A 141,887-nucleotide genomic window follows, 5' to 3' on the forward strand; every position below is an offset into this window, starting at 1 on the left:
CTTCTTGCCTGTCTGTCCTTATCTGTCCCTTCTCTGTCTCTCTTTCTGTCACACACACAAAAAAAGAGTCACTAACAATGGTACACTGGCCTGGAGGGGATTGGAGTCTCTCCTCCCCATGAGTGCGGGACGAAGGGGTTGGTGGTCTCCTGGCGGACCTCGACTCGCTGGGGCACTCCTTCTCCTCCCCCCACCCCCTTCAGGCCCCGGGAGCCGGAAGGCTAGGGGCTTCCCTCCTCCGGCTGCAGGAGGAAGCTCGCGGTTGGCTGGCCCACGGGAGCGGGGCAGAGCTCAGACCCCGCCCCTCGACAGGGCTCCGCCCCTGGAGAGAGGCGCTCCGCTCCTTGGCGCGAAACAGGCGCTTCCTCGCCGTTTTCCGCCCAGCTGGCTCCTCCCCCCGCCCCGCCCAGACGTTATCAGCAGGTCCCGAGAGCCCGGGAGGAGCAGGACAGAGCTCCATACCAACCCCAGGCGTCGAGCCGGGACGCCCGCGGAGAGATCTGCTTCTGTCTGCGTCCCCTTTCGCCCCTCGCGGCTCCTCCGGGGCCAGCGGACAGGTAAGTGAGGGTCCCCGGCCCGTCCTGCGTCTTCCGGGCTGCTCAGCATGGGGGTGGGGGTGTTGTCCGGCTGGTCCCGGACGGGCGTGCATCTGCCTGCTTCAGCTCGATAAGCTGCGGCCACTGCCGTCCCTGTAGACCCGCCATGGCCAGGGCCGTGTGACGACGCTGCGTGGCCGGGGTCGGCGGCTCCGCGAGCCTGGGCTGACTTGGGACGGGGTTGATCCTGTGACCAGAAGGCGACCGGCTGGTGTGGTGTGGGGTTGGCCGGTGGCCCCGACTCCTCAGACCAGCTGAGTCCTCGAGTATGCGCGCCTTTCCGGGAAGGGCTTGTCCTAAGGAGAGCTGGTAGCGGCGGCTGCCTTCGGGGACTCTTCCGGAACTGCGGAGACGCAAATCCTGGGAGCTGCTACTGTTGGGGTTTATTTGTAAGGCACTTTATTTGGAATAATGCTGGGTTCATCCCGCGCCGTGTTCACCTGTGTTTACCTTCTCAGCTTTTCCACCTTCTCCAACCTTGGCGACAGTCTCAGGGAGGATTCTTGGACTTTTATGTCCCTTAAGCCCTCAACTCAGCCCCTAGAAAGTTTCTCTAGGTAGAACTAACTGTGTCTGTGTCTTAAAGGAGAGTTGTGAAGTTTCTCACCTAGAGACTTTGGAGGGCGAAAGTTAAACTAGCCAGTGCGAGCCCAAGCAGGGAACAGTCCGCCTGTTACATTTCTGTTCCTGCCCCTCTAATCAGGGACCTTTTTGTGGAGATGGATGTTCTAGCACAGACCCTGGGTATATAGGTAGCGGGTCACTCTGCTCTCTCTCCAGGCCCTTCACTTTGTTCCCTGCTGCCCTGAACTCTGTCTGGAGTGTCATTGTGGGGGGTGAGCCTCTGCCTTGCCCACAAATAGGAAAAAGAGCTTGCAGGGCAGGACCAGGCTGAGTCCAGGAGCTGGACAGGCAGGTCTGTTACCTTGCTTGCCTCTAACTGACTTTCATTCCTTCCTTGTCTCAGTCATCTGTTGGGAATTTCAGGAGGATTAGCAGCACTTTCTGTACTGCAAGGTGTTCCCTTATAAAGAGTGAAGAGTGACTAGGTGAGATGCCACTGCATCCGCCCCTAGTCTTGTCTGTTACTAGTCTTCATGCCTTGGTTTTCTCATCTTTAAAATGGGGGTGATAGCAATGCCTACCACACAGGGCGATTGTGAGGATTAAATAAATTAATATATTTAACAACCTTATAGCCCAGGCACTGAGCAGAACAGGTGGTGACTGTTAAACCATACCTGTGTGTTCCAGGTAGATGTCACTCAGATTAGACATAAAGCTGACAGCAGGGCCTTGTGCGTAAGTAATCATCTGTAAGTGTCAGTGATAAAATTATAATGATGGCTATTCTTCCCTTCATTCAGCTGAAGGTCCAGCCAAGTTGAACTACTCCTCTGACCTGTCCCTCTGTCTTAGCTCATGCTGTTCCACCCTCCTGTAATCCGTAATGCCTTCCTTCCCTCATTTCTGCCCATTGTTCACCACCCTCCTGGGAGCCATTCAGGTGCCTGCTCCCAGCAGTAAGGGGACGGTATATGCTGTGAGCCCACAAAGCTGCCCTCCTCTACTTTTTTGGGACTGACCCACTTCACAGTACTGGCCTTTTGTAGTATCTGTATGGCCACGTGTCTTATCTCTGCCTTGTCCTTGGTCTCTGGAGGATGAGCGCTGTTTCTTACTTATCTCTTAGTCTCTAGTCTCACAGCACCCAGGATGGGCTTTGCCTAATGTGGATGCCCAGTACATGTTAGCTGAGTGAAAGAGGCAGGCCAGGGAAGTTGTTAAAATACTAGACTTGGAGATGGAAATGAGTCCAGACTGAGTGGTGAGAATAGGAGCTGGCTGAGAGGCCAAGTAGGAAGTCTTTTGACTCCTTTATGTAGCCAGGGAGAGGGTGATAGGGCCCATCCTGAATTGCTGTTCCTCGAAGGCTAAGATTGATTAGTGATGCCTTCGTCATGTGATTTGGAGGAGGCCAGGTAGTTTGGGGTGAAGTAGTGAAAATTGTGCCAGAATAGGTTAGAGTGGGTTCTTCTTGAGAATTCACTGCAAAATGGAGAGAGAGGAACAAAAGCTGGTGTGGGCAGGAGATGAAGGTAGAAACGAAATCTGTTCTGTGTTCAGGGGTGCTTGGCTTTTCGTAGCTCTCCTTCCTTTCTCTTCCTTCTTTTTTAATTATTCTTTTTTTTTTTTTTTTTTAATTTATTTATTCATTTTTAGAGAGTTGAGGGAGAGACAGAGAGAGAGCCCATGCTCAAGCTGGCGACCTCGGGGTCTCGAACCTGGGTCCTTCCGCATCCCAGTCCGACGCTCTATCCACTGCGCCACCGCCTGGTCAGGCTCTTTATTTTTTTTTTTAAGATTTTATTTATTCATTATAGAGAGGAGAGAGAGAGAGAGAGAGAGAGAGAGAAGGGGGGAGGAGCAGGAAGCATCAACTCCCGTATGTGCCTTGACCAGGCAAGCCCAGGGTTTTGAACCGGCAACCTCAGTATTTCCAGGTTGATGCTTTATCCACTGCACCACCACAGGTCAGGCAGAACTTAATTGGGCAAGCCTGGGGTTTCCAACCAGTAACCTCAGCATTCCAAGCATTCCAGGTCAACGTTTTATCCACTGTGCCACCACAGGTTAGGCTACAATATCTCTTTTTATCAGGCTGTATTAAGATTTCCTCTGTGTGCCTGACCAGGCTGTGGCACACTGGATAGAGCATCAGCTTGGAATGCAGAAGACCCAGGTTCAAAACCCCAATGTTGCTAGCTTGAGCACAGGCTCATCCGGTTTTGAGTGTGGGCTCACCACCTTGAACACAGGTTGGCTGGCTTGAATATAGGGTCATAGACATGACCCCGTGGTCACTGGCTTGAGCAAGGGGTTAATGGTTTGGCTTGAGGTTCCTCCTTCCCCATCAAGTCACATATGAAAAAACAGTCAATGAACAACTACGGTGCCACAACAAAGAATTGATGCTTCTCATCTCTCTTCATTCCTGTCTGTCTGTCTCTCTCTCGTAAAAAAAAATTAAAAAAAAGATTTCCTTTGTAGCCAACTGCGTGATTGCTATTAAAAGGTTTCATGGCCTGACCAGGCGGTGGCACAGTGGATAGAACTTTGGACTGGGATGCGGAAGACCCAGGTTCGAGACCCCGAGATCGCCAGCTTGAGTGTGGGCTCATTGGTTTGAGCAAAGCTCACCAGCTTGGACCCAAGGTCGCTGACTTGAGCAAGGGGTTACTCAGTCTGCTGAAGGCCCACGGTCAAGGCACATATGAGAAAGCAGTCAATGAACAACTAAGGTGTTGCAATGAAAAACTGATGATTGATGCTTCTCATCTCTCTCCATTCCTGTCTGTCTGTCCCTATCTATCCCACTCTCTGTCTCTGTAAAAAAAAAAAAAAAAAGTTTCATGGACATGAAGGAGGAAGACTATGTATTCTCTGTGGGCCACAACTTTAAATTTATTTAACTTGAGCTTGCCCTCTATCCTTGCTTAGTTATTTGTCAGATTCTGAGAGGTGTATCAAAAAGTCTCACTATAATATTTTATTCTACGAACAACTGAAGTAAAAGCAACTACGAGTTGATGCTTGTCATCTCTACGCTCTCTCTTCTTTCCTCTCTCTCTCTAATCTCCCTTAAAAAAAGATTTTATTTATTGATTTTATTTATTCATTTTAGAGAGGAGAGGGAGAGACAGAGAGAGAGAGAGAGAGAGGAGAAACAGAGAGAGAGAAGGGGGGAGGAGCTGGATGCATCAACTCCTATATGTGCCTTGACCAGGCAAGCCCACGGTTTCGAACCGGCGACCTCAGCATTTCCAGGTCGACGCTTTATCCACTGCGCCACCACAGGTCAGGCTATTTATTGATTTTAGAGGAGTGTGTGTGTGTGTGTGTGTGAGTGAGTGAGAGAGAGAGAGAGAAAGGCAGGGAGGAGGAACAACTCATAGTTGCTTCTCGTATGTGCCTTGATCAGGCAAGCCCAGGGTTTCGAACCAGCAACCTTAGCATTCTAGGTCAACTCTTTATCCACTGTGCCACCACAGGCCAGGCTAGAATACATACATATATATATATATATATATATATATATATATATATATACACACTTTTTTTTTTTTTTTTGTATTTTTCTGAAGTTGGAAATGGGGAGGCAGTCAGACAGACTCCAGCATGCGCCCGACAGGGATCCACCCGGCATGCCCACCAGGGGGCAATGCTCTGCCCATCTGGGGTGTTGCTTTGTTGCAACCAGAGCCATTCTAGTGGCTGAGGCAGAGGCCATAGAGCCATCCTCAGCGCCTGGGCCAACCTTGCTCCAAAGGAGCCTCAGCTGAGGGAGGGGAAGAGAGAGACAGAGAGGAAGGAGAGGGGGAGGGGTGGAAAAGCAGATGGGCGCTTCTCCTGTGTGCCCTGGCCGGGAATCGAACCCGGGACTCCTGCACACCAGGCTGACGCTCTACCACTGAGCCAACAGGCCAGGGCCTAGAATACATATTTTTTTTTTTTTTTTTTTTTTTTAAACAAATCTTTTTTTTTTTTTTTTTTTAATTTTTATTTTATTTATTCATTTTAGAGAGGAGAGAGAGAGACAGGGGGGAGGAGCTGGAAGCATCAACTCCCATATGTGCCCTGACCAGGCAAGCCCAGGGTTTCAAACCGGCGACCTCAGCATTTCCAGGTCGACACTTTATCCACTGCGCCACCACAGGCCAGGTTAGAATACATATTTTTTAAGTCAGGCTCTACTTATATTTGTTCTAGCTTTATGAGGTTGGCCTTCATGTTTGATGTGTTCAAGTTTATCAAGCCTATCTTTGTGGATTGCACCCTGTGTCATTTGCTGCTTATTTAAGGCTGTTGGCCTTTGGCCATAAATTCCATATTATCTGTGTTTAGGAGACTATATCACCAAGGATCGGGAAGAATCGCTCCTTCTGTACAGCCCTAAAATGACTAAATGCACTTTATAAAACAGTGAGAGGCTCAGAAATGTACAGGCAGATGTCAGTCACAGGAGGGAGTGTGTGGGGGGTATCATTTATGCCCCTTTAGTTTCAGTGCAGGCTGTGGAGTAGGTGGTAATCAGGTCTCCCGCACCTACTTCTCAATGTTCCATTATCATGAGCTCCCCATCCTGGACTGTTCCAGTGGTTCCCCTGAAAACCAGGTTTTTAGGAGGGATGTATAAAATGAGATTTGCATGCAAACCCCAGGGTCAGGCCTGTGTATCTATCTCTTCTCCCCCTTTGTGGTGTCCACCTGCTTCCTTTAGGTTCAAGGATATGGTCCAATAGCTCTGATTGCAATTACATGTTTCCTTCCTCATACGCTGGACTTTCTCTGTTCCCCAAAGGATATTACAAAATAGTATAGAGAAAGGACTCAGGGCCAAATGGCAGATGTCAAGACTTGGGCCCCCAAGTCCTATGCTCTTTTCTGTGCTGTGTTTTACATCACATATACAGTTTAACAGACTGGAACGGCTAAGCCTTGTACCATGAAATCTTAGCAGGGGTCCCCAAAATTTTTACACAGAGGGCTAGTTCACTGTTCCTCAGACCGTTGGAGGGCCGCCACATACAGTGCTCCTCTCACTGACCACCAATGAAAGAGGTGCCCCTTCCGGAAGTGCGGTGGGGGGCTGGATAAATGGCCTCAGGAGGCTGCATGCGGCCCGCGGGCCGTAGTTTGGGGACACCTGTAAGTGAGTAGTTTTCTGAGTTCTGTTTTTCCACATGTGAAGGCAAATGGCTGAAAATTGGCAGGAACAACCCTCAGCCTGCTGAGGCAGGATTATTGAAAAGTCCTCAACATATTTTTAATGTTAATGTTTTCACTTTTAATTTTTCTCTTGTGTAATATATTTTTATCAGGCGCTTGCTTTTTAACCTTTCTTTCTCACTTAGAAAATGTTCCACTTGTAACCAGCCCACGAGTGGGGTGGGGGAGGGAGAAAGGATGGCAGAAGACCACGATGATTATGGCAGCAAACTGAATGGTGGCTGTGTGTCTGGGAGAGAATTCAGACTGTTCACATACCAGATATTCTTTTTTTTTTTTAATTTTTACTTACTGATTTTAGAGAGAGAAGAGAAACATCAGTCTGTTGTTCTACTTTGTGCATTCATTGGTTAATTCTTGGACGTGTCCGGATCAGGGATCGAACCTGCAACTTTGGCGAATGGGGACGATGCTCTAACCAGCTGAGCTTCTCAGCCAGGGCCCATCCGTTCTGGATAGTTTTGATTTTATTCCTTGCATCTTGTTTTCTGTTTATTATTTATTATACGTAGTTGGGTGTTACTTCTTTCCTGATTGCTGCTGTCTTGGCTAAGTTTCTCATCATTCCTCTTCCCCGCTGCCTACATTAGGATTCAGGTGTGGTCATGAATTAAGAGTGGAGCTTCTCTCTCTTCAGAAATTGGAGAGTTAGTAAGTGTCTGTTTCATGAGGATGTCCAGGCACCACAGTCCAGGTATAAAGTTGCTTCCAGCATTCCCTGAGGGTATGGTTTTTGGTTGTTAAAACTCAGGTTCCTGGACCCCAGCCCCAAAGGCTCTGATGTAGGAGGTCCATGGTGGGGCTGAAGAATTTTCATTTCTAGTAGGTACCCAGGTTGTGCAGATGCTGCCAGTCTGGGGGCCACACTTCGGGTTTCACTGTGCTTCCTCACCTGCGGTATTTCCTTTACCTGCCTGACCCCGGACAGCTAATGTTTACATCTCTGTGACAGGGCCCTGTCTGGTCAACAGGGAGACTTGGAAACAGTGCTCACTTCGGCAGCATGTATACTAAAATTGGAACGAAACATAGTCCTTATTTGGGGCTGTCATGTGCCAGGCTACAGTTAGTGTTCTGTTTTAGAACCACGGGGAGGACAGATGGTTTAAGGAGGACAACCAGAAGTTTCTGGAACACCACCCACTACTGTCCTTTTTTTTTTTTTTCAGAGACAAGGATAGACAGACAGGAACAGAGAGAGATGAGAAGCATCAATCATTAGTTTTTCGTTGCGATACCTTAGTTGTTCATTGATTGCTTTCTCATATGTACCTTGACTGTGGGCCTTCAGGAGACTGAGTAACCCCTTGCTCAAGCCAGCGACCTTGACTCTGCTCAAACCAGATGAGCCCGCAATCAAGCTGGCGACCTCGGGGTCTTGAACCTGGGTCCTCCGCATCCCAGTCAGATGCTCTATCCACTGCGCCACCACCTGGTCAGGCACTACTGTCCTTAATGTGAAGCTACTACTATGCTGGTCATTGTTGCCATTGGCTAAGCCATTATTCCTCAGGCTAGGAGGCAGGGGTTGTTGGTGTCTTGTGGCAGTGGGGTACCAGCTGCGGTGCACGGCATGGTGGCCTCTGACCCGGGGGGCTGATGGCGCAGCCGAGGAGCTGCTGCTGCTACTTGCTGATGTGCTGATTCCCCGCTGCTCAGGTCTGACAGCTGTACATCCTGCCACATGGAGCCACTTCCTGGTTTTCCAGGCCCCACAGGACGGGGTTGGGGTTCCAAGACCCAGCTTCAGGGTACAGAGTATCTTGCTGTGCTTCCTCCCCCCAAACGACTCTTTCCAGGAGACCTGGGGGACAGAGGCCATTTGAGCCCTGATCTGAGCTGGAGCTAATGGTCTGTGCAGCTCCTGGTACCCCAGTGAGATCAGAACAAGTGGCTGCCAACCCTGCTTTTTGCTGCTGATAACTGAGAGGGAGGTGAACCTGAGGAATAAGTGTCCCAGAGAGCCCCTGCAGGAGATGACACTTTCTGTGTGACTGTTCTGTGAGATTTCATCTGGGAGGCAGCAGAGTAATTTTCTTTCTTTTTTTTTTTGTATTTTTCTGAAGTTGGAAACAGAAAGGCAGTTAGACAGACTCCAGCATGCGCCCGACCAGGATCCACCCGGCACGCCCACCAGGGGGCGATGCTCTGCCCATCTGGGGTGTTGCTCTGTTGCAACCAGAGCCATTCCAGCGCCTGAGGCAGAGGCCACAGAGCCATCCTCAGCGACAGGGCCAACTTTGCTCCAATGGAGCCTCAGCTGAGGGAGGGGAAGAGAGAGACAGAGAGGAAGGAGGGTGGGGGGGGGGGAGAAGCAGATGGGCGCTTCTCCTGTGTGCCCTGGCCAGGAATCGAACCCGGGACTCCTGCACTCCAGGCCGACGCTCTACCGCTGAGCCAACCGGCCAGGGCCAGAGTAATTTTCTCATTCTGCCCTTCCCAGGGTAGCCTTCACATTTCCCATGGCCACTCTCCAGCAGGAAGGTAGAGTAAAACCCAAACTGTGCTGAGTGGAGGGGAGCAGTCTGGGCTGTAGTGCATCTGGCCGAAAGTGTAGAAACACGGTCCTAGCATTTGTCCCACCCTAGCCAGTCCTGAGGCCTTCGGCAGCCCCGTCCACTCTCTGGGCCTCAGCTCCCACCTCAGGAAAATGAGCTGGTTGAACCAAATGAATTCATGAAGGCCCCTTCCGGCTCCTGTGTTGTAAGATTCTTATGTGATCCAAATGCCACTGCACGGGAATTGACCTTTTATTTCTAAGAGGTTATTTTAGAACCTGCTTGCTCACAGTCAGCCCCTTGGTCGAGACTAGACACTGCCCCACCTCCTCTCTCTCAGCCTGTGTTACCCAGACTTCTCTGGACTGGGCAGCCCCAGGTCTGAGGCCCTGCCTGGCTAATGATTGACACAGGCTCCAGCTATTATTAATTCAGGGCATATGGGTGGTGGGGTGAATGTTTAAGAGCACCTTCTGTGGGCTTTTTGTTCAGTGCCTGGGAAATACGGTCAGGGTTGGTGGAGTGTGGCCCGAGGCTCTCTCTGGCTTGCTTCTGTGCTGTAATGGCATCCAAGACCCACCCCTCAGAGGTGAGATGGAGCCCAGTGAGGACAGGGCACTGGGGCTCAGCAGTGCCTGCAGGGATTAAGGCACTGCCCCCTTTGTAGCCCAGCTGGGGATGTTCATACACCCCTGAGGTCCTGCCTTTACATAGGAGGGAGAGAGGAATGTCCTAGATATGTCCTCTGCCCCCACAATTCCTGAAGCCTACGTACCAGAAACTCTGACCGAAGAGGCTGTTGGAACCGGTGCCACCCAGGTGTGAAAGAGATGAATCAGGGTCCACTAGTGTCTTGGTGTTAGCTCTCACTGAGCCCAGCCCTGTGTGGCCAATGGCAGGAGGAGGAGAGGTCTGTCCTACAGCCTGGACATGATCTCACTGGGAGGCCTAGGAGAAACTAATTCTAGCTCTGGCACTAGTTGGGTGTCTTGTCAACAATGATCTCGAGCACCGTGGTTGGGTAGCTCAGTTGGTTAGAGCATTGTCCCAATATCACTGTGGGAGGTTTGATCCCCAGTAAGGGCACATACAGGAATCAACCAATGAATGCATAAATAAGTGTGTTGGGCAGATAAAATGTATTATGCTCACTTTGTTAAAGATGACGCTGCCCACGTGGAGGCCGTTGCCCGGGTGATATTAATGTGTGTTGAGAATCCTTGTAGCCTGGGGCTTGGTTTTGGGATTAAGCCTTTCCCACCCTTTTTGATGTGGGGTGGTACAATCCAGTCATGCCTCAGAGAAGTGATTTTGTATTAGAGACTTCCCTATTTTGTATATTGGATTAAAGGTTTTGAATCTACACTATAAAATGGGGGCAGAACGGGAGCTTGTGCTCTTGGTTCCTGGGATGATTATCATTAGAAGAGAGAGCAGAGCAGAGAGCAGAAAGAGGCCATGTGGCCAGAAGAAGCAGCCAAGATGGCTGAGTGCTGAGTGAGATGCCAGTTTGTGTAGAGTTTGTATCTGGGATAAGGCAGGAGATGGGGAACTGAGGAGAATAAGGCTGGTGAGCTAGAAACCTTTGATTCTAGGAAACTCGGATAAGTCAGTAGCTTTGTGAGCACTGAATGTGAGTGGGTTTTGGAGCCCAGTGTGTGTTTTTACTTGCCCGCCGGGTGCAAGCTAGAATTAAAGACTATGGCCCACCAGTTTGTGGCTCCGTTGTTTCTTTGCCGACTGTCCGAATCCAATGCGAACCTGCTTGGGCTGGGCTGCTCTGATGGTAGCTTTGGCTTCTGGCTTTACAAAGTGGAACAACAAATTGGTGTTTCCCTCTCTCTCTCAAAAAAAAAAAAAAAAAGATCTCTTACCTTAGTTCTCTTTGTGGACGGGAAAAAAATTGTTTTTTTTAAATAAATCAAAATGTGGCCACAAAATGAGCCTGGCAGGCTCAGGGAGGGCCTGCATGGTGGCCTTTTGAACTCAGAGAACTGAGGTAAACACAGGGCAGTCCTTGCTAGGTGGAAGCAGTTTATGGTGGGTAGTCATGTCCTAAGGAAGAACTTTCTCTAAGCAAACAAAGGTCAGTGCTTGCTTTTACTCAAACTTATCTGCTGTCTTTTGCATCTATGATAAGGCACCTGATAACATGCCTTTGGAATGTAAGGGTTGTCTTCCTTCTCCATCAGGCTAGACATCCCACCAGAGAAGAAACCAATAGACTCCTCATTGCTATTCTTATGTGAACCATTGACTCTTAACTGTTCTGTTCTTGCCTAGGTAAACATTTCAACAACATAATACATTTTTACTTTCTACTCAATCCCGGAGATCCCCCCTCCACTTTCTCCTGCTTCCCTAATCCATTACCAATCAATTTCACATAACCCTCTTAAGTCCTCCCCTTTGATTCTGATGTATAAATAAGTGGTGAAACTGCCATTCTCCAGAGCATTTTCTCAGTTCCTTGAGACTTTGCTTTCAGGCAATTGCCCAGAGTTCGACTCAAATATACTCACAAAAAATTCTTACAGGTTTGGAAGTTGTTTTATATATGTTGACACCTTAGTGATAAACCTGTCTTGTAGGAACATTATGAAAATAATTGAGGGATGTAGAAGAAAGTAATATAGGGCCTGACCAGGCGGTAGTACAGTGGATAGAGCTTCGGACTGGGATGTGGAGGATCCAGGTTCGAAAGCCCGAGGTCGCCGCTTGAGCACAGGCTCATCCGGCTTGAGCAGGGGCTCACCAGCTTTAGCGCGGGGTCTCTGGCTTGAGCGTGGGATCATAGACATGACCCCATGGTCACTGGCTTAAGCGCAAAGTTTGCTGGCTTGAGCAGGGGGTCACTCGCTCTGCTGTAGCCCCCCCCCCCCCTGGTCAAGGCACATATGAGAAAGCAATCACTGAACAACTATGGAGCTGCAACAAAGAATTGATACTTTTCATCTTTCTCCCTTCCTGTCTGTTGGTCAAATAAGTTTTTAAATATGATATATGTTTACTTGCTTATAGTTTGCATTGGGTGTGGGGGACAGGCTGTAAGCCGGCAGGGTGGTTATAGCCTAAGGCAGAGGTTGGGAACCTATGGCTTGCAAGCCAGATGTGGCTTTTGATGGCTGCATCTGGCTCTCAGACAAATATTTAATAAAAAAATAATGTTAAAAATATAAAATATTCTCATGTATTACAATCCATTTATTTCCTACCGCTTGTGTTCATGCTTGCGGGTAGCTGGAGCCAATCACAGCTGTCCTGGGACAACACCAAATTTTTATTGGATAATGGTAATGTACATGGGTCGTTGTATGGCTGTCATGGAATTACATTTTTTTTTTTAACTTTTTTTTTTTTACAGAGACAGGGCTAGACAGGGACAGACAGAAACGGAGAGATGTGAAGCATCAATCATTAGTTTTTTGTTGCGCATTGTGATACTTTAGTTGTTCATTGATTGCTCTCCCATATGTGCCCTGACTGCGGGCCCTCAGCAGACCGAGCAACCCCCTGCTTGAGCCAGCGACCTTGGGTCCAAGCTGGTGATCCCTTGCTCAAACCAAATGAGTCTGCACTCAAGCTGGCGACCTCAGGGTCTCGAACCTGGGTCCTTGGCATCCCAGTCCGATGCTCCATCCACTGCGCCACTGGCTTGTCAGGCTCGGAATTACATTTTAAAATATGTTGCGTTTATGGCTCTCTCAACCAAAAAGGTTCCCGACCCCTGGCCTAAGGCTTAGTTTTAAGACAGCTTTTCCCCACACCCTAGACCAGGTGTCCCCAAACTAAGGCCTGGCCGCATGTGGACCCCTGAGGCCATTTATCCGGCCCCCGCCGCACTTCTGGAAGGGGCACCTCTTTCATTGAAGGTCAGTAAGAGGAGCACTGTATGTGGTGGCCCTCCAACGATCTGAGGGACAGTGAACTGGCCCCCTGTGAAAAGTTTGGGGACCCCTGCATGATGTGGGATGGTGCACTCTCATGAGGAATCCCATTATGCCTCAGATAAGTGACTTTGTATCAGAGACTTCCTTATTTGTATATTGGATTAGATACTTTTTTTTTTAGACACTTTTTTTTTTTTTTTACAGAGACAGAGTCACAGAGAGGGATAGACAGGGACAGACAGACAGGAATGGAGAGATGAGAAGCATCAGTCATTAGTTTTTTGTTGTGCATTGCGACACCTTAGTTGTTCATTGACTGCTTTCTCATATGTGCCTTGACTGCAGGCCTTCAGCAGACCGAATAACCCCTTGCTTGAGCCAGCGACCTTGGGTCCAAGCTGGTGAGCTTTTGCTCAAACCAGATGGGCCCCGCACTCAAGCTGGCAACCTCAGTGTCTTAAACTTGGGTCCTTCCGCATCCCAGTTTGACGCTGTATCCACTGCGCCACTGCCTGGTCAGGCTGTATATTGGATTAAAGGTTTTGATTTCTACACTATAAAATGGGGCAGGCTGGGAGCTTGCTCTCTCTCAGTTCCTGAGATTAACATTAGAGAGGAAAGCAGAGAAAGGCCACGTGGAGGAGAGGAGAGGCAGCCAAGATGGCGGGGTGCTGAAGGAGAAGCCAGTTAGTGCAGAGTTTGTGCAGAGAGAGGGAGATGGGAAACAGATGAATAAGGCTGGTGAGCTAGAAACCTTTTTTTTTTTCTTTTTGTATTCTTCTGAACCTGGAAACGAGGAGGCAGTCAGACAGACTCCCACGTGCGCCCGACCGGGATCCACCCGGCACGCCCACCAGGGGGCGATGCTCTGCCCATCCGGAGCGTCGCTGTGTCGCGACCAGAGCCAGTCTAGCGCCTGAGGCAGAGGCCATGGAGCCATCCCCAGCGCCCAGGCCATCTTTGCTCCAATGGAGCCTTGGCTGCGGGAGGGGAAGAGAGAGACAGAGAGGAAGGAGGGGGGAGAGGTGGAGAAGCAGATGGGCGCTTCTCCTGTATGCCCTGGCCGGGAATCGAACCCGGGACTTCTGCACGCCAGGCCGATGCTCTACCACTGAGCCAACTGGCCAGGGCCGAGCTAGAAACCTTTGATTCTAGGAAACTTGGATAAGTCAGTGGCTTGGGGAGCCCTGAATGGAAAGGGAAGTGTTTTCCCACTGTGTGTATTTCTTGCCCGCCGGGTGTAAGCTAGGATTAAAGCTAATGGCCCTGCAGTTATTGCTCCATTGTTTCATTACTGTCTGTCCAATCCAGTGCGAACCTGCATGGGCCAGGTGGCTGTGATGGTGGCTGTAGCTACTGGCTTTACAAATGCCTAAATCAGTGGAACAACAGATCCATGCTTCTTCCCCCGCCCCTTCTGCTCTCTCTAAATCAATAAAAAAAATTTTTAAAAAGAAGAAGAAGAGTGGCCCTCAGTACATGCTATTTGAAAGTTCCTGCTGCTTCTTGGCAAAGCAGAGGTGTCTCAGTCATTGGGAGATGGGAAAGGTACTCTCTCAAGTCTTCTAAGTTTGATGGGGTTTTCCAAAGCTATTTGAACAGGCCCCAAGGTGTATCAGGACTTCTCTGCTAAAGTTCAGAAGACTCTCTGCTGCCTTTAGATCTTAAGTCTTACCCTTATCCTCCAACCCTCTTCCCCATTTCATTGTGAGAGAGGACCTGTGACAGACTTTGACATGGAGGTGAGAGATGGCTCGTGCATCTTAACTGGCAGGGCCCAGGATGACATTTATTGCTGTGTGTAAAGCCAGTAGCCAGGGCCACCATCACAGCAGCCTGGCCCATTCAGGTTCGCATTGGATTCGGACAGACGGTAATGAAACAATGGAGCCACAAACTGGTGGGTCATTAGCTTTAATCCTAGCTTGCACCCGGTTAGCAAGTAAAAACACACACTGGGCTCCAAAACCCACTCATTCAGTGCTCACAAAGCTACTGACTTATCCGAGTATCCTAGAATCAAAGGTTTCTAGCTCACTAGCCTCATTCTCCTTTGTTCCCCATCTCCTCTTTATACAAACTCTGCACTAACTGGCTTCTCTTTCAGCACTCCGCCATCTTGGCTGCCTCTCCTTTCCTCCACGTGGCCTTTCTCTGCTCACCTGTCTAATGCCAATCTCAGGAACCAAGAGAGCAAGCTCCCAGTCTGCCCCACTTTATAGTGCAGAAATCAAAACCTTTAATCCAATATACAAAATAGGGAAGTCTCTAATACAGTCACTTTCTGAGGCATGATGGGATTGCACCACCCCACATCAAAAAGGGTGGGAAAGGCTTAGTTCTAAAACCAAGTCCCAGGCTACAAGGATCTTGCCTGCCCACAGTCCGCCCCCAACACACATTAATATCACCTGGGCAATGGGCCTCCACATGGGCAGCGCCATCTTTAACAAAGTGAGCATAATATATTTTATCTGCCCAACACTGATTACAAATTCAGATGCCTGCAGGCACCTCTGGTGGAAGGAGGCTGCTGCTACAGCCATAACATTGCCAGGTCTCCTGTTTTTCCATTAAAACAAAATTAAGTCAAAAGTTTCTTCTGCAGTGCCACCCTGCCCACAAAGAAATAAGTGTTTGTGAACCACAGAACCTTCACAGAGCCCCAGGTTCTGTGCAGCACAAGTTGACAACCTGGATTCCTTGCACGTGCACTCATTAATACCTGAGGAGGAGAGATGCTCAGAGCCTTGGGTTTGCCTGTCAGAGAGGAGGTTTTCTAGACACCACCCACTTCCTCCCAAAGATCGCATTTCCTTATTCTCCGCCTTATCTCCATTCTTTTGGGAATGGCTTTTAACAGGTCCTCAGTGGGTATTTCCTGTAACTGAGAGGGAGACCTGGAGTAGGCCAAGACTGTTTTTTCCTTCCTCTGTCCCCAGGGAGTCTCACCTAGAGATGGGATTACTGTGAAGCTCTTGAAAGTTAAACTTCAGCTTTAGACCCCACCCCCTCGCAGCACTTGTCTGTGGGCCTTACAAATGCTTTTGTACAATTCACCAAAAAGTGTCATTACATGTTCATTTGCTTAAAGGGGGCCCCTAAAATTGTAAAGGCTCCAGGTTCTGCATAACCTGGACCTCCCCTGTAAATGCTGGGTTTTGGGGCAGGAGGTGGGGTGTCCTTGGTCAGCCCTGTTGGGATCTTGCTGTTTCCTTGCCATGTCACTTCCTCCTCTGGTTGTCAGTTTCCCTGTTTGTGAAACGAGGGTGGAGGTGGAGTGGGTAGTAAATGAACTGAGTCATGTCTAGGGCTGAGCGACCTCTGGCATCCCATTTGCATGGTCCTAGCCCACTGGGTGTGATACGTGCTTGTGCAGGTTATACTGGGACCTTTTCCCTCCCTAGAGCATTTGCATTGCTTGCTGGGTGTGTCTGGCCTGGCCACAGGGAACCCATTCAGAGTCACCATGGTGACTCATGTTGACTGATACACTAGTGAGCAAAACTGTTTTAAGCTCTTTACTCCTAGACCTGCTGGAGAGGTGAGTTCCTTGGTCCACCTTTCTCTGTCGGGATGAGTTTTTTGTGGTCTTAGTGGTTTATTACTTCCCCCAGCCAGGAAAGCTTGCTGAGTGAGGGAGACTCATCATGCACAGATCTCTTACACAAAGAGAGCAGAGGCCTTTTCAAAGAGGATACCTACCTGTTGGGCAAATAAGTTTGTAAAATTTGTGTTATTTGATTTTGCTCACTTTTATTGTTAAAAAATGGCTGCTGCCCAGATATGTGATCTGTGAAACTGCTAATTACCTTCCTGCTTGGGAAGGGGCTTTGTTATGCTAATGTGTGCTGGAGGAGGGGTTTTCGGGCCAAAAAGTTTTAAGGAGAAAAAGGAAGCTATGTTTTGCAGAGTTTGTGCAGAGAAGGAGATGGGGAACCAGAGATGAGTTAGACTAGGGGGGCCTTTGATTCTGATAGATACGTGAATTCCAAACTGCCCTTTTGCTGTTCCGCTTGGCTGCCTGACCCCACCCTTAATTACTGAACAATCGCCCCTGGGACAAAGGAATTCCAGGAAGCTGGTCCATCACCCCTGGGAAGAGTATTCCAGAAAGCTGAACATACCAGCACACCCTTGCTCGAGGCTATCCCCAACCCTATAAAGTTTTCCCTCAGTCTGATTTTGGGGCCCTTCTTCCCTCAGAAGTGCCCCGGCAGGTCTTTCTCCTCTAATAAAGCCTGCACACCTGGAGTTCGAGTGCCGTCTCATTCTTACAGATTCTAGGAAAAACTGGAAAAGATTCTCCTCTGGTTGTGGAACCAGAGGACATGTGGGTGAGTTTTGGTGCCCTGTGTATTTTAACTCGCTGGCTAGTTGTGAGGCTAGAATAAAGGCATGGCCCACCAGTTTTTGGCTCCATTGTTTCTTTACCACCTGTATGGCCAGGGGCCGCCATCATGGCCATTCACATGCAGGTTCACATTAGATTCGAACAGACGATAATTGTTGGGCAGATAAAATGTATTATGCTCACTTTGTTAAAGATGACACTGCCCATGTGGAGGCCGTTGCCCAGGTGATATTAATGTGTGTTGGAGGCTGGCTGTGGGCAGGCAGGATCCTTGTAGCCTGGGGCTTGGTTTTAGGACTAAGCCTTTCCCACCCTTTTTGATGTGGGGTGGTGCAATCCCATCATGCCTCAGAAAGTGACTGTATTAGAGACTTCCCTATTTTGTATATTGGATTAAAGGTTTGGATTTCTACACTATAAAATGGGGGCAAAACGGGAGCTTGCTCTCTTGGTTCCTGAGATTAGCATTAGAGAGCAGAAAGCAGAGAAAGGCCACGTGGAAGAGGCCAGGAGAAGCAGCCAAGATGGTGGAGTGTTGAGTGAGAAGCCAGTTTGTGCAGAGTTTGTGCAGGGAGAAGGAAGGAGATGAGGAACAGAGGTGAATAAGTCTGGTGAGCTAAAAACCTTTGATTCTAGGAAACTTGGATAAGTCAGTAGCTTTGTGAGCACTGAATGTGAGTGGGTTTTGGAGCCCAGTGTGTGTTTTTACTTGCACCCGCTGGGTGCAAGCTAGGATTAAAGAAGATGGCTCATCAGTTTTTGGCTCCGTTGTTTCTTTACCAACTGTCCGAATCCAATGCGAACCTGCATGGGCCAGGCTGCTGTGATGGTGGCCCTGGCCGTAGCTATTGGCTACACAGTAATGAAACAATGGAGCCAAGAACTGATGGGCCATCCTTTATTCTAGACTCGTACTGGCCAACGAGTAAAAAAACAAACACAAGGGGCATGCATCAAAACCCACTCACAAAAAAACCCACTGTTGGTCAAATAAGTTTGTAAATATATATATATATGTTTGCTCGCTTGTGACTTATATTGGGTGTAGGGGACAGGCTATAAGCAGGCCAGGTCGTTGTAGCCTAAGGTTTGGTTTTGGGACTAAGCTTTTCCCCACACCCTTGACTGATTGTATGATCTGGGTGGTGCACTCTCATGAGGAATCCAATTATGCCTTGGATAAGTGACTTTGTATCGGAGACTTCCTTGTTTGTATATTGGATTAAGGGATTTTGGTTTTCTACACTATAAAGTGGGACAGACCAGGAGCTTGGACACACAGTTCCTGCTATCACAATTGCAGGGGCTTCCCTGATCCCATGCCCTTCATGGGAAGAGCTGGTTTTCTGCTTTTCCCTTGTCTTCTTTTGTGGTTTGCCTGTCTTGGTGAGACACCAATAAATAGGATGGCCCCCCCGTCCTCTGACTCCGCCATTTCTTTATCATCTGCCCGAATCCAATGGGAACCTGCATGTGAATGGCCACGATGGCAGCTCCTGGCCTTACAACTGGCGTAGTTTCCGGCAGGATTCAGAGATTGGTGTGGAGCCACCACCCTTGATGGGTGGGATAGAGTACTGGTTGCTGCTCTGGCTCCCCATGGCTGTCCTTTTAGGGGCCATGGGCTACATGTTTTTTACTCAAGAGGAAACTGCCCGAGGTCAAAAGCTTCAGTATGAATTGCAAATAGAACGGCAGAAAAGGCTGGAATTGGAGCGAGCACTGGAGAAGGAATTACGGGTTCGCGAGTTGCAGTTTACCCTGGAAGTTGAACGTGTTCACCGGCAGTTGTTGGAGAAACAACTGTGGATTCAAGAGCTCGAGTCTCAGCTTCTGGCCAAAAGCCAGCAGCCACAGGAGCCTAAACGGTCACCAAAGGAGCAGCAGCATCCGTGCCGGTGGATTGGCTTTGAGTCAGCGGGAGCAGGCGCTTGCGACTCCTCTTCTGAGGATGAGAAGGCTCAGGCTGAAGCTGCCATACGCACACTGAGAGCCCGACCAGTTGTCACCAAGAAGGTAAAAACCCAGGAACAAAGAGTCCCTCAGGGGCAGCCACAGCCTCCAGCCCAGGTAATGGAACACTCTGTGGTCCGGCCCTATACCCAGGCAGAGCTGATGGAGTTGGGGGCACAATTTAGGCAGAAACCTACTGAATCCCTGGTAGCCTGGTTACTACGATTATGGGATATAGGGGTGGATGGCATCATGCTCTCCGGAACAGAGATGGAGAAATTGGCCGCCATTACCACACACTCTTCCTTGAGGCAGCGTCTTCAGAACTGCCATGGCAACCCAGGAGACCATACCCTATTAGAATGGGTGATGGCTGCCATTCGTATGGTCTGGCAGAATGCTGGAGAACTGCCGGGGGCAATGAGTCGGTGGCAGTGCTACAGTGAGTTAGTAAAGGTCCTTCGAGAACTAGGTATGAAGAATGCTGTTTTCAACCCTGGGTCTCGTGGGCCAGACGAGGAAGTGTTTACGGCCAAAATGAGGGAATTTGTCCTTGCTAGCGCCCCGTCAGCCCTTTTTGGGTCACTTGTGGCTATCTTGGGCCCCTATGTGGGGCAGCCCATCAATGCAGTTACACAGATGGTAGCAGATTTGGGAGAGCTGGAGGCTGCTCGGGATCATAAAGCAGTGAGGGCTGCTGCCTATGTTTCCCCCCCAACTAACAAGGGAAACGGGCCTGTAAAGGTTACCCGAACGCAGATGTGGGTAGACTTGATTGCGGCTGGAGCAGATAAGGGGAAATTGGATGGCCAGTCTAATAAAATTCTTTTGGAGCTTTGGCGGCAGCTTAAACCAGAACAGAAGTTCCAGCCACTGAGACGAAAGGCCCAGCAGCTACCAATAAAACGTTTGGTGCGCGCACAGCTCGGTTACAAGATTATATGATAGAGATGGCCGAGGGAGAGGGGAACTCCCAAGACCCACTGTACCAGTTTGAATAGGAAAAAGGCCGAGGGACCCGTTTAACGGGGATGGGTGGGGACCGGAGGCCACATGTGGAACTGGCTATCCACTGGTCCCCTTCCAATGTACAACAGGTGTTGGCCTTGGTGGATACAGGTGCAGAATGTTCCCTTCTCTATGGAAACCCAGAGCGGTTTGCTGGGACCCCAGTGGCCATAGACGGTTATGGGGGCCAAACTGTTCAAGTGAAGCCAATAACTATTCCATTGGGGATAGGGAGACTGCCTCCTAAGCCATATAAGGTGTATGTATCTCCTATTCCTGAATATATTTTGGGGGTAGATGTCTTGCAAGGACTGTGGTTGGAAACTACAGCTGGGGAGTTCCGGCTTCGGATCAGGGTTGTGAAGGCAGTATTGCGGGGACATGCATCACATTCCCCTTTGCAATTACCCGTCCCTCGGCGTGTGACTAACACCAAGCAGTACCGCCTGCCAGGTGGTTATGAAGAAGTCACAGGGACAATCCTTGAACTAGAAAAGGTGGGGATCATCCGGCCAGCACACAGTCCTTACAACTCCCCAGTATGGCCTGTGCGCAAAGCAGATGGAACCTGGAGAATGACAGTAGATTACAGGGAACTTAATAAAGTTGTTCCCCCTTTGCATGCTGCTGTTCCCTCGATAGCTAACATGATGGATTGGCTAAGCCATGAGTTGGGGACATACCACTTTGTGGCAGACTTGGCCAATGCTTTTTTCTCTATTGATATAGCCGCAGAGAGTCAAGACCAATTTGCCTTCAGTTGGGAAGGGAGACAATGGACCTTTACAGTGTTACCCCAGGGCTATTTGCATAGCCCCACCTTGTGCCATGGGCTGGTGGCTGCTGACCTGGCTAAATGGAAACAGCCAGAGGTAGTCCGCATGTACCATTATATTGATGATATTATGCTAACTAGTGATTCTATTTCAGAATTGGAGCAAGCAGTCCCTACCCTGCTATCCCATTTGAAAGCATGTGGCTGGGCAGTTAACGAGAACAAATTACAAGGACCTGGGTTATCTGTTAAATTCTTGGGAGTTGTCTGGTCGGGTAAGACAAAAGTTATCCCTGACGCAGTTATAGATAAGATTCAAGCCTACCCCGTGCCCACTACGGTAAAACAGTTACAGGAATTCTTAGGTTTGTTGGGGTATTGGCGAGCATTTATACCGCATTTGGCGCAGTTACTACGCCCCTTGTACAACCTTATTCGAAAGGGGGTTCGCTGGGATTGGACTGAGCAGGTGCAAGGTTCATTTGCAGCTGCTAAGAGAGCTGTCAAGGTGGCACAGGCCTTGAATGTGTTTGATCCTGCCAGGCCCTGTGAGCTGGATGTTCATGTAACCTCGGAGGGGTTTGGATGGGGCTTGTGGCAGCGGACAGAGCGCCTACGGCAACCTATTGGATTTTGGTCCCAATTGTGGAAAGGTGCTGAAGTTCGTTACTCATTAGTAGAGAAGCAGCTGGCAGCTGTGTATGCTGCCCTCCTGGCAACTGAGAGTATTACAACCACAACACCAGTTACAGTCAAAACAACATACCCTATAGCTGGATGGGTGAGAGATTGGGCAACTAAACCACGTAGTGGTATGGCCCAAATGTCTACCCTGGCCAAGTGGGGTGCCTATCTGCAACAACGCTGTGCTCTTAGCACCAGCCCATTGAGGGCAGAACTGCAGGAAGTCTTGGGTCCAGTCACCTATGCGACCTTAGAGTCAGGTGCAACTGGGGCTCAGGAGGCAGAACCTGAGGTCAGTCCCTACCAGGAGGGGCGGGTGCCCATCCCCGAAGATGCCTGGTATACTGATGGTTCCAGCAGGGGCCAACCTGCCAAATGGACGGCTATCGCCTTCCATCCGGCCACTGAGACTATTTTGATGGACACGGGTACAGGCCAAAGCAACCGATGGGCAGAATTAAGAGCTGTTTGGCTAGTTGCCCATAATGAACCTTCACCTCTGGTGATCTGTACTGACAGTTGGGCTGTCTATCGTGGACTGACCCTTTGGATTGCTACTTAGCACATTAACCAGTGGATGGTAATGCACCGTCCATTATGGGGTCAGGCCATGTGGCAGGACTTATGGGAAATAGGACACCAGAAGCAGGTGACAGTATATCATGTCACAGGGCATGCCCCTCTAGCCCATCCTGGGAATGATGAGGCAGATACGTTGGCAAGGGTGTGATGGTTGGAGACTGCACCTGCAGGTGATGTAGCACAGTGGCTCCACCGGCGCCTGCTCCATGCAGGACAGAAAACTATGTGGGCTACGGTTAAGGCTTGGAACTTGCCTGTGTCCTATGCAGAGGTACTTGCAGCCTGTGAGCAATGTGCAATATGTTCCAAGGAACACCCTCGGAGACCACTGGTGTCACCTGGACAGATCCAGAGGGGTCATGTCCCACTGACACGATGGCAGATAGACATCATTGGACCCTTACCAAAGTCAGAAGGGTACCAGTATGCAGTCACTTGTGTAGATACTGCCACCGGGCTGCTTGCTGCTTACCCCGCTCGTAACCCTGACCAGAGGGCAGTCATACAGGCTCTGGACCGCCTGAGTGCTGCATACGGGTGACCGCTGGTCCTTGAAAGTGACAATGGTACCCACTTCACTGGTTCAACGGTGAGGCAATGGGCTCAAAAGCTGGGGGTGGACTGGAAGTACCATGTTCCCTACCACCCCCAGGCTGCTGGTATCATTGAGCGGTATAAAAGACTCTTAAAGCAGGGACTGCGACAGGAGGGGGGCACCGGCTCTCTTACTGGATGGACACGCCGCTTATGGACAGTACTTCGGATTTTGAATGAGCGACCTCGACGGGGAAGCCCAGCTCCAGTAGAGGCCCTCCTGCATCGGACAGCTGCCCCTATTCAGTTGCAGATACGCACCAAGGACATTTTACTCAAGCCAGGTTTCGGACAGCAGGGCAACGTGCTCTTGCCTGCTCCAACAGCCCTTCTTAAAGGACAACGGCTTCAATGAACTTGGCCCTGGACTGTACAGGCCCCCCATCTGAGATGGGTGGCCTTGTTGGCACCATGGGGAAAGGGGTTAGAGGTGGACCTCCAGTTAACTCCTTGGGCAACCAGCACCTGGCCACCTAAGGTAGAAGTGTATTATCCCTTGAGTGCTCAAGGGGACAGCATTTTGAAGGGCACCTTTGTAATTTCTTTATGGCCAATAATGAGTTCCCCTATTTTACTACACATAGAACCAGCAGATGCTGGTGTATTGGCCAATAAGGTTTGGTATGCCCGCTCAGGGCGGCCTCTGGTGCCAGCTACGGTGCTGTCTGCAGACAAAACTCTGGCCTGTATTCTGCCAGAGGGAAAAGATTTGCCTCTCTTGGTGCCACTGACAGCTCTCTCATTTCGCCCATAGTTTTTGATCTGTTAATCCTATTGCTGTAGTTGGTACTATTTCTGTTTATGCAATGTATCCTACTCCTTGCACAGTGACCATCATGGAAGATACCTGTGGTTTAGATTGTAAAGCGAGCAAAAGGGGTGGAATGTTGGTCAAATAAGTTTGTAAATATATATATATATATATGTTTGCTCGCTTGTGACTTATATTGGGTGTGGGGGACAGGCTATAAGCAGGCCAGGTCGTTGTAGCCTAAGGTTTGGTTTTGGGACTAAGCTTTTCCCCACACCCTTGACTGATTGTATGATCTGGGTGGTGCACTCTCATGAGGAATCCAATTATGCCTTGGATAAGTGACTTTGTATCAGAGACTTCCTTGTTTGTATATTGGATTAAGGGATTTTGGTTTTCTACACTATAAAGTGGGACAGACCAGGAGCTTGGACACACAGTTCCTGCTATCACAATTGCAGGGGCTTCCCTGATCCCTTGCCCTTCATGGGAAGAGCTGGTTTTCTGCTTTTCCCTTGTCTTCTTTTGTGGTTTGCCTGTCTTGGTGAGACACCAATAAATAGGATGGCCCCCCGTCCTCTGACTCTGCCATTTCTTTATCGTCTGCCCGAATCCAATGGGAACCTGCATGTGAATGGCCATGATGGCGGCTCCTGGCCTTACACCCACTCATGTTTTCTGTTCCATAACCAGAAGAATCTTTGGTTTTCCCTAGAATCAAAGGCTCCCACCTCACCAGTTCAGCAGAGTTTACAAAGCCCTTCACCTTTGTTCCCCTTCAGCTCCCTGCCATCTTGCTTGTTTCCTCTTTGCCACCACGTGGCCTCTCTCCCTGCAACAACGTGGCCTTTTCTCTCCCAAAATGGCCTCCTAGCTCCTCATTTTAAAACTTTTTGGCGGGGCCTGACTAGGCGGTGGCGCAGTAGATAGAGCATTGGACTGGGATGGACCCAGGATCGAGACCCCGAGGTCACCAGCTTGAGCGCGGGGTCATTTGGTTTGAGGTCACCAGCTTGGACCTAAGGTCATTGGCTCGAGCAAGGGGTTACTCTGTCTGCTGAAGGCCCGCAGTCGAGGCACATATGAGAAAACAATGAACAACAAAGGAACTGCAACAAAGAATTGATGTTTCTCATCTCCCTCCCTGTCTGTCTGTCCCTATCTGTCCCTCTCTCTGACTCTTGTCTCTGCCACAAGAAAACACTTTTCAGCGTGAAAACCCTCTGCCAGCACACATTAGCATAACCAAGACCCTTCCCAAGCAGAAAGGTAATTATCAGTATTACCTGGGCAACAGCCACTCACATGGGTAGTGCCATTTTTTTTTTCTTTTTTGTATTTTTCTGAAGCTGGAAACGGGGAGAGACAGTCAGACAGACTTCCGCATGCGCCCGACCGGGATCCACCCGGCACGCCCACCAGGGGCAACGCTCTGCCCACCAGGGGGCGATGCTCTGCCCCTCCGGGGCGTCGCTCTGCCGCGACCAGAGCCACTCTAGCGCCTGGGGCAGAGGCCAAGGAGCCATCCCCAGCGCCCGGGCCATCTTTGCTCCAATGGAGCCTTGGCTGCGGGAGGGGAAGAGAGAGACAGAGAGGAAGGGGGGGGTGGGGGTGGAGAAGCAAATGGGCGCTTCTCCTGTGTGCCCTGGCCGGGAATCGAACCCGGGTCCCCTGCACTCCAGGCCGACGCTCCACCGCTGAGCCAACCGGCCAGGGCCGGTAGTGCCATTTTTAACAATAAAAGTGAGCAAACTCAGAAAATACAGATTTTACAAACTTATTTGCCCAATGCCATCTGTTCGAATCTAATGGGAACCTGCATGGGAATGGTGGCCATGGCCATGACCACTGGCCTTACCATACCATGGAGGGAAGGAGAGAAGTAGCAGTCACTGTGTTATACAGTACTGCAGCCCAGATTCTGAAAGGCACTGTACCTCACTTCATCGAGTCCATGTAGAGACACCCAGCCCAGATAAATTTTGAAGAGTTTTATTAAAGGAGGAAATTTTAAATATGCCGGCCGCATATGGCTGATATGGGGCATGAGGCCCAAATCATGCAGCCCCCAAAATAGTTCAAGGGCTGCTTATATACCCTTGGTCACACATGGGCGGGGGAGAGCATGACATTATGGCACAATCATTAACAAGATTATAACATTTGTCTCGGGCAGGGGTAGTCAACCTTTTTATACCTACCGCCCACTTTTATATCTCTGTTAGTAATAAAATTTTCTAACCGCCCATCAGTTCCACAGTAATGGTGATTTATAAAGTAGGGAAGTAACTTTACTTTATAAAATTTATAAAGCAGAGTTACAGCAAGTTAAAGCATATAATAATAACTACTTACCAAGTGCTTTATGTCAGATTTTCGCTGTGTTTGGCAGAATAAATCTTTTATAAAACATCTTACTATAGTTAAATCTATCTTTTTATTTATACTTTGGTTGCTCCGCTACCACCGGCCATGAAAGCTGGAACGCCCACTAGTGGGTGGTAGGGACCAGGTTGACTACCACTGGTCTAGGGGATACACAGAAACATTAAGACTCTCAAGCTAACACAATCAAAGATGTTTACAAATCTTCCAGGGTTCCTCTTCCCTCACTAGCCTAGAGGTATTTTACTATCAAGATTTCAGGAAAGGGAGGAACTATAATCAATGCAAGGTGGTATGTAAATTCTGCCTCCTGTTGAAAGAGAAGAAGTTTCTCAGTTAACCTTAATCCTTTCAGAGAACTTAAAACCAAATCACCCTAGTCATCCTTGTAAGTCAGGAGACTTTTACATTCCTTTTCCTCCATTTTCCAAGGAAAGGACAGGAAAGCCTGACTTTTTCCTCTTAGAATATCAATATTAATTTGCAGCTTTTTGGTACCTTACAACAACTGTATGTATTCATTTTCTATTGCTGCTGTTTAACAAATCACCACAAACGCTGTGGCTTAAAATAACTACTTTTTTTGCGGTAAAATATACCTAACTTAAAATTGACCATTTTAACCGTTTTTGGGTGTTTAGTACCATGACATAGAATACATTCATTGTTGTTGAGGGGAATATGGGGGAGGGGGGATGCATTTGGGCAACACTAGAATCTATGTAAACACAATAAATTAAAATCAATAAAAAAAAAAAGAATAGCCTGACCAGGCGGTGGTGCAGTGGATAGAGCATCTGACTGGGATGCGGAAGGACCCAGGTTTGAGACCCCGGGGTTGCCAGCTTGAGCGCGGGCTCATCTGACTTGAGCAAAAAGCTCACCAGCTTGGACCCAAGGTCACTGGCTCGAGTGGGGGTGGGGGGTGGGAGGTGGGGGTTACTCAGTCTGCTGAAGGCCCTTGGTCATGGCACATATGAGAAAGCAATCAATGAACAACTACAATGTTGCAATGAAAAACTGATGATTGGTACTTCTCATCTCTCTCCATTCCTGTCTGTCTATATCTACTGTAAAGTATTTTTCCCCTCCGAGAAGGAAGGAAGAGGGCCGGAGCCGCAAAGTGTGGAATAATGAACGGCTTTATTGAGTACAGAGCGCATATCCTGACCGGCAAGGTTCCCTGGCCCCGAGGAAAGAAAGATGCAAAGATTAAACCACGTAGGAGATATTTAAAGGGTCCCTCTAGGGAAGTGGAGCTACTATGACGTGGTAAAATTTCACTGGCTGGCAGACGATCGCTCCTTTCCAAATGGTTCCTGGGAAGCTTCCTTTGTCGGGCTTGATTGTGGGCGGTCCTAGCCAAAGTGGGCGGGTCTGAGTCCCTATGTCACCATCCCTCTATCCACCGACCTTACATTCTGACCTTTTGTGTTAAATAGAAAAAAGGGGCGCCATTTATTCGTCTGGCTATTTCCTGCTGAATAGGGGCATCGTGGGGAGGGGGAGATCATAAGGTGGTGGTTTTGAGGGGTGTTAAGAGGAATATCTGTGTAGCTGTGACTGGAGAAACTTTGCAGATGCGGTTCTGTAAGGATTTAAAAAAAAAGAGAGGAGTAATAGGGGATTTTGCAGGTCCAGCCTTTTGGTGAGCTGGAGATGGATGGAGTCCAGTGGTTCCGACTGCCAGAGGTCCTATAAGGAGGCAAGCTTGAGGCAAAACTGCATGTCAGGAGCGGCGTAAAAAGGGGAAAGGAAGAGGGTCCCATCCATTCCCATAACCGAAACATGTGAGGGAACTAGAGGTCCAGAGTATAAAGGCAAAAACAGAGAAGGCAGCCCCCATGTCCACAAGAAATGAGATGGACTGACTTACCCACTTGTTGTAGAACCCTGGGTTCTCCGAGTCCAGGCCGTGTCCTAGGAGTTCGAGTGATGCACCAACCTGGCTGGATTGGCCTTCCATTTGGGCGGCTTGTCCTCCATGTAGAGGCGCTGAGGAAAAAACCTGTTGCCCAAAGAGGCAATCTCTCTGCCAGTGACTGGGCTGCTTGCAGTCAGGGCAGGGTTCAGTGGGCAGCCGCAGGCAGGGGCCCTGCTGGGGCCAGTGGTCCTGCTTGCCACACTTAAAGCAAGCTGCTGGTGGCTTTGCTGGTCTCAGGGTTGCCACAGAGTTTGGGTTTGGAGCGTTACCTTCTGCTGCATGGGGGCCTGGTGAACAGGCCTGTTTTTACTAGTTGGGACCATTAAAAACTTTAAATGCCGTGTTCACAGGTTCTGGATAGGGGTTTGAGGGTTTGGGAATAAGGGGGGGGGGGCTCATGCGGAGCCCGGCACCCAGATCCTGCAGGAAAAACGCTGGAGCCAAAGGCAGGACAGGGCAGGAACTTCCTGTAAGAAAATTGGGGTTGGACGTCCTGAAAACCAGTGTAAGAGCCAATGCCAGGCTGAGAAAGGCCTGACGGAGGCGGGACTAGAGAACACAGTGAAGGGAGGGGCCCCTGGCCAGCAGGGGAGGAGAAAGAGAAGGTAGTTAGTAGATGGCGAATAAGAAACAGGTTTTTGCTAAGGGAGGGGAGAGAGAGTTTGGAGTCCGGGGAGAAGGAAAGATTAGGAGTAGAGGTTTTAGGTAAGGTTTCTCTGGCCAGAAAAAGGCCTGCGCAGTGGAACAGGCAGCACAGAGATTAAGGACGGTTGCTCAAATAATTAGGAGCCGTGAATGTAAGAGATCTCCAATCAGTTCCCAGCTTTTTTGGCGATAGTTAAATTGGTGAGGGTGTTAACACCGAAAGTCCCTTCAGGAGGCTAATTGAGTGGGTTCTGTGGCCTGGCCACAGCGGAGAAGAAGAACAGTTTCTTCTTCCTTAGGGAGGGAAATTCCTGTGCCCCAACAGCCACACTCAGTTCTCGGAGTGGTCAGACCTGAGCATTAGCGTCCTAAAAACTCAATGTCCAGCCACGGATGAAAGTGGATGTGCTTGGGGACAAGCACATGTTCACTTGGACGAACGGAAAAGAGTTCCCTGACGTAGCTACGGTTTCGGACAGGGAGTCTCGGAGGAAAGAACTGAGAGGAAAGCTGGAGGCAGGGGACTTACCGCACCGTGCGCCGAGGTGGGTTGGAGATCAGAGATCCTGGTTCTTTCTCCTGGTTCTTTCTCGGAGGCGAGGAGAAAGGAGTGGTCCTTGCGGACTTCTAACTCCTTCCCGGGTTTCGGCACCAAAATGTAAGGTATTTTTCCCTGCTGAGAAGGAAGGAAGAGGGCCGGAGCTGCAAAGTGTGGAATAAGAAATGGCTTTATTGAGTACAGAGCGCATATCCCGCCCGGCAAGGTTCCCTGGCCCCGAGGAAAGAAAGATAGAAGAAAAGATGGAGATCAGGGAAGTTGCAAAGATTAAACCGCGTGGGAGATATTTAAAGGGTCCCTCTAGGGAAGTGGAGCTACTATGACGTGGTAAAATTTCACTGGCTGGCAGACGATCGCTTCTTTCCAAATGGTTCCTGGGAAGCTTCCTTTGGCGGGCTTGATTGTGGGCGGTCCTAGCCAAAGTGGGCGGGTCTGAGTTCCTACTCACCATCCCTCTATCCACCGACCTTACATCTATCCCTCTATCTGACTCTCTCTCTCTGTCCCTGTAAAAAAAAATTTTTAAAAAAAGAATACATTCACATCGTCATGAGACCATCACCACCATCTTTCTCCAGAACGTCTTCATCTTGTAAAACTGGAACTCGTGTCTCCATATAACTCATCATGTCCCCTTCCTCAGCCTCTGGCACCACCCTTGTACTTCTGTCTCTGAGTTTCACTACTCTAGGTACCTCATATAAGTAGAATGATACAGTATTTACCTTTTTGTGACCAGTGTTAACCGAGTAAATTTGATGATGTGTTGGTTTTATTAAGCAATTCATGAATCCTGCCTCTACTCTGAGAGGTTGTACGAAAGGTTGTTTGTGTTTGTCTTTAGCAAGAGACAGACACAGAGAGAGGGACAGATTGGGAGAGAGATGAGAAAAAATTATCTCAGGGCCTGGACATATTTTCTTTGGGGGGAAGGGAACAGAGGGTTTTTTTTTTTCTTTTTGTATTTTTCTGAAGTTGGAAATGGAGACAGTCAGACTCCCGCATGTGCCCTACCGGGATCCACCCGGCATGCCCACCAGGGGGCGATGCTCTGCCCATCTGGGGTGTCACTCTGTTGCAACCAGAGCCATTCTAGCGCCTGAGGCAGAGGCCATAGAGCCAACCCCAGCGCCCGGGCCAACTTTGCTCCAATGGAGTCCTGGTTGCGGGAGGGGAAGAGAGAGACAGAGAGGAAGGAGAGGGGGAGGGGTGGAGAAGCAGATGGGCGCTTCTCCTGTGTGCCCTAACCGGGAATTGAACCCGGGACTCTTGCTTGCCAGGCCGACACTCTACCACTGAGCCAACCGGCCAGGGCCCAGAGGGTTTTTATGATATAGATTGCCTCTTCCTGTGGGGGTTGGGGATGGAGAGGGACTAATGGGACAGAATACTTTTCTGATGCTTGTCCAGAAAATTCCACACTGGTTTAAGATGATATTTCTGGGAAAGGTTGAAACTGCAGTTAGATCAGGTGTTAAATCTCATTTTGATACTTATCTGGCAGGGGAGAGACCATGATCACGAAGGTGGTTTTCCTAGGTGTATGGCCAGTAGTCACTGCCATGCACATGCAGGTTCTCATTGAATTCGGGCAGATGGTAAAGAAACTGGAGCTAAAGAATGGTGGGCCATCCTTTATTAAAGTCTCGCACCGGCCAACGAGCAAACACACAGGGAAAACACTTCCCTTTTCTTTCAGAGCTCACAAAGCCCTGACACATTATCCGGTTCCACAACCAGGAGAATCTTCTCTGGTTCCTCCTAGAATCAAAGGCCTCACCAGTCTCAGTGAAGCTCACAAAAGCCCCTCAGCTCTGGTTCCCCATCAGCACACCTTCTCTCTCTCTGCACAAACTGGCTTTTTCTTCAGCACTCTGCATTCTCTCTGCTCTTCCTGCAAAACATGGCTTTTTTCTCTTTCCTTGCCAACCTGGCTTCTTTCTCTGCTCTCACTCTGCAAACCTGACTTCTTTCTCTCTCTTTTCAAACTTTCTGGTGCTAAAACTTCTCCAGAAAACATTAGCAAAACAATGGCCCTTCCCAAGCAGAAGGTAATTTGCAATTTCACAGACCCACATATACTGGGTGCTCCCCAGTCCCCAATGCAAATTATAAGCAAGCAAACATAAAAATCACATTTTACAAACTTACTTGACCAGCACCAGGGCGAGGCTTATCCATTGCACTCTGTATGTGCTGAACCCTGCGATTTCTCCAAATGGGGGAAACTCTTTTGCATTCGTGGTAGTGGGGGACTGTTTGTTCTCCACTGGGAAAAAAAAAATTTAGGTTTGGTGTCATGGGCTTTTAATAAGAGTGATGCCATTTTGGGCCTGTGTTTTATTTTTCTTTAGCATGGGCTTATTTCACTTAGTGTACTGTCAAGTTTCATTCATGTTGTAGCACACATCAGAACTTCCTGTTTAAAGCCAAATAACATTCTATGTAGCCTGACCTGTGGTGGCACAGTGGATTGAGCTTTGACCTGGAACACTGAGGTCACTGGTTTGAAACCCTGGGCTTGCCAGGTCAAGGCACATATGACAAGCAAGCAACTTGAACAACTAAAATGAGGCAGCTTTGGGTTGATGCTTCTCATTCCCCACTCCTCTCTCTCCTCTCTCTGTAAAATGAATAAATTAAATTAAAAAAAATATATTCTAGGCCCTGGCCAGTTGGCTCAACAGTAGAGCATCGGCTCAGCCTGTGGAATTCCTGGGTTCCATTCCCGGCCAGGGCACACAGGAGAAGCGCCCATCTGCTTCTCCACCCCTCCCCCTCTCCTTCCTCTCTATCTCTCTTCCCCTCCCGCAGCCAAGGCTCCATTGGAGCAAAGTTGGCCTCGGTGCTGAGGACGGCTCCAGGGCCTCTTCCTTGGGTGCTAGAATGGCTCCTGCCACAAGGGAGCAACGCCCCCTGGTGGGCATGTCAGGTGGATCCTGGTTGGGTGCATGCAGGAGTCTGACTGTTCCCCATTTCTAACTTCGGAAAAATACTATATATATGTATTCTATGAATATACCACATTTTCTTTGTTCATCTGTTGATGGAATTTGGTTTGTTTTCACTTTTTTTTTTTTAGTAATTAAATTTAATGGGGTGACATTGATCAGTAAGGGTGCACAGGTTTCAGGTGAACATCTCTATAGCATTTGAACTGTTCATTGCATTGTTTGCCCATCACTCAATGTCACATTATCCATCACCATAATTTGTTGTTTCCACATTTTGATTGTTGTAAATGTCAACACAAGAAATGTCCAAACCTGTAGAAAATATTTGAATTTGAGCCATCTGACCACAGTTTCTGGGAGGCAGAATGTCAGTGAATTGAGAAAATTCTCTGGAGCAGGGGTCGGGAACCTATGGCTCGCGAGCCAGATGTGTGGCTCTTTTGATGGTTGCATCTGGCTTGCAGACAAATCTTTAATAAAAAATATTAACGTTAAAAATATAAAACATTCTCATGTATTACAATCCATTCATTTCCTACCGCTCACGTTCATGGTTGTGGGTGGCTGGAGCCAATCACAGCTGTCCTCCGGGACAACATCAAATTTTTCTTGGATAATGCGTAATGTACACGGGTCGTTGTATGGCCCTCACGGAACATTTTAAAATATGTGGCGTTCATGGCTTTCTCAGCCAAAAAGTTTCTTGACCCTTGCTCTGGAGAATGGCAGTTTTTCACCTTATTTTATACATTAAAAGGAGGAGAGGTAAAGAGGTTACATGAACTCCACTGGTGACAGATTACAGAGGTTGAAGGAAGCAGAGTGGTTGAGACTAAATGAAGAGTAAAACGGAGGTACACATACTTCTTTTACATTGGAGGGTACTGGACAGCTAACAATATGTTGGTGGCAGTGAGAAGGCAAACTGCGTCAGGTATTAGACTGGGGGTCAGGCCAGTCCTTGGTTCAGCAACCTTGGTACTTGAGTGCTGGTTACGAAAGAATTCAGAGCCAAGTCTCAAAGTATAAGAGAACGTTTATTTAGAAAGTCATAGAGGTAGAAGAAATGGGCTCAGGAAACAAATTACAGGGGCAAAAGAAAAAGGGCCTTTGGAGCTTAGGAGAAAGAGGGTAAGGTATGGGAGGGCAGGGGGCTGGGGAAGAGAAAGGGGAAGGCAGCCGCAGGCAGGGGCTTGCGCCCCGCTGGGTTCTCTGTTCTAAGGACTCTTAAGGGCGGGTATTTTAGGGGAGGTCCCAGGAGAGGATCAATATTCATCAGCTCACTAGGTGTGTCTTTTCAGCTTCATGGTCTCTGGGTTGGTCTGTGGCAGGGCAGGGAGTCCTTAACTCATGCAGCTGTCTTGAGGTCAGCTGTGGAGTCGCTTGTCTGGTTTTGCTGCTTTTCTGGGCCTGGAGCTGAAACACAACTGAGGCCTAAAAGTATCTGATGAGGGTCAGAACTTCACTATACCGAGGGCTTAATGCTTAAGGGCTATTTTCTGGCTCCCTCCAGGCGTGTCCTTGCTCTGGTGACCTTCCATACTTGGCCTAGCCTCCGTGCAGTGGCCATGTCTGTCTAGCTGCCTACCACAAATAGAGCGCATAGGGTGGTGTTTGGGGAACAAGGTAACAATGAGAGGTCCTGTGGTTTTGTACTCTGGCCTGGGGGGTCCAGAAAAAGGGGATTGCGCCAACATTCCAGGGGTATGTTATCTTAGATGCAAAAAGACAGGCTTACTTAAAGGTAAGAATTGATTATCAAGGAAGTGATAGGCTTAGGACATGACTACTGCCATGACTCACTTTTAGTTAGGAATTTTTATGCCCAGACTGTCCTGTGTGGTGACTTTTAGTCTGAGTTTGTAAGGCTGTCATGCAGGCCTACCCTGAGCTTCTCAGGTTTAGTGTGTGGCCTTTTTGTTCAAATGAGTAATACTGGTATGAACATCGGTGTACAAACATGTTGAGTCCCTGACTTCAGTTTTTTTGGGTATATGCCCAGAAGTGGAATTGCTGGATCACGTTTTTGATTTTTTGATGATGGTCCTCCTGGGTGTCACAGCAGCTGCGCCGTTTACCATGTGACCGCTGGGTGTCACAGCTTTGTCTCACGGGGCTCGCAGAGCGTGTTGGCTGGGCTGTATCTTTTCTGGAGGCTTAGAGGAGAATTTGTTTTCTTGTCTTTTCCAGCTTATCTTTTCCTTTTCATCCTATTTCTCCTTATTCTCTCTTTTCATCCTTAACACAGCCAGGAAAGGATTCATGTAATTAGATTGAGCCCACCAGGATAATCTCCCATCTCAAGATTGGTAACCTTCACCACATCTGTGAAGTCCCTTTTGTTGTGTAAGGGAACGGAGTCACAGGTTCTGGGGGATTAGGGAGTAGACTCAGTTTGGGGTATTTTTTTTTTTTAGGGTTTTTTTTTTTTTAATTTTATTTATTAATTTTTAGAGAGGAGAGAGAGAGGGAGAGAGAGAAAGGGAGAGGAGCTGGAAGCATCAACTCCCATATGTGCCTTGACCAGGCAAGCCCGGGGTTTCGAACCGGCGACCTCAGCATTTCCAGGTCGATGCTTTATCCACTGCGCCACCACAGGTCAGGCACTATTTTTTTTTTTTTTTTTAGGAGTGAGAGGAGTGAGGGAGGGAAGGAGGGAGAGAGGGTGAGAGAGAGAGAGAGAAGGGGTGAGGAGCAGGAAGCATCAACTCCCATATGTGACTTGACCAGGCAAGCCCAGGGTTTCGAATAGGCGACCTTGGCATTCCAGGTCGACACTTTATCCACTGAGCCACCACAGGTCAGGCTCTCTTTTTTTTTTTTTTTTTTTTTTTAATGCATTTGAGATTAAGGAATATTACCTGAAGATGGAAGGAAGCAATTTGGAGATAGGATAAATTAAGATTATGTGCTCTCTTGGGCCATATTTCAAAGGTGTATTAACCTAGATGCACAGAAACAATGCACAAGCTTCCTTAAGGGAAAAATAAACATTTTACTAAAAAACTACAGGCCTGGGGCATGACTACCCACCATAGCCTGTTCCATTAGAAATTTATGATCAGATCACCCTGTGAGATTCCTTTTCATAGAAGCCCTTTTTGGTCTACAGGAAGTGAGTTAAAATGAACTGATTACCTATTATATGCTAATTAGCTACATGGTAGATAGTTTTATATGTGTGTATCAGTGCTTCAGAACCTCACAGTCACACATGGTAAGGGGGATATATTCTCTCCAATTTTATAGGCCAGGAGAAAGGCTTGAAGTTTAGGTGACATGCCTAAGGTCACACAGCCAGCAAGTGGCAGAGCTAGGGTAAGATTCACTGTCGTTGCTACAAACCTTGTGTGTTACTCTGGTTCCTGAGCAGCAGTTAGAAGATGATATCCTGGGCTGTGGGCTGTGGGTAAGCTTCACACAGCAGAGCCGAGAATCTTGTGACTGTCCCGTGATGTTTGTGGCTCTTAATGGGTGTGTGTGTAGGTGGGGGAACTGGTTTAGAGTATGGGAGAAGGACCTGCAGAGTCTGGAGTAGGATCTTCTGAGACCCAGTGTTGGTGCTCCTTAGGCTGCGTGACCTGGAGTGAGCCACTCGGCTTCCCCTTGCCCCACCTGGATGAGGGAGGGGCTCAGAGAAGGAGCTCCCTAGTTCTCTTCCAGCTGAGCTGGAAGGGTTGTGTTGTACAGATCAGAACTGCTGTGGGGCCTGGAGAGAGGGCACTCCTGTGGGCTGAGGTGATCCTGGGGAAACAGTACTTGGGTTGGACTTTGCCTGAAATGGAGGCATGTGACAGCTAAGTAGGGGTGACAAGGGGCTCAGATGCCTCTGGGACTTGTGTTTGATTAACATCTGCTGGTTGGTCCCTCCTCCTTTGTTTCTCAGGCTGGTCCTGGGAGGAGCCCTGACCAGGTGGTGTAATTGGGAGCAACCTCCCCAGTTGGAAGTGGAAGTTGTGAAACAGACAGACCTGTTTCCCCAGCCTGAGGCGCTGCACTTAGAAACACAGCCCACAGTTTCCCTCTTTTATGTCCTGACCATACTTTTTTTTAAATTAATTTTAATGGGATGACATTGATAAATTAGGGTGCTAATGTTCAGAGAAAACATCTCCAGATTATTTTGACATTTGATTATGTTGCATACCCCTCACCCAAAGTCAAATTGTCTTCCGTCACCTTCTATCTGGTTTTCTTTGTACCCCCCCTCCCGTAACCATCACACTCTTGTCCATGTCTCTGAGTCTCGTTTTTAATGTCCCATTTATGTATGGAATCATATAGTTCTTAGTTTTTTTTTGTTTGTTTTTTACAGGAACAGAGAGAGAGTCAGAGAGAGGGATAGATAGGGACAGACAGGAACGGAGAGAGATGAGAAGCATCAATCATCAGTTTTCTCGTTGCAACACCTTAGTTGTTCATTGATTGCTCTCTCATATGTGCCTTGACCGGGGGCCCTCAGTGGACCGAGTGACCCCTTGTTCAGCCACCTTAGGTCTGAGCTGATGAGCTTTTTTTGCTCAACCCAGATGAGCTTGTGCTCAAGCTGGCGACCTCGGGGTCTCGAACCTGGATCTTCCGCATCCCAGTCCGATGCTCTATCCACTGCGCCACCGCCTGGTCAGGCTACTTCTTAGTTTTTTCTGACTTGCTTATTTCACTCACTATAATGTTATCAAGGTCCATCCATGTTTTTGAAAATGATCCGATGTCATCATTTCTTATGGCTGAGTAGTATTCCATAGTATATATGTACCAAAGCTTTTTAATCCACTCGTCATCTGACGGACACTTGGGCTGTTTCCAGATCTTCGCTATTGTGAACAATGCTGCCATAAACATGGGGGTGCATTTCTCCTTTTGGAACAGTGCTATTTTATTCTTGGCGTATATTCCTAAAAATGGGATGGTTGGGTCAAAAGGCAGTTCGATTTTTAATTTTTTGAGGAATCTCCATACTGTTTCCACAGTGGCTGCACCAGTCTGCATTCCCACCAGCAGTGCAGGAGGGTTCCCTTTTCTCCACATCCTCGCCAGCACTTATTCTGTGTTGTTTTGTTGATGAGCGCCATTCTGACTGGTGTGAGGTGATATCTCATTGTGGTTTTAATTTGCATTTCTCTAATGATTAGTGATGTTGAACATTTTTTCATATGTCTATTGGCCATCTGTATGTCCTCTTTGGAGAAGTGTCTATTCATTTCTTTTGCCCCTTTTTGATTGGATTGTTTGCCTTCCTGGTGTTGAGTTTTACAAGTTCTTTATAAATTTTGGTTATTAACCCCTTATCAGATGTATCGTCGAATATGTTCTCCCATTGTGTAGTTTGTCTTTTTATTCTGTTCTTATTATCTTTGGCTGTGCGAAAGCTTTTTAGTTTGATATAGTCCCATTTGTTTATCTTGTCTTTTATTTCACTTCCCCATGGAGATAAATCAGCAAATATATTGCTGCAAGAGATGTTGGAGAGCTTACTGCCTGTTTTCTTCTAAGATGCTTATGGTTTCACAACTTACATTTAAGTCTTTTTTTTTTTTTTTTTTTTTTAAAGAATGGCCCTTCTTTTTTTTTTTAATATTTTATTTATTGATTTTTTAGAGAGAGAGGAGTGAGAGAGAGAGAGACAGAGAGAGAGAGAAGGGGGAGGAGCAGGAAGCTTCGACTCCCATATGTGCCTTGACTGGGCAAGCCTTAAGTCTTTTTTTTAATAAATAAATTTTTATTAATTTTAATGGGGTGACATCAATAAATCAGGGTACATATATTCAAAGAAAGCATGTCCAGGTTATCTTGTCATTCAATTCTGTTGCATACCCATCACCCAAAGTCAGATTGTCCTCCGTCACCTTCAGTCTAGTTTTCTTTGTGCCCCTCCTCCTCCCCCTCCTTCCTCCCCCCCCCCCCCAACTACCACACTCCTGTCCATGTCTCTTAATCTCGTCCTTATGTCCCACCAATGTATGGAATCCTGCAGTTCCTGTTTTTTTCTGACCCACCCACCTTACTCCGTACAATGTTATCAAGATCCCACCATTTTGTTGTAAATGATCCGATGTCATCATTTCTTATGGCTGAACAGTACACCACGGTGTACATGCACCACATCCTCTCCATGCAGTCTTCTATTTTTTTTTTACAGTGATTAAAGCCTTTAAGAAAACTCACGTTCACCAAGTCCAGGTTGGCACCATCACCATTCCAAATCCCTGCAAATGCAACCCAACCCCAGTTCAGTTCGTTAGGAGCTGTCACAAGGAGCAGGAGTCCAGGAAAAGTCCACATCCAGGAAAAGTCCACATGGCACTGGAATTGTTGTCACAATTCTATATTTTGCAGCTCACGTCCAAGTCCCAATGACCGCTGCTTCTAGCTGGTAATGATTCAGGTAGACTGGAAAAGCCATTTGCAGCATGTGTGGATATGGAGCCTCTGTTCTCTGCCTGGAGAGGAGACCAGGTTGCTTTTCCCTGGAGCTCTGCGACTGTGGCATGGTAAAGAGAATCTTGGGATACACTAAGCTGGGTGGCAAAGGTAGATTCATAATAGAAGTTGGCAAAAGGGGGAAAGAGAGCTCTAAATTAGGAGTAGGTCCCAGCCTGAAATATGAGTGGGGCATTGAGGTAGGAGGAATAAAGGAAACACTATATATTAGACAAAGCAGCAGAAAATAGGACTATCAACACCCACAACAGAGATCTTCAAAGGAAGAATAAAAAACCTGACTATTCAGGCAAGACATAGTTAAGTGGCCCTTGTGCGAATGAGATCAGTTTACCTGCTTCTTGGAAGAAATACCCTAGGCTCGTCCACAGTGTTGTAGATGGGGCCGACGGCCCTGGGCACCTTCAGCCTTCAGTGGCAAACCCCAGCTTTCTGGGAAAGGTTAGGTCATAGGTGGCTGGAGCAGGGCTGGAAGAGACTGAACCCTCCCTTAGAGGAGCAAGGGGGAAGCCTACCTTCCAGTGTCCCTGTTTCCTCACAGCAGAGGCATGTAAGCCTGGCAGGCTCTAGCTCAATGCCCTTCCTTTCCACTATTGAAGCAGGACCCAGATGGCATCCTATGAGACCCCTTTGGGGCATTGGAGCTTTTAAGGGAGTATCCTAAAAGCTGGTAGTTCACCTGATCTCTATTGGCCTTTTTCTGCCTCTTGGTATCTTAAAAGCCATTCTCAGAAGATCTCGCTGAGGGGTTTGAGGATCCCTATCCGCCTATATAAACCTTTTCCGTATATCTGGAGCTATTTGGAAAAAGACAAAACAGTGTTATTAGCTGGATCAAATAAAAGAAGGTAGAAGTTTGCAGGAGAAAAGGATTTGGCATCTCCTTGTCATCAGCATTCAAAAGAAATTTTAAAATTTTTAAGTAAAAAGCATGATATGGTAGACCCATAGGAGTTCCAGGATATGACTCCCCCCTTTTAAGTTTTTTTATATTGACCTTAAAATATTTTTTGGTACACTTTAATAACACCTTGACTTTAACAATTGTAAGAAATACCTATAATTCAAAAGGTTTGACAAAATACAGTAAATGCTTTTGCTACATATGCAGAAGAAGCATTATCAGTTTAACCAGTTTAGGAAATCCAATAATAGAAAAATGCATACAGACAATGAGCTATAACATGCTTAGCAGCCTCTCCTGTTCTGACAGAGGTTACTATAAATCCAGAATATGTATCCACTGTAACGTGGACATAGGACTGTTTGCCAAATGAAGGTATTTGAGTAACATCCATTTGCCAAAGTTGTCCTGGTAGGAGTCCTTGAGGGTTAACTCCAAATGAATGGACAGATTGTAGAATAGGACCCCTTGGACAGGGTTTCCCAATCTGCTGTGCTGCTTTCCGCATTTAAGTCTTTTATCAATTTTGAGTTTATTTTTATGAGTGGTTTAAGTTGGTGGTCAAGTTTCATGTTTTTGCAGGTAGATGTCCAATTTTCACAACACCATTTATTTAAAGAGGCTGTCTTTACTCCAATGTATGCTCTTACCTCCTTTGTCAAATATCAGTTGTCCATAAAGCTGTGGGTTTATTTCTGGGTTCTCTGTTCTCTTCCATTGATCTATATGCCTGTTCTTATGCCAGTACCAAGCTGTTTTGAGTACAGTGGCCTTGTAGTATAACTTGAAATCGGGAAGTAAGATATCTCCCACTTTATTCTTCCTTTTCAAGATTGCTGAGGCTATTTGTGTTCTTTTCTGGTTCCATATAAATTTTTGGAATATGTGTTCTATATCTTTGAAGTATGTCATTGGTATTTTAATTGGTATTGCATTGACTTTATAAATTGCTTTGGGTAATATAGACATTTTAATGATGTTTGTTCTTCCTAACCATGAACACGGTATATGCTTCCACTTGTTTGTAATCCTCCTTGATTTGTTTTATAATTTTCCGAGTACAAATCTTTAATCTCTTTGGTTAAGTTTACTCCTAGGTACTTTATTTTTTTGGTTGCAGTAGTGAAGGGGATTGTTTCTTTAATTTCTCTTTCCGACAGTTCATTGTTGGTGTATAAAAATGCCTCTGATTTCTGAGTATTAATTTTATATCCTTTTTTTTTTTTTTCTTTTTTCTTTTCATTTTTCTGAAGCTGGAAACAGGGAGAGACAGTCAGACAGACTCCCGCATGCGCCCGACCGGGATCCACCCGGCACGCCCACCAGGGGCGACGCTCTGCCCACCAGGGGGCGATGCTCTGCCCATCCTGGGCGTCGCCATGTCGCAACCAGAGCCACTCTAGCGCCTGAGGCAGAGGCCACAGAGCCATCCCCATCGCCTGGGCCATCTTTGCTCCAATGGAGCCTTGGCTGCGGGAGGGGAAGAGAGAGACAGAGAGGAAGGAGGGGGTGGGGGTGGAGAAGCAAATGGGCGCTTCTCCTGTGTGCCCTGGCCGGGAATCGAACCCGGGTCCTCCGCATGCTAGGCTGATGCTCTACCGCTGAGCCAACCTGCCACCTTGCTGAATTCATTTATCAGGTCCAGTAGTTTTTTGACTGAAACTTTAGGGTTTTCTATATACAATGTGATATCATCTGAAAATAATGGTAGTTTTACTTCTTCTTTTCCAATTTGGATGCCTTTTATTTCTTCTTCCTGTCTGATTGCTTTGGCTAGGACTTCCAGGACTACGTTGAATAAGAGTGGTGAAAGGGGGCACCCCTGCCTTGTTCCTGATCTTAAGGGGATTGCTTTTAATTTTTTCCCATTGAGTATGATGTTGGCTGTGGGTTTGTCATAGATGGCCTTTATCATGTTGAGGTATGTTCCCTGTATTCCCACTTTGCTGAGAGTTTTGATCATGAATGGGTGCTGGATTTTATCAAATGCTTTTTCTGCATCTATTGAAATTATCATGTGGTTTTTCTCCTTCCTTTTGTTTATGTGATGAATCACATTGATTGATTTACATATATTGTACCTGCCTTGCCTCCCAAGAATAAATCCCACTTGATCATGGTGTATGATTTTTTTTTTCATATATTGCTGGGTCCAGTTTGCTAATATTTTGTTGAGGATTTTAGCATCTATCTATATTCATCAGGGATATTGGCCTATAATTTTCTTTCTTTGTGTTGTCTTTGCCTGGTTTTGGAATCAGAATTATGCTCGCCTCATAAAAGGAGCTTGGAAGTCTTCCTTCCTCTTGAATTTTTTGAAATTGCTTGAGAAGGATAGGAGTTGGTTCTTCTTTGAGTATTTGGTAGAATTCACTTGTGAAGCCATCAGCCCAGGACTTTTCATTGTAGGAAGTTTTTTTGATAACTCTTTCGATCTCATTTGTTGTAATCAATCTGTTTAGGTTTTCTGATTCTTCCAGATTGATTTTGGAAGATTGTATGTTTCAAGGAATTTGTCCTTTTCATCTAGGTTGTCGAGTTTTTTGGCATACAGTTCTTCATAGTAATTTCTTAACAATATTTTGTATTTTTGTTGTGTCAGTTATTTCTCCACTCTCATTTCTAATTTTACTTATTTGAGTCCTCTCTCTTTTTTTCTTGGTGAGTCTATTTAAAGGTTTATTGATCTTTTTTACCTTTTCAAAGAACCAGCTCCTGGTTTCATTGATCCTCTGTATTGTTTCTTTAGCCTCTATGTCATTTATTTCCTCTCTGATCTTTATTATTTCTTTCCTTCTACTACATCTGGGCTTTACTTGCTTGTGTTGTTTTTCTTGTTCTTTTAGATGCAGGGTTAAGTTGTTTGAGCTTTTTCTAACTTAAGGTATGCCTGTAGTGCTATGAACTTCCCTCTCAGTACTGCTTTTGCTGTGTCCAATAAATTTTGAGTTGTATGCTCAGTATCATTCGTTTCTAGGAATTTTTTTATTTCTTCTTTGATCTCATTCTTAATCCATTTGTTACTTAATAACCTGCTTTTTAGTTTCCATGTGTTTGAGAATTTTTGAGCTTTTCTGTTGGGGTTGATTTCTAGTTTCATGCCATTGTGATCAGAGAAAATGCTTGATATGATTTCAGTCTTCTTAAATTTGTTGAGACCTCTTTTGTGCCCGTAACATGTGGTCTATTTTAGAGAATGTACCATGAGCCCTTGAAAAGAATATATATTCTGCTGCTTTAGGGTGAAAGGTTCTGAAGTTATCTTTTAAGTCCAGTTGATCTAGTGTGTCCTTTCAGTCTGCTATTTCTTTGTTAAATTTCTTTCTTGAGGATCTATCTTGTGATGTTAGTGGGGTATTGAAATCCCCTACTATTATAGTATTGCTGTTGATCTTGCCCTTTATATCCATCAAAGTCTGCTTTATATATTTAGGTGCTCCTATATTAGGTGCGTAGATATTTATAATGGTTATATTTCCTGTTGAATTGATCCCTTTATCATTATGTAGTGGCCTTCTTTATCTCTCACTATAGCCTTTGTTTTAAAGTCCATTTTGTCTGATATAAGTATTGCTACTCCAGCTTATTTTTCATTTCCATTTGCATGAAATATTTTTTTCCATCCTTTTACCTTCAGTCGATATGCATCTTTTGTTTTAAGGTGTATCACTTGTAGACAACATATGTACGGGTCATGTTTTCTTATCCATGCAGCTACCATATGTCTTTTATTATTATTATTATTATTATTTGTATTTTTCTGAAGCTGGAAACGGGGAGAGACAGACAGACAGACTCCCGCATGCGCCCGACCGGGATCCACCCAGCACGCCCACCAGGGGGCGACGCTCTGCCCCTCCGGGGCGTCGCTCTATTGCAACCGGAGCCACTCTAGCGCCTGGGGCAGAGGCCAAGGAGCCATCCCCAGCGCCCGGGCCATCTTTGCTCCAATGGAACCTTGGCTGTGGGAGGGGAAGAGAGAGACAGAGAGGAAGGAGAGGGGGAGGGGTGGAGAAGCAGATGGGCGCTTCTTCTGTGTGCCCTGGCTGGGAATCGAACCCGGGACTCCTGCACGCCAGGCCGACGCTCTACCACCGAGCCAACTGGCCAGGGCCTGCCTCCAATTTTCAGTTGTGTTATTTCTAGGTCTTCTTGGGTTGTCACCAGCTGTTATTTGTAATCCACTGTGGGATTTAGCTTTCCTAGTAGAGACGCTTTGAAGTCTTGATTTGTTTGTTTTCTTAACAGTGGTAGTCTTGTTTACTGATCTCAGCAGGGGGCTTATTAGAAGCTGTATCCAGGAATGCTTGGTGTAACCTGAGACTCTGAAAGCCTGATCTGCCAGTTACTCTGGGTGGGTGGGGGGGCATGGTGTTTTCTCAGCTTTAGTAGGGGGAGGTGTGTCTCAGATCTCCATGGAGACCTGAGTTACTGCCCCTCCTCCCCACTTTTTGTTTTGAGCTGTGTCTTGTGCTGATTGGAGCTGGGGAGATATCTGGAGATGGGTGACCCTGAACTACTTTAGTCTCGTATTGTGTGGAAGGATCAACCCCTCCCCCAGCTATGGCTGCCTGCAGCACTGGATGAATCAGCTTCTCAGGTCATCCCATGCATTTCTCTGCCCCTCACCATCTGTCTCTCCCCCCCACCCCCCACCCCTGTTTCCTTTTGGAAAACAAGCCAGCCCTTTCAACACACCTTGTTCTCAGTTCCCCAGGCAAGTGGTTGTGAGCGATATTTTCTGCTCTTTTCCTTGAAGTGAGAGCCCTTCTCAGCCTCACCCCTGCACTGTTCCTGTAGGCAGGGGAAACCCACCGCTCTTCGGTGCTCCCTACCAGGCTCAGTGTGGCTTCTTCTTTGCTCCTTGGTTTTTGAGAGCTGTTCTTGTAGTCCAGAGTTCCTGACCATACTTTGAACTCAAGACATAGGTGGAGGGCTTTTTCAGTTTCTGCTACTGTCATAAGAACCTTGGTGCCTATAAGAACCACAACCTGAGCCCCATCACATTCTGGGCCTGGGATTCAGCCAGATGTTGACACCATGCCTGGGTTTGCCTTCTTCCTGTACTGCCTGCTTTGCGCTCTTCCGCAGTCCCGATTTGGTGTTGGTGTTTAAGTGATGGCTGCTCCAAAAGCTTGTTTAGTGTGGGCGGGTGTCAGAGGGGACTCTCCCGTGAACAGGAATGAGCCAGGTTTGCCAGGGAGCTGTGCTCGGGACAGGTTGGCAGAAAGAGCTCAAGTATGAACCTTTGTCCCCATGAAAGTGGTCCTTCCCACTTCACTCTCTCCCCTTCTCAGTTCCAAGGACCTGGTCCAGAAAGGCAGCTGAGAGGAGAGAAATGGTGTCTGTCAAGGTAGGGGCCCAGAGTGGAAGTATCCCGTCCCTCGGTATTCATAGTGATCGGAGACCGAAATCCAACGATGCTCAGGTTATGTAAATGGATTAGTGTTTGCATAGAAGCTATGCACATCTTCCCATATACTTTAAGTCATCTGTAGATTATTTATAACACATAGTAGAGTGTAAATGCCGTGTAAATAGTATTGTTTAGGGATCAACTTTCTGGATTTTTTTTTTCAAATTTTTTTATTGATGGTTGTTTGAATCGGTGGATGTGGCATCGTGGATACCGAAGGCAATTGTACAGACAGCCGGCTCCTGGGTGCTGCAGGGCTGGCGCTCTCTGTGGGCCAAGGCCCTGCTTCCTCCAATCCTCTTCCCAGGCCACTTTTTTTCCAAGAGTCTTTTTTTTTTTTTTTTTACAGAGACAGAGAGAGAGTCAGAGAGAGGGGATAGATAGGGACAGACAGGAACAGAGAGAGATGAGAAGCAGAAATCATCAGTTTTTCGTTGCAACACCTTAGTTGTTCATTGATTGCTTTCTCATATGTACCTTGTCTGGGGGCTACAGCAGACCGAGTAACCCCTTGCTCAGGTCAGCGACCTTGAGTCCAAGCTGGTGAGCTTTGCTCAAACCACATGAGCCTGCTCTCAAGCTGGCGACCTCGGGGTCTCGAACCTGGGTCCTCCGCATCCTAGTCTGATGCTCTATCCGCTGCGCCACTGCCTGGTCAGGCAAGAGTCCTTTTCAAAGGTGCTTTCCTTCTTCCCCACAACCTTCCCCCACTGCCAGCTTCTGGCTTCTGCTTCCTGCCCTTCCCCAGTGCTGGATCTTGGACTAGGCCCTGGGCACCCAGGCGTGCAGGAGGGATGAAAGAAAACATTGCCAGTTTCCTGTTAGTGAATTGTCCGTGGGGAGATTGGAAAGATCCACCGCAGCTGTGCGTGGGACCTGCCGCTGCAGGGCTGGGCCCGGTGTGGGAGAAGGCACCTGCAGGCTTTCACTGCACTCCTCCCCTCCTCTGTTCGTCATACTCACCTGCCGTTATCAAATGGCCCACGGTCTTCTGTGACCCTCTGGTCCTGTCTGCTGTTTTTTATGGGGGAAACTGATATAATGAGGGTAAGTGGTGTTGTGAGAGTAACATGAGAACATTTAGTATTAAACTGTTCCCATCCCCATTTTTCAGCTATGGGAAATGGAGGCCCAGAAAGGTTAAGTATGACTCATACACCTGGTAGAGAGAGCAGAACTGGAGTTCGACCTGGACAGTCTGGCTTCAGAATTCATGTTCCTTCCACCACCTGCCCTGCCTTTAATGACAGGAAGCAGGACATCCTGATTCCTAATTCCTTGCTGCTCCATCACTTGGTGTTTGTAACATTTCAGTCTGAAATACTAGTTTCTGGGTCCGATGGGCTCTGAGGAAGTAAGGCGTGGGATGAAGGCCCTGCGTTTTCAGACCCAGGACTGCCTGGGTTTGAATTCTGGTTCATTTACCAGCTGTAATTATATGGGAGTTACATACTGTTTCCTTACCTGTGATATCGTGACCAATCTTTTTAGTACCTTAGTTGTTCGTTGCAGCACCTTAGTTGTTCATTGATTGCTTTCTCATATGTGCCTTGACGGGGCAGGGGCGGTGGCAACAGCAGACCGAGCGACCCCTTGCTCAAGCTGGTGAGCCCGCGCTCAAGCTGGTGAGCCTCAGGGTCTCGAACCTTGGTCCTCTGTGTCCCAGTCCAACACTCTATCCACTGCGCCACCGCCTGGTCAGGCAGTGACCAGTCTTTAAAAAAAATATTTATTGATTTTAGAGAGAGTAGAGAGAGAGGGAGAAGGGGAGAGGAGCAGGAAGCATCACCTTTTAGTAGTTGCTTCTCCTGTATATGCCTTGACCAGGCAAACCTGGGGTTTTGAATCAGTGACCTCAGCATTACAGGTTGACGCTTTATCCACTGTGCCACCACAGGTTAGCTCCTAATCTTTTTATTTATTGACCTGAGAGAGAGAGAGAGAGAGAAACATTGATCTATATGTGGCCTGACTGGAGATCAAACCTACAACCTTTGTGTATCAGAATGGCTCTCTAGCCAGCAGAGCTGTCCAGTCAGGGTATTCCTTTTTTTAAATTTATTGATTTGAGAGAGAAGAGAGAGGAGTGGAGAGAAGAGAGAGAGAAACATCGATTCTTTGTTTTACCCATTTATGCATTGATTGGTTGATTCTGGTATGTACCCTGACTGGGGATCGAACCCTCAACCTTGGCACATTGGGATGATGCTGTAACCAGCTGAGCTACCTGGCCAGGATGGGGGGGGGTCATAATCTTAGTCTTTGTTTTATAGAGTTGTAAAGTTAAATTCCATGTAAAGCACCTAACACGGTGCCTAGTACATATACTAAGTATTCAATAAAGGTTAACTATTATTGCCTAATAAGTTTGGGAAATTTGGGGATAAAGTTAAGCAGCAAGCTCCTTTGCTAAGCTGGTATCAGAGAACACAGTTCAGGAAGCACTGAGCTGGGGATGGGTATCAGGTCAGGCCTGAGACAGACTGAATGACTGCAAGTGGCAGAGCTTGGGCTGTGCTGGCCTCCCTTCTTCCCTCAGAGGCTCTCCTGAGTGTTTTTGGAACCTCTTGAACATGGAGGAATGGCCTGGTCGACCTCAGTTCAAAGCACTGACTTCCTACTGCGCTTGGAGGAGGGGGTTTAAAGCAGGTCACCAGCTGTGGGATGAGCTGGACCGCCAAACAAGCCAGCCTAGCTCAGAGGGAAGGGGTGGCAGGTTTTGCAGCAGGTTGCAGCACTGTTAGGGGAAGGAGGGCAGCCGTGCCCGCAGCAGCCCGAGTTCTAGCATGAGCCTGCATCCTAGTGTGTCTGTGACTTGAGCAAGTCATGGCCCTGGCATATTACAGTGACAAAAGCGGTTGGAAACTAGGTAATCTTCAAGATCCCTTCCATTGTGAACATTTTGGGAGTCTGTAAATCTAGGATTGGGCTGAAAACCTAAAGAGGTGTGCCCTTCAGGAGTCCTAAAAAACCAGGGGAAGGAAGAGTCCTGAGAACTGAACTCCCCTGTCACACCCATGGGTTGGTGAAGTCTATGGAGGTCACACTGCTTGAGATCTCTTTTCATGCAAGATTCTTGGGGCCCTGGCCGGTTGGCTCAGCGGTAGAGCGTCGGCCTGGCTTGCGGGGGACGCGGGTTCGATTCCCGGCCAGGGCACATAGGAGAAGCACCCATTTGCTTCTCCACCCCTCCCCCTTTCCTCTCTGTCTCTCTCTTCCCCTCCCGCAGCCAAGGCTCCATTGGAGCAAAGATGGCCCGGGCGCTGGGGATGGCTCCTTGGCCTCTGCCCCAGGCGCTAGAGTGGCTCTGGTTGCGGCAGAGCGTCGCCTGGGCGCATGCGGTAGTCTGTCTGACTGTCTCTCCCCGTTTTCAGCTTCAGAAAAAAAATACGAAAAAAAAAAGAAAAGAAAAGAAAAAAAGATTCTTGGAACTGAACTACCTTAAATAGATCTTTCTGTCTTGCTTTGGGCCCCATTCACAGCCTCTAGGTCATTGCCTTCCACTGTCCATCAGTGACCTGGGGAGGAATGTCCAGTGCTCTGGGTGGTGTGTGGAGGCCAGGAGCTGCTCAGGCCAGCTGCAGGCTGGCTAACTTGGTCTCCCTAGCAGCACTGGGATGGGAGCCAGGCAGGAATGTGGGTGACCGATTGCAGAGCCTCATTGCACCAGCCTTGTACTGGAGGGAGAAGAGTTTACTGATTAGCAAATAAGTACCTTGTTTTTAAAAAATTACACACACATATGAATACAGAAACGAATATACACAAACACATTTATGTGTGTGGAGAGAGTGGCTAGTGACTTGCTTTTCAGCTGTGTCTTTCTGTTCTGTTTGAATTTCCCTCTAGTGTTCTTATATTCCTTTTATTTTTTTATTTTTCAAATGTAATTTATTTTTAGGGCAGTTTCGGTTCCACAGCAGAATTGAGTGGCAAGTGAAAATTCCCTGTGTCCCTGTCCCCACACACGTCCAGCCTTCCACCTCTTTTCTTCGTGTCCTTGGCAGTCAGGCAGGAGTCCAGGAGATGTGTGACGTGCAGAGTGCCGCCGGATCTCCGTCTTGAGTTGTTAGTGGGGGGAGTGAGGTTCCTGTTCGGGGTGGTTCTGCCTCTTTTCCCAACATAGCATTCTAGGTTTCTGTGTTTGGGGACTGTGTCTAGCGCCCTTATGGAGCCCTTGAAATTTAATGATGTACTTGTGTATGCAAACACAGCTTTAGGGAACAGGTCCTTTTACAGTCCCCCAAAAGCCTACTGTTTTTTCAACAGTCCCCTAGTGCTCTGAGGCTCGGTTCTGATGGGATCCCGGGGCCCCTAGGAGCTGGTGCTTCTCAGAGGCAGCTGCTAGGAGTGAAGCTAGAAAGTACCCAAGTACTTAAAGAATGATTGTTTCCGGGAGTGTGGAGCACAGGATCACTGGGGGGGGGGGGGAGGGGGGGGCTTTAAATATCAGGTTCCCAGGCCCATCCACGTTGAAAGGCCCAGAATGACTGGGTCCAGTGGGATGCATTTATTAGCGAGCTCTTTGGGTGATTGTCATGCACTTGGAGCCCTCTCGGGGGTAGGACCCCCAGCAATCAGATTGTTGTTTTGTGTGTTTTTTTCCTATTGATTTGAGAGAGAGAGAGGTGGAGAGAGAGAGGGAGAAGCATCAACTTGTTCCCCTTGTTCCATTTAGTCATGTGCTCACTGCCTCCTTCTCTTGTGCCCTGACTGGGGATTGAACCTACGACCTCGGCACACCAGGACAGCACTCTGTCCACTGAGCCATTAGCCAGGGCCAGCAGTCTGGTTTTCACAAGCCCAGCAGGTGATTGTTGTGCAGACTGAAGTTTGAGCAGTGCCAGTTTACCCAGGGAGGTGGCTGGATGCAGTCAGGTACAGTTGCAGGGAGATGGGCCCAGTGAGGAAGGACGGTGTTGTTTGTACTGCAGCAGCCCCAAGAGAGGCAGGACCAGAGAGAGGCCAGCGGGTGGAAGCTGCTTTCTAAGAATTGGAGCAATCCTGAAAGACCAGCTGCCTGCCCTGAGTCCTGTGTCAGAGCTCTGTGGCCTAGTCGGCATAGGGCGGGATGTGTCCAGTCAGAATGGTGTGAGCAGTGTGAAGCTTCCTACCAGGCACCGGTTTTCTGTGCGCGAGGACAGAAATAGGGAAGAGGCATTGGAGAGTGCAGAGGTGTGATACTGGTGGGTGCCACTGAGTCTGCCGGACTGGAAGGCACTGTGTTCCCTTCGGTTGTGAACACTGAGGTTGGACAAGCATTGGGCAGGGAGGAGGAGTTTCTGGAAGCCTTGCCCAACTCCCTTCTGAGCTGGGATATAGCAGCCCCAGGGTCCTGGGAACTTTGCCAGAGACAGCAGGCCCTGGTAGTGGCTTCTTTTTTTTTTTTTTCTTTTTTCTTTTTTTTTTTTTTTAAATTTCTTTTTATTTATTCATTTTTAGAGAGGAGAGAGAGAAGGAGAGAGAGAGGCAGAGGAGAGAGAGACGGGGGGAGGAGCTGGAAGCATCAACTCCCATATGTGCCTTGACCAGGCAAGCCCAGGGTTTCGAACCGGCGACCTCAGCATTTCCAGGTCGACGCTTTATCCACTGCGCCACCACAGGTCAGGCGGTAGTGGCTTCTTTTGAGAAGTGTAGGACAAAGATTCCCAGGGTCTGGAGGCTGAGCAGATTCATGGATTTTCAGAGAAGTGGGAAGACTGTTAATGTTGAGTTAGACTGTGTCGGGTTCCGCAGCCTCCTGGCTGCTGTGGTCGCGAAGGGGAGAGGCAGGCCCTGAGCTGGGTGCTGCACACCACGGCTGCCCTGTGGTCGCGAAGGGGAGAGGCAGGCACTGGGCTGGGTGCTGCACACCACGGCTGCCCTGTGGTCGCGAAGGGGAGAGGCAGGCACTGGGCTGGGTGCTGCACACCACGGCTGCCCTGTGGTCGCGAAGGGGAGAGGCAGGCACTGGGCTGGGTGCTGCACACCACGGCTGCCCTGTGGTCGGGGAGGGGAGAGGCAGGCACTGGGCTGGGTGCTGCACACCACGGCTGCCCTGTGGTCAGGGAGGGGAGAGGCAGGCACTGGGCTGGGTGCTGCACACCACGGCTGCCCTGTGGTCGCGGAGGGGAGAGGCAGGCCCTGGGCTGGGTGCTGCACACCACGGCTGCCCTGTGGTCAGGGAGGGGAGAGGCAGGCACTGGGCTGGATGCTGCACACCACGGCTGCCCTGTGGTCAGGGAGGGGAGAGGCAGGCCCTGGGCTGGGTGCTGCACACCACGGCTGCCCTGTGGTCAGGGAGGGGAGAGGCAGGCCCTGGGCTGGGTGCTGCACACCACGGCTGCCCTGTGGTCGGGGAGGGGAGAGGCAGGCCCTGGGCTGGGTGCTGCACACCACGGCTGCCCTGTGGTCGGGGAGGGGAGAGGCAGGCCCTGGGCTGGGTGCTGCACACCACGGCTGCCCTGTGGTCGCGGAGGGGAGAGGCAGGCCCTGGGCTGGGTGCTGCACACCACGGCTGCCCTGTGGTCGGGGAGGGGAGAGGCAGGCCCTGGGCTGGGTGCTGCACACCACGGCTGCCCTGTGGTCAGGGAGGGGAGAGGCAGGCACTGGGCTGGGTGCTGCACACCACGGCTGCCCTGTGGTCGCGGAGGGGAGAGGCAGGCACTGGGCTGGGTGCTGCACACCACGGCTGCCCTGCTGCCTGGCTTTCCCCCGGGACTTCAGTTGGAGGGCTCTCAGCATGGGAGACGTGTTGTAACCCTCCTTTGATGGAGGCCTCCTTATACTGTTGTAAATACCGTGGGCAGACGTGCACTGTTTTGTGGCGTAATTAGGTGGCCCGATGGCTGGTGAGTACCTGTGCCTGCTGCTGTCAGCTGGGGAGTGGCCAGCAGTGACAGTCAGGAGTGTCTGTCCTTGGCCCTTTCTGTATCGGTGGATATAGAATAATGCCGAGAGCCTGGCCTGTGCTGGTGCAGTGGGTAAAGCATCGACCTGGAGTGCTGAGGTCTGCTTGCCTGGTCAGGGCACATATGAGCAGCAAGTATGAGTTGATGCTTCCACTCCCCCCACCACCCTCCCCTCCCCCCTTCCTCTCCCTCCCCCTCCCCTCCCCTCCCTCTCCCTCCCCCCTCCCTCTCCCTCTCCCTCTCCCTCTCCTCAGTAAATACAATCTAAAATAATAATAATAATAATAATAATAATAAAGCTAAGAGAGCACACTGAGACTGTTACCAAACAGGGCCCCGACCCTTTGGGGCTGCCTACGCCAGCCATTAGTGTGTGGGTTCTTGACTTTGTGCTAGAAAAATTTCATAATTGGAGTCCAGGTTATTTTGAGAATAAGTTTATTAAATTTAGCTGGGGACAGTGAAACAGGAAAGGCCTGGAACAGAAGAAGCAACAGGAGAGCCTAGACGGGGCTGCTTTGGGTCAATGGGATGCCAGAGGAAAGAGGCCTTGGAGCAGGTTCAGGAGGTTGGCCTGGGAGCTGCTGCCGCCCTCTGCTCCCCTGGCTGCAAGTCTCATGAGGACCCTTAGAGTTTAGGAGATGCACAGCTGTGGGGGAAGAAAAGGGAAGGGAAAGGCGCAGGCGTGCTCCCAGGAAGAGAGTGCTGGGCCCTGTCCTCCATCCTAAGGTCTTTAAGTGTGGAGTTCTTAGAAGAGGTCCCAGGGGAAGATCTCAGCTCCCCAGATGTGTCCTTTTAGGGTTGTGGTCTCCAGTGATTGGTCAGCGCCAGGCCGGGGTCATTAGTCAATGCAGCTGGTCCTGAGGCCAACTATTGCATATAGCTTGTCTGGTTTGCTGCTTTTCTGGGCCTGGGGCTGAAACACAACTGAGGCCTAGCAGTTATCCCTAGGGCTTAATGCTTAAGGGCTATTTATTCTCCAGCCCTCTTCACTCTGTTGCTAAGGGAGTCTACACTGCATGACTAGCAACCTGCCAAGGGAGGAAAGGTCAGGGGAGTGTCTGAACTGCAAGAGCAGTGATATGCTAGTAGAGGAAAGGTTCTTCCGGGAGTGAGGTCCTTGTTTTCCTAGTTTTGCCAGGTGCTAGGCACCTGGGACTCTCTGCTCCTGCCTGTCTGTCTACTACAGAGTGGTTGACATTGGGCAGAATCCCAGGTGCTCTCAGCAGGCTGGAATTCTGGGCAGAAGAAAGGGAGGAATTGAGCAGGAATCTGCCTCAGGCCTGCATTATCCAGAACACCTGAGTGTTACCAGTGTGGGGAGGTGGGGAGGAGGAGGAGGAGGAGGATGGTTCTGCTCTACACTCTCCAGACCACATTTGGGGCCTCTGGTTCTGAAGAGTCTCAGAGGAAAAGAAGGGAGTGGGTCATGGACTTGAAACTATTTCAGGCAGGAATGATGGGGAAAGTGACTTTTTTCAGGAGAGGAAGAAAGAGGTCTCTTGGGGAAAGAGGGAGACCCAGATGAAGGACTTGACTGCCCCTTTGACGTGGAGTTAGACCCAGCCAGTGAGGCACTGTAGGGCCGAGTTCATTGCCAGAGGACAGATTCTGCTCTTGCTGGGAGCTCTGAAGCCCTGGTAGGGATGAGCACCTCACCTTGCCAGCAGACTGAGGCTGACCTGTGGTCCTGCCCCAGGTGGGGAACACCCAGGTAGGAAACACCAGCGGGCCAAGCCTGAGTCCCATGGTATATTTATATAATATGCTAACTCCTGGCTCAGAGGGGGGCTGTCTTGGACTGAATGGACCCTGTGTGTTATACACAATCTTGCAAGAACAGCTGCAGCCTCCAGTGAGCTCAGAAATCCCTACCTGAATTGGGCCTTTTAAAAGTTGTTTTTAAATAGGCAATACTTATGTGCTAAAAATGCAAATATAAATAGTAAGTTTCATTTCTGTCCCCAGTTTTTGCCTTTAAAGGCACTAGTGTTACCCAGTTTCTTGTTTATTGTTCCAGGGATGGTCTCTGTGTGTGTATATATGTACACACTCCACTAAGTTGGTATGTTTATGCTTTCTTTTTAAAAAATATTACCTTAGTATTATACCTTGATTCATAATGAAGATCATTTTATATCCCCATATATAGAGCTGGCTAATTCTAAAAGTAGTTACAGAGTATCTGTTGTGTGGCTTCCCGCTTCCCTGTGATTTAGTTTACAAGTCCTATTGGTGCATAATTTAGGAGTTTGTTGTTATAACAAAGCTGCAGTCAAGTCCGTGTGTGGATGTCCAGTGTCCTCTCAGACCAGGTGTAAGTGTATCTGTGAAATAGATTTCCAGAAGTCGAGTTTTTGGGTCAATGAGTGTGTCATTTTTAATTTTGACTTCTCTGTATTTTTTATTTAATTTTAAAAGATTTTTATTTCTAGACTTTACAGAGAGAGGAGATAGAGGGGGGGGGGGAGGAACAAGAAGTATCAACTCGTAGTTGCTTTAGTTGTTCATTGATTGCTGGTGGTATGTGCCTTGACCGGGCAAGCCCAGGGTTTCGAACTAACAATCTCAGCCTTCCAGAGTGATGCTGTATCCACTATGCCACCACAGACCAGGCATCTCTGTATTTTTAATTGGAGATTCTTGGCGTAAGGGTTCCTTTTTTTTTTTTAGTTCCTTTTTTGTAATCACCTATTCACATTTGAGTTTTTCTAGTGGTTATTGGTCTTTTTTCTTATAAAACGTATTTTTACAGAGACAGAGAGAGAGTCAGAGAGAGTCAGAGATAGGGACGGAGAGAGATGAGAAGCATCAATCATTAGTTTTTTGTTGCGACATCTTAGTTGTTCATTGATTGCTTTCTCATATGTGCCTTGACCGTGGGCCTTCAGCAGACCGAGTAACCCCTTGCTCGAGCCAGCGACCTTGGGTCCAAGTTGGTGAGCTTTGCTCAAACCAGATGAGCCCATGCTCAAGTTGGCGACCTCGGGGACTCGAACCTGAGTCCTCTGCATCCCAATCCGATACTCTATCCACTGCGCCACCGCCTGGTCAGGCTCTTATAAAACATTTTTTATAAATTTGTCATTTTCTTGCCTTGATGTTTTTTCCTTATTTGTTTCTTATGCAGGACTTTAATTTTATGTCTGGGATTTAGGGCTACTTCTTACATTTTTTAAATTTTATTTATTTTTAGTTAATGATATTAGAGAGAGACATTGATTTGTTGCTCTATTTATTACTTTTTTTTTAGAGGAAGCATGATAACACAGAGAGAGAGAGAGATCAACTTGTTCCACTTAGTTGTGCCATTGATTGCTTTTCCTATGTGCCCTGACTGGGGCTAGAACCAGTGACCTCTGGGGTCCAGTTGGCACCATTGGGATCGAGCTGGTACCCTAGGGCTTGAGCCCTGGCCAGGTCTCAAACTGGTGACCTCAGGGTCTGGCTGGTGACCGTGGGAACAAGACAGTAACTCCAGGATTGAACCAGTGGCCCCTGCATTCCGGACGGCTTTCTGGGACGACACTCTATCCACTGTGCCACCAGCCAGGGATTGTTCCATTTATTTGCCCATTCATTGGTTGATTCTTGTATGTGCCTTGACTGGGGATTGAACCTGCAACCTTGGTCTATCAGGATGACACTAACCAATTGAGCTACTTGGCCAGGGCAACCACTTCTTATTACATTTTCGTCTTTAGCCTGGCTGAAACTTATTTTAGGGTATGGAACAGGGTAGACCCACTTTCTTTTCTTCCTGCAGCCTGGCTGTGGCTGGGGCCTTTGGGCCTCATTGCTCTGGGAGGAGATGAGACATGGACAGGGTCTGGTGCCCACAGCTGTGGACTGGTGATCTCCATAGAAAGACTTGTCAGGCTCACCACCTCAGCTGCCCCTGTTCTCTCGCAGAGGAGCTTCCCCTTCTCCCATCAGATGGTTCCTGGCTCATCCATCACTGAAATTCCCAGGCTGTCTGCACCAGCGAGGGCGGAGAGGTCTGGCAGATGGGTTAGGCCGAGGGCAGAATCTGGAAGGCTGTGTGCTGACAGCTCACCAGCCACAGGGAGATGAGTCACCCTTAGGGCAGCCCCACTGGGTCTTGGCCATCACACCACGTGTACAAGGGAAAGGGTCTTTGGTCCATGGCGCAGTAGCCAGTTCTAGTTCTCTCCAAGGTTGCTTGGCCATCACCTGGCCTCCCATTGCTTTGCCTGCAATCACTTCTGGGCCCACTGACCAGAACCAGTAACCTCACTCATAGGACTCAGAAGCAGGCCCACCGGTGGGGACCGGTACCTTGAGGAAGGCCTGCAACTTCCTTGAAAACGTCAACATAGCCGGGAAGGGCCACAAGAATCTTGCAGGTAGATGGCGGTATTTTCTCAGTGGGCCCCGGACCAGCAGGCAGCGTCGTCTGGGAGCTTGTGAAACGTGCACGTCCTGGTTCAGCTAACTCAGACTCTGTAGACAGAGCCCATTCTTGTATTTCACACGCCCGCCAGGTGGTTCTGCAGTTTGAGAACCAGCGGTCTGTGCTGGCGTGGGGCCAGCGTGCATGGATGGCCCACTTGGGGCCAGCAGGTGTGATTGCTAAGGGCCTGCAGGTTTTGTCCCACTGCCTCGCCAGTCACTGGTGCACCCGCAAACTGCAGCAGCCACTGATGAGCAAGAGTAAGCAGAGTATGTCGAGAGTATGACAGTCACAGCAAATTTGTGTCCTTTCTGGGCAGTTTAATTGGATGGGACATGGCAGAAGGGTCTGTATACAAAGGGACTTGGGAGCAAGGATCCCCCCTAGCACCAGCAGCAAGAGCCTGGCCTTCCAGGCCGATTTCCTGCCCTTACTGCTGACCTGCAAGTCACTTACCTACTTTCTGGGCTCCAACTACCTCATCGTAGAAACAGGATGGCGCTGCCCCACTTGCCTGGTTCCAGGTACTGGATCAGATGAGCCCTCCTGAGGCCATTTTTGTTTATGGCAACAACGGGCAGTGCCGGTTTCCCTTGCGGGATGAGCCGGAGGACGGAGAAGGAAAGTGTAGCCTGGGCCGGACCCAATCTGGGGCCCGCTGTGATGAGAGCGTGGGCACAGGGAGGTGGGCTCTGGTCCCCTGTTGCATGGATGGTGATAAGGACATGGGAAGATAAGGACAAACAGACCTGGACCCCGAGAAGGAGGCAGTGTGCTCCTGGGAGGCGGGAGAACTCCTCCCCCACACAGGCAGCCTCCCTTGTCAGGAGGCTGGAGTGAGACTTGGCTGACAGATTTTCATGGAAACCCAGTGCATGGTGAATCCTGTAGTGCTGGGTGTGTCCTGAGCTGGGCCCTGAAGATGAGCCCAGGTTGCTATTTCTAGCTGAAGGCCCTGGCTGGGAGAGGGTAAACTGGTTGCCTCAGGCCAGCCTGATGCAATGTCTCCTGCAGGGCCTGGCTCATGGGTGCTGCTGTTCTTCTCAGAAACTGCTGGTGAGGCTGGTGGGAGCTCCAGCAGAGCCTGACTGGGTTTTTCTTCCTTTCAGATCTGACCATGAGCTACCCAGGCTATCCCCCTCCTGCTGGTGGCTACCCCCCAGCTGCACCAGGTAAGGGGGGGGGGGGCGCCCGCTCAGCTCTATGTCCGGGAGTGGGGGGGGGGCTGGAGGAGAGCAGGGACCCTGAGGCCAGGAGAGCCTGGTGTGGCAGCTGCCTATGGAAGGCCAGCACCAGGTCCCCTGACTTAGCTGAGAGCAGTGGGCAAATACCTTCTCTTCTCTGGCTCAGTTTTCTCCTTTGCAAATGGCTTCATGGATCTCGCCCTCACTGGGCTGTTCCAGATACTAACAAGATAGCCAGAGAAAGCCTCTGGCATGGTGGCCTTGAAGCACTGTTCGGTGGCTTGTCACTTCTCTACCTTGTACTCAGGGTGCATGGTTTTGCAGTACAGGAGGGAGGAAGGGAAGCGGCCGCTAAGGGTCAGGTATTCTCTGCGGCTGCCAGCGCCGTGGGCCAGTAGCCGCGATGCTGCACTGGTTGGCAAGGTGGTCAGAACCTGGCCCTGGCCACAGCGCTGCTTGGTGCTGTTCTTCACACCCGTAGGTCATATTCTCTGGCCTTGGCCCCTTCTGGGTTCCTGAAAGGAGATTTGGCCCCAGGGTAGGAGAGGCACATGGGGGCACCTGGGACAGGGGGCAAGGAAAGGGACCAGTCCAGGCTGGCCGTCCTGAGGTGGCCTGAGTTGCATTGCTTTTTGCCCCACAAGCCCCCTGAGCACATTCATTTCTCTTGAGCTGAGGTTCTTCAGTCTTAGCACTGAGGGCCCCGCAGGCCATTAGACCCACCTCCCATCAACTGGTGAAGGACAGGCCCTGAGCTGGGAGGCAGCTCGGCCACTGGCCTCTCAGAGATTGAGCTGGGCCATTTCACTCTGAACAAGCCCTTGTCCAGATTTGCCAAACAGGCCAGCAGCCCTCCTGATGACGCTAGCTTCAGTGCTGCTTGTCACAGTGGCAGCTGTAACATGGGAGATCATTCGGCTCCCAGCTGAGCCCTGCATGGGCCTTGACTCCTAGTCCTCAGCACAGTGACCTGAGGCAAGCAGTAATTATCATTCCCACTTGTCACTCACTGCCCTGGTAAGTGCCTCGCCCCAGGGCACATACCCTGGTTCTGCTACTTTCAGAGCTGGGGCTCTTCACTGATGTTCCCCCACTCTCTCCCTTCTAAGGACGTGTCTGTGTTTACCATGACTCAGGCCGTCTCCCTCCATCCTCCCAACCTGCTCCTCCCGGCCTCAAACGGCACAAGGCCAGGACCTTACCCCACTCCCACCCATGCTTTTGCATCTCCCTGGAATCTCAGTCTCCTTGAGCTCACTGCTGTCAGGGGCTCAGCACAGTGTCCTAAAATGACTTGTCATTGTGTCTTCACTCCTCCTTCACCGTGGTGAGCCCAGGAGGGCAAGTCTGTCCTTGACCCTCCTGCATCCTCAGTATCCCACAGAGGGGCTTGGGAGTGTTTGCCGAACCACCCCCTTCCTCCCTGGGAGGAGAGGAAGCTCCCTCTTCTCTTCCCCTGGCAGTGGGACTGGGTAGAATGTGCTTGCCTGGGTGTTTTCTCTGTGGTCTGTAGTGCTGTCCCCGAGACCCTGCATGGCCTCCCCCCAGCCCTGGGAGCTTGCTCTCTCTGCCTTTCCCTGTTGGGGGCTGACCAGGGGCTAACAGGGGCTTGGTGTTGCTTTCAGGTGGTGGTGCCTGGGGAGGTGCTGGCTACCCCCCACCCAACATGCCCCCTATTGGTCTGGATAACGTGTCCAACTACGCAGGGCAGTTCAACCCGGACTACCTCTCGGGAATGGTGAGTCCAGCCCTCCTGCTCGGCTGCCCCTTGGCCCACTCCTGCTGGCGTCATCTGTCAGAGGAGTCTGTGTGGGTGATACCTGTGCGTGGCAGTGTATGGAGGGACACCTTAGGACACATGGGTTTTATCAAGGCTCTCACCTGCTCACTCCCTCTCTGCGTCTCCATTGCCGAGCGGTGAAATCCGGGGCAGGGATGCACTAGGCACACAGCTTCCGGTCCCTTTCAGCTCTGCGGGATTGGAAGGGGCGGTGCCTTCATGGAATGTGTGCTGAGCAGCTTCCTTATGAGCTCAAGATTTGCACCCTCAAGAAGGCGAGGGCGGGTCACGTCGGGTACATGTGTGTCATGTGCACATGTGTTTGTGCATGTATATGTATGTGTGGATGGCTATTTGGTGCCTGGTAGCATGGGCAGATGTGCTACTTTTAGTTTTTGATTTGTTTTTAGAACAATATCTTTTATAATCTGAAAATAAATGTGCTCAGTGTAAATATTGCAGCCAATAGACAGTCAAAATCGAGCCAGACACTTCTGGGTTCTGGGAATGTGTGAGCAGAACAAACCCCAGACTCAGCCCGGAGTCGGTACCATCCACTGGGAAGAGACAGGCAGTCGCCATAAGTAGGCTGCATGGTATCAGAATAAGTGTGTGGGTTTCAGGCACAGGAGAGGTCAGGTGGAATGCCTGTGGACCGTGTCAGGGTGCTCAGATGGTACCTGAGCTCTGAGTGCAGTTCCTGGGACCCTGCTGCAGGACTGAGGGCAGGAAGGAAGGCGAGAAGACTCCCTCTTCTCTTCCCTCGGCAGTGGGATTGGGCTGGACGTGGTTGCCTGGGTGTTTCCTCTGTGGTCTGTAGTGTGGTCCCTGTGGCCCTGCTTGGCCTTCTCGTTAGTCTTAGGCTCTGTTTTGTGGACTTTCAGGCGGCCAACATGTCCGGGACATTTGGAGGAGCCAGCATGCCAAACCTGTACCCTGGGGCCCCTGGGGGCGGTTATCCTCCTGTCCCCCCTGGGGGTTTTGGGCAGCCCCCTTCCGCCCAGCAGCCTGTGCCTCCGTATGGAATGTACCCGCCCCCTGGAGGAAACCCACCGTCTGGCATGCCTTCGTACCCACCATACCCGGGGGCTCCTGTGCCCGGCCAGCCCATGCCCCCTCCTGGACAGCAGTCTTCAGGGGCCTACCCTGGGCAGCTGCCAATGACCTACCCAGGACAGCCACCCATGCCACCTTCTGGGCAGCAGCAGCAACAGCCAGTGCCAAGCTACCCGGGATACCAAGGGTCTGGGACCGTCACCCCTGCCGTGCCCCCAGCCCAGGTGAGTGCCAGCCCTGTGCCACCGTCAGTCCCAGCCTGGCCCCAAAGGCCGAGGAGGTGTGGGGGACAGGCCAGGGCACAGTCATCCAGTGGTGGTTTCTTGTTTTAACAGAGTGTCACCTTCTCACAGGCTCCCAGACCCGGGGCGTGTGCCTGGAGGCCTGGGCCCGCCCGGCCTCACCCAGTGTGGTCAGCTGTTGTGCGTGCAGGCTGGGTGTGTGGTGTGTGCCCTGGGGTGCTCTGCATCCTGTGTAGTGTAGTTCCTGCCTGGGCTCTGTTCTGTAAGAACTGCTCTGGCCACTGGACCCAAGGCTTTATGCCAGCAGCTCTCAGTCTTCATCTCCTAGGTGTGCTGCCTGCCGCCCCCGCCCCCCCCCCCCCCCCCCCCCCCCACACACACACACAGCTTACTTGAGAGAGTTTGTAAAAGCTCCTTTGGGTAGGGAAGATTGTTCTGTTGGCAGTTCCTTCAGAACTGCTCTTGACTCATTTTGGAGAGCAGTCCATGTTTGCAGAGCCTAGAATTCATTGTCATGGTTACACGGCCAAGTACAAGGCTAATGGTATGTGTTTGATGACTATTTTTATTTTATTTATTTATTTATTTTTATTATTTTTTCTGAAGCTGGAAACGGGGAGAGACAGTCAGACTCCCGCATGCACCCGACCAGGATCCACCTGGCACGCCCACCAGGGGGCAATGCTCTGCCCCTCTGGGGCGTTGCTCTGCCGCGATCAGAGCCACTCTAGCGCCTGGGGCAGAGGCCAAGGAGCCATCCCCAGCGCCCAGGCTATCTTTGCTCCAATGGAGCCTTGGCTGCAGGAGGGGAAGAGAGAGACAGAGAGGAAGGAGGGGGGGGTGGAGAAGCAAATGGGCGCTTCTCCTATGTGCCCTGGCCGGGAATCAAACCTGGGTCTCCCGCACGCCACGTGGACACTCTACCGCTGAGCCAACCGGCCAGGGCCTGATGACTATTTTTAGATGGAGGATTTCCTCTTCTTTCTGCCCCTATACATGCCCCCACCCCTCTCTCCGTCTTCCCTCCCTTCCTTTTACCTCTTCTTTTTTCTGAGTTTATCTCCTTAACTCTGTTTAAAGCAGTTTGTTTTAGCCACAGAAGACACTCTAGCAGGAGACTGTCCGGGCAGGGACAGTCAGGCTGGCTGGGAGCACAGCAGTCAGTGTCAGGGCGAAGTGAGGGGGGCAGGCAGCTTGCTGAGTCTAGAAAACATGCATGAGGCCGGGGCTGGTCAAGGGGGCCGTCACACTGCACGGACCATCGTAAAGGTTAGGTACCTAACCCCCCCCCTCCCGAAAAAGCACCTTTTTAAAATTTGCACAGAGGTGCTTCGTGTACTAAGCAGGCCGAGGACCCTGGTGTGTGCTCCTCTTGGGGAGAAGCCAGTGCTCCCGCATGTGAGGCCTCCCTTTCAGGAGGAATCTAGGCCAGCCCCGGAGGACCTGGGTGTAGGGCAGATTTTCAGCATCAAGACTCAGCTGTAGATAGGCTCCTGGCCATGGGAGTTAGGCAGAAGTTTTAGTACCAGGGCATAGGACAGATAAAAGGGCCACTCGATGTGGAGTCCACTGTGCTGTTAATTGTGAACTTCAGGTACCCCAACTTATACAGAAAAGGTGTTTCCAGAGACTGGGGTGGGGGATTCTTGCATCTGGGGTTGCAGCATCTTACCTGAGTCTGTTTGTCCGAGCAGTTTGGAAAGCGAGGCACCATCACAGATGCTCCTGGCTTTGACCCCATGAGAGGCGCCGAGGTTCTGCGAAAGGCTATGAAAGGCTTTGGTGAGAGGTCCTGGTGGCTCCCCTCCCCCCATATATTCCCCATTCCCCAGGCTCTGTGGGCTGGGCTTGCTGGTTGGAGGCAGCCTGGCCCCAGTAGAAGTGGAGAGAAGATGGATGTGGGGTACAGTTATGGTGCCCAGAAGAAGGGAGGGCCCATGCCTGGGAAGTCCCTAGCTGCAGAGCGTCCCACAGCCCACAGCCTGCTCACTTCCTCCTCTGCCCTTCCAGGGACTGACGAGCAGGCCATCATCGACTGCCTGGGCAGTTGCTCCAACAAGCAGCGGCAGCAGATCCTTCTGTCCTTCAAGACAGCTTACGGGAAGGTGGGTGTAGGGGGTGTACAGGGAGCCTGGCCCCTCCTGAGCTGAGGCATAGCCTACAGCACAGTTGTACTCACCCCTGCTTTAACTTGGTGCCGAGTAGGCGTAGATCTCCTGGCCAGATAGTAAGACACACGGGTATTCCCTGCTGCCCACTCAACTAGAAGGCTCTCTCAGCTGATGGCATCCTCTATGCATAGAGTCTGTGGGGTGACAATACCCTATGGGAGACACCCGGAGTCCGCCGGGTACTGAGATTTGTAGAGAGGTGCCCAGAGATCTGGGTTCTTACCCTGACTCTGCTGCGATGCCCTGAGAATCTGGGCACATGATTTCACCTCTCCTCCCACCTGGCCTGTGTCCTCTCCTGGGGACCCAGGCTGCTATCCCTGCCCTCTTCACAGCCACCCTGGGAGGTGTAGCTGACGGAAGGGCTTCCAAGGAAAAGGCTTTTGGTACTGAACAAATGCAAAAGGGGTATATTTTGAACTTTTGGGGTTTTGAATCTTAGAAAGATAAAACCTGGGTACATAATGAATAAGCTAGTGTTCCAGACTATTCCTTCTCCAGCATTGTGCCCCGGGTACCCTGGGGATTGGGTTCAAATGCAGACTCCAGTTTTGCAGGTCTGGACTGGGAATAGAGGTTTGGCTTTTCTGCTGATCTCCCAGCCCTCAGATCTGTGATTCTGTCCGTTAGTCACCTTCTGTGGATTCTCTAAATATGGTTTTTTGTTTGTTTTAATATCCAATCAGGATTTGATCAAAGATCTGAAATCTGAACTGTCAGGAAATTTTGAGAAGACAATCTTGGCTCTGATGAAGACCCCGGTCCTCTTTGATGCTTATGAGATAAAAGAAGCCATCAAGGTACGTGTGTGTGTGTGTGTGTGTATGAGAGAGAGAGAGAGAGAGAGAGAGAGAGAGAGAATATGCACGGACACAGCACCTGGGCTGCCTGGTGTGTCTTAACCCATCACTTGCTACTATTGTAATGTTGGCTTCTATCCCCCCTCGGCCTGGGTTTCAAGCACTGTAGAAAAGGGAACTTCTGGTGGCTTCCTCAAGAGGAAAAGGAAGTGTCAGTCATTGTCAGGAAACATCTGACTTTCTCTCCATCTTTCTCCCATCTCTCCACGATGGGAGTTGGGGTTGCAGAGGGGTGTGAGGCATGGGTGGAGTCATCCTCATTCATCAGGGCTCTATATTAGCAAATAACAGAGCCGCCCTTGAGGACTGTGAGCAGAACAAAGTGGAGAATTGGTTACGAGGACGAGGTCGGAGGTGAGCAGCCTGGTCTGGAAAGAAGTGGAACAGGTGTCACGAGCAGACACTCAGGCAGGGTGCTCTCGTGTCTGCTTCTTTAGTCCACGTTATTCCTGCTTCCCTGCTTCTCCACCATGTCTACTTGGCAGAGGATCCCTGTCCATGTACCTCTCAGGGGTCCAGCCACAGACAAAACCAGCTGCTCCTGGGTTCAGATGCTAAATAGGGAGCGGGTTCTGAATGGCTGAGTTTGGTTTAATATCTGCCCCAAATCCCTAAGCAGTTAGGACGAGGCAGAGGGTCCTCCACATTTGTGCACTCCTGTGGCTCCCAAGACCTGCAGCAGGAATCAGAGGGGCAGTCCCTGAAGGAGAACCCTTGAACAGGTGCTTCAGAAGGAGTCTAACATTTACTCAGGCAGAGAGACACAGTAAACTTTCCTGCCCCGGAGGACAGGTAGGGAGTTTCATGTGGGGCCGGCAGGGAGGGAAGGCTCTGTGTGCTGTCAGGTAGGGAGTTTCATGTGGCCCGGCAGGGAGGGAAGGCTCTGTGTGCTGTCAGGTAGGGAGTTTCATGTGGCCCGGAAGGGAGGGAAGGCCCTGTGTGCTGTCAGGTAGGGAGTTTCATGTGGCCCGGCAGGGAGGGAAGGCTCTGTGTGCTGTCAGGTAGGGAGTTTCATGTGGCCCGGAAGGGAGGGAAGGCCCTGTGTGCTGTCAGGTAGGGAGTTTCATGTGGCCCGGCAGGGAGGGAAGGCTCTGTGTGCTGTCTTCTACAGAGGAGTCCGGGTGCAGTCGGGGTGCGCACTGGGGAGTGGTCCCTGGACCTCTGCCCAGCAGGGGCTGGGCCCATCCCTCCGTGTGGTGGTGGTGGTTAGGAGTGCTGGAAACAGCACAGGTTTGGGGTTCAGCTGTCACTGCCTAGCTGGGTGTCCTTGAGAGCCTGTACAGTGGGAATGTGGTTGCTCCCTGGTGACGTGTGGTGAGCAGTGAGCCAGGAGGCTGACTAAAATGCTTTGTGACCTCTGAGTCATCTGTAGTAACAGTAAACACAATAGCTAAGCCTTGTTGTGTGTGCTCTGTGTGAGACAGGCACTGTTCTGAGAACTTAACTTACTTAATTCATTTAATCCTCGTGCGTTTCCTATGCAGAAGGTGCCAGTATCACTCCCATTTTATGACAGGTAATCTGAGGCACAGAGTTTAAGTAATGTGTGTAAGGTTACAGAGCTAGTCATTGGCAGAGCTGAGATTCAAACTGACATAGAAGCCAGGATGGTGACCTTGTCTCCCACGGTCTCCCTGTCCCTGACGCGATCCTGCCTCCCGTCCTGGTTGCTGCTGCCTTTTCCTGAAGCCCCCAGATACCCCGAGACTCGTTTTCCCCAAGTCCACTCCTGCTTTTCACTCATTATCTCAGTTTCTCCTCTCATCATGGGCTGAGCCTGGAATAAAACAGTCCAGTGCACATCTCAACCACGCTCTACTGTGTGGCCTAGGACAAGGTGCTCCCCTCTGATTCTGTTTCCCACCTCATCACCACGTCACTGCCATTGTCTGGTACGTTCCTGGGGCTGTTGAGACAGCTTGGATGCTCTCAGAGAGGCAGCAGCAGCAGCACCCAGGAGCTCCTCATGGCTTCCTTTGCTGGGACTTGTCCCCTGGGAGGTAGGGCGGTGGCCCCTGCTCTCTTTCCTGGGGCTAGTGAGCGGACTCTGAGAGCCTGTGCTGCTGTGTGCTCTGCAGGGGGCTGGCACTGACGAAGCCTGCCTGATTGAAATCCTTGCCTCGCGCAGCAACGAGCACATCCAGGAGCTGAGCAGAGCCTACAAAACAGGTGAGGCTGCCCCCTGCCCCCTGCAGGGCCCTGTGTGCTCAAGACCTTGACCATACCCCCTCCCAGGGCCTAGGTTTCTCCCTGCATTCTTACACTTCCCTCTCCTGCCACAACCAACACATGGGGCTTTGATCCCAGACTCCCCCTGCCTGCCATCTGCACACAGGACTGGTGACTAGGGGCAGGCAGGCTGAGGAAAACCTCGGGGGTGTGGTGTGGGCCAGGCCTTGAGGAGAGGCCTGCTCAACGTGGAGTCCATCGCCCCTCTTGGCCTTCCGGTTATCTGTCCCTGGAGAGCTGTGTGGGCCGCCTGCCCTTCCCTTGCCAGTGCCCACTGTTGACTGTGTCTGCAGTGGGCAGCTCTGTCCATGGGGCGACAAGGTGGGCCTTCCCTATGTCTCCCAGAATTCAAAAAGACCCTGGAGGAGGCCATTCGAAGCGACACGTCGGGGCACTTCCAGCGGCTCCTCATCTCTCTCTCTCAGGTACCCTTCCCACAGCAGAGCCCAGGCGGTGCTCAGCAGAGAGGGGACCCCTGAGCAAGGAGGAGAGGGGGCAGGGCGGGAGGGGTGCCGCTCCAGGCATTGGCTTGACCACACGCCCGTCTCCTTTCAGGGAAACCGTGATGAAAGCACAAATGTGGACATGTCCCTAGTCCAGAGAGATGTCCAGGTGAGTGATGGCCAGGTCAGGCACCCTAGCTGGGCTTCCTAAGCTAGCGAGGGTGCCCACTTCCTTACTTTATGAGAGAGGGAGCTCTGGATGGAAAGAGAACCAATAAAGAGTGGGTTCCAGATGCTGTGACTTTCAGACCCGCTTGGCTACTTATACACTGTGTGGCCTTGAGCAGGTCACCCGGTCACCCGACCTGTCTGGGCTTCAGTCCCCTACCTGTAAGAGAGGACATAGGAGATAACTGTCAGCAGTTGGTCTATCACAGTTATGAATGTGGGACTTTGTGTGACTCGGTATTTTTCCTGTTGGGTTGCATATGCCATTATGTTTGCAAATAGGAAGAATTCACACTTGCTTATGAAGCTTTGGAAGGTTTGAATCTAGAAATCAGCTGTCACATTAGTTCTGCAGTCTTAGAATTCTGCCCTTGTCCCTGGCCTGGCTTGAACTGAGACAAAAAGGGGACGGTCACCATTTCTTCTTTGTCCAGGCATCTGAGTATCCTTCTAGAGGAGTTTGAGTTCCTCATTAAGGAATTCAGGTCATGGAAGTTCTGGAGAGAGCCCCGCTCCCTGGGGAGGAGCTGCGTCCCCCCCCTCTTCACTGCTCCTGCCCCTCCAGCTGCCCTGCCCCAGGCCGGCTCCTCTCCTTCTGGCAGAAGGAAGGGGACCTTGGTGGGCGCCCTCCTGCCAGGGTTGGAATAGAGCCATTATTATGATCTGTTCCATTTTGCCTTTCAGACGGGGAAACTGAGGCTCAGAAAGGTTGAGCATGTGTCCAGAGAAACCTGGAGGTCAAGCCTGGAGCCCAGACTCCTGGCTGTATTCCCTACAGGGAGCACAGACTCCTGGCTGTATTCCCTACAGGGAGCGCAGACTCCTGGCTGTATTCCCTACAGGGAGCGCAGACTCCTGGCTGTATTCCCTACAGGGAGCGCAGACTCCTTGGTTCCAGAGGGCCTGCAGATCTGCCTCAGCATCTCCCTGGCTTGAGACACACATTCCCATTCCCATTCCCAGATCGCTGGACAGTTTCAAAGCCCCCAGCCTCTGGCTCTGGCCGCAGTAGGAATATTCCTATTTTGTTTTCTTGTTTCTATTACCGGCTATTTCTCAGCTGATGCTAAGGTTGCCTCAACTTCAAGGTCTCATGCCTGTGGCTCTGCCTTCATAGTTCTGGCCCTGCTCCTGTCTCACCTTGACCTGTGGGATCTCTGAGCCCCTGATGGCTTCCCTGATCCCCTGTGTGTTGGTGCCTTTAGACCCAAGAGCTCTTACCTGAAGCCAAAAGGCACTTTCAAACCATCTGTTGCAGGGTTTGCAAATTGGCAAATATTTGGGGCTCACACTTTCAAAAGCTTAACAGGCAAATGCAGATTCTGCCCACTTGCAAATATAGTAGCATATGCAAGCAAACACGGGGCAAGTGCCCGTCACACGAAATTGCACATCTATAACTGATTTATCAATTGTAATGTTTATTGTCTCACATGTTCCCTTGTGTAGATAGGGAAGTTGCTTCTAAAGATCAGGAACCTTTACATAGAAGTCTAGATTTCTGGCTTCTCGTGTGGACAGATCTGGCAGCTGTGACCTGCATTTCTGTCATTGTATTCAGCTGGTGGTGACAAGTAGCACCCGTCTCCTCATCTCCTCTGTGTGGTTAGCCTTGGTCCCACCCCAACCCCCAGCCCTACAACTAGGTTGTTTTTCTCAGGTTATGCAGCTGACCTCTTTGAACTTTCAGGTTTGTGACCATCCCATTGTAGAGGTGCAGAAGCAAGGCCCAGAGGATGGCCTGCCAAGGGTCTCGCATCAAGTTGGCCGCAGAGCTAGGCCTCAGGCCCAGGCCTCTTTTTCCACATTTTCCTTGGTGCTGCTGCTTCCGTGGTTGGGTTAAAGCTGTTCCTTGCCCATCCTGGGCTCCATTTGGCCTCAAGTTTCCTGGCTCTGAGTTCTCCCAGCTTCAGAAACCTTTGTGTTGCTCGGTGAGGAGATATGTGGATGGTGTCTCGTTCCGTTCTGCACAGTGAACGGGGCACAGCTTGGGCATGCTCCTATTTCCTGCCCCTGTGGGCCTGCAGGGCCCAGAGTCTGCCTAGCTCTTACAGGTGACATGGGCTTGGTGACTGGAGTGAGGCCTGCACTGCATACCCATCACCCCTCTCTCTGCAGGAGCTGTACGCAGCTGGGGAGAACCGCCTGGGGACAGATGAGTCCAAGTTCAATGCAATCCTGTGCTCCCGGAGCCGGGCCCACCTGGTTGCAGGTAAGACAGCCGGGGCTCCCCAGGGCCAGGAACGAGGGCAGACGAGAGAAACAGCGTGCAGGGACACTTGGCAGTTTCCGCATAGGCTTTCACTTCCCGGAAGTAAAGGGTAAAGGGATCAAATATATGGTAACAGAGGGTGATCTGACTTGGGGTGGTGGGCACACAATGCAATATGAAGATCATGTATCAGAAGTGTACACTTGAAACCTATATAATTTTATTAACCAAGTCACCCCAATAAATTTAATGAAAAGAAAAAAATATTAGTCATGCATGTACACAACTCAGGATGGCCTGTGCTGTGGAACCATTGGCAAAGATCTTTAAAAGGCGAAAGATTTATACGATCTGAAGAGAAACCAGAGCATGGCAAAGATCTTTAAAGTAGAGTTTTAGTAGCTAAATTTGTGAGCATTTTGGGAGCATACATTTTGTTAATAAGGTGAACTCAAGCCTCCTGACCTGTGGTGGCGCAGTGGATAAAGCATCGACCTGGAACGCTGAGGTCGCCGGTTTGAAACCCCGAGCCTGCCTGGTCAAGGCACATATGGGAGTTGATGCTTCCAGCTCCCCCCACCCCTCTTCCTCCTCATCTTCCTCCTCTTCCTCCTCCTCCTCTTCCTTTTTCCTTCTTCCTTCTTCCTTCTCCTTTTTCCTTCTTCTTTTTCCTTCTCCTTCTTTCTTCTTTCCACCTCCCCCTCCCCTTCCCCCTCCCCTCTTCTTTCTCCCCTCTCCCCTCTTCTTTCTCTCTTCTCCTCTTCCTTTCCCCTCCCCTCCCCTCTCTTTAAAATCAATGAACAGCCTGACCAGGCGGTGTTGCAGTGGATAGAGCGTCTAACTGTGATGCAGAGGATCCAGGTTCGAAACCCCAAGGTTGCCGGCTTGAGCATGGGCTCATCTAGCTTCAGTGCAAGGTCGCTCGCTGGCTTGAGCAAGGGGTCACTTGGTCTGTTGTAACCGCCTGGTCAAGGCACATATGAGAAAGCAATCAAGGAACAACTAAAGATGCTGCAATGAGGAATTGATGCTTTTCATCTCTCTCCCTTCCTGTCTGTCCCTTTCTGTCCCTCTCTCTGTCCTTCTCTGTCACACACACACAAAAAATATTAAAATCAATAAATAAAATCTTTTTTTAAAAAAGATGAACACAAGCCGAAATTTAGGCAACTAATGAGAAATTTCCCTTCATCTTAGAAATTATTACAAACCCAAGTCACTATTCCAGGATGTGTGGAGTCAGAGCAAGAGGATCAGGAAAACTGGCTGAAGAGGGAAAGCTAGGAATCTGGCCACTTAATCAAGGTTGACCCTGTTTCATAGTATCAGGCAGGAAGAAAATGCCAAAGTTGATGTGTGCATTTTGGAATAATTAAGGCAAAATATAAATAATTAAACCAGTGGTTTTATACTCTTTGGACTAACTAAAGAAATTGATGGAAGTTATACTTAATATGTTATCAAGTTTTCTTTATACTAAAGTGGTTCTCTGTTTTAAAAAAATACCTCACATGTAACTTTGAATAAACTTTTCAAAATGGATAAAATAATATCTATTTTTAATATTATGTAAATTTTAATTTACACAATTAAAATCCCATTAAAAATATATTAACTGGAAATACAGCTTTTATCCACTTCCTGAAACATGCTGTCCGACTGCACCTCTGTCCCCACTGTCTCTGGAATTAGTAGAGCCACCTTTTTTTTCTTTAATGTTTTGTCGTCATATCCACAGCAGATGAGAAGCTGCATCTAAAAGTCTTGGTAATGACCATCAGATTTCTTTTTTTTTTTAATGTTTATTTAGTTGATTTTAGAGAGAGGAAGGGAGAGAGGGAGACAGGAATATCAATCTGTTCCTGTATATGCCCTGACTGGGAATCAAACCGGCAACCTCTGTGTTTCAGGACGATGCAACCGAGCTATCTGATCAGGGGTAGAACCACTTTTTAAAAACAGCTTTAGTCCCTGGCCAGTTGGCTCAGTGGTAGAGTGTCGGCCTGGCATGCAGGAGTCCCGGGTTCAATTCCCGGCCAGGGCACACAGGAGAAGCGCCCATCTGCTCCTCCACCCCTCCCCCTCTCTTTCCTCTCTGTCTCTCTCTTCCCCTCCCACAGCCGAGGCTCCATTGGAGCAAAGTTGGCCCAGGCGCTGAGGATGGCTCTGTGGCCTCTGCCTCAGGCGCTAGAATGGCTCTGATTGCGGCAGAGCGACACCCTGGATGGGCAGAGCATCGCCCCTGGTGGGCATGCCGGGTGGATCCCAGTCAGGTGCATGCGGGAAAGTGTCTGACTGCCTCCCTGTTTTCAACTTCAGACAAAAATAATAAATAAATAAAAACAGCTTTACTAAGGGAATAAAAATTTTCCGTGAAACTACCACCCCTCCCCCATGGTATCAGTGGGTTTCCTGTTTCGGCACACATTGGCTCTGGAGGAGAGCAAGGGGAGAGGAGGGGGAGCCGCAGCCTCCTGCTGGCTGGTGCCCGGCGCTGGAACGGGGAGCTGAGGCGGACGGAGCTTCCAGAGCACCTAGTCCAGCGTTTCCCCAAGTGCAGCACACAAAAATAAGCATAACAGCAGTCATTCATTCATTCACTCAAAGATTTGACATTGAGCTCCTGCCTTTTGCCAGGTCATGGAGTCGGTGTGGGTAGGGTTAGGGAATACCACTTCATAATCTTCATTCTCATGGGGTTCACCTTCTTGTTTGGGGGGACAGGCAGTAAAATATAATTAACTAAAAACTGTACCAGATGGTAAGTCATTTAGAGAAAAGTAACTAAGTTGGAAACGGAGTGGTGAGGATTGGGGGTGTGGGGACAATCTTCACAGAGGTAACGGCATTTCAGTTAACAACATCGCGGGGTGAGGGTTAGGGTTAGGGTTACAGGTGCCGTGGTCCTAAGCAGGGGGCCCGTAGCCTGACCGAGACACAGGGAATGGGGACTGCTGAGGCTGGAGCAGACGGAGTGAGAGGGGTCAGGTCAGAGATGGCCGTGCCCTGCTGACAACCACATGGACGTAGGTTTTTTTTTTTTTTTTTTTTTTTTTTTTTTCTTCATTTTTCTCAAGCTGGAAACGGGGAGAGACAGTCAGACAGGCTCCCGCATGCGCCCGACCGGGATCCACCCGGCACGCCCACCAGGGGCGACGCTCTGCCCACCAGGGGGCGATGCTCTGCCCATCCTGGGCGTCGCCATATTGCGACCAGAGCCACTCTAGCGCCTGAGGCAGAGGCCACAGAGCCATGCCCAGCGCCCGGGCCATCTTTGCTCCAATGGAGCCTTGGCTGCGGGAGGGGAAGAGAGAGACAGAGAGGAAAGCGCGGCGGAGGGGTGGAGAAGCAAATGGGCGCTTCTCCTGTGTGCCCTGGCCGGGAATCGAACCCGGGTCCTCCGCACGCTAGGCCGATGCTCTACCGCTGAGCCAACCGGCCAGGGCCCTGGACGTAGGTTTTTATCCTGAGTGAAACAGGAAGCATTGAGGATGCTGTGTGGACGAGGGTGTGACTTAAGTTTGCCCATTTCACTGGCTGCTGTGTTGAGAAGAGTAAAGGGCAGAGCGGGACCCCTGTCCGGAGTCTGCTCCTGTATCCAGAGAAGAGGTGGTGTCTTGGAGCAGGTGGTGGGGCAGGTGGTGAGAAGGGGTCAGCTTCAGGCCTTGTTTGCCAGTTGGATGAGGAGTGTTGTGCAGGAAGGCAGACAAGGACGCGGCGCAGTCTTTTCTGACTAAGCCTGTGGGAGAGGGAATCGGGGAGCTGTGGACAGCAGGCCTGAGGGAGGAAGCGGGAACCTGGGGCGACAGGTACCAGGTAGAAAACTGGACTTTGAGTCTGCAGCTCAGGAGAGTTCTGGGCTAAAGAGGGAAGCTTGGGAGCAGTGAATGGGGAGTCACAGGTGCTTGAGGGTCTGGGACTGCAAGAGGCCGCTCAGCAGCAAGCCGGAGCCTGGTCTGAGGACAGGGCTCTGGTCTGGCAGGAGACTTAAGAAGAAACACCAGAGAAAGGGGAGTGCTAGAGCTATGTGGGAGGGCAGGCGAGGACTAGGAATGATGACTGCCCTTAGCAGGGGGGGCGCCTGGGTGAAAACTGTGCACAGTCCTGTAATGCACACCAGTGAGCGCTGTGCTTCCACTTCAGAGATGAGGAAGCCAGGCCCAGGGCAGAGGGGAGATGAGGTCACCCAGTCGGGAACGTGGCAGAGTTCAGGTTCCAGCTCAGGCTTTTGGCTCCAGTGTCCTTTTTAATCTCTGCACTGGTGCATGAGTGAACATATGTTCATCTTGGTCATTCTTTGTTTTAAGGAATATAGAATATGTAAGTAATATATCAACCCTGGTGTCACAGACATTACTTAGAAGAAAAGAGGAGCTGATCTGAAGAAAATAATAATGTAGATAGATACAGCAGAAGTCACCACACTGATATGCAGATGACAGAAGTTTGGAGAACAATGACAGGAACTGAGTTCCAGGCCACAGAAGAATTCATATCCGAAGTCAGAGCTGGAGTTAAGACCCAGGGTTCTGCGGTGCCACCTGCCTCTCTAGGAACTGACTCACTCCCCATAGCTCGTCCTAGGGTACCTTGGGGGGCTGGGTGGGTGTTGGCTCCTGGTCAGCTTGAGAAGACAAGACTGCTGTGTGGAATGTGCAGAAGGGCTGGCGGGCTGGCGGTGCAGGGCTCTCAGATGAGAGGGATTGCTCTATCATGTCTGTTGTGGGGGTCCTGGATAGGGGCTCAGCTGCGATTTGGGTGAGTGGTCTGGTGTGGGCAACCCAGACAGCTGCGTGAGAAGGCGTGGGGGTGGAGTACGCATGACTCATGGGGGCTTAGGAAGGGACAGAGGCCTCCACCGTGTAGCCTGTTAGTTTACTCTGGCTGCCATAATAAAACACCACAGCCTGAGTGACAAACTACAGAATATTTCTCATGGTTCTGGAAACCAGAAGTCCAAGATCAGGTGTCAGCACACTTAATTTCCTCTGAGCTCTCTGTCCTTGGCTTTCAGATGGTCGCCTTTTTGCTGTGTCTTCACATGGCCTTTCCTCTGTGTGTATATCCCTGGTGTTTTTCTGAGTGTCCAGATTTCTTCTGAGGACACCAGTCAGATTGAGTGAGGGCTCAGGCTAAGGGCCTCATTTACCTTTGAAGAGGTAATTGGGTATCTCCACATACAGTCATGTTCTGAAGTACTGAGCGCTAGGACTTGAACATATGAATTTAGGGGGACAGCAGAATTCAGCCTGTAACGTGTCCCTTCTCTCTTCTCACTAGTTTTCAATGAGTATCAGCGAATGACAGGTCGAGACATCGAGAAGAGCATCTGCCGCGAGATGTCCGGGGACCTGGAGCAGGGCATGCTGGCCGTGGGTAAGTGCCAGGCCTGCCTCGTCCGCCACCTGCTGGCCTGGGGGGGCGGGCAGTGCAGCCAAAGAGCCACAGGACCCAAGGTGGCCTAGTCCAGCGTGCCTGCGTGGCAGGAAGCCACGTTGCTTCCCAGATCACTGCGTGGTACGCCTCCAGCCTTCCCGGAGGTGTCCTGCTGCTGTTCCCAGTGCAGCTCTGGGACGGGGCTGCAGTGTGGGCACTAATGGGAGAGCAGCCAGCTGCCCTGCTAGAGGCCATGACTCACATCCTGCCAAGTTTCCTCTAAAAATACATCGCTGCGGGCAGTTGTCTGATGTTTGTGATGGAAACATGTAGTTCCAACAACAACACACGCCTCGCACGCCTCGCTAGAGGAGAGCTGGCCTAGCTCCCGGGATGACGGTTGCTTCTTGCGGGCCTGTGCTTGCCCTCCAAAGGGAGGGCTCCAGGTCTTGCCCCTACCAGGGTTGGTCCCTCTTTAAACCCACTCGGGAAACTCATGGCTTTCCCACCTTTTGCTTTGCTTTTCCTGGAGCTTCCTGGTGGGAGAGATGATGAATCCATCTCGTTTCCCTGCGTGTCCCTGCGGCCAGTGTCATGGCCTGAGCGCTAGGGAGACTCACCCCACTCAGCACCTTTCTCCAGGAGGCTCCTGGCATCGCCAGCTCACCCCTCCCGCTTCCCGTCCGTTTCTTCCTGCACGACTCCCACCTCCATGTTGCTTGCCAGGAAAGAGGGTGGGTTGCTGTCCAGGCTCTGCACGTGGAGCCAAGACCACAGATAACTGATTGAGCCTGGAGGGGAGGGGAGAGGAAAATGACCTCCTAAGAGGACACTGTACCCCATACCCCTGGACTAGGATTTTTCCTGCAGATCGAGTTATGCTGTATTTCTCTCTCCTAGTGAAATGTCTCAAGAATACCCCTGCTTTCTTTGCCGAAAGGCTCAACAAGGCCATGAGGGTATGCAACTCCTACGGGGAGGGTCTGGGTGGGTGCGGGTGGCAGGGCAGGGCTCAGTGGGAGGCATGGGGAGAGCCACACCTCAGCCAAGAGGACAGAGGGCCCATGGGTAGGAGGGGACCCGAGTGCCCGGGGAAGGGGGACAGTGAGATGGCCTCTTGCTCACACCCTTGGTGGACACTCTTTAGGGAGCAGGAACAAAGGACCGGACCCTGATTCGCATCCTGGTGTCTCGCAGTGAGATCGACCTCCTGGACATCAGAATGGAGTACAAGCGGCTGTACGGCAAGTCGCTGTACCACGACATCACGGTACGGCTGGGGTGCAGCGGGGCCCTCCTCAGTCCCCCACGCCCCTGCGGCCTCCGTCTGTGGACCTGTTCTATTCTTTGTTCCTTGCTGCAGCCCCACCCTGTGCCCTCAGCCTCCCGCCACGTGCTGCTCAGTAAGCGGATGGGGAAGGGGGTTCAGACAGTGGCGTCAGAGACACATGGGACTTCCCGACGGGCGCCTGGCCTTCACAGTCCCAGCCACCCTGTGACTGCTACCGGGACGGAGGCCGGGCTCTCTGCGGGTCGCTTCTCTCTCGGCTTTATGGCGAAGGCAGTAAGGAAGGCAGTTCAGAGTGAGGGCTCTGGGGTCCAGTCACGCTGCTCGGAGCCCAGTTCTGGATTTTCTGCTTGTTTGAGGTCTGTGTGATCTTGAGCAGCTGTCTTAGCCTCCCTGACCCCTAGATCCATCATCCTTAAGACAAGTATAATGATAGGGTCCTTGGCAGTGTTGAATTTTTTTTTTTTAAGTGAGAGAAGGGGAGATAGACAGATTCCCGCATGCACCCCGACTGGGATTCCCAATCTGCAGCCAATACTCAGACCAAATGAGCTATCCTCAGCGCCTGGGGCTGATGCTCGATGCAATCAAGACAATGGCTATGAGAGAGCAAGAGAGAGGGAGGGGGAAGAAGCAAATGGTCGCTTCTCCTGCATGGCCTGACAAGGAATAAACCCAGTTGTCCGCGCACTGGGCCGATACTCTATCCACTGAGCCAACCGGCCAGGGCAGGAGTGTTGATCTTGAATGAGGTGGTTCTGTAAAGCATATTGAGTCACATGTATTACGTGTCTGACAAACACCAGCTACTACTCTTTTATTACGGTGTGCCAGAGCCAGTGTGACACTATTCCTGTCTGGGTGGTTTGACAGTTAAATTCGGAACCTTGTAACTGAAGCCACCATGACCAAGTCCTGATTTCAAACTTACCAATATTTGATACTGGGCGTATCTCTTGGAGAAGATAGCCTTCACTCCCTGGGCTATCAACATGATGCTGTCCATCCGTAGCAACGAATGAGTCACTAGCCACAAAGATCATTTTCTGTGTACCCGTGGGCATCTGGAGGAAGCCAGAGGCCGTGCCCTCAGGAGGGAAATGATTAGAAACTGGTCGAGCAAGGTCACACTTCTAAGCAGCTTCTGGGCTCAGGTGGAGGGGATAGCAGTCTGCACTGGGTGCCCCAGTGATAGCAGCGCCTTCCACTGGAAGGTCCCATCAGTCCATTCCATCCCTGAGTGGGACACGGTGCTGCTGTGGCAGGGGAGATGCCACCAGGGGAGCCCTGGGTGCTGGTATCGTGGACTAATTGTTACGTTTACTTTTCAGATTTTGACGTTGATGTTAGGGTGATTATAGCTCTTCTTTAAGGGGGGTTGGGGAGATTGAACTGCACTGTCCGAGGCCTGTGCAGTTTGGCTGCTCTTGGACTGTGTGATGGGGTGTGCCCTGGGGTGGGGCTGGCCACTTGTCAGGGCACTTGGGGCAGAAGCAAAAGAGGGAGCAGGGGGCTCAAGCTGGCCACACATCCCTTAACTGATGTGCTTGTTTCTGTGACCAGGGAGACACCTCGGGGGATTACCGGAAGATTCTGCTGAAGATCTGTGGTGGCAACGACTGAGCAGAGACTGGTGGCTCCCTTCTGTCCACCTGCCAGCAGCAGTAATGACAGGATAAGGCCAAAAGAATGTCCTTTGTTTCTATCCACCTCAACTGTCTCTGGACCCCAGTTCCAACAGTCCGTACAGCCCTGGCTCTGTCCCCCACTCGGCCCCGTCCCCCACTCGGTCCCGTCCCCCACTCAGTCCCGTCCCCCACTCAGTCCCGTCCCCCACTCAGTCCCGTCCCCCACTCGGCCCCGTCCCCCACTCGGCCCTGTCCCCCACTCGGCCCTGTCCCCCACTCAGCAATGTCCCCCACTCAGTCCCGTCCCCCACTCAGCCCTGTCCCCCACTCAGCCCCGTCCCCCACTCAGCCCCGTCCCCCACTCAGTCCCGTCCCCCACTCAGCAATGTCCCCCACTCAGTCCCGTCCCCCACTCAGTCCCGTCCCCCACTCAGCCCCGTCCCCCACTCAGTCCCGTCCCCCACTCAGCAATGTCCCCCACTCAGTCCTGTCCCCCACTCAGCCCCGTCCCCCACTCAGTCCTGTCCCCCATTCGGTCCTGTCTCCCACTCAGTCCCGTCCCCCACTCAGTCCCGTCCCCCACTCAGTCCCGTCCCCCACTCAGCAATGTCCCCCACTCAGCCATGTCCCCCACTCGGCCCTGTCCCCCACTCAGTCCTGTCTCCCACGCGGTCCTCCACTGCCCCCCGCCCATCCTGTATCTTGCTTGTGCCCAGGGACCTGGGTCGTCTGGAACTTTCTCAGATGCCTTTCAACCCCGCCCCTCACAGCCTCTTGCTGCTAAAGTGGATGTTTTGTTTCCTGACCAGCACAGTCATTCCCCTTTGCTTGTAGCTGAGATACTCGGCTTCATGTAATCATATCATTGTAATGTTTATTTAGAGGTATTTTTCTGTCGTCATTGCCAGACAGGTGCACACAAATCTCTGCTGCCATGCACAGTGCGAGTGAGAGAGGTCGGTGGGGGGGCTTCCACACTGGGGAGCAAGAGGGGAGACCTTTAAGGGTAACCTTTGAATCTGGTGGGAATGTGTCATGAGCTCTGTTACTGCCAAACTCACTGCGCTGTAGAAAAGAATGAAAAGCCCGGAAGCCACCAGTTCCTCCTTTCACGTAAAAGCTGGAGAGCGAAGCTGACTCCGGGCGGGGACAGGGCTCCTTGTAATTGACATTGTGCCTTAAACCGGAATGTTTATAGCCAAAAGCTCTTTCTAAATTAAAGCCAGCCAGCTCTGGAACATTCTGGAAGCATTTCCCTGGTGCCTGTGTGTGTTCTTCTGCTTCATGTTTGCGCCCGTAGGCCAGGCCCCCAAACTTATTAGCCAGTGGCACTTTATGTGACGCTAAATAGAAACTTGTGCTCAGAAACCCCGAGCAGGAGCATTGTACAGGGACGGGGTAGGGTTGTGAGGAAGGGAGGAAGGGATGCTCCTGAAATGCATGTGGGGCCCTGACACTAGGCGCAGGGATCGTGGTCACCTGCGGACACAGGGAACTCCCTGAGAGCAAGGTGCAAGAGTGGAGTCCTTCATTCAGGTCCTGAAGGGCGACACTAGCAGGGGGTGTGTGAGTGACAGCTGGAGCAGGCCTTGCAGCCAGGCTCCAGAGAGGCTACGGTCAGCACCTTCCCTGAGGACCCTGCAGTCTGCAAGGGTGGTTCTGTGTGGTCCTGGTGGCAGACTCCTGGCCCCTTGGTTGGTGGGGTCAGCAGTGTATTTCTACCGCTGGTCCGCAAAACAGTTAACCACTCTGATGTATGAATTTAGTGACCGTGGTTAACTCTTGTGGACTGGCACGAAATTTCTGGCAGACCATTGGTTTGCGGACTGCAGGTCGAAAGTCACTGGTGTTAGGATAGGCACGTCCAGAGGGGCAGAGTGTCTAGAAATCATTGTCACGTCCAGACGCCAGGGCTGGCTTTGCTGGTGAGGGGTCTCTGTCCTCTCCCTTTCTGACCTCCCCTGCGGAAAGTGTAGGAAGGAGAGAATCCAGAGACTGGGCTGGGAGATCAGCCCGCTGGGGCCGGGCTCTCCACAGGGTAGATGTCTACTGGGGATACCTCCTGATTCCACAGCCTCTTGGACGTGGGGAGAGGAGGGAATGACTCAAGGGGCATGGAGCACCTGTGTGCCGGACTCTGGCCTGTCCTACCTAGACCTGCCTCCTGCTAGAAGAGAGTAATGCAGGCCCTGGAAACGATGACAAGCCCTACCGTCACTTCAGCTCTGCCTCAGTTTCCATGCTGGAGCCTCGTGACTAACACCCAGCATGCTTGCCTGAGATGTCCCACCCCTAGCAGGCCCCTTGTCTTTGGGTGTCAGATGTGACCTAACTGGTAGGATGGACTACTTCACATTGCACAACTGGCCATGGACTCATTCTGACCCCAGTGGTCTCCAGAGTTGTGCCTACATTCAGTCTGATCTAATGTGATAGAAAATGTCCTGTGACATTACCTCGCCCTGTCGTGTATACCAGAGGTGTAGCGTGACGACCTGGTGGCCCACAGGCAGTATCTGACCTGCACTGCATTTACTTTGGTCTCCAGTCTTTTTACTTTATTTTTTGAGGGTGTGAGAGAGACAAAGAAACATTGCTATGTTGTTCCTTCGATTAATGCATTTGTTGGCTGATTGCTGTACATGCCGTGCCTGCCTGGGAATTGAATGTGCAACCATGGCATATCAGGACGATGCTCTAACCAACCTAGCTATCTGGCCAAGGCTCCAAAGAGTCTTTTTAAACATTTGAAATTGTTGCCAACATTTAAGCATTGAAAGATTTCATATTTTAAAATATTCAGATACCTGGCTTCTCTAGAAACGAGAAAAATTCTGGCAATACAGGCCCAGCATCCCTGCACAGCCGTTGTTGCTGGAGCCACATTGCTGCTGCCCACTTTAGGCATATGCTCTTCATTTCGCTACGGTCCCCACTACTCCATGTTAATGTGTTCCACCATTGCGTGTTACCTCAGTGGGTCCTGCAGGCCTTGGAGTTTGAGACTCTGGTCTGTGCACTTGGGACCACCTGTGTTCGTCCTGCTGGTTTTCTCTGCCTCCCTGTTTCTCTGGCTGCTCTCAGTCAGGTCCATGAGACCTAACCAATAGTCAACATATCAGTAGTAGAGCGTTGCCCTGGCGTGTAGGAGTCCCAGGTTCGATTCCCGGCCAGGGCACACAGGAGAAGCGCCCATCTGCTTCTCCACCCCTCCCCCTCTCCTTCCTCTGTCTCTAACCCCTTCCGCAGCCGAGGCTCCATTGGAGCAAAGATGGCCCGGGCGCTGAGGATGGCTCTGTGGCCTCTGCCTCAGGTGCTAGAATGGCTCTGGATGCAATAGAGCGACGCCCCAGAGGGGCAGAGCATCGCCCCCTGGTGGGCATGCTGGGTGGATCCCGGTCGGGCGCATGCAGGAGTCTGACTGCCTTCCCGTTTCCAGCTTCGGAAAAATGCAAAATAATAATAATAATAATAATCAACATGGATTGAAGGACTGCGAACTCTCAAATCTCTCCAGGGGCAAAGGAACCTATTGGCTTTTAAAGTCAGTGGGAGGTTAATGTTGATTCGGCTCAGGACAAGAAAGATGGGCGGGGTGACATTTGATCTTAAAAGTCATCTTGGCCCTGGCCGGTTGGCTCAGCGGTAGAGCGTCGGCCTGGCGTGCGGGGGACCCGGGTTCGATTCCCGGCCAGCGCACATAGGAGAAGCGCCCATTTGCTTCTCCACCCCCCCCTCCTTCCTCTCTGTCTCTCTCTTCCCCTCCTGCAGCCAAGGCTCCATTGGAGCAAAGATGGCCCAGGCGCTGGGGATGGCTCCTTGGCCTCTGCCCCAGGCACTAGAGTGGCTCTGGTCGCAACAGAGCGATGTCCCGGAGGGGCAGAGCATCGCCCCCTGGTGGGCAGAGCGTCACCCCTGGTGGGCGTGCTGGGTGGATCCCGGTCAGGCGCATGCGGGAGTCTGTCTGACTGTCTCTCCCCGTTTCCAGCTTCAGAAAAATAAAAAAAAAAAAAAAAAAAAGGTCATCTTTCCAGGAGAGGACTACATGTCCTTCGCTGCCTGCTGGTGTTGTTAGTCAAAACCTATCCATAGTACACCTCTAATGTCACTTCCAGAATAGAGGATGAGGCAACACATGAATTCAGCCATTGGTTAATTTTCAACAGCGGTGGGGCATTGGAAGGAACACTATGTTTGAGGGGTAGGACTGGGACTAGGGCAAGGCAAGAAAACGAGGTGGCCCCACTGCAGGATCAGGGAGTCGTGCTGTACTGGGATCCCACGGACCTGAGGCTCGGACCAGTAGCTCAGAAGATGCAGGCAGCCACCACTTTTAAGAATATCATGAACTCCCATGGATAATACTTTGGCTCTGAGAATCAAATTCTGTATCCACTACAAAAGCCCCATTCAATATTTCCATTGAGCTGTTATTGTCCAAGTGGAGGCCTGTACCGTAGGGCAGTCTTGAGTACTTCAGATTAGAAAATAGAATGAAAAATGGAGCTCAGGAGGAGGTAAAATTCCAGCTCTATATTCACCACCTTCTTAACCACACACACCATCTTGACAGTGTTTTTGTTTATCAGAAAAGTGCAAGAACAATTTTGTCTTAAAATGTGCATGGGGAGTTGGGGAATTAATGAGATGTTAGCCTAATGATTGTCTGAGACGTGTGTTTCTATGACACTGAATCAGATAAAGATTAAGAAAAGGCCCTGGCTGGTGGCTCAGTGGATAATGTCAGCCGGGTGTATGAACATCCCAGGTTTGATTCCCAGTCAGAGCACACAGGAAAGCGACCATCTGCTTCTCTTTCCTTTCCTCTTCCCCTCCCTCTTCCTCTTCTCTCTCTCTTCCCCTCCAGCCAATGTCTCAATTGATTTGAGTGTCAGCCCTGGGACGTGAGGATAGCTCCATTGGTCCTTTAGTCTTAGTGTGTCAGCCTCAGGCACTAAAAATAGCTCAGTTGATTGAACATCAGCCCTAGACAGGGTTGTCAGGTGGATCCCGGTCAGGGTGCATGTAGGAGTCTGTCTCACTATCTTCCCTCCTCTCACGTAAAAAAAATTATTTTTTTAAATTTTATTTTTTACAGAGACAGAGAGTGAGTCAGAGAGAGGGATAGACAGGAACGGAGAGAGATGAGAAGCATCAATCATTAGTTTTTTTCATTGTGTGTTGCAACACCTTAGTTGTTCATTGATTGCTTTCTCATATGTGCCTTGACTGCGGGCCTTCAGCAGACCGAGTAGCCCCTTGTTGGAGCCAGGAACCTTGGGTTCAAGCTGGTGGGCTTTTGCTCAAACCAGATGAGCCCGCACGCAAGCTGGCAACCTTGGGGTCTCGAACCTGGGTCCTCCGTATCCCAGTCCGACGCTCTTTCCACTGCGCCACCTCCTGGTCAGACAAAAAAAAAATTATTTTAAGATAAAAAAAATCAGCCTGACCAGGTGATGGCGCAGTGGAAAGAGCGTCGGACTGGGACGCGGAGGACCCAGGTTTGAGACCCCAAGGTCACCAGCTTGAGTCCAGGGTCGCTGGCTCGAGCAAGGGGTCACTCGGTCTGCTGTAGCCCTCAGTCAAGGCACATATGAGAAAGCGATCAATGAACAACCAAGAAACCGCAATGAAGAATTGATATTTCTCATCTCTCTCCCTGACTGTCCCTCTTTCTGACTCTCTCTGTCTCTGCCACACACATACACACAAAAGATTAAAAAATCAAAAATGCCTTAGTGTACATCCTAAAATTCATATGGAATTGCAAGGAACTGGTCCCCAAACAGCCACAGCTGTCCTGGAAAAGAAAACAGTCTGGGAGCCCATACTTTTTAATTTCAAAACTTTATGCAAGCCCTAGCCTGTTGGCCCTGCATGTGGATGTCCCACCTTCTCCCTCTCTCTCTCTCTCTCTCTCTCCCTCTCTCTCTCTCTCTCTCTCTCTCCTCCTACAGCCATGGCTCGGTTGGTTCGAGCACATTGGCCCTGAGCACTGAGAATGCTTCCGTGGAGCCTCTGCATCAGGCATTAAAAAAATAGCTTGGTTCCACGCATGGCCCCAGTTGGGCAGAGCATTGGTCCTAGGTGTTGCAGGGTGGGTCCCAGTCAGGGTGCATGTGAGAGTCAGTCTATTGCCCCTCCTCTCACTTGGAGAAGAAAAATAAAACGAAAACCTAATGCAAATCTGTGGTAATTCATATAGTATAATACTGGCATAATAGGCATATAGATCCATGAGATAGAATTAAAAGATCAACCTAAATATCTCTGCTCAATTGATTTTGACAAGGATCCCCTTCAACAAATGGTGCTGGGACAATTGGACATCCCCCAGGAAAGGAATGAAGTTGAACCCCTACCTCACATTCATATCTAAAAATCAACTCGGAAGAGATCGAACAACTAAGTATAAGAGCTGAAGCTATACAATTCTTAGAAGAAAACAGTAAATATTCAGGACCTGGGATTTGGCAATGGATTCTTAGTGATGACACAAAAAGCACAAGCAACAACAAAATAAATTGGACTTCACTGAAATGAAAACTTGTGTTTCAAAGGACACTATTAAAGTAAAAAGACAGAAAAGGAGAAAATGTTTTCAAATTACCTATCTGATAAAAGCTTAGCGTCCACCACACAAAGTGCAACACGATTTTTAAAATGGTCAAAGGACTTGAATAGCCATTAAGAAGAAATTAAAAAAACATACAAATAGCCAACAAATACATGAAAAGATACTCAGCATCACTAGTTATTAAGTAAATGCAACTTAAAACTACAATGATAAACCACTGCACACCTAGTATAATGGCTGTAATCCAAGACATGGTGAGGATGTGGAAAAATTGAAATCCTTACATAAATATTGCTGGTGGGAGTGTAAAGTGGTACAGCTACTGTGCAAAAACGTTTGGTGATTCCTTAAACATTTAAACAGTTACTATTTGAATAAGCAATATTTCATCCCTAGTTACAAATTCGAGAAAATGAAGTCTGTCCACACAGAGGAGAATGAAGTTCCAATACATGCTGCAACATGGGTGAACCTTGCAAACATACTAAGCGGAAAGAAGTCAGACACAAAGGCCACATATTGTGTGATTCTGTTTATATGAAATGTCCAGAATGAGCGAGACAGGAATATCAGTAGTTTCCAAGGGATGGGGGGAGGGAAATGGGAAGTGATGCTTAAATAGGCGCAGGGTTTCCTTTGGGGCTGATAAAAATGTTCTGGAGTTAGAGTGCTGGTGGCGGCACAACAGTGTGAAGCCACTGAATTTGTACAACTTAAAATGGTTAAAAGATCGAATTTTGTGTTATGTGCATTTTACCTCAGTAGAAAAAAAATCTTTTTAAAATTTTAATAGGGACACAAATTCCCTGGAGAGGGCGGGGGTCATCTCTTTAAAATGTAAATTCTGACCGAGGTGGTTTGGGTGAGGCACCAAATTCTGCATTTCTGACAAACTCCCAGGTTAAGCTGATGCTGCTCACCTGTGACCACACTAAGTAGCAAGGCCACCCAAAGGGCCCTTCCACTGTGTCATCTGACAGTTCTGACCTGGTGCGCCTCCTCTGAACCACCCCTGCCCTGTCTGAGCCTTCAGGAGGGTGTGGCCTCAGGGTGTGGGGGTAGACAGAGAAGGGGCTGTGGCTACAGGGGTCACTGGCAGCAGACACGGGATCACAGGAGTAACTTATTTCGCATAAGCTGAGTAAGGCAGGCCAGGATGCGGGGCTCTGTTCTTGGAGGGCAGCTGTTTGACAGGTGTGTCACTTCCAGCTGCTGGGCACCTCCATCTCCAGGGCTCAAAACTGATCTGGAAGAAAGGGGGTGGTTCGGCATAAGGGGATGAAGTCGCCCTGCCTTCCTCTCTGGTTCCCCGGGAACTCCCGCACCAGGGAAAACGGGGTTCAAGGAGGGAGCAGAGTGGCAATCCCTCCACTGCCTGGCCAGAGGGCGCCAGTCTTTACAGAAAGGGTTCTGTGCTGGCCTTGGGGAGATGAAAGGAACCGAGGAGCTTGGCGGGATGACAATGGCCAGTGGAGGAGGCAGCTGCTGGGTCAGGGTGGTGGTGCTGAGCGGGACTTGGGGAACGGGGCAAGTCCCCAGGAGCCCTGAATGATGCTGGGCTGCAGCGACCAAGGGGTGGGGTTGGGGCCAGGAACACTTGGGGTGAGCTGGGGAAATACCTTCCCACTGCCGTCCAGAGGAGGAGCTGGAGCCTCTGGCTCGTCCAGGCTACACCGGTGCACCCATCCCATCCAGCCTGCCTGGCCCAGAGGCTGTCATCTCTGCCACCTGAGCCACTCACCTTCTCCCAGTAGGTCAGGGTTTGGGCCGAAGGGCGCTGGGGGCAGGTTCCAGGCCAGCTCCTCCAGCTGGCTTAGCAGGCCTTTCACTTCTGCCTCCAGGTACTCCACTGTCTTCTCCACCTTCTAGAACAAGGACAGATGGGAACAGGGTTTGATGTGGGGAGAGGACAAGAGTGGTGCCAGGTCCTGCTTAATCAGTAGCACCAGGTGGTCCGCTGGCGAGAACTGGGAGCCAGGGGACCTGAGTCCTTGTTCAGCCTCTGCCTCTGCCACTGTCTGCCTCCCCATTCTCCAGGTGACAAAGTCTTAGGGCCACCCTCCCTATGGTTGCTCCTGGCTCTGGTACTCTGGTTTTTCTCAGAAGTTTGAAGTGACTAGGATTCCTTTTTCAAGGACTTCGTCGCTGGAAGCTCACGTTCATTTTGTTGTCCCGCCCCCTGGTGGTAACTCTGCCAAATGACAGGTTTGGGACTTGGAAATTTCCTTTATTCGGAGTTCTTAACTTTGTTTCATGAATATACCCCATTAGCAGTCTGGTGAAACCTACAGACTGCTTCTTAGAAAAATGATTTAATTAAAAATAATACATATAGGATTTACAAAGACATCAATTGCATTAAAATAATTTAAGTATTAAAAATTAAATTTTTGGACCCTGACCCATTGGCTCAATGGTAGAACGTTGGCCTGGTGTGTGAATGTCCCATGTTTGATTCCCAGTTGGGGCACACAGGAGAAGTGACAATCTGCTTCTCCACCCTTTCCCCTCTCACTTTTCTCTCTCTCTCTCTTTACCTCCCTCAGTCATGGCTCGACTGGTTCAAGCAAGTTGGCCTCAGGCACTGAGGATGGCTCTGTGGCCTCTACCTCAGGTGCTAAAAAAAAAAAAAATAGCTGAGTTGCTGAGCAACAGAGCAACAGCCCCAGATGGGTAGAGCATGGCCTCCTAGTGGACTTGCTGGGTATATCCCAGTCTGGGTGCACGCAGGAGTCTTTCTGTCTCCCTTCCTCTCACTAAAATAAAAAAAATTTTTTTAATTAAATTTTTGATATAAAATTTTGTTTTTATTAACTCACGAAATAACATGATCTATACCATAAGGTATAACAACAACCACTGCAATTTTGACATACTAATTAGAATAAATACATTAAGATAGTCACAAGAACTGTAATGGGATAAAATTATCTGATTTCTATTGTTGACAAAAATCACAGTACTGTTACTGCTGTGGTTCATTGTATTTATAATAAATGGGAATGCTAAGGTTTTTGAAAATAAAGTATAATGTTTTTCCCACACAAGTTTATGTATACCAGGTTACAAACTCTGCCTTTACAACAAAACACAAGCGACTGAATTTCCTCCTTTTCATCCGGTAATTATGCAGCTTTCTGGCTGAGTGTAAGCAAGGCCCAGGGGTGGAGGGTCCACTGGGGACCAGCCAGCCTCACAGCCCAGGGAGGGCAGGGAGCAGGATTGGCCTGCATTTCCTTAATTTTCCAAAACAAGGTTGGCCCAAGCCTTACACAGCCACCAGCCTGGCAGGTGTCCTCTCAGGTCACCCTTATTACCTCCTCTATGACATCTAGACGATCGTGGACAGCCATGTGTGTGTCACAGCCTGTGCTCCGAGCTGGGTCTCCTCGGGAGGGGATGAAGGGTTCAGCAGCTGTGGGAAAATGAATCTTGTCACTAGGGGACCCTCGGTGTCCCTGTAACACTGGAGAATCCTGGAAAGCACCCAGCACAGGTGAGGGGTCCTGAAAACAATCACAGAGAGAAGGAAAGGCAAGCCCACTGGGTCAGGGGCGAAGGCGGGCACTCCAGGCACTCACCTGCTGTGGCCTCTGGGCTCCCCTGCAGCCCAGGTGCGCTCCCTCTCGGGGTGCTGCCTCAGCTGGGCATGTTGAGGGAGGAAAGGTTCCACCAGGGAGAGAGGCATGTGTCAAGACCGAGAAGCATAGATGAGCAGGGCTCGGTGTGCAGACCCTGGGGAGTTCCTGTGGCTGATCGCACAGCGTGGCTGGGAGATGAGACCAGAGGCGGTTCATGGAAACCAAGCGGGAGCCCTGATAAGCCCATCCCAATGCTTGTTCTGGGGTTTAACAGGAGGGTCATATAGTCATATACGAACTTTTTCAAATTTGAGTAATGGCTTGGAGGGATCTGTCTTGGGAGGCTGGCAGTTACTGCAGTAATCAGAGTAAGAAGTGGGGAAAGGAGGCAGCGGCAGTAGGAATGGAGAGACGGAAAGGAGCGGAGAAATTTTCATAGCACCATTGACCTTGGTGACCAGTTAGTAACAGCTGACACCTGATGAGTGATGAGTGCTTACTATGTACAACACAGTGTGCTAAACAAATGTATTAACTCACTCAAATTCTGCAACAGCCTATTATCATCCTTAATTTACACATGAGGAAATCAATGCACAGGGGGGTGAAATGATATGCCCACTGTCACACAGATAGGAAGAGGAAGGTCTGAGATTCCACTTGTTCAACCTTTGAGTCATCATTTTGCTCCCCAACAGTAATCCCCCCTTGATTCTTTTTTTTTTTTTTACAGAGACAGAGAGAGAGTCAGAGAGAGGGATAGATAGGGACAGACAGACAGGAATGCAGAGAGATGAGAAGCATAAATCATCAGTTTTTCATTGTGGCACTTTAGTTGTTCATTGATTGATTTCTCATATGTGTCTTGACCATGGGGCTACAGCAGACTGAGTGACCCCTTGCTCAAGCCAGCGACCTTGGGTCCAAGCTGGTGAGCTTTGCTCAAATCAGATGAGCCTGCACTCAAGCTGGTGACCTTGGGGTCTTGAACCTGGGTCCGCTGCATCCCAGTCTGACGCTCTCTCCACTGCGCCACCGCCTGGTCAGGCAGCCCCCTTGATTCTTCTTGGCACCACCAGCCCTCATACCAGAAGTCTTAGAACCCTGGTTCTGAGCTCAGGTTTTAGCGTTGGTGGCTCTGAGATGCCAGTGGGCCTCAGGGTTGGCTGGAACCTTGAAGAATGCTGACACTCAGGAAGGTACTATCCCAGAAACTAAAAGGAGCAAAGAGCTTCGGATGTGAGGGTGATCTGGCTGCGACATCTGTCACCCCATTGGTCGCCAGGGTTGATCGGCTGGTCTGGCTGGCAGGCGGCTGTCCTCTTCTTCTCTCACCACTCCAGGTGCATCCTTCCCGAAGATGAGCGCTCAGTCGAAGAGGACGGCCTTCCCCGATAGAGGAGAGGACCGTTCTTCGGTCAAGGGTACACGAGTAGCTGCGCTCCCTGCTGGAGCCTCCGAACAAGTCTCAAAGAGCTCCACAGCGGGTGAAGTGGTCAGCATGATCAAAGCAGCCCAGAGGTCTAGCAAGATAAGGACAGAAAAAGGGCAAGAGGAAAGTCGCTGCGGAATCCCAGCCCTGCACTTTTGGTGGAGAGGTGGAGCAGAGCAAAGGCAGCAGTGAGATGAAAAGGGAAGGAGAGCTCAGCAGGTGGAGACCTGGATCCTGGGAAAGATTCTCATGATGGAAGCAAGAGCAGATCACAAGGTATAGAGAAAGTTTATTGTCGTTGTCTTATTGCCGTTTAGAAACAAAGTCATGCTATATCCTGAGGGACAAGAAGAGAGGAGAACTGAGGGATGTATTTAGAGGTCATACAATCCAGAACACATAAAAGGAAGAGAGAGGGAATGCAGCAAAAAATGGAGGAAAGAGGTCTACTTAAGAGGGCCAAAAAGTTGATGAATTCCCACCCGAGGGACCTGGTGTCAGCGAGGAACTTTGGGAGCACCAGTCCTAGCCAGCCACTCAGCAGGACAGGTGTAGAGCAGTGAAGATGGCTGGCTGGCTGGAGCTGAAGCCCGGGTCTACAGAATGAGTGTGGTGGACCACAAGAGGGCAAGGGACTGAGGGTTTGACCAGTAAGGGGTTCAGGGAATGAGCTCTGGAATCTTGCGTAGATAAAGAAGAAAAGAGGTCAATAAGAAGACCACTGGGAGAAGCAGAGGGGTTGAAGGGACTAGCAGTCTTGATGTGATGACAGGAGAAACAGAAGGCACAGGCAGTAAGAAATACTGCAATGTTAGCTTTTTTTCTTCTTCTTTTTTTCCAAGTGAGAGAAAGGGAGATAGAGAGACAGACTCCTGCATGTGTCCTGACCAGGATCCCTCATCTGGGGCTGATGCTCTGCCCATCTGGACCATGCTCGCAACTGAGCTATTTTTAGTGCCTGAGGCTGAGGCTTCACAGAGCCATCCTCAGCACCTGGGGCCGATGCGTATAAACCAATTGAGCCATGACTGTGGGAGTAGGAGAGAGAGAAGGAGGAGGGGTGGAGAAGCAAATGGTCACTTCTCCTGTGTGCCTGAATAGAAATCAAACCTGGGACATCCACGTGCTGGACCAACGCTCTACCACTGAGCCAACCGGCCAGGGCCCAATATTAGCCTTTAAAGGTGGAGAAACTTCAGAGACAACATCAGGGTTGTGGCTATGGACGTGGACATCTGAAGTAGAGGGGGGTAAGAATTATTGCACTTAACCTCTGTAGGTGCAAAACTCCTGGAACTGTAAGGCCTCAGTGTCGGCTGGGTTGTCCAAGGGGACATTTAAAGTTGCCCAGAAGGTTGGCAGGTGTAAAGCCAGTAGACAGGGCTGCCATCACAGCCGCCCGGTCCATGCAGGTTCGCATTGGATTCGGACAGTTGGTAAAGAAACAACGGAGCCCAAAACTGATGGGCTGTCATCTTTAATTCTAGCTTGCACCCGGCGGGCAAGTAAAAATACACACTGGGTTCCAAAACTCACTCACATTCAGTGCTCACAAAGCTACTGACTTATCCGAGTTTCCTAGAATCAAAGGTTTCTAGCTCACCAGCCTTATTCTCCTCTGTTCCCCATCTCCTTCCTTATCCCAGATACAAACTCTGCACAAACTGGCATCTCACTCAGCACTCCGCCATCTTGGCTGCTTCTCCTGGCCTCCTCCACGTGGCCTTTCTCTGCTCTCTGCTCTGCTCTCTCCTCTAATGATAATCTCAGGAACCAAGAGAGCAAGCTCTCGTTCTGCCCCTATTTTATAGTGTAGATTCAAAACCTTTAATCCAATATACAAAATAGGGAAGTCTCTAATACAAAGTCACTTATCTGATGCATGATGGGATTGTACCACCCCACATCAAAAAGGGTGGGAAAGGCTTAGTCCCAAAACCAAGTCCCAGGCTACAAAGATCCTGCCTGCCCACAGAGACACACATTAATATCACCTGGGTGACGGCCTCCACGTGGGCAGTGTCATCTTTAACAAAGTGAGCATAATACATTTTATCTGCCCAACAGCAGGTCTTGAGGTAAGAATGGAAATGTTAAGCTGTTTTGCTGGTGATGAATGTGTTACTCTGAGAAGTTGAATGACTTGCTCAAGGTCACACAGTCACAAGTGACTAGACCCCAAGCACCCTGGCCTTCTCCAGACCGCCCTCGGCACCCTGGCCTTCTCCCGTCCATCCTCGGCACCCTGGCCTTCTCCGGACCGCCCTCGGCACCCTGGCCTTCTCCGGACCGTCCTCGGCACCCTGGCCTTCTCCGGACCGCCCTCGGCACCCTGGCCTTCTCCAGACCGTCCTCGGCACCCTGGCCTTCTCCGGACCGCCCTCGGCACCCTGGCCTTCTCCGGACCGCCCTCGGCACCCTGGCCTTCTCCGGACCGCCCTCGGCACCCTGGCCTTCTCCGGACCGTCCTCGGCAGGCTGGCCTTCTCCGGACCGTCCTCGGCACCCTGGCCTTCTCCGGACCGTCCTCGGCAGGCTGGCCTTCTCCGGACCGTCCTCGGCAGGCTGGCCTTCTCCAGACCGCCCTCGGCAGGCTGGCCTTCCGGAGCTCTGCTGGAACCCCCTGCCCTGAGAGTCTCTGGTTCCAATTCTGTTGCGATCCCAGCTTTTCCACTCAGCGAAAACCATGAGCAGAGACAAAACTTCCTTCCACTCTGAGCATCTTTGGTGGAAAACGATTTGTGTTTTACACTCTCCATTTCCTTATTTCCCTCCACTGAATTTACAACAGCCTCTTCAAAAAACAATGGTCTTCTTGTTGACTTTGGGGAGGAGAAGGATGTTATAATGGTGCTTTGCTTACTTTTTTTTAAAGGGAGTCTTTTAGAGAGCTATACTAAAATGTTTACAGATGAAATGTTATAATGTCTTGGATTTATTTCAAAATAATCTAGGCTTGGGAGTGGCCGGAGACATGGGTGGGAGTGTAGAGCAAATAAGACTGGCCAAGATTAGTCATTGTTGAAACTGGGTGACGAGGACCTGGGTGTTCGTTGTACTCTTCCCTCTACTTTTCTGTGTGTGTGTGGTTTGAAATTTTCCATGAAAAAAAGCCGGTTGTCTGATGGGTTGTGAGCAGAAAACAGAAGACATTGTGGGCTGCATGCACTGACATAAAATATTCCAGATGAGGGAGGGGCGTCTGAGAGACCCCCCCACACACACTGTGGGCCGGTGCTCCATTGTGTGTCCCATGGCCTGAGAAGGTCTAGAGGTGGCCAGGATGAATGCAATGGATTCCATATTCCGACTTATTTATCTCAGTTGAATGAGCTGGGGTGCTCAACCCGGAGAGGAAGGACTTTGAGGGGGCAGGAAGAGCTGTTGTCACCCCCAGGGTGGGCTGTCGGGAAAGAGATGGCCGACTCAGTGTGGGTCTGTCCACACCCACCCTGGTCAAGTCTACCCAGGGGGCTTTGGTCAAGCTCTCCCTCTGCCCTCTCCCAGACTCCAACCTACTCTTTTTCCTCCTTGTTCTCCCAGCTTAGCAGGCCAAGAGGAAGCACTATGACCCTGCCGGCCAGCTTTGTAATTCATGAACAATATGAAAATGCTATCCCACTGGCCTAAAACATACTGTTCTTTACATGTCTGTGATGAGATCTAACTTGGCTCCGAAACCCCTCCAGGGAAAAAGCTGGACTGAGTTTGCTCTCCACGTCACACAGCATTAATCTCTCCCATCTGGACAGAACCTCGCCCTGGGCTCCACTGCCCAACCATCCACGAGCTCATTGCAGAGAGAAAGCAGGGCCAGGGCCAGAGCCAGGGCCCTCTCAACCACCCTGTGCCACCGCGCCCTTGCCCGCTATGTGGGTCCCCATGGCATTGACCTTGACGCATGATGGCAGAAAACACACAGGACACCCCCGTTCTCATCTCAGCTCAGCCATGGAGTGGTGTGGGCCTGTGGGAAACTCTCTCTCCTCCCTGCACCTCTGCAGTCTCCTCAGTAACACGGGTGGGGTAAGCCAGGGGCACTGACGCCCAGGTACAGCTCATCCGTAGTGCCGCTGGGTCTTTCAGAGCCTGCCAAGAGGTCTCAGAAATTAGCTACAGGGACAGAACTGGGATGAATCAAGGACAAGTTGCTTCCTGGACTAGAACCTCAAGCAAGGCAAGAATTGAGTGCCTTATTATTATTTTTTTGAGTTTGTACACACACACACACACACACACACACACACACACACACACACACACACGTCTTAGAGCCTTGCTTCCCCATCGGTAGAAAGGGGCTTTTAGAAAGCTCCACCAAGAGGAGTGCGGAGAGCTGCAGGATGACCGTGATCGACCTCGAGGAGCCAAGGCTGTGGTTCCGTCTTCCCTTCCTCCCTTCTGCTCCCACCCTCCCTTCTGCTCCCACCCTCCCTGCTCCGGCCGGTTGGGAAATGGCCCTTCTTGGATGCTGGGCTGTTTTCCGGGGCCTGGCTCCTGCTCAGGGCCTCTGCACACCCTGGATGGTGGCCAGGGGCGGGGTGCCCTGTGCTGGTGAGAGGAGGCTGCCAGGAGAGGCCAGGAGCCCAGGCGGACGTGCTGGGCTGACTTCTCCAGTTAAAGAGACATGGCCACTGGGTCCCCCTCGGGGGCAGGAAAGACAGCTTCCTCCCACTTACAAGTAGAAGAGATCTTTTTTTCATCTTGGACCTAAACACAAAGAAAGCGCCCACCACTCAAGTGATTTCTGCCATTCTAGGTGACCACAAGCACCTCTCAGTGGTGAGGCTCAGAGGTGCTGCTGAATTGTCCGAGACCCTCTGCTTGGACCAGCAACCCTTGTCACTAGGGGGTTAATTGTATTTGACCACAGTCACTATAATACAATAATAAATTTTACCACATTTGATATTTGTAATAAAATTTGTGATTCTTTCAAAACCATCAATGGTTTTGCTTTATTTTTAAAGCAGAAGGGCATTATTGTCAGGCAATTATGTGAACTCCAATCGGGGTACCACTCTGGCTGAAACAGGAGAGGCCCCCTTAGGCCCCCGAAAGGCACAGTTTTGTTTAGTTTTGTTGTGTTCTGGGACAGACATGTCCGACTCCCTTGACCTCTGGTCGCTTTCCAGCTGCAGATTTGAGCCTTGCTGATCACTCTGAGAGCAGAACCATGTCATTCCGACTCGGTCAGTGTCTGCTAAGTTACCGCTCTGCTTAGGAGGCAGGTAGGGGCTGTAACAAGGAGCCTTGTGAATTATGCACGTGTTCACGTCCTGCTCATGCAGCAGTTAATGCAGACTAGCTGGTGGTCAAGGCTGGCAGGCAGCTCTGCTCCCTGAAGCTGCACAAAGACCGAGATTCCTTCTTTCTTGGAATATTGTGTTTTTTAACCCACTGGGTTACAATGTACTAGAACAGTCCACAACCCCCATAATGTGGAGAAGTTCTAAGAAGCAAGTCAGGATCACCTCTCTCCACGTGCTAACTGACTGTACTCGTTGTCCCCCATCAGCATCCTCGTTTTAAAGGGGTCTGCCCTGCTCTGTCTCCTCTGGGGGATTGCTGCTCTCTAAGGTGCCCTGGAACTGCCAAGTGACGTACAAATGCCAGGAAAGGCGTTTACAGGTGAGCTGAAGACTGAGCAGGTCAGTGAAAGCACCCCAGGGCTCCCTCTGCATGGAGTCAGTGGTCTCGGCTGGATCACTCTAACCAGCTCTCTTCCACATGGGGAAGCATCTGTTCCGGAACTCAGCCCGCGCAGCGGCCCACGGGGTGCTCTGGAGGGGCTGCTCCAACCACACAGAGGGCTCAGTGCTCACCCAGCTCTTTCAAGCCAGTCTCACTTGTTGGGTTCCTGGTTTCTTCAACTCCAGCGTGGGCATAGCATACTCTATATTCAAGCTCCTCTTGATTTGTGGTCACTACTATGTGCTTTTTGTTGAGTGCTGAAATGCCTTATTTAATACTCTCTGTGAACTCAGTCCTCTTGCATCCTTTCTGTACAGATTAGAAAACCAAAGATCAAAGACGGTGATGCCCCAGATTACTCGGCTAGCAGGTGGTGGTGACAGGACTTGAGTCCTGCCTGACACTGTCTATATAGTGTCCTGGCAGTGGTGTGATCTTATGTAAGTTAAGGCCCTCCCACTTGGGGCCACAGCTGCCTCTTTTTAAAGTGAGGGGCTGGACAGGTGTGGGGCAAAAGGGACCTGTGCACCTGACGTCTTTGCAGCCGGCTTGGGGCACTAGAGCCATGCAGGCCTTGGCTCCAACCGTCTTCGAGTGCTTCGCTCCCAACAACATGTATTTTTGTAAGAAAACATGCTGTGGTCCTCTCCACTGCCCTTCCCTTCAGCAGCCTCCTCTGCCCCCGCAGCAAAGAGCAGAATCCCAAGGGGCGATGGACGTCCACAGGGCTCTGGAGCGGTCGGTGGTGACAGAGAGCTCCCCCAGTGGGCCCTGGGTAGGTGGTGACAGTGAGAGCTTCCCCAGTGGGCCCTGGGTCGGTGGTGACAGTGAGAGCTTCCCCAGTGGGCCCTGGGTCGGTGGTGACAGTGAGAGCTTCCCCAGTGGGCCCTGGGTCGGTGGTGACAGTGAGAGCTTCCCCAGTGGGCCCTGGGTCGGTGGTGACAGAGAGCTCCCCCAGTGGGCCCTGGGTCGGTGGTGACAGTGAGAGCTTCCCCAGTGGGCCCTGGGTCGGTGGTGACAGTGAGAGCTTCCCCAGTGGGCCCTGGGTCGGTGGTGACAGAGAGCTCCCCCAGTGGGCCCTGGGTCGGTGGTGACAGAGAGCTCCCCCAGTGGGCCCTGGGTCGGTGGTGACAGAGAGCTTCCCCAGTGGGCCCTGGGTCGGTGGTGACAGAGAGCTTCCCCAGTGGGCCCTGGGTCGGTGGTGACAGTGAGAGCTCCCCCAGTGGGCCCTGAGTTGGTGGTGACAGTGAGAGCTTCCCCAGTGGGCCCTGGGTCAGTGGTGACAGAGAGCTCCCCCAGTGGGCCCTGGGTCGGTGGTGACAGAGAGCTTCCCCAGTGGGCCCTGGATTGTTGGTGGTGACAGTGAGAGCTCCCCCAGTGGGCCCTGGGTCGGTGGTGACAGTGAGAGCTTCCCCAGTGGGCCCTGGGTCGGTGGTGGCAGTGAGAGCTCCCCCAGTGGGCCCTGGGTCGGTGGTGACAGTGAGAGCTTCCCCGTGGGCCCTGGGTCGGTGGTGACAGTGAGAGCTTCCCCAGTGGGCCCTGGGTCGGTGGTGACAGTGAGAGCTTCCCCAGTGGGCCCTGGGTCGGTGGTGACAGAGAGAGCTTCCCCAGTGGGCCCTGGGTCGGTGGTGACAGTGAGAGCTTCCCCAGTGGGCCCTGGGTCGGTGGTGACAAAGAGCTTCCCCAGTGGGCCCTGGGTCGGTGGTGACAGTGAGAGCTCCCCCAGTGGGCCCTGGGTCGGTGGTGACAGTGAGAGCTTCCCCAGTGGGCCCTGGGTCGGTGGTGACAGTGAGAGCTCCCCCAGTGGGCCCTGGGTCGGTGGTGACAGTGAGAGCTTCCCCAGTGGGCCCTGGGTCGGTGGTGACAGAGAGCTTCCCCAGTGGGCCCTGGGTCGGTGGTGACAGAGAGCTTCCCCAGTGGGCCCTGGGTCGGTGGTGACAGAGAGCTTCCCCAGTGGGCCCTGGGTCGGTGGTGACAGTGAGAGCTTCCCCAGTGGGCCCTGGGTCGGTGGTGACAGAGAGCTTCCCCAGTGGGCCCTGGGTCGGTGGTGACAGTGAGAGCTTCCCCAGTGGGCCCTGGGTCGGTGGTGACAGTGAGAGCTTCCCCAGTGGGCCCTGGGTCGGTGGTGACAGTGAGAGCTTCCCCAGTGGGCCCTGGGTCGTTGGTGAGAACGGTTCTATGGGGTAGAAAGACCAGGCTCTAGGACTTCAGATCTCTCTGATAGCAAAATAGGAAAGGAGCTCAGCCAAAGCTCAAACCTAAGAAAAAATACTCTACTAGTGACACAAGGCAGTCTGCCTCGCTCAATACATAAAGAGCTTTTGCAGATCAATATGAAAATAAACCAATGCCACAACTGAAAAGTCAAAAACAGCTTACAAGAAGTAGTAGAAATGACCAATATGCATTTAAAAAAAAAGTCGAATCTCAGTAGTAATCAAGGAAATGCAAACTAAAGCAATAAAGACCATCTTACAGTATTCTTGCAGAAAAAAAAAATTCAAACTGGAATTAGATAAAGCTTCTAGCTCTAACTACTAGTTTATAGACCATACAGGGGCAAAGAGAACATGTAAACGACACCTGGGGGGTACACGCAGCTAAAATCTAAATGTGGAAAACTACAGGACAAGCAACCTAGTTCCTTCGACAAATACATTTTAAGAAAAAACAAAGGCAGGAAAGAGAACTCCCATATTTAAAGAAACTTAACAGACATATCAACCAAAAGTAATGTATGCATCTTATTTGGATCAAGCCAACTACATGTAAAACATGGTACAATTAGGGACATTCGAACCCTGAATGAATATTTAATAATGTAAAGAGATTCTTGTCCATTTTTAGTTTGTAATGATGGCATTGTAGTTATGTTTGTTAAAAGATTACTTATCTTTTAGAGATACATCAGGAAACTTTTAGAGATAAAAATATATGATGTCTGGAATTTTCTTCAAAATAATTTGAAGGAGGGGAAAAGGGGTAAGGATTATAGATGAAAGAAAATTGGCCACGAATTGGTACTTGCTGAAGGGAGTGATGGGTACATGGGTTCATTAAACTATTTATTCTATTTTTACAGGCATACCTCAATTTCTTGTGCTTTGCAGATATTAGTTTTATATAAATTGAAGGCCAGACCTCCACCAGCAAAAAGATGATGACTCGCTGAAGGCTCAGATAATGCTTAGCATTTTCTTTTAGCAATAAAGTATTAATATTTTAAAATTATTTTTTTAAGACATAGTACTATTGCACACTTACTAGGCTATGGGTGGCATAGTGTAACCATAACTTTTTGTAGGTCTTGGGAAACCAAAACTATCATGTGACTGACTATTGCTATAGCCACTTTATTGTGGTGGTCTGGAACTGAGCCCACAATATCTTTGAGCTATGGCTCTATATCCCAAAGATTCTATAATTAAAAAACACTGTCTGAAGTTTGAAAGGTTATACACACAAAAAATGTGTGAACTCAGAGTGAAATTACTTTAATACATTTATACTTTCTTCCTTTTTCTTAATCTGGATCAATCAGTATGCATAATCAGAAAGAGAATAATGTTTAAAACCACTCTTAAATTAAAGATATAACAGCTGTGGCTAAAGGGACCACAGAAAGTCAACCACTTGTGGGCAGGTGGTCAGCTTCTCCCTCTGGGAGAACACAGACGGCTTTGTCTCCTCCAGCTCCAGGCGGTGGGGACTACAGGAGAGGGGAACGCGGGGGTGGGGGGGGGGGAAGGACACATACCGTGCTGAGCCACACCTCACACAGCCCGTGAGGTCCTCTTAACGGGTGAAGAAATGAGGCTCAGAGGGATCATGGGGCGGTCGAGGGAACAGAGGAGGAACCACTGTGTGTTGACACATTGTACGCTTCCTCTTTCACCAATCTCCCCAGCTCCAGATAGGTCTGTGGGGTGAGGATCATTCTCCCCACCAACAGAGGAGGAAACAGCCTCGGAGAGGTGAAGCGACTGACCCAAGTTTGCAAAGCCAGAGGCTGCCCAGCTCAGGACGGCCTCCGTTCTTGCGTTTGGTGCTTACTCCCACAGTCCCTGAGGTGGACTGGGTTTGGGGCTGCCATCCTAATGCAGGGAGGGCACTGTGCCTGGGTGGTTCAACCCCCACTGACTCCAGGTTGGTGGGAGAGCAGCGCAGCCTGGGGCAAGGGCCTGACTGGAGGCAGAGGCTGGGAGTTCAGGGAGGCCCGTGCCTTGCACCACAGCGAGACCCGGGCCTCCCCTCACCTGGACAACTGGATGAGCACCAACTGCCTCTGGCTGAGGCCTTCGGGAGACATTAAGTCAATGGGACCAGGGCTGGTCAGCTGTAATGTACTGTACAACATGCAGATTCTTGCTGGGGGTTGGGGGGATGACCATATTTACAGTAAATAAATATACCTGCAGCCACCTGAACTGAGCCTCACTTATGAAGGGGCAGCCCAGAGGGAGCAGCACTAGGCAAAGAACGCAGCCAGCAGGGCACCCAGAGGGCTCTTTCCTCCTGCACCCCCCTCCCCCCAGGGCAGCTCAGGCTCTCAGGGACCTCTCCGGGGCCTGGAGACTGGCCTCCTCGCCCCAACTGCAAAGCCCCCTTCAGGCCACCTGGCAAGTGAAACAGGGGCCTTCTCCTGGGCCGGCCTGCCCATCCCAGACCTTCCGTGCTGGGTCAGGCTGGGTCACCGCCTACTGGGGCTCCGTTCCCAAGGCCAGTGAAGCCAGGCCCAGGAGGCTCTGTGGACCCCGTGGAAGGAGCTGGGGCTGCCCCACTTGCAGTCCTGACCTCCTTCCCTGTGATCCTTGTCTCCTCCTCTCTCTCCTTCAGACTTGGGGTTTCCCCCCAGTCTTTCTTCCTTTTGGTCTCTCAGATCTTTCTCTTTTCCTCTGTATGCCCCCACTTTCTTGCCATGTCAGTTCCTCTATTTCTTTCCCTCTTGCTCCTTTTGCCCCTCAAACTCCTTTTCCTTCTGTCCCCTTTCACAACTCACAGTTCACACCCATCTGTTTATCCCGTCTCTCTGTCTCTACCCTTCTCTCTCTGTTCTTCCCTAGGTCTCTCTCTCATCGTCTCAGTCCCCTGCCTTTATTTCTCTGCCTTTCCCTATCCTCCTCTCTCTTTTTCTCTCACCATCTTCCCCTCTCTCTCCATCTGGCCCTGTTTCCTTGTCCCTCCCTCCTCCATCTCTCTCGCTTTCCTCACCTCGCGGTGCGCGTCTCTCTCGAGTCCCGGCGTCCGGGCCCCACTCACCGGCGTCGGCGCCCGCGGCGCGGAGCAGGGTGAGCCCGGCCAGCGCGCAGAGCAGGGGTCGCATGGTGCCGTCCGCCAGCCGCCGCCCTCCCTGGGGTCGCGCCCGATCGAGCCGGCCGCCCGGGAGGAAATGCGCGCAGTCCCTGCCAAAATTCCTGGGCGGCTCTGAACTTTCTGGCTTGAGCTCACCCGCCCCCTCCAGAGGCCCCTCCGCACCCCGCGTGCCGCGCGGAGCGCAGAGACCCCCTCGGGCGGTAGGCGGACGTGCCCGCCTGGGCGCCTGCCCTGCAAGGAGCCACCCTCGAGTCCCCGCGCCTCCCGGGGGCCGGGGCGCAGCGCAGAGGGAGAAAGGCGAAGGCGTGGGCTCCAGAGGACTCTCCCAGGGCCGGGAGTCGTTACGGGAGTCGTTATGATCCCTCTTTATAGACCGGTCGGCCAACTCAAGCTTAGAGAGCAGTGCCTTCTTCCTCAGTGTCACCTCCTGCGGTGGCACAGTATCTAACTCCCTGTCTGTGTGGAGAGTGGAAGTTTTTCTCTGTCTCCAAGGTAAAATCATGACAGATGTAAAACGAACATTATTAATGAAGAATCAGTGAGAGGTGACAACCAGATGGAAGGACAGACACAGATCTGGAGTATTGACATGAATGTGCAGACAGAGGTGGAACCGGCGTCTTCCACACCCTGAGGGAGAATTAATTGAACCTATTACAGGAATAATTTGCTTATACAGACAAGCATTACTTTGCATTCCTATCTATGATGTACAGACTTGTAAAGCAGCTTAAAGGCAATAACAGACCCAGAGCCCTTATACAATAAGAATCAGTGTTCAGCTCTGTTCTAGAGGCTCTGGTGGAGGAAGAAAAGAATTCTCATTCACTTATGTCTGCCCTTGAGTTCACCATCTAGCAACCACCATAATAGTAATAAATAGTAGATGAGCTTTGCTCGATTTACCTTTACACCCACCCTCTCTGATCTTCACTGCAACTGCATGAGGGGCTTGTCATTACACCCATTCTGCAAACCAACAAGCTGAGACTCAGAAATGTTGCAAACCTGGCTGGCAGGCACCCAGCTGGTCTAATGTGAAGTAAAGATTTGAATCCAGTTCTACTGCCTTTTCGGCCAGCCCTCAGATCATATTACAGCCTGCATCCCTGAGAGCCTGCCTGCTTGTCTTTCTTCATTCTGAGCAAGCCCAGAGGAAGAGTGGGGTGGGTCTTTCAGTGAACTTCAAATCCACCTCCTTCCAGTTTAGAACACAATAACTGAACACTTATCCAATGGACACACCCACCCAACAAATGCAAAAATAGTTTTAAGTTTTAGTCAAATGAAAGCAAAAACTGCAGCAGCCCTAACATCTGCGCTGCAGAGCCTCGGGTGCAGAGCCTGGCTTCAGTGGAGTGCCTGCGCCACCAAGCCCGGAGGACATCTTCACCCAGCAGGGCCCGCATCAGGGTTAACCCAAGTCCTCGCAGATCAAGGCTCCCTTTCTGTCTTCCCATTCCCAACTGTGGCTGTGCAGTTATCCCATACGGTCACCACACTGACTAGTAATCCTCACTTCTCACTTCCTCCTCCAGATAACAGCCTTAGGTGCAGAAATTCTGTTTCTGAATCAGCAGATTTTAGACAGACTTGGATCAAATTTTTAAAAAATGTATTTATTGATTGTTGGGCAGATAAAATATATTATGCTCACTTTGTTAAAGATGGCTCTGCCCACATGGAAGCCTGTCTCCGAGGTGATGATATTAGTTGCCCTTATGCTTGGAATGGGCGTAATTATATTAATATGTGTTGGGGGCGGGCTGTGGGCAGGCAGGATCCTTGTAGCCTGGGGCTTGGTTTTAGGACTAAGCCTTTCCCACCCTTTTTGATGTGGGGTAGACTTTGTAACAGAGACTTCCCTATTTTGTATATTGGATTAAAAGGTTTTGATTTCTGCTCTATAAAGTGGGGCAGGCCGGGAGCTTGCTCTCTTGGTTCCTGAGATTAGCATTAGAGCAGAGAGCAGGGTGGAGAGCAGAGAAAGGCCATGTGGAGGAGAGGAGAGGCAGCCAAGATGGCAGAGTGCTGAAAGAGAAGCCAGTTAGTGCAGAGTTTGTGTAGAGAGAAGGAGATGGGGAACAGAGGTGAATAAGTCTGGTGAGCTAGAAACCTTTGCTTCTAGAAAACTCAGATAAGTCAGTAGCTTTGTGAGCACTGAAAGAGTGGGTTTTGGAGCCCAGTGTGTGTTTTTATTTGCCCGCCGGGTGCAAGCTAGGATTAAAGATAATGGCCCACCAATTCGTGGCTCTGTTGTTTCATTACCGTCTGTCCAAATCCAGTGCAAACCTGCATGGGCCAGGCAGCTGTGATGGTGGCCGTGGTTACTGGCTTTACATTTAGTGTAGTCTGTGGCAGGATTCGATACAGATCGGCAAGGAGCCACGACCACGTTTGAGCGGTGCATTAGAGGACTGGCTGCTGTTATGGTTCCCCATGGCTGTCCTTTTGGGGACCATAGGCTGGCTGACTTTTACAGCCATGAGTGAAGAAACTGAGAGCTCTGTGGAGGAGGCTGCCCGGGGCCTGCAAACCGAGCAGTGGAAGGAGCTGGAGCAAACGCGAGAGAAACAGATGCTGACTCTGGAGCTGGAGGAAGCGCTGGAGGAGGAGGCCGACCAGGTTTGTGAGATTCGCCTGGAAATGGAGCAGCTGCTGGAGGAGAAATCACAGGTTCGTGAGTTGCAGATTGCTCTGGACGTTGGGGAGAGCCAGCAGCGGCACGAGGCTGGGGCTGAGATGGGAGCTGGGGCTGCAGGGCCTGCTGAGCAGAAGGCGGCACCAGCCTGGGCCTCGATTCTGACAGCGCAAGCTTGTGTTTTCAGTTCATCTTCGGAGGATGAGGAGAATTGGGCCGGAGTTGTGATTCGCAGACTCCAGAAGGTAAACGGCAGCAGCTGCGGCGGCGGGAGGATAAACAGACATCCCGGAAGCCAGGCTTGCATCACGGAGTGGTCGCTGGAACTGCAGGGAGTGCCTGCTAAGCCTCTGGTGGGTTCACTGACATTTTGGGACAAAGAGGTGAATGCCATCATGCTCTCCGGAACAGAGATAGAAATGCTGACTGCCATTGCCACATGCTCCTCTTTGGGACAGTGTAAGACCTGCCAGGACGGCAGGAATGAGGGGGGAGGCTGAGGCCTCATGTGCATGGACTGATTTCCTGGACTACAATCGGAGTGGGCACTGGCTCCTTTGTTGGATGGACTTACGGATTTTGGACAATGTGAAATACCCTTATGGGGGTGGCGGGCAACTTTGCTGGAGGCCCTTCCCCTGCCCTGGGAAGCTTTTCCCATGGCTAGAAAAAAGGCTGAGGACATTTTGCGCTTTGGCAAAGTGCTCAGAGACTGGTGAAATGTACCTTTGTAATTGTTGAAATTGTATGATTTGTCATGTTGTTGTAATTTGTGTAATGTGCCGAATTTCCTTGCACAGAGATGCCAGTGGTGAAGATTGTGGGTAGTAGAGTGAGCATAGGGGTGGGTTGTTGGGCAGATAAAATAAATATATAATGTGTCCATAAAGTCATGGTGCACTTTTGACCGGACACAGGAAAGCAACAAAAGATGATAGAAAAGTGAAATCTGCACCAAATAAAAGGAAAACCCTCCCAGTTTCCGTAGGATGATGTGGCAGCATGTGCACATGCGCAGATAATGACGTAACACCGTGTATACAGCGGAGCAGCCCACGGCCATGCCAGTTGAGATGCGGACGGTACAGAGGAAAGTTCAGTGTGTTCTGTGGCTCACTAAATTCGAATCCGTGACCAAAGTGCAACGTGAATATCGGCGCGTTTATAACAAAGCACCACCACATAGGAATAACATTACTTGGTGGGATAAGCAGTTGAAGGAAACCGGCAGTTTGGTGGAGAAACCCTGTTCTGGTAGGCCATCAGTCAGTGACGAGTGTGTAGAGGCTATACGGGATAGCTACCTAAGGAGCCCTAAAAAATCTGTGCGTGAGCCCACATCAAACTGCACTGAATAGGTATGAAACTGGGAGAGTTTTCCTTTTATTTGGTGCAGATTTCACATTTCTATCGTCTTTTGTTGCTTTCCTGTGACGGGTCAAAAGTGCACCATGACTTTACAGACACACTGTATTATGCTCACTTTGTTAAAGATGGTGCTGCCCACATGGAAGCCCATCTCTGAGGTGATGATATTAGTTGCCCTTATGCTTGGAATGGGCATAATTATATTAATGTGTGTTGGGGGCTGGCTGTGGGCAGGCAGGATCCTTGTAGCCTGGGGCTTGGTTTTAGGACTAAGCCTTTCCCACCTTTTTTTTTTTTTTTTTTTTTACAGAGACAGAAAGAGTCAGAGAGAGGGATAGACAGGGACAGACAGACAGAAATGGAGAGATGAGTAGCATCAATCATCAGTTTTTCGTTGAGTGTTGCAACACCTTAATTGTTCATTAATTGCTTTCTCATATGTGCCTTGACCGCGGGCCTTCAGCAGACCGAGTAACCCCTTGCTCGAATCAGCGACCTTGGGCTCAAGCTGGTGAGCTTTTGCTGAAACCAGATGAGCCCTCACTCAAGCTGGCAACCTTGGGGTCTAGAACCTGGGTCTTCCACATCCCAGTCCGACACTCTATCCACTGCGCCACCACCGGGTCAGGCTTTCCCACCCTTTTTGATGTAGGGTGGACTTAGTATCAGAGACTTCCCTATTTTGTATATTGGATTAAAAGGTTTTGATTTCTGCACCATAAAGTGGGGCAGACTGGAAACTTGCTCTCTCGGTTCCTGAGATTAGCATTAGAGCAGAGAGCAGGTTGGAGAGCAGAGAAAGGCCACGTGGAGGAGAGGAGAAGCAGCCAAGATGGTGGAGTGCTGAAAGAGAAGCCAGTTATGCAGAATTTGTGCAGAGAGAAGGAGATGGGGAACAGAGGAGAATGAGGCCAGTGAGCTAGAAACTTTTGATTCTAGGAAACTTGAATAAGTCAGTAGCTTTGTGAATGCTGAATGTGAGTGGGTTTTGGAGCCCAGTGTGTGTTTTTACTTGCTCACCAGGTGCAAGCTAGGATTAAAGATAATGGCCCAGTTTGTGGCTCTGTTGTTTCATTACCGTCTGTCCGAATCCAATGCGAACCTGCATGGGCCAGGCGGCTGTGATGGTGGCAGTGGATACTGGCCATACATTGATTTTAGAGAGAGAGGAAGGGAAAGAGAAGAGACAGCAGACAGAAACAATCTGTTTCTGTATGTGCCCTCATGAGGGATCAAAACAGCTCTGCATATCCGGACAATGCTCTAACCACTGATATATCCAGCCAGGGCTTGGATCTAATTCTTAAAATGCTTTCATGGGGATTACTATGCCCAGATGAGCTGGCTCAGAAGGATTTATTTTAAGAATGTCAAGAATTCCCACATTTTTTAGTAGGACATTCCTGGGTAGGTTAGTCAGGTGGCAAGTTATCAAAGAACAGCCAAACCCACAGGGCTTTCTGCAGGTCAGAACCAGTGGGCTACCTAATATTTTGAATTTTCAGTAAAAATGACACACATGCAATATTTTCTTGTGTTAAAGTCATAAAGTAATAAAGCAGAAAGGAAAATGTGAAACTCCTCTCTGTTGCGAATTCTCCTGGAGCAGTGGTTCTAGTCTAGTCCCTCAGCTGGGTGGATTCTTCCTGGCCTATGCAGTCCCTATCTACCTAATACATATCCAGACAGACACAAACATATTCCTGGGATTGAAAAATAGATATTTTTGGAAATTGCTTTTGTATTCATGTTTGTCTCACTCATAGCATCAATTCTTGAAGATAACTCTATGTTAGTACACATAAATTTAGCTCATTTAGGCCCTGGCCGGTTGGCTCAGCGGTAGAGCATCGGCCTGGCGTGCAGGGGACTAGGGTTCGATTCCCGGCCAGGGCACATAGGAGAAGCGCCCATTTGCTTCTCCACCCCCCCCCTCCTTCCTCTCTGTCTCTCTCTTCCCCTCCCGCAGCCAAGGCTCCATTGGAGCAAAGATGGCCCGGGCGCTGGGGATGGCTCCTTGGCCTCTGCCCCAGGCACTAGAGTGGCTCTGGTCGAGGCAGAGCGATGCCCTGGAGGGGCAGAGCATCACCCCCTGATGGGCAGAGCTTCGTCCCTGGTGGGCATGCCGGGTGGATCCCAGTCGGGTGCATGCGGGAGTCTGTCTGACTGTCTCTCCCCATTTCCAGCTTCAGGGAAAAAAAAAAAAAATTAGCTCATTCCTTTGAAGACTTGCAAATACCTTGTGAATGGAGGCACCATTATTTGTCCAGACAATCCCCTTCTGACAGACATGTAGTTTGTTTTCTTTTTTCCCCAGTATAAAACAATCTTTAATGAACATCCTTTTGCACATATCTTTTTTTTTGAAAGAGAGAGAGAGAGAGAGAGACAGACAGATAGGAAGGGAGAGAGATTAGAAGAATCAACACATAGTTGTGGCACTTTAGTTGTTTATTGATCGCTTCTAATATGTGCCTTGATTGGAGGGCTCCAGCTGTGCTAGTGGCCCCTTGCTCAAGCCAGCGACCTTAGGCTCAAACCAGCGACCTTCGGCTTCAAGCCAGTGACCCTGCACTCAAGCTGATAAGCCTGCACTCAAGCTGGTGACCTCGAGGTTTTGAACCTGGAACCTCAGAGTCCCAGGTTGATGCTCTATCCACTGCACCACCACCGGTCAGGCTGCATATATCTGGTGTACACATTACATACTCATGTATTTCTAAAAGGCTAGATTTCTAGAAGAGGAGTCATTGAGTTGGAGGGCCTTTTACATTTTTCTGGCTATGCCCCAAACTCTCACTAAGCCCATTAGAGGGGCTTGGCATTGAGAGCTACTCCAAAGGACCTCCAATTAATTTTATTTTGTATTGGAGTTGTGCTGCAGTGGGTGTTATTTATGTAAAATAACATGTGGTGGAAAGACCTGAAGTTTTAGATCTAGTAGCCTTGTACATTCTCCCACACTGGATATACATCTTTTAAAATATAGACAATTTAATGATGAAAAAATCCTATCCTGATGTTTTTATTTATATGCTATTTATTATGAATGAAGTTGAGCTTCGTTTGCCAATTCAAATGCTTTTTTCTTTCCCCTTTTTTCTTCTACAGATTCCGATTATTAATTCACTGTCTTATATATGTTGGCAACATTTTCTTCCATTCTCCTGTTGTTATTAACTATCTTTGTGGTATTGTTCATCATATAGAATATTTAGATATTTAGGTTGTCAAATCTCTCAATATTTTCCTTTATGGTTTCTAGGTTTGTTTATGATTCCTCACACCAAGACAATAAAAATATTTCCCAATATGTTCTTCAAATAGTTTTAAGTATTTTTAAAGGTATAACCTCTCATTCATTTAGAATTTGTATGTTTGTAAGATTCAAACTTAATTTTTTTCCCCAATGGACATTTAAAATCCTAATGCTCTTTATTGCATAGGTCATCCTTTAGCCACTAATTTGAACATAAAAATAATTGTTGGTTAGCTATTCATTCTCAAGTGGAGGTCCAGAAAATCTCTAGCCATGTCTATCATAAGGTCAAGGAAACAAAAATAAAAACTTACCATTTTAGCCTGACCTGGCAGTGGCGCAGTGAATAGAGCATTGGCCTAGGACTCTGAGGTCCCAGGTTCAAAACCCTGAGGTTGTTGCTGACTTTAGCACAGGCTCATTAGGCTTGAATGTGGGTTCACCAGTTTGAGCACAGGCTCTCCAGTTTAAGCATGGGATCAAAGACATGACACCGTGGTCCCTCGCTTGAGCCCAAAGGTCACTAGCTTGAAGCCCAAGGTCGATGGTTGAGCTCATGGCTGCTGGCTTGAGCAAGGGGTCACTGACTCAGCTTGAGCCCCCTAGTCAAGGCACATATGAGAAAACTGTTAGATTCAGGGAGGTGTGCTGTGGCTGCCAGAATGTAACTATTGAAGGAGCAGGAACAGGGAGTGCTGTGGCTGCCAGAATGTAACTATTGAAGGAGCAGGGTCCCTGTGAGGCTGAGATAGGGCCCCTGTGAGGCTGAGAACAAAGAAGGTCAGAGACCCTTATCAGAAGTTTATGCTTGAAATTCGCCACTAAGCTAAACCTGGCCCCTGTTGCTATGCCGGCCCCTGTTGCTATGCTGTGTGGGACCTCCCTAGCGAATAGCTAACTGCCACATCTGCTTCTGTATAATGCTTTCTCACTTAGGATATATAAGGACCTAGCTGTAAGCGCCAGGCGCGACTCTCGTTTGCAGCTCCTTGTGAGTACGGTGTCTCCGGACATCTTGGGAGTTCGCCCCTGTGCAGGTTAAACTGGCCAATAAAGTACCATCTACACTCCTGAAAGTCTCCGACGTTTGTTCTCGCACCCAGTGGATGCAACAAAAACAATTAATGAACAACTAAAGTGCTGCAACTATGAGTTGATGCTTCTCATCTCCCTCCCTTCCTGCCTGTCTGTCCCTCTCTCTTTCTCAGAAAAACAACCAAAAACACTTATTTTAATTCATACTGAAACTATTATTCGATTAAATTTAAATAGCCATCCCAGACTTAAAAACAATAACAAACCTAAGAGGCAGAAATAAAGGAAACAAAGGGACATTTCCTTAACAGGATAACCACCTTTCTCTTAAAAGAATAGTTATACGTACACACTGGAGGAAGGAGAGAAGAGTTCTTGTTAAGCCAGGCATGAGGAAAGGAGCCACCATCAGCACTATTAATTATCCAGGGTCTGATCATGGCAATGATGCATGAAGGAAAAGCAGAGGTGTTATGAAGGAGACAAAATATTGCTAAACAGTGGTAAATTTTATTGCTTTCTTAGAAAATCCAGTAGAACCAGAGGAACTAAGATATGTTTGGAAATCAATTTTCTTTTCTTACACCGACAGAAATCAGCCTAAACACATACAGGAAAACTTCTGTGCAAGGACTCAGTTTGCTAATGTCCTCCTTCCAAAATTCTCTAGAAATGACCAATGAAACTAAAAATAGCAGACACTGACCTCAGTGCCAGAAACTTAGAAAATGTGCCACCCATATGCCAGACCTCAGAGCAGGTTGATGGCCAGTTGAGTTAATGACACTATGTATCATTAATCTGTTATTTACTGACCTTCTTAGAACCTGGCATTGTGCACCAATAAACCTGTCAGGTAGGTATTTTTCTATCACTTTTTAAGTACAATATACTTGAGCAAGGTCAGAGGTGGCAGATCCAAGGTTGGAAGCAGGTAGGTCCGATTCTAAACTGCCGCGGACCAGCATAGCTCGTAGTTCTGGGTCTTGAGGGAGAATGGTGTGGAATTAAGAAAACAGACCCATTGAGAAAAAACGATGTGATCAGGAGGCTCTTCAATGCTGATGGCAATATCCGGGTGTCCCAGAGCCCCAGTTTGCTTTATTATATAGCCATATGCAAATCAAGAAAGTCCTTGATACAAAGTTACACATCTGAGGCTAAAACAGGAACTCTTCCAAGGCATAAACAGGAATCCCCCACCATGCATAAAGTAAAATCAACCTACATCTGAACAAACAAAGAGTGAGAGAAAGGGCATGTAAATTGCTTCCAGCAACTTAAGCAAGCAAGTGAAGTGGGTGCAAATACTCAGCATCATAGCCAATATGGACGTGGCCAATATGGACGTGGTGGGGGGAGAACTTAGCCTTTTGCTAAGCCTAGAATCTACAAAGGCTTTTTTTTTCTTTTCACAGAGACAGAGAGAGAGAGTCAGAGGGATAGATAAGGACAGACAGGAACTGGGAGAGATGAGAAGCATCAATCATTAGTTTTTCGTTGTGAAACTCTAGTTGTCCATTGATTGCTTTCTCATATGTGCCTTGACCATGGGGTTACAGCAGACCGAGTAACCGCTTGCTCGAGCCAGTGACCTTGGGTCCAAGCTGGTGAGCTTTGCACAAGCCAGATGAGCCTGCGCTCAAGCTGGCGACCTTGGGGTCTCGAACCTGGGTCCTCCACATCCCAGTCCAACGCTCTATCCACTGTGCCACTGCCTGGCCAGGCTTACAAAGGCTTTTTGCCACTTGCAGTCTACAACACTAAACTTCATGCTCTTTAGCATAGTCAGGCGTCTTTCCTGTCAGGCCACAGGAGAGCAGCTAGGTAGTGAGGGAATCTGGAGAGAGGTGGAAGTAAGAAGTGGACAAGTGGGTGTTTGTGGGCTCAGAGTAGCAAGTTCTCAGCAGTTGGGGGAGTCCACCCTTAACCATCTGCATGCACGAAATGCCGTAATGTATACAGCTTCTCTTTCAAAACGCTCCTGTGACCCTGACAGGCAGCATCAAGAGCCACAGTGAACACGGTGGGAGGCTTAGAGATGGTAGGAGGTGCCCATGTAGATGTGTGGGGATTTGTTCCCGGTCCTTCCAGAGCAATGCCCCAGGGTGTGCATGGGTCCCCCAGCCTGGCTGTGCTGAGAGGACAGGTGGGGGAACACCCAGGCAGGCGGCCAGGAAACAGGAAGTAGGGGCTGACCATTTCTCTAGGGTGGGATGCGGGGAGAGGGACAGCTGCTTGGAAGGGCCTTGGTGGCTGGGAGGTGGAGCTGCACTGAGCCTCCTTGTCTTTCCGTCTTGGCACCCCGAGACCAGGTCCAGGAGAGGCTACCTCCTCTCCGCGGAGATGCAGGGGCCCAGAGCCACACAAATTATGGTCAGAGAAATTGAACCCGTGGAGTGTGGGTATGAATGTCTCTGTTGGGGGAATAAAAAGAAGGGGGACTTGACAAAAGGAAATTTAAAAAGTTTTTTATTTTTTAAAAGATTTTACTTATTGAATTTAGAAAGAGGATAGAGAAAGGTACAGGGGGTGGGTGGGAAGCATCAACTCATAGCAGTTGCTTCTTATACGTGCCTTGACCAAGCCAGCCCAGGGTTCCCAACCAGCGACCTCAGCATTCCAGGTCAATGCTCTATCCACTGCTCTACCACAGGCCAGGCACGATTTAAGAAGTTTTTTGTTTTCATAAAAAATCTACCCCCTTGCCTGACCTGTGGTGGCGCAGTGGATAAAGCGTTGACCTGGAAATGCTGAGGTCGCTGGTTCGAAGCCCTGGGCTTGCCTGGTCAAGGCACATATGGGAGTTGATGCTTCCAGCTTCTCTCTCTCTTTCTCTCTCTGTCTCCCTCTCTCTCCTCTCTAAAATGAATAAATAAAAAATAAAAAAATAAAAAAAATTAAAAAAAAAAATCTACCCCCTTGGGCTCTTCTCCCCAGGAGAAGTGCCCGGCTGGGTTCCTTTCTTCCTTTCAATAAAGCCTGTTACAAAAAAAAACAACAAAAAAACAACCCACCCCCTTGTGTGCAGTCCTGAATCGTCCCAGGTAAGGAAGATGGGACATCTGCTGGAGTCAAGTGTAAACTGGCTGAGGACCCGGTCTGCCCAACCACTCAGAGCACTTCCGCCAGCATGCCTCAGCGAGGGAAGGCTTCAAACCCGACTCTAGCCCCACTGGCTGCGTAGCTTCAGGCAGGTCACTCGCCTTCTCTGAGCTTCAACTTCCTCCCTAGCATAGAGAACTAACAATAACACCTGCCTCACAGTGAAAATTGTGAATTCCCTTGTCTGCCTCTGACCTACTTCTCTAGGTCTCTCCAACCTGTCACTGTTCCCTTGCCTTATTTATTTGCACATTGGGAGTTTCCCGAGGGTACAAAGAGTGTGAGGGGTGCCTGCCAGGCCTACAGAAGCCAAGGAGTCAGGAAAGTCAACTTCTGACAAAGTAAGAACCAGCAGTTGACGCTGCTTCCTGAAGTAGGTGCAGGAGGATTGCAACATTTGCTTTTTAATTTTTTTTGGAACATGGCCCTGTTTTAGGATTTTATAAAAGGAAAGGATTGTGCCCTCAGTATACACCTACACTCACACATATGCACATACAATTTTGCATATAATTTCAAATAACCAGTTGACAATCTTAGTGTATGAGACACCATGTGAAAAGCCCAAACTAGTCTTCTGGAGGAGGAGACACCATGTAGAGTCCTAAATCGTTCTAGTCCTCCCAAACAAGGTGCTGATCACAAGTTCATAAGTGAGCCCATCTGAGATCAGCAAAGACTAGCAGAAAAACCACCCAGCTGAGCCCAGACCAAATTGATAATGTGCAGAATCATGAGCTAAATAATGGCTATTGTTTAAAACTATTAAATTCGGGGATGGCTTATTCTACAGTAACTGCTAACTGTTACAATCTCCATGAAGAAACTTGGAAATGCTATTGGTGAATACCAAAGAAGATTTGAATGAATGGAAAGATACCAAGTTCTCAGATAAGAAGAATCAACATGGAAATGTCAATATTCCCTTAGTTAATTTATAACTTAACTTAAATGAGCTACAAATGAAATAAAAATGGCATCTTTTTACAAATCAGATAAGCTGATTTTTAAAAACCCAAAAGAACAAAGGAAGAGGAACTGTTTGCTGAGCCTCCTTGGATCTCAGACAGTATCAAAAGTTCATTGACCCATCCATGAACCTCTGGATATGAACCTCTATGTTAGAACTTCTCAATGATAAAGGCCAGGTTCTTCTTTCTACATTTTGTAAGACAGTCCTCTTCGAGCCCACTCCCAATGTCACAGGGATGGATGATTAAGCTCCTCCCCCCTTCCTGGAACCTTTTTGGATTCCCAGCCCACTCTAGTCTTAGTGGTTTCTTAATATCTACCTTGATTCTTCTTGAAGCTGCTTGATCTCTGATTCAAAGGCCCTGAAGGCCAACATCCATTTACCTACCCCCTCCACCTAGTCTGGATGAAGTAGTTACGGCTGACCTGCTTGGGGTTATCTTTACCACAATGACCATGGAAGAAAGGCTTGGTACCTGCTCAGGGTCAGGGCCTGGCCACGCCTACTCCCAGAAGCTCTCAGTACCACTGACATGACCTTGGATCATGGTTCTTAGCCACATCAACCCTCCCTCCCAACCAGGCAGCATGGCTGGCTCTGTGCTCCTTAGCTGGCCCCTCCTCCTCCCCTTGAATGAACTTAGGGTAGGAAGTCAAGAAGTACCACTGGCATCTTCTACAAGGCTCCAAGCCTCTGCTGTACAGTTTCCCAGTGGTCAGAGCAGGCTGCTTTAGCCAGTCCTTGCTCAGGCTAATGTTCAGGTGGAAATATCTTCCTACTAAATAACATTTCCAACAGATGTTTCAAATGGGTCCCTTGCTTGAAGTAGAAGTGGAGTAATTTCTACATAAGGAATCAGATGGTGGAGTCCATTTTAAATATATATTCCACAGACACATATATTTTACTGTGAAAATACTGATGCCAGGGAGTGATTTTAAAGGCTCTGGTTATACCTGTAATTTACAACCTATAGGCCATGAACACACACGTTACAAACATAGGCTTTGGAGCAGGAGTTCCCAAACTACGGCCTGCTGGCCGCATGCGGCTCCCGCTGCACTTCCAGAAGGAGCACCTCTTTCACTTGTGGTCAGTGAGAGGAGCACTGTATGTGGCAGCCCTCCAACTGTTTGAGGGACAGTGAACTGGCCCCCTGTGTAAAAAGTTTGGGGACCCCTGCTTTGGAGTCACAGAAATCTAGATTTTGATTCTTGCTTCTGCCTCTCACTAGCTATGATTGTTAACAAGCTACTTAATTTCATTAGGCTTCAGTTTCTAACTGGGAAAACGGCATAGCAGCACCTATCTCCATTAACCCTTTGAGTAGTATGAGTGTTCATGTACGTCCTCATGCCTCCTGACCGTCCAGAGCATGATTGTAACAAAAATTTTTATTTTAAAAATGTGTAAGGCAACATTAAAAAAGGCAAATGTATGTTCTTCTTGTTTCCATAAATTGGTTATCAAACAAACATGATTTTAAGTTAATAAAACTATAATTGGAACTAATTTCATTTTTGAAAAAAAAAAACAACTCACTCCCTGGCCGGTTGGCTTAGTGGTAGAGTGTCGGCCTGGCGTGCAGGAGTCTTGGGTTTGATTCCCAGCCAGGGCACACAGGAGAAGCGCCCATCTGCTTCTCCACCTGTTGGGCGGATAAAATGTATTATGCTCACTTTGTTAAAGATGCTGTCGCCCAGGTGATATTAATGTGTGTTGGGGGCAGGCAGGATCATTGTAGCCTGGGGCTTGGTTTTTGGGATTAAGCCTTTCCCACCCTTTTTGATGAGGGGTGGTACAATCCAATCATGCCTCAGAGAAGTGACTTTGTATTAGAGACTTCCCTATTTTGTATATTGGATTAGAGGTTGTGAAGCTATACTATAAAATAGGGGTAGAACGGGAACTTGCCCGCTTGGTTCCTGGATGACTAGCAGGAGAGAGCAGAGCAGAGAGCAGAGAAAGGCCACGTGGAGGAGGCCAGGAGAAGCAGCCAAGATGGCGGAGTGTTGAGTGAGAGGCCAGTTTGTGCAGTTTGACGCTGGAGAAGGAAGGAGATGGGGAACAGAGGTGAATAAGTCTGGTGAGCTAGAAACCTTTGATTCTAGGAAACTCGGATAAGTCAGTGGCTTTGTGAGCACTGAATGTGACTGGGTTTTGGAGCCCAGTGTGTATTTTTTACTTGCCCGCCGGGTGCAAGCTAGAATTAAAGGCTATGGCCCATCAGTTTGTGGCTCCGCTGTTTCTTTACCGACTGTCCGAATCCAATGCGAACCTGCAAGGGAAGGCTGCTCTGATGGTGGCCCTGGCCCCGGCTCCTGGCTTTACACCACCCCTCCCCCTCTCCTTCCTCTCTGTCTCTCTCTTCCCCTCTTGCAGCCGAGGCTCCATTGGAGAGAGGTTGGCCCAGGCGCTGAGGATGGCTCTGTGGCCTCTGCCTCAGGCGCTAGAATGGCTCTGATTGCGGCAGAGTGATGCCCCAGAGGGGCAGAGTATCGCCCCCTGGTGGGCATGCCGGGTGGATCCTGGTCGGGCGCATGCAGGAGTCTGTCTGACTGCCTCCCTGTTTCCAACTTCAGAAAAAAAAAAAAAAAAAAACCCAAACTCACTCCCAGGGGTCAGAGAGTATGAAAGAAACTCACTACTCAAAGGGTTAAAGTGAGGATGAAATAAAAGAATGCAAGCAAAGTCTTAGCATCATGCATCACACATGGTGAGTATTCAATTTGTTGTAAAGTACCATACCTCACTTCCGCAGGTTTACATCGTAGAGACACCAAGTCCAGATGAATTTTAAAGGGTTTTATTCAAAGAAGGAGATTTATTAATATGCCGGCCGCATATGACTGAAATGGGGCATATCAGACTCAAATCGTGCAGCCCCAAATATATCTCAGAGGCTGGTTATATACCCTTTGACCACATACAGGTTGGGGGAGCATGACAGCACGAAACAATCATTAACAAGCTTATAACATTTATCTAGGGGGTTTAAAAAACGTTAAAATTTTCAAGGTAACACAATGGTGATGTCATTTTAAAATACATTAGTGTCTATCTCTCCTCCTTTGCCTAGAGCAGGGGTCCCCAAACTACGGCCCATGGGCCGCATGCGGCCCCCTGAGGCCATTTATCCAGCCCCTGCAGCACTTCCGGAAGGGGCACCTCTTTCATTGGTGGTCAGTGAGAGGAGCACAGGATGCATCCGTGATCATGACCACTCCCACTGCTGCCAAGGTAGAAGGCATACCCGCCTGGGTCCACCATAGCCAGTTGAAGCCTGCAGTCCCAGCAGAGGCCCCTTTGTGGACAGCTGAGACTGACCCACCAACCCTTGTAAGTTAACCCTGAGAAGGACGGCATGCCCTGCTCCAACCACAAACCGGAAGCTGGCATCCACATCCTGTGCTCCTGGAGTACTGTATGTGGTGACGCAGCAAAGCCAAAAGCAGGCCCATAGTTCCCATTGAAATACTGGTCAGTTTGTTGATTTAAATTTACTTGCTCTTTATTTTAAATATTGCATTTGTTCCCATTTTGGTTTTTTTTAACTTTAAAATATGTGCAGTGTGCACAGGGATTTGTTCATAGTTTTTTTTTTTATAGTCCGACCCTCCAACGGTCTGAGGGACAGTGAACTGGTCCCCTGTGTAAAAAGTTTGGGGACCTCTGGCCTAGAGGTACACATTAATCTCAGGATTCCAGGAAGGGAGGGAGAGCCAAAATCAGTGTAGGGTGGTATGTAAATTCTGTCTTTTATTGAAAGGGAAAGGAAGTTCTTTAGATAACCTTAATCCTTTCAGAGAACTAAAACTGAATGACCCAGTTGTCCTTTTAAGTCAAGAGACTTTTATAGCCTTTTCCCTCTATTTTCCAAAGAAAGGATGGGGCAGAAAGCCTGACTTTTCCTCTTTAAAATGGCGTTGCCAATACTAAGTTTCACAGTTCTCTGTCACCTTACCACATTTCCCACTGGTTTATATTCCGAGTCAAATCCTTGACTCATTTTAACAAGGTGCATGAGGCAATCCTAAATTTTTATAGATTTTCTTAATTATTCAGAAATAACTTGTTTTTATAACAGTTTACTTTCTTCCTTTCTCTTTCAAAAGTATTGCCATACCCTATACCTTTTACTACTAAAATTATACAATTCTTTTTTAGTAAGAATTCTTAAAAAATCTTAACCTTTAGTGACAACCAAGCTGGCTTTCCTTTTACCATAGTTTCCCTTTTTCCCCCAAAATATGATTAAAAGGAGGTCCTCAGTGAGTTTCTTCATGCATTAGCTGTATGTAGACCAACCAGCTTCCGGTTTGTAGTTGGAGCGGGGCACGGCGTCCTTCTCAGGGTTAACTTACAAGGGTTGGTGGGTCAGTCTCCGCTGTCCACAAAGGTGCCTCTGCTGGGACTGCAGGCTTCAACTGGCTATGGTGGACCCAGGCGGGCATGCCTTCTACCTTGGTAGCAATGGGAGTGGTCATGATCACGGTGTGTGGATCCATTCACGTGGGAGTCAGTCTTTGGGTGATGTACTTCTTTACCTGATCTGAGTCCCCAGGTGTAAAGCCAGGAAGCAGGGCCACTATCACAGCAGCCCAGCCCATGCAGGTTCGCATTGGATTCGGACAGTCGGTAAAGAAACCATGGAGCCAAAAGCTGGTGGGCCATAGTCTTTAATCCTACCTTGCACCCGGCGGGCAAGTAAAAATACACACTGGGCTCCAAAACCCAGTCACATTCAGTGCTCACAAAGCCACTGACTTATCCGAGTTTCCTAGAATCAAAGGTTTCTAGCTCACCAGACTTATTCACCTCTGTTCCCCATCTCCTTCCTTATCCCAAATACAAACTCTACACAAACTGGCATCTCACTCAGCACTCCACCATCTTGGCTGCTTCTCCTGACCTCCTCCACGTGGCCTCCTCCCGCTGCTGGCTCTACTCTCTCCTCTGCTGAAAATCTCAGGAACCAAGAGCCCAAGCTCCCACTTCGTCCCCATTTTATAGTGTAGAAATCCAAACTCTTAATCCAATATACAAAACAGGGAAGTCTCTAATACAAAGTCACTTCTCTGAGGCATGATAGGATTGTACCACCTTACACCAAAAAGGGTAGGAAAGGCTTAATCCCAAAACCAAGCCCCAGGCTACAAGGATTCTGCTTGCCTTTAGCCCACCCCAACACACATTAATACCACCTGGGCAACGGCCTCTTTAACAAAGTGAGCATAATACATTTTATCTGCCCAACACCAGGCTGAAAAAGATGTACTGCAGGGATCCCCAAACTTTTTACACAGGGGCCAGTTCACTGTCCCTCAGACTGTTGGAGGGCCGCCACATACAGTGCTCCTCTCACTGACCACCAATGAAAGAGGTGCCCCTTCCGGAAGTGGGGCGGGGGGGGGGGGTGCATGCGGCCTGCGGGGCTGTAGTTTGGGGACACCTGATGTACTGGATCTCCTGGCAGTGCTGGAAGCACCTGTTGGACAGTTTTTTGAACAGCCTTCTGAGTAATTTGCAGACTCTGCAAGTACTTAAGGAAGGAGTGGTTACGTTTCCTTTATGATTTGATTTATGCGTTCTATTTGCCCTGAACCTTTGGGGTCTGTAGGCACAGTGTAATTTCTAATTAATTTCCAATTAATATTGAGTGCCTTTCCCATTAGCTGTGAGACCCTGGATACAAATGCAGGCCCATTATTAGACCCAATATTAATGGGCAAGCTAAATCTGGAAAGAATTTCATATAGCAACTTCCTAACAACTGTTATTGTGGTTTCATTTGTAGGAAAAGCTTCTACCTACTTGTCAATTACTTCAGTAAAATCTATTTCTAAATGTTTACCTGGGAAAGTTTCTTTCTCTCTGTTTTTTTATAATTTTTCTACTTATGCTTAGTATTTATTTGGGCACAAACTAAACACTCGGACATATGCCTTCTGCAATAGATTCTAAGTCTGGCTTTTTAAATTATTCCTTTCTTGTTGAAAAAATAAACCTTTAGCAATAAGAGTTTTAGTAAAGTTACTAAAATTTTCTAGAAGCCCCACTGGTTTTAGGTAGCATGTTCAGCTGTTTGGTTTTTCTTAAGTTTTAGGGAGTCTTGATTTTTTTGGTGTCCTGGTCAGTGAATGAAAGCCACTATCTCAGGGGAGTAGGCTCCTGCATTGTTGGGGTGAGGGTTTGAGCCTCACCTTTGTTAGTTCTTAAGCCTTCTCCTTATGGCCCCTCTTTGTGCCTGTCTTAGGTTGTTCCTTCTTTCAGGAATCTTACCCATCGTTGACTAACCAGCCATCTTGGGAGCCAGACAGAGTTATGTGATTGAGGGAGGAGCAATGTCCCTTCAGAAATACTTAGTTTTATTCATTTATTTATTTTTAGCAGCTAATGATACTACCCTTTTAAAATTTATAATGCATTTTCTAATTTCTAGAGCTGATTGCTATGTAAAGGCTAAGTTGACTGCCTCAGTATCTTTTCTGATCCTGGCTAACAGAAACTTGTGGAAAGTGTCTAAACTTAGGCTTAGGCACCAGAGATTCCCACTCACATCAATCACTCAGGGGCCTCTCAGGTGTTCCCCCAGCCGTGTTCCCAGAACATAGGCTTAGGCACCAGAGATTCCCACTCACATCAATCACTCAGGGGCCTCTCAGGTGTTCCCCCAGCCGTGTTCCCAGAACATAGGCTTAGGCACCAGAGATTCCCACTTACACACCAATCTCTCAGGGGTCCTAGACAGAAACAATAAAAACAAAGAACAAGATCTGACAAATACCTGACAAACACAAAGACGTCTCTGGAAGTCCAAGGCGAGATCGATTAACTTGGTTGACTCAGTCTCCACTGATGCAGAGTGATGCGAGACTGATTAATCCTGGCTAAGTCAATCCCCACTAATGCCTTCTGTTTATCAAATAAGTTTATAAATATGATATATAGGTTTGCTCGCTCATAGTTTGCACTGGGCGTGAGGGACAGGCTGTAAGCAGGCATAAGGCATAATTGTTATACCCTAAGGCTTAGTTTTAAGACTAAGCCTTTCCCACCCTAAGTGACTTTGTATCAGAGACTTCCTTGTTTGTATATTGGATTAAAGGTTTTGATTTGTACACTATAAAATGGGGCAGACCGAGCTCTCTCTCTCTCTCTCTCTCTGTCTCAGTTCCTGAGATTAGCATTAAAGGAGAGAGCAGAGAAAGAAGATCAGAGAAAGTCCTCATGAAGGAGAGGAGAGGCAGCCAAGATGGCGGAGTGCTGAAGGAGAAGCCAGTTTGTGCAGAGAGAAGGAGATGGGGAACAGAGGTGAATAAGGCTGGTGAGCTAGAAACCTTTGATTCTAGGAAACACGGATGAGTCAGTGGCTTTGGGAGCCCTGAATGGAAAGGGAAATGTCTTCACACTGTGTGTATTGCTTGCCCGCCAGGTGCAAGCTAGGATTAAACCTGATGGCCCACCAGTTCTTGGCTCCGTCGTTTCATTACCGACGGTCCGAATCAAATGTGAACCTGCACGGGCCAGGTGGCTGTAATGGTGGCCACGGCTACTGGCTTTACATTTGACATAGTCTGTGGCAGGATTCGATACAGTTCAGTTTGGAGCCACCACCACCTTGGAGTGGTGGAGCACAGGACTGGCTGCTGTTATGGTTCCCCATGGCTGTCCTTTTGGGGACCATAGGCTGGCTGACTTTTACAGCCATGCGTGAGGAAACTGAGAGCTCTGTGGAAGAGGCTTCCTGGGACCTACAAACCAAGCAGTGGAAGGAGTTGGAGCAAATGTGGGAGAAAGAGATGCCGACCCTGGAGCTGGAGCAAGCACCAGAGAAGGAGGCCGACCAGGTTTGTGAGATTCATTTGGAAATGGAGCAGCTGCTGGAGAAGGAATCACAGGTTCGTGAGTTGCAGATTGCCCTGGACATTGTGGAGAGCCAGCAGCGGTGGGAGGCTGGGGCTGAGGCCGGGCCAGGGGCTGAAAGGCCAGCAGCAGGAGCTGATGTTTTTAGTTCCTCTTTGGAGGATGAGGAGAATTGGTCTGGAGTTATGATCTGTAATCTCCAGAAGATGAGAGTCCAGCTGGAAGGAGTACCTGCTATGCCCCTGGTAGGTCTGCAATTTTGGGACATAGGGGTGAATGCCATCATGCTCTCTGGAGCAGAGATGGAAATGCTGACTGCCATTGCCACGTGCTCCTCATTGGGACAGTGTAAGACCTGCCAGGACAGCAGGGATGAGGGGGGTGGCTGAGGCCCCATGTGCATGGACTGATTTCTGGATTACAACCGGAGTTGGCACTGGGTCCTTTGTTGGATGGACTTATGGACTTTGGACAATGTGAAATGCCTTGATGGGGGTAGGGGGCGGCTTTGCTGGAAGCACTCCCCTTCCCTGGGAAGCTTTTCCCATGGCTAGAAAGAAGGCTGAAGACATTTTGTGCTTTTGGCAAAGTGCTCAGAGACTGGTTGTTGGTCAAATTAGTTTGTAAATATAATATATATGTTTGCTCGCTTATAGTTTGTATTGGGTGTGGGGGATAGGCTGTAAGCAGGCTGGGACATTATAGCCTAAGGCTTAGTTTTAAGACTAAGCTTTTCCTACACCCTTGACTGATTGCATGATGTGGGGTGGTGCACATCATGAGGAATCCCATTATGCCTCAGATAAGTGACTTTGTATCAGAGACTTTCTTGTTTGTATATTGGAATAAAGGTTTTGATTTCTACACTATAAAGTGGGGCAGACCGGGAGCTTGCTCTCTCTCGGTTCCTGCTATTGCCATTGCAGGGGCCTCCCTGAACCCTTACCCTTCATAGGAAAAGCAGATTTTCTCCTTTTCCCTTCTCTTCTCTTGTGGCTTGCCTGTCTTGGTGAGACACCAATAAACAGAATGGCCCACCATCCCCCGACTCCGCCGTTTCTTTACTGTTTGCCTGAATCCAATGGGAACCTGCATGTGAATGGCCACGATGGCAGCTCCTGGTCATACACTGATGAAGTGTATCTTTGTAATTGTTGAAATTGTATGATTTGTTATGTTGTTGTAATTTGTGTAATGTGCCTAATTTCCTTGTGCAGGTATACCTGTGCTTTAGATTGTGAAGTGAGCAAAAGGGGTGGAATGTTGGTCAAATAAGTTTATAAATATGATATATAGGTGTAAGGCCAGGAGCCATGGCTGTCACTATCAAAGCAGCCGCCTGGCCCATGCAGGTTCCCATTGGATTTGGGCAGATGGTAAAGAAACGGCGGAGTCGGAGGATGGTGGGCCATCCTATTTATTGGTGTCTCACCAAGACAGGCAAACCACAAAAGAAGACAAGGGAAAAGCAGAAAGCCAGCTTTTCCCATGAAGGGCAAGGGATCAGGGAAGCCCCTGCAATCGTGATAGCAGGAACTGAGTGAGCCAGCTCCTGGTCTGTCCCACTTTATAGTGTAGAAAACCAAAATCCCTTAATCCAATATACAAACAAGGAAGTCTCTGATACAAAGTCACTTATCCAAGGCATAATTGGATTCCTCATGAGAGTGCACCACCCAGATCATACAATCAGTCAAGGGTGTGGGGAAAAGCTCAGTCCTAAAACCAAAACTTAGGCTACAACGACCCGGCCTGCTTATAGCCTGTCCCCCACACCCAATATAAGTCACAAGCGAGCAAACATATCTATCATATTTACAAACTTATTTGACCAACAATAGGTTTGCTCGCTTATAGTTTGCATTGGGTGTGGGGGACAGGCTGTAAGCAGGCAGGATTGTTATACCCTAAGGCAGTAATTTTCAACCACCTTTGTTTCTCATGCACTCATAAACTAATTATTAAAAAAAGGGGGGCCCTGACCTCTTCTTCTTTAGTAACTAATTTATTTGTGCCATGACATGAAAATGGTTGTATTTAGTCAAGGGCACTGACCTTAGTAATTAGTGTGTGTTTGTGCCATGAAAAAAAAAAAAAGGTTGAAAATCACTGCCCTAAGGCATAGTTTTAAGACTAAGCCTTTCCCACCCTTACATGACTTTGTATCAGAGAATTCCTTGTTTTTATATTGGATTAAAGGTTTTGATTTCTACACTATAAAATAGGGCAGACTGAGAGCTCTCTCTCTCTCAGTTCCTGAGATTAGCATTAAAGGAGAGAGCAAAGAAAGGCCTTATGGAGGAGAAGAGAGGCAACCAAGATGGCAGAATGCTGAAGGAGAAGCCAGTTTGTGCAGAGTTTGTGTAGAGAGAAGGAGATTCAGAAACAGAGGTGAATAAGGCTTGTGAGCTAGAAACCTTTGATTCTAGGAAACTCAGATGAGTCAGTGGCTTTGGGAGCCCTGAATGGAAAGGGAAGTGTAAAGCCAGCAGGCAAGGCCAGGGACACCATCACAGCCGCCCAGCCCATGCAGGTTCGCATTGGATTCGGACAGTCGGTAAAGAAACCATGGAGCCAAAAACTGGTGGGCCATAGTCTTTAATCTAGCTTGCACCCGGCGGGCAAGTAAAAATACACACTGGGCTCCAAAACCCAGTCACATTCAGTGCTCACAAAGCTACTGATTTATCCGAGTTTCCTAGAATCAAAGGTTTCTAGCTCACCAACCTTATTCTCCTCAGTTCCCCATCTCCTTCCTTATCCCAGATACAAACTCTGTACAAACTGGCATCTCACTCAGCACTCCGCCATCTTGGCTGCTTTTCCTGGCCTTCTCCACGTGGCCTCCTCCCGCTGCTGGCTCTATTCTCTCTGCTCTCTCATGCTAACCTCAGGAACCAAGAGCGCAAAACTCTCGTTCCATCCCCATTTTATAGTGTAGAAATCCAAACCCTTAATCCAATATACATAATAGGGAAGTCTCTAATACAAAGTCACTTCTCTGAGGCATGATAGGATTGTACCACCTTACACCAAAAAGGGTAGGAAAGGCTTAATCCCAAAACCAAGCCCCAGGCTACAAGGATTGTGTCTGCCTTTTAGCCCACCCCAACACACATTAATACCACCTGGGCAACGGCCTCTTTAACAAAGTGAGCATAATACATTTTATCTGCCCAACAGGAAGTGTCTTCCCACTGTGTGTATTTCTTGTCCTCTGGGTGCAAGCTAGGATTAAAGCTGATAATCCACCAGTTCTTGACTCTGTTGTTTCATTACCGACTGTCCGAATCAAATGTGAACCTGCACAGGCCAGGCAGCTGTAATGGTGGCCATGGCTACTGGCTTTACACCTTCCTAGAGCACGAAAAAAGAAGATGTCTCTGGAAGTTCGAGGTGAGATCAATCAACCTGGTTCACTCAGTCTCCACTGATGCAGTGTGATGTGAGACTGATTAATCCTGACTAATTCAATCTCCACTATGCCCTCCTAGAGCACGAACATAGTCCCACTAATGTCTTCTTCTGAGAGCACTACTAGATGTCCCTGGGTGTCCTGGGAAGGTTGAAGTCCCTACTAATTGTCTCCCTAGAGCACAAACAGACATTCTTAGAGGTCTGAGGTAGGACTGACCAACCTGGTTAACTCAGTCCCCACTAATGTTCTCCTAGGGTACAAATGGATGTCCCTGAGAGTCTGAGACAGGACCTAATCCCAACTAATCATCCTTCCAGAGTACAACTAGATGTCTCTTAGAGAAGCCCAAAGCAGGACCTAAAAACTCCCCACTGATGTCTCAGTTTTGGAGAACCTACTGCATGAGTAAGATTGCATCCAATCCTCATGCGGTAGTCCGAATTGACTAGTCCCAAATAGAAAAGCAAAAGCAAGAAAGCTAGAATTCAACTCAAAAGAGTTGCTTTACTTACCTCCTTGATTTCTCTGCCGAATTGTCCAAATCATCAAATTTGGGAACCGGGGGGTGTCTGCCGAAGAACTGTCTGAACCCTACAGGAAAATGGGGAGCCCTGAAAAAGGCTCAAGTGGTGCCTCTCCTCGAGATTTTAGCAGTGTCAGGCTGTCCCCTGTAGACACCAGCCAATTCAGGGTGTCCTACCGGTGACACGAAATACTGGATCCCAGATGTTGGGCAGATAAAATGTATTATGCTCACTTTGTTAAAGAGGCCATCGCCCAGGTGATATTAATGTGTGTTGGAGATCGTTGTAACCTGGGGCTTGGTTTTGGGATTAAGCCTTTCCCACCCTTTTTGCTGTAGGGCGGTACAATCCAATCATGCCTCAGAGAAGTGACTTTGTATTAGAGACTACCCTATTTTGTATATTGGATTAAAGGTTGTGAAGCTACACTATAAAATGGGGGCAGAACGGGACTTGGCTCTTGGTTCCTGAGGTTAGCATGAGAGAGCGGAGAGAGTAGAGCCAACAGCTAAAGGAGGCCACGTGGAGGAGGCCAGGAGAAGCAGCCAAGATGGCGGAGTGCTGAGTGAGATGCCAGTTTGTGTAGAGTTTGTATCTGGGATAAGGAAGGAAATGGGGAACTGAGGAGAAGAAGGTTGGTGAGCTAGAAACCTTTGATTCTAGGAAACTCGGATAAGTCAGTGGCTTTGTGAGCACTGAGTGTGACTGGGTTTTGGAGCCCAGTGTGTATTTTTACTTGCCCGCCGGGTGCAAGGTAGGATTAAAGGTTATGGCCCACCAGTTTTTGGCTCCATGGTTTCTTTACCGACTGTCCGAATCCAATGCGAACCTGCATAGGCCAGAAGGCTGCTGTGATAGTGGCCCTGGCCTTGACTGCTGGCTTTACACCAGACAAGCCCCCAAATGTAAAGTACTGTAAAGCCAGTAATCAAGGCCAGGGCCACTATCACAGCCGCCTGGCCCATGCAGGTTCCTGCATTTGTTCCAGCTCCTTCCACTGCTCGGGTTGCAGGTCCCGGGCAGCCTCCTCCACAGAGCTCTCGGTTTCCTCACGCATTCTCTCTGCTCTCTCATGCTAACCTCAGGAACCAAGAGCCCAAGCTCCCGTTCCGCCCCCATTTTATATTGTAGCTTCACAACCTCTAATCCAATATACAAAATAGGGAAGTCTCTAATACAAAGTCACTTCTCTGAGGCATGATTGGATTGTACCGCCCCACATCAAAAAGGGTGGGAAAGGCTTAATCCCAAAACCAAGCCCCAGGCTAAAAGGATTCTCAACACACATTAATATCACCTGGGCAACGGCCTCTTTAACAAAGTGAGCATAATACATTTTATCTGCCCAACAAGTACCATACCTCACTTCTGCGGGTTTACGTAGAGACACCAAATCCAGATGAATTTTAAAGGGTTTTATTCAAAGGAGGAGATTTATTAATATGCCGGCCGCATATGACTGACATGGGGCATATCAGACTCAAATCGTGCAGCCCCAAATGTATCTCAGAGGCTGGTTATATACCCTTTGACCACATACAGGTTGGGGGGGCATGACAGCATGACACAATCATTAACAAGCTTGTAACATTTGTCTAGGGGGTTTAAAAAATGTTAAAACTTTCAAGGTAACACAATGGTGATGTCATCTTAAAATACATTCATAAACCTGTTAGTGTCTATCTCTCCTCCTTTGCCTAGAGGTACACATTAATCTCAGGATTCCAGGAAGGGAGGGAGAGCCAAAATCAGTGTAGGGTGGTATGTAAATTCTGTCTTTTATTGAAAGGGAAAGGACGTTCCTCAGATAACCTTAATCCTTTCAGAGAACTAAAACTAAATGACCCAGTTGTCCTTGTAAGTCAAGAGACTTCTAAATGCTTTCCCCTCCATTTTCCAAAGAAAGGATGGGACAGAAAGCCTGACTTTTCCTCTTTAAAATGGCGTTGCCAATACTAAGTTTTACAGTTCTTTGGCACCTTACCACAAATTCATGTTCTTTTTTTTTTTTTTCCATGAAAGAGAGAGACAGACAGGAAGGGAGAGAGATGAGAAGCATCAACTCATAGTTGTGGCACCTTAGTTGTTCATTAATTGCTTTCTAATACGTACTTTCACCGAGGGGCCCTAGCCGAGCCAGTGATCCCTTGTTCAAGCCAGCAACCATTGGGCTCAAGCCAGCAACCATGGGGTCATGTCTATGATCCCATGCTCAAGCCAGTGACCCTATGCTCAGGCTAGCGAGCCCACACTCAAGCTGGCGGCCTTGGGGTTTCAAACCTGGGTCCTCAGTGTCCCAGGCTGATGCTCTATCCACTGCATTACCACCTGGTCAGGCTAATGTTGGTTCTTAATAATATTAAAAAAGATGTCATTCAGTGGCATTCCTGCAGATTCAAAGGATATAATGAGATTTCATAAGGAATTCCTGCCTCTGGCGATCAGCGTGTTTTGCAACAGGCATGACAGGATGCCAGGACAATATTGGTGACACATTGAAAATTGAAATTTTATAATATTATTTATTTTCAGTTTCTTAGAAAATAGTCTGTAGTACTCTGAAAACCCAGCAAGCTCTCTAGCTGTGCGGATGTTATAGCTTCATAAATGCTATGAATACCTCTATTCTGTGTACATGTGCAACATATTATTGCCTCACCTTGAAGCAAAGCAAGAAAATCCCTAGGTCTGCAGAGTGTTTACAGTATTTGTCCATTGCCATGGATACGGTATCAAAAGCAGGCGCCAATAACATGAACAGGATGTAGGGGGTTAGGGCAGCTAACAATGATGGAAACTATTCTCGCTCTAAATGGGTCATTCTTGGGTAATATTTGTAAAATGTTTGGGAGGTGAGACAAGCTGCTGAGAACATTACTTTGGACATTTCATCTGACACTGCTGACAAGCAGCTTGGTGAAACACTGAGGATTCAGGGACCTAGGTCTGCCACCAGATCAGCTGTGTGGCTTTGGGGGTTACTCTGCTTTGTAAGCCCTCTGTTTCTCCCAGTGTCAACTGAGGGGGCCTGTCTGAAGATTTCTGCAGTCCCTTCCAGCTTTCTGATTACAAGTAGACACAAACATGTCTTTATCTAACATCCTGTGTAGATTAGTGCAATTGTAGCAAAATCTGGCAAAATTAAGATAGATTTTTGGAGGTATCAAGGATAAGCCATGCTAGTTGGCCAGCCTGGACTTTCTCTGTTTTTACTGGTCTTGTTCACAAATAGGTTCCAGTTGGCACTCACACTGTCTTAGAGACAGTTTTTTTCCCCTCCTCCAAGGGGAGGAGGCAACTTGGCTCTTGTTAGCAAAGTGTCGAGAATTAAATGGAAATCAGATCCAGTAACCAAACTCACACTGTCCTTGGAGTCCTCAAGATGCCAGAATTCAGCAGCAGTTGACATATTGTAACATGACTGGGTCTTATCACAACACTATTTATTTAAGTTAAAAATACATGCTCATGGCCCTGGCCAGTGGCTCAGTGGATAGAGCAGGGATCCCCAAATTACGGCCCATGGGCCGCATGTGGCCCCCTGAGGCCATTTATCTGGCCCCCACAGCACTTCCGGAAGGGGCACCTCTTTCATTGGTGGTCAGTGAGAGTACTGTATGTGGCAGCAGCGCACAACTTAAATCACTTATTACGGCTAGCAGTGACAATTATGGAACCAGACATTGACCATCTCATTAGCCAAAAGCAGGCCCATAGTTCCCTTTGAAATACTGGTCAGTTTGTTGATTTAAATTTACTTGTTCTTTATTTTTAATATTGTATTTGTTCCCGTTTTGTTTTTTTACTTTATTTATTTATTTTTAAAATTTTATATTTAAGTGAGAGGAGGGGAGATAGAGAGATAGCCTCTTTTTTTTTTTTTTTTTTTTCTGAAGCTGGAAACAGGGAGAGACAGTCAGACTCCTGCATGCGCCCGACCGGGATCCACCCGGCACTCCCACCAGGGGGCGATGCTCTGCCCCTCCAGGGCGTCGCTCTGCCGCGACCAGAGCCACTCTAGCGCCTGGGGCAGAGGCCAAGGAGCCATCCCCAGCACCCGGGCCATCTTTGCTCCAATGGAGCCTTGGCTGCGGGAGGGGAAGAGAGAGACAGAGAGGAAGGAGAGGGGGAGGGGTGGAGAAGCAAATGGGCGCGTCTCCTATGTGCCCTGGCCGGGAATCGAACCCGGGTCCCCCGTGCGCCAGGCCGACGCTCTACCGCTGAGCCAACCGGCCAGGGCCTGTTTTTTTTACTTTAAAATATGTGCAGTGTGCATACGGATTTGTTCATAGTTGTTTTTTTTTATAGTCCAGCCCTCCAATGGTCTGAGGGTCAGTGAACTGGCTCCCTGTGTAAAAAGTTTGGGGACCCCTGGGATAGAGCATCAGCCCAGCATATGGACGTCCCAGGCTCGATTCCCGGTCAGGGCACACAGGAGAAGTGACCATCTGCTTCTCTCCCCCTCCCTTTCCCCCTTCTCTCCCTCTTCCCCTCCTTTAGCCAGTTGTTCGATTGTTTCGAGTGTGGTACTGAGGGTAGCTCAGTTGGTCCAAGCATGTCAGCCTCAGTACTTGAGCATTGGCCCAAGATGGGGCTGCTGGGTGGATCCCGGTCAGGACTCATGCAGGAGTCTGCCTCACTATCTCCTCTCCTCTCACCTAAAACAAAACAAACAAATAAAAAACATGCTCACAAAACAACAATGTACATTTTGCAAGAATACATGCAAAGAAAACACACTGTAATCGTTGCCTGTAAATGGGGGCAGGAGGCAAAGGAAATGAACAGATCAAGAGGGGAACAGACACTGAGACTCAGAGAGGATAGACTTTACCCGAGGTGATACAGCTAGTGAAGTGAGGTAACAGTTTGAACAGAGTTGTCATTCAAAAGCCAAGGACCCAATTCCATTATATTCCACTGCCTTTTGCTCTTCATGGAAACAAAACAATAACAACAAATGATGGAAACATGACTTGTGATTTATCAGTTCTCACAGAGGGCTGCTCTGTTTTCACTTTTTCCTAGGAAGTAGAGTACTGTACCTGCAAAATTCCCTCGGAAAGAGCTTTATCTTGATTAGATCTTGTATTTTTTGAGTGATTTCATTTCCCAGTAGCACAAAAGATATGTAATTAATTGGAGCAAGATTTTCTGAGATTGTTTCAGGGTAAATAATTCCAGTTCACTGAGATTTTAGAGGACTCTTAGTCTAGAGGGTTAGAAAGTAAAAAGTTTTTCAAAAAGTTTTTTCTTTAATGAAAGAGAGAGACTAAGAAACAGAGAGACAGAGACAGAGAGAAAGAGAAAGACTGACAGACAGGAAGGGAGAGAGATGAGAAGTATCAACTTGTAGTTGCATCACTTTAGTTATTCATTGATTGCTTCTATGTGCCTTGCTACAGCCAGCAACCTTGGGCTCAAGCCAGTGACCTTTGTGTTCAAGCCAGTGTCCACAGGGTCATGTCTATGATCTCATGCTCAAGCCGGCAATCCTGCACTCAAGCTGGTGAGCCCTCACTCAAGCCAGATGAGCCCATGCTCAAGCCAGCAACCTTGGGGTTTTGAACCTGGGTCTTCAGCATCCCAGGTCGATGCTCTATCCACTGCATCACCATTGGCCAGGCTCAAAGTTTATTTTTTAATAAACTTTGTATACCCCTCTCCTAGGGATGGGCACCTGAAATACTGTGTCAGGTAATTTGTGAAAGAGCCTCTGCCTATTTTTGTTTGAGGAATCTATACTGTGGTGGCATCTATTACAGGAATTGACACTTGGGGAAAAGGCAAAATAAGAATATTCAGCCTGACCAGGCATTGGTGCAATGGATAGAGCACCGGCTCAGTGAGCCCCTCTCTGGCCACCTGCTAGTAGAACCCTGACAACACTGTTCATTTCCTCTGTGGCACTAATTCTGGTGCAATTACCCATATCTTGTACATTTAATTTTTATTATCTCTTTTCAGTTGAATTTAAGCCCCATAATGGTGGCATCTGATTTGTTGTCTATTTTTCTTTTTTTCCTTCTTGGGTGGGCCTGACAGTTCAGTGGGGTTAGGTCTCCAAATTGCCAGGGGTGCAGGGGTAAAATAGTTTTAGCTGGGTTGATGGAGACTCAGATATTGTACCTGCCTGCCAGCTGTGTGTGTGTGTGTGTGTGTGTGTGGTTGGCGGTCTCAGAAAAGGAAGAGAGGCTTCTGCCAGCACTATTGTCTGGCTAAAAGCTGCCCCCCCCCCCCCCTGCTGATGTCAGACAGTTCAGTTCCTCCCTGTATGTCCTGGTTCCTTTCAACCTGGTGCCCCGTGCTGCAGCTTCGTGGGAGTGAGTCCAAGTAAGTCCTAAGTCTGTGTGTGGACCCTTTAGAGAAACTGTCTGGGACTCCTGCAGCCCTTTGTCTCATTCAGCTGGAATTCCTGCTGATTTTTTCAGCCAGAAGTTTTGGGGACTTCTCTTTCTGTCACTGGAACGCTGTGTGGGGAGGCTGGTGTGGGATTGGGACCTGCCGCTTCTCAGAGGAAACACCACAGCTATCCCTCCCATTCTTTATTCACCACATATGGGTGTGGGACCAGCCTGTTCTGCGTCTTCGCCCCTCCTAACAGACTCTATGTGGCTTTTCCTCTAAATCCATAGTTGTAGGACTTCCATTCAGCTCAATTTCAGGTGGTTCTGAATGATGGTCATTCTGTAGTTTAGTTGTCATTTTGATGTGGTTGTGGGAGGATTCAAGTACCGCATTTACCTGTGCTGCCATCTTGACTGGAAGTCCTCTGCTCATTTAAAAATCAGATTATTGGTAATGACTGGGCACAGTGGATAGAGTGTTGGACTGGGATGCGGAGGACCCAGGTTCGAGACCCTGAGGTTACCAGCTTGAGCGTGGGCTCATCTGGTTTGAGCAAAGCTCACCAGCTTGGACCCAAGGTCGCTGGCTCGAGCAAGGGGTTACTCAGTCTGCTGAAGGCCCACAGTCAAAGCACATATGAGAAAGCAATCAATGAACAACTAAGGTGTTGCAATGGAAAACTAATGATTGATGCTTCTCATTTCTCTCTGTTCCTGTCAGTCTGTCCCTATCTATCTCTTTCTCTGACTCTGTCTCTGTAAAAAAAAAAAAAAAAAAGAAAGAAAAGAGAATAAAGGCCTCTCTTTCAAAAAAAATCAGATTATTGGCTCTTTGTTATTGAGTTGTAGAAGTTCTTTATATGTTTTGGATATTAACCCTGTATCAGATATATATGATTTGCAAATATTGTCTCCCATTTGGTAGGTAGCCTTTTCATTCTGCTGATGGTTTCTCTTCCTGTGCAGATTTTCAATTTTAATAGTTACTTCCACATTACTTTTTAAAAAAATTTTTATTTATTTATTTATTTATTTATTTATTTATTTATTTATTTTTTACAGAGACAGAGAGTGAGTCAGAGAGAGAGATAGATAGGGACAGACAGACAGGAACGGAGAGAGATGAGAAGCATCAATCATTAGTTTTTCATTGCGCGTTGCAACACCTTAGTTGTTCATTGATTGCTTTCTCATATGTGCCTTGACCGTAGACCTTCAGCAGACTGAGTAACCCCTTGCTGGAGCCAGCGACCTTGGGTTCAAGCTGGTGGGCTTTTGCTCAAACCAGATGAGCCCGCGCTCAAGCTGGCGATCTCGGGGTCTCGAACCTGGGTCCTCTGCATCCCAGTCCGATGCTTTATCCACTGTGCCACCACCTGGTCAGGCCCACATTACTTTTTAAAAGGTTATGACAATTAATGCTTTAATTAATAGTGTGAGAGATGCCCACTTCTTTAATCCAAATGGAGATTTTAGCTTTTGTGTCTCAGGGTCCTGCTGGTCCTGCTGGTGCTGCCATGGTTCCCACCCTGCTCGTTACTGGTGCTCCCAGCTCTCCTGAGCATCCAACCAACGTGGGACCCAGAAGCCAAACCATGATCTCTTTCTATTAACAGGGAGAGACAAAGCAAAATGTGTTCTCCTCATACTGTGATCTATTATTGAGCCATACAAAGGAATGAAGTACTGAGACATGCCAAAGTGGAAATGCTCAAAAAGTCATTCCAAGTTAAAAAAAAAAAAAGACACAAAAGGTCATATTTTGATTGATCCCATTGATATGAAATATCCATAAGAGGTAATAGAGACAGAGAGCAGAACAGTGATAGCCAGGGCCTTGGGGGCGGGAGAGACGGGACAGGGTGACTGCTGAATGGCTGTGAGCTTTTCTATTGAGGTGATTAAATGTTTCTGAACTAAATAGAGCTGGTAGTTGCACGACATTGTGAAGGTGCTAAAGACCAATGAGCTGTATACTCTAAAAAGGTTCATTTTACGTTATGTACATTTAACCTCAATAAAAAAGAAGAACCAAACTCACAGAATTGAGTGTAAGATTTTTAAATATTAATAGCCATTGGCTCCCTTTAGCCTTTTTGGGTAAATCTTCTGTAATCTCCAGCTTAGGCAGCCCCTTCTTGAGGTAACAGGTCTTTTTAAAATGTTTGTTTATTTTTCCAATAGAAATATGTGGTCATTGAGATAAACAGGAAAAAATGAAGATGACCTTAACTGTGCCACTGAGAACACATCTCAACACTTCGCACACGCCTTTCCTGTGGTTTTTCAGTCTGTTACACATGCACACACCGTACAATGTCTGCACATGTTTATGAAACAGAATCATAGCGAACATAGTATTTATAGCATACTTTTCTACCTGATGACACAGCAGATCATAATTTGGTCTGTTTTCTATTGGTTAAAGAGAATATTACTTAGCATAATTTCCTCAAGGTTCACTTATGGTGTTGCAATTGGCAGGATTTTTTCTTTTTATGGCTAAATACTATTCCATTCCGTGTGTGTGTGTGTGTGTGTGTGTGTGTGTGTGTGTGTGTGTGTTTCACATCTTCTTTATCCATTCATTCATTGTGGACACAGGCTGTTTCCATCTCTTGACTACTGTAAATAATGCTGCAATGAAGAGGAGAGTTCAAATAGCTTTTAAAATGAGTGTTTCACTTTCTTTGGATAAATACCCAGAAGTGGTATTGCTGGATATATAAATTTAATTACTTTTATATTGTAGGCTATCAACCCAGCAAGCCTGATGTCTGACGAAGAACCAAGCATCCCCCTGCATGACTGCTCTGAAGTTTTAGACTCTGTTCAAACTGCAAGACCAGACTTTACTGATGTACCTCTTTTTAATGTAGACGTATAGCTGTTCACTGGTGGCAGCAGTTTTGTCGTAGATAGGGTTCTATATACTGGAGCAGCTGTAGTAACTCCTGATGAGACCTTATGGGCCCAAGCCTTGCCCCATGAGACCTCAGCTCAGCGGGCAGAACTTATCACCCTCACCCAAGCATTGAGGTGGGCCAAAAGAAAGAAGGTCAACATTTACACTGACAGTAGGTATGCTTTTGCTACTGCCCATGTTCATGAAGCAATCTATAAGGAGAGAGGATTCCTGACATCTGCTGGTAAGGACATTAAAAACAAAGAAGAGATTTTAGCTTTACTAGAAGCTATTTGGTTGCCAGAAACTGGAGCACTTATTCATTGCTCAGGACACCAGAAAGGGGACTCAATAGAGGCAAAAGGAAGTTGGGCAGAGGATAAGGAAGCCAAAGATGTCGCTTTAAAACTAGTAGGGCCGGCCCTGGCTGGTTGGCTCAGTGGTAGAGCGTCGGCCTGGCATGTAGAAGTCCCGGGTTCGATTCTCGGCCAGGGCACACAGGAGAAGCGCCCATTTGCTTCTTCACCCCTCTCCCTCTCCTTCCTCTCTGTCTCTCTCTTCCCCTCCTGCAGCAGAGGCTCCATTGGAGCAAAGATGGCCCGGGTGCTGGGGATGGCTCCTTGGCCTCTGCCCCAGGCGCTAGAGTGGCTCTGGTCACGGCAGAGCGACGCCCCGGAGGGGCAGAGCATCGCCCCCTGGTGGGCAGAGCGTCGCCCCCTGGTGGGCGTGCCGGGTGAAACCCGGTCGGGCGCATGCGGGAGTCTGTCTGACTGTCTCTCCCAGTTTCTAGCTTCAGAAAAATACAAAAAACAAACAAACAAAAAAAAACTAGTAGGGCCTAGCCTGATCAGGCAATGGTGCAGTGGATAGAGCATCGGACTGGGATGCCGAGGACCCAGGTTCGAGACCCCAAGGTCACCAGCTTGAGAGCAGGCTCATCTGGTTTGAGCAAAGCTCACCAGCTTGGACCCAAGGTCATTGGCTCGAGCAAGGGGTTACTCGGTCTGCTGAAGGCACATATGAGAAAGCAATCAATGAACAACTATGGTGTCACAATGCGCAACGAAAAACTAATGATTGATGCTTCTCATCTCTCCATTCCTGTTTGTCTGTTCCTGTCTGTCCCTCTCTCTGACTCTCTCTCTGTCTCTGTAAAAAAGAAAAAAGAAAAAAAAAGAAAGGGGACTCAATAGAGGCAAAAGGAAGTCAGGCAGCAGCCAAAGAAGTCGCTTTAAAACCAGTAGGGCCTAGCCTGACTAGGCAATGGCACAGTGGATAGAGCGTCGGACTGGAATGCGGAGGACCCAGGTTTGAGACCCCGAGGTCGCCAGCTTGAGCGCAGACTCATCTGGTTTGAGCAAAGCTCACCAGCTTGGACCCAAGGTCACTGGCTCGAGCAAGTGGTTACTCGGTCTGCTGAAGGCCTGTGGTCAAGGCACATATGAGAAAGCAATCAATGAACAACTAAGGTGTCACAATCAATGAAATTAGCAATCAATGAAAACTAATGATTGATGCTTCTCATCTCTCTCTGTTCCTATCTGTCTGTCCCTATCTATCCCTCTCTCTGACTCTCTCTCTGTCTCTGTAAAGAAAAACCAGTAAGGCCTTTACAAATCTTAGTAACTTTGCCATAAGACTTGTTGCCAGAGACGCCTTTTTATAACCAACTAGAGGAGCTTTCTCAGGTAAACATTAGATGATAGATTTTATTGAGATAAAGCTGCCAGCACAGGGATATAAGTATCTATTAGTTTTTATTGCTATCTTTTCAGGATAGGTAGAGGCTTTTCCTACTGGAAATGAGACCGCAATAATAATTGTTAAGAAATTGCTGTATAAAATTATTCCCAGAATTAGCTTGCCCATCAATATTGGGTCTAATAATGGGACTGCATTTGTATCTAAGGTCTCACAGCCAGTAGGAAAGGCACTCAACATTAATTAGAAATTACACTGTGCTTACAGGCCTCAGAGTTCAGTTCATTCTTTCACCTTGTCCCGAGCTCTTAAGTCTTAACTAAATTCATTTTAGAAACTAGTGAAAACTGGACTAACTTACTCCCCCTAGTTTTGCTAGAAGCTAAATACACTCACCACACATAGTTCTGGAAGTCCTAGCCACAGCAATCAGACAAGAAGAAGAAATTAAAGGCATCCAAATTGGAAAAGAAGAAGTAAAACTATCATTATTTGCTGATGATAAGATACTGTACATAGAAAACCCTAAAGTCTCAGTCAAAAAACTACTGGACCTGATAAATGAATTCAGTAAGGTGGCAGGATATAAAATTAGTATTCAGAAATCAGAGGCATTTTTATACATCAACAATGAACTGTCAGAAAGAGAAATTAAGGAATCAATACCCTTCGCTATTGCAACAAAAAAAAATAAAGTACCTAGGAGTAAATTTAACCAAGGAGGTTAAAGACTTGTACTCAGAAAATTATAAAACATTGATAAAAGAAATCAAGGAAGATACAAACAAGTGGAAGCATATACTGTGCTCATGGACAGGAAGAATAAACATCATTAAAATGTCTATATTACCCAAAGCAATTTATAAATTTGATGTAATTCCTATTAAAATACCAATGACATACATTAAACATATAGAACAAATATTCCAAAAATTTATAGGGAACCAAAAAGGAACACGAATAGCCTCAGCAATCTTGAAAAGGAAAAATAAAGTGGGAGATATCACACTTCCTGATATCAAGTTATACTACAAGGCCATTGTACTCAAAACAGCTTGGTACTGGCATAAGAACAGGCATACAGATCAATGGAACAGAACAGAGAACCCAGAAATAAACCCACACCTTTTTGCACAATTGATATTTGACAAAGGAGGTAAGAGCATACACTGGAGTAAAGACAGTCTCTTTAACAAATGGTGTTGGGAAAATTGGACATCTACCTGCAAAACAATGAAACTAGACCACCAACTTACACCATTCACAAAAATAAACTCAAAATTGATAAAAGAATTAAATGTAAGTTGTGAAACCATAAGCATCTTAGAAGAAAACATAGGCAGTAAGCTCTCTGACATCTGTCGCAGCAATATATTTGCTGATTTAGCTCCACGGGCAAGTGAAATAAAGGACAGGATGAATAAATGAGACTATATCAAACTAAAAAGTTTTGCACAGCTAAAGACAATATGAACAAAATAAAAAGACAAACCATACAATGGGAGAACATATTCGACAATACATGTGATAAGGGGTTAATAACCAAAATTTATAAAGAACTTGTAAAACTCAACACAAGGAAGACAAACAATCCAATCAAAAAATGGGTAAAAGAAATGAACAGACACTTCTCCAAAGAGGACATACAGATGGCCAATAGGTAGATGAAAAAATGTTCAAGATCACTAATCATTAGAGAAATACAAATTAAAACCACAATGAGATACCACCTCGTACCAGTCAGAATGGAGATCATTAACAAAGCAATACAGAATAAGTGCTGGTGAGGATGTGGAGAAAAGGGAACCTTCCTGCACTGCTGGTGGGAATTCAGACTGGAGCAGCCACTGTGGAAAACAATATAGAGATTATTCAAAAAATTATAAATGGAACTGCCTTTTGAGCCAGCTATCCCACTTTTAGGGATATATCCTAAGAGTACCAAATCACTAATTCAAAAGAAGAAATGCACCCTCATTTTTATTGCAGCATTGTTTACAATAGCTGAGATCTGGAAACAGCCCAAGTGTTCATCAGTGGATAAGTGAATTAAAATGCTGTGGTACATATACAGAATACTACATGGCCATGAGAAAGAAGGAAATCTTACTTTTTGCGACAACATGGATGACACTAGAAACTATTATGCTAAGTGAAAGAAGCCAGGCAGAGAAAGAAAAATATCATATGACCTCACTCATTTGAGGAATCCAATGAACAATGTGAACTGAGGAATGAAATGAGGCAGAGGTGGGATCAAAGGGACCAGAGGGAAAGCAGACAAAGGGAAAGGGGATGAGAGGATGGGATCAGAGAAGGGAAAGAGATTGGTGAAATTATATACACATAACACAGCATTATGTATATAACAGAGAGCTGGAAATCAAATCCTGGAGGGATGGGGGGAGGGCATTGGGTGGAGGGGGGCAAGGGGGATGTTGAGGGGAACATGGGGGTGGGAGGGATGTATTTGGTGGGACACTTGAATCTATGTAAACACAATAATTTAAAATCAGTAATAAAATGAAAAGAATACCAGCTTCTACCAGTCTCTTAATATGGGGGGTTATTCCATTTTTAGTTTCCCTTGACATAGGGTATTTCTTCACCCATATGGGGATGGCATTTGCAGTAAGCTGAACAACTACTGAGGTTTGATGCTTTGCAAACCCAGGTGGATTGGTTTCTGCCCAAACTGAAGGGAATCTATGCTGTAGGTCTGTTTAATAGTCATTTGAAATTCCTTGTTCTTCCTTAGTATCTATATTTAATAGATATTCTTCTGACAAAGGGCAAGTGACCATAAGCCACACCTGGCTATCAGTCTAAGCGTGGAACTCAGCAGAGTTATGACTGAAAGAGATAGTAGCCTTTAGTTTTCTTAACAAGTCTCTCCCAAGTAAAGGATAAGGATAGTCCGAAATAACCAAGAAGGAATGGGTGACAGTGTTATCTCCTAAACTGGCAGTCTACCAGGAAGTGCATGGACAAAGAATTGAATTCCCAGTAGCACCTTGTATGGGCACTGGCTCCCCTGAGAGCGGTCCGAGGGGGGCAGTGAGAACAGAGCGAGAAGCTCCAGTGTTAGTGAGGAAGTCTACCAGGTAGCCTCCTACTTGTAAAGGCTAACAGGTACGGAGCCCTGGCCCTGTCAGTCCTCCTTTAGAGTAAGGATTCTTGGGGTCTGCTGTGACTTTCCTGTCAGCTTTGGACAGCCTTTCTTCCAATGTCCTTCTTCTTTACAATAAGTGTAATATTTCTGCTTAACTCAGGCTTTCTTTTCTTTTTATTCTGGTGTTTTGAAACAGCTACAACTACCTTTGTTATTTTCTTAGTCTGTTTCTCCTTGAGGATGTCTCTGTTAATATAAACTTTCTGAGCTACCTCTAACAATTGGGAAATTACTATCCCCGGGAAGCCTTCTAATTTTTGTAGGTTCGTCCTGATATCCGGAGTGGACTTGACACAAAAGCAAAGTTAACTGCCCTAGCATTCTCTGGTGCTTCAGGGTCTAGAGGTGTGAAGACCCTGTAAGCTTCTTGCAGTCTCTCTAAGAAAGCTGAGGGAGTTTCCTGGGGCCCTGGATAACCTTTAAGACCTTAGACAGATTCATGGGTTTCTCAGTAGCTCCGCTGACCCTGGCTAGCAGAAACTAGTGAAAAGTGTTCAAAGCTTCCCATCCCGCTGTAATGTTAGGGCCCCATTTAGGCCAGACAATGGGGAACACCTTATCAAGATGGTCCCAGCTGTCCTCCTCAGAGCCATTTCTCCCTGGTATGACAGCTTTTCTTACCTCTAATTTGATTCTTTCTCTCTCTTCAGTAGTAAACAAAGTAACTAAAAGCTGCTGGTAATAGTCTCAGGTGGGGTAATGTGTGTACAGCACAGATTCCAACAGTCCTGTTAGAGCCGGAGGCTTCTCCGAGGCAGATGGAGCCAATGGAGGAGGAAGATATGGAAGGGGCAATCCTGAATCTCCCTGAATAGCTTGTAAAACAGGGACCTTCTTGTCTGATTTTGGGGCTGTTGCTAACAAAACACGATGATCGTCTCTGACAGCACAGCCTTTCAGCCAGGGAGGGGGACTCTCTACTAGAGCCCTCCACTGATCTATATATGAAACTGGTCTGGGTGGCCCGGAGGCTTAACCATTACATTCCATACAGCTGACATCTCTAGGATCTAATGAGCCCTGCTTTGGTGACTTTACCCCAAAGGATGGCCATTCTAGTTCACAAAGAGTTCAAAGTCTTCCCTTGCTTAGTTTTACATCATAATCATCAGAAAATCCAATTTGGAAATTCTTAAGCATACACTCAAGAGGAGTTTGACTCTTACTTTGCCCTTCCCCTATTGTTACAAACAATATGAGTACAAATGAACTTCCCAAAATCACAAAAGGGATCAAGAACCGAGGTTTGAGCCAGTTTTCTAAAATGTCCCCTGTTGGATCATATCCTGGAGAATCAAAGGACAAAGAACTTTCAGACAAAAGGGAAGGGGGTGCCGATGAAGAGCCACACACTGGAAACTCAGGCTCAGGTGCCTGAGCTCTTTATTCACACAGTCACTCAGGAGGTTTCAACACAGACAGAATAACAAAACAAAAGCGAAGAACGAGATCTCGGCAGGAGTAAAATCAGAGAGGGACCCTTGAAAATAAAGGTCCTCTATCCAGAGAAGAATGCAGGAAGAAGATCTCGAAGAAGGATCAAACCAGGAGATGTCTCTTAGGTTATCCTGTAAAAATAAATGAAAACAGCAAAACAAACAAAGGACAGACATATGAAAGCAAATCCAAACATGTCCTGGGAAGCTTGAGGTGGGACTCAGTCCCAGCAACTGTCCTCCCAACAGCACACAGGTTCCTCTTCCAAATAACTTTCTGCCAATGTCATGGCACTGGAGAGCCTATTGTGTGAGTTCAATCGCGTCCAACCCTCGATCACAATAGTAGAAATGGCTAGCCACAAACAAACAAACCACAGATTGAGCAGATTGCAAATAGGCTCTGCTTACCTCCAGAGGCTTTCTTAATGCCTTCAAATGGGTGGATGGGCATGCTGAATGTCCACAGCTGACTGTCAGGCAGACAGAAAAGACCAGCAGGGCCCTGGAACGGCTCAGGTGGTGCCTCCCCTGCTGGGTTTCTGCTCCTGGCAGTCAGACCGAGGAGGTCGGCTGCCCTGCTTGTGTTGCAAAGACAAAAATACAAATGAGTCCAAAGGACTCTTATCTTGCTGGGGCCTCCATTAATCTGTTGTATCAGAACAGCCAGAAACAAATGTCTTGCCACATAATCAATTAGTCAAATTAGGGAGCCTTTAATTAACCTGTTGCAAGGACCACATAGAGACCTAAGTCATTCAAATCAATGCGGCTACAAACACAGTTTGGGGCTAGCTTTTAAAGGGAAAATTACATTCTGACTGAGAAATGGGGAGGAGAGAAAGCATAGCAGCAAAACAAAGCAAGGAAATAAGCTTTCTTACAATGTTTATCTATAGGGTTAATTCAGGGAGAAACAGTCTGAGAACATCTGCAACTTTGCAAAGCTAGCCCAAGGCCACAGTCTGGGAAACTGCCTTAAGGCCAGGAATAGGGAGTCTTTTCAGAAAAAGTAAGTTCTGCTAAAGGTCTCTTTGTTTTAGAGAAAGTAAGTTTTTGCCAAAAATTATTCATGTTAAGAGCCTTTCTTTTCTATCCTTCAGCCTCTTGTTTCCTGTCATACCACCTTCTGGTCTGTCGATGCCCAGGCAGAGGGAATCATGTGTCCCAGAGATCAGACACTCTTCTTGATGTCAAGTCAAAAATCCCTGTGGAATGAACCTACCTGTCTCAGATGCCCACCTGTGGTCCATTAAGCTAAACCTGGGTTGACCACACAGGACAGTATGGCCTGTGGGACCCATGCACGGTCATGATGGTCTGGGCAGGCCCTCTGTAAGTGACCAGTGCCCACCCCAGTACTTAAGCCAAACCTATTCTTTGACAAAACTGAAGGAGAAAATGGAAGAACTATGGGACTCAGGAGGCAGAAAAACTGTCTCCCGTGGTGACGAAGGTCAGGCATGTGAGACCCCTTGTCCAGGAAGAAGCTTTAGATCAACCTCCACTTGGCTCTGGTTTGCTCTCCAGCACAGAGGACAAGAAAGGAGGGTCATTGGACTCTGTAGGCACAGCCTGACTAAAGCAGAGGACCAAGGCAAGGATCTCAGAAAATTCCGGCCTTAACAGAGACCTCTCCTGCACTCACATTGTTGGGCCGACTAGTTTGTTTTTTAGGTTTGCTGGCTTGTATTTGGGCAGCGCCATGTCTGTATAGTCTGTGAAAGGCTGCAGTGCTTGCCCTCTGGGTGGCAGAATGCAAATTGCAGAATGCCTTCCTGCTTGGGAGGGGCCATTGTTTGCTACTGTTTGCTGGAGAAGGGGTTTCTTCCCCTAGCCTTCTTTGGCAAAGAGAGAGAGAGAGAGAGAGAGTGTGTGTGTGTTAAGAGGTTTGGGAAACCCTGAGACTTCAGCCCAGCCTGTTGTCTGGGGACTGCTGTTTTGCTTGTGGGGGCCTTCGAGTCCAGAGGGTGAGTCCAGAGAATGAGTCTGGGTTGTGGAACTGGAGACTGAGTCAGGGCTTGGGAGCCCCGAGGAAAGGGAAGCAGTTTTCCTTGCCTATTTGCTCCTCCATCGTTACGAAACTTTAATAAATGGAATGTTCTCCCATCCTCTAACTCCACAGTTCCTTTACCGTCTGTCCAAATCCAATGGGAACCCGCATAGCCACCATGGCGGCAGCCACTGGTCTTACATCTGGTGGAGTCAGCAAGATTTGGATCCGCAGCCACTCTTCAGGAGTGGGATAGAGGACTGGTAATTGTTACGGTTCCCTATGTCTGCCCTTTAGGGGACTGTGGGCTGGCTTGTTTTTTTACAGCCCTGTGCGAGGAAACAGAGAGCTCTGTGTAAGAGGCTTCCCAAGGTCAAATGGGGCAGCAGCATCGGCTTGAACTAAAGCGAGCACTTGAAAAGGAGGCCAACCAGGTTCAAGAGCTGCTGAGCACCAGTGTTGTCTGGAACTGGAGCAGGCTACAGGTTCATGAGCTGCAGTTTGCCCTGTAAGTTGAGCGCTGGCAGCGGCGGTTGTTGGAGGAACAACTGCAGGTTCAGCTTCAGGCCAAGAGCCAGCAGCTGCAGGAGCCAAATATGGAGCTGTGACGGCAGAGTGGCTCTGGGTCAGTGGGAGCAGGTGTTTCCATCTCCTTTTCTGAGGATGAGGAGACTTGGACTGAAGTTGCCGTCTACACACTCAGAGCCCCGCCAGTGGTCATTCAGAAGTTAAAATCCCAGCAGCAAAGAGTACCTACTGAGCCCCTGGTAGGCTTGCTGCAACTGTGGGACAAAGGGGTGGATGGCAGCATGCTCTCTGGAGCAGAGGTGGAGAGGTTGGCCAA

At 48.9% G+C, this 141,887-nt stretch overlaps 2 protein-coding genes and 1 pseudogene across 4 annotated transcripts; 1 reads left to right on the plus strand and 2 right to left on the minus strand.

The window, feature by feature from the left end:
* Positions 1 to 399: 399 nt before the first annotated feature.
* Positions 400 to 77,952, plus strand: ANXA11 (annexin A11). Of its 3 annotated transcripts, none has more exons than XR_010746996.1 (16): positions 425 to 557; positions 57,117 to 57,179; positions 58,817 to 58,929; positions 59,856 to 60,251; positions 61,964 to 62,051; positions 62,280 to 62,374; positions 63,127 to 63,240; positions 65,379 to 65,469; positions 65,875 to 65,954; positions 66,085 to 66,141; positions 68,319 to 68,412; positions 73,693 to 73,788; positions 74,689 to 74,747; positions 74,936 to 75,058; positions 76,640 to 77,069; positions 77,139 to 77,952. XR_010746996.1 is itself a non-coding variant. In XM_066349031.1 (15 exons), the coding sequence occupies exons 2-15, from the start codon at positions 57,125 to 57,127 to the stop codon at positions 76,697 to 76,699; spliced, it is 1,521 nt and encodes a 506-aa protein (XP_066205128.1). In that variant the 5' UTR covers positions 400 to 557; positions 57,117 to 57,124; the 3' UTR covers positions 76,700 to 77,952. The 3 variants fall into 3 exon arrangements, 1 of the variants encoding a protein (XP_066205128.1); XR_010746995.1 differs by having other exon boundaries at positions 77,156 to 77,952; XM_066349031.1 differs by having other exon boundaries at positions 400 to 557; positions 76,640 to 77,952.
* On the minus strand, positions 70,112 to 70,189 carry LOC136381660 (small nucleolar RNA SNORA32; annotated as a pseudogene).
* Positions 77,953 to 83,798: 5,846 nt separating the features above from the next.
* On the minus strand, positions 83,799 to 99,651 carry PLAC9 (placenta associated 9). Its single transcript, XM_066348114.1, has 4 exons — positions 99,199 to 99,651; positions 86,599 to 86,696; positions 85,023 to 85,146; positions 83,799 to 84,527 (listed from the first exon to the last, which is right to left on the minus strand). Exons 1-4 carry the CDS (start codon positions 99,308 to 99,310, stop codon positions 84,517 to 84,519), a joined length of 345 nt encoding a protein of 114 aa, XP_066204211.1. The 5' UTR covers positions 99,311 to 99,651; the 3' UTR covers positions 83,799 to 84,516.
* Positions 99,652 to 141,887: the final 42,236 nt, after the last annotated feature.

This window comes from Saccopteryx leptura, chromosome 9, assembly GCF_036850995.1.
Source record: "Saccopteryx leptura isolate mSacLep1 chromosome 9, mSacLep1_pri_phased_curated, whole genome shotgun sequence".
Lineage (NCBI taxonomy): Eukaryota > Metazoa > Chordata > Mammalia > Chiroptera > Emballonuridae > Saccopteryx > Saccopteryx leptura.

Bases quoted from the DNA above. Each gene is read 5' to 3' on its own strand.
- PLAC9 (XM_066348114.1), bottom strand. From the start codon at position 99,310: ATGCGACCCCTGCTCTGCGCGCTGGCCGGGCTCACCCTGCTCCGCGCC. The intron at 86,697-99,198 runs GTGAGGAAAGCG...ATTTTCCCACAG, and splicing joins AGAGAGACGCGCACCGCGAG to CTGCTGAACCCTTCATCCCC. The intron at 85,147-86,598 runs GTAATAAGGGTG...TCCTTGTTCTAG, and splicing joins GTCTAGATGTCATAGAGGAG to AAGGTGGAGAAGACAGTGGA.
- ANXA11 (XM_066349031.1), top strand. From the start codon at position 57,125: ATGAGCTACCCAGGCTATCCCCCTCCTGCTGGTGGCTACCCCCCAGCT. The intron at 65,955-66,084 runs GTACCCTTCCCA...GTCTCCTTTCAG, and splicing joins TCCTCATCTCTCTCTCTCAG to GGAAACCGTGATGAAAGCAC. The intron at 75,059-76,639 runs GTACGGCTGGGG...TTCTGTGACCAG, and splicing joins CGCTGTACCACGACATCACG to GGAGACACCTCGGGGGATTA.